Source organism: Schistocerca piceifrons, chromosome 5, assembly GCF_021461385.2.
Source record: "Schistocerca piceifrons isolate TAMUIC-IGC-003096 chromosome 5, iqSchPice1.1, whole genome shotgun sequence".
Classification (NCBI taxonomy): Eukaryota; Metazoa; Arthropoda; class Insecta; order Orthoptera; family Acrididae; genus Schistocerca; species Schistocerca piceifrons.
In genome coordinates this window covers 492053212-492197390 of record NC_060142.1, presented here as the reverse complement: position 1 = coordinate 492197390, position 144179 = coordinate 492053212, and the positions used below count along the sequence as shown (strand labels likewise).

The window sequence follows — 144179 nt, the reverse complement described above, 5'->3', positions numbered from 1 at the left end:
ACTGATGACCTTAGAAGTTGTCCCATAGTGCTCGGAGTGATTTGATTTGATTTCGCTTCGTTTATATTTGACACTATAAGCACGGACTGTTCAACGTACTTCTTCTTTTGAGGATTCGTCTCTCCCTTGTCGTCAATGCCTTTGCGTGACTGTGGTTAGTATTGATTAACTAGCAAAATTATCGTCGTAGAAGATTGCCTTGAATATAAGTCGCATTATATTACTTTATACCACAATACCAAAAGTCACAAACTGATTAAAGCGTTAATTTTTTGACACATATAAGTAAACTAATCACGATTTTGTGTGTCAATTCGCACGGTTTCAGTTTGACTCTTCTCACCGACGATATCACGACATTCCGACGAACGCACATAAAAAATGTCGTTTACCTTAACCCTTTCACTGCGCATTTAGTCTGTGCGTCCACTTGCGCGAGTAACTTTCAAGTGGTGTATATAGATACAACTGTTGCAGGCTATCGTCATTACTGAGAAAATATCTTGACGCAAAATGCAGTATTATCGTGTTAAATTGTTTCTTTTTTCAATCATTATAGAGACAATCCCTTTTTTTTTTTTTTTTTGAAAAGGTATTTTATTAGAAGGAAAAGAAACGTAATTTATTCACTAGTGCACTGGTGTGGTATCTTTCGAAACAAAACTTCAAACATAAAGGTGCATTACATTTGTATAAAATGCATGTAGTATCGTTTCGTTTATCATGTTTTGCACATCCAATTCACCTTCTCTGGCCGGTCTTCATCTTTGATGTTCCTGGGATTAGCGAGATAAGGTGGCTCCCGGTTAGGCGTAAGTGATTGTCACCATTAATCGACCTCCTTCCAGGACGACCTCTGCTTTGCGGTCGGTGGTGAATCTTTAGGATCTCCTAGGTGAGTTTCGACTGAATATCAGTTTTTTTAATATTCTCTCCCGTTTGAGTTTTCTACAACATGTGCGTCTTCAGCAGAGAGAGATCCACCAAATGAACCATACCATTTTATAGTTTTTCGTACACATTCTACATCATGTAGCTTCTGTCGACGGCTCCTATATTTTCGATGTAGCTGACGACGCAAGCTGGTTTTCGTTTTGCTTGATCTGTGCTTCTGTCAGTTTTGCCAGTAGCTATAATTTCGCTTGTACGAGTATGAAGAAATGAAAGCATCCTCACTTCCCGCTTGTCCTGTCACTTGAAAGCAAGAAGTTTATCTGTTGATATAAACTCGATCGCTCCCGTTTTAGGTCTTTTAATAAAGCAGACATGCCTTTACGGTTTTCCTTACAGCTTCCACAAGCATTAGCATTAACGACGGGTTAGTGTACCAACTGTCAATATGCGGTGTATGATCTGTACCAAGGTGGCTTTCTAGTAAAGTAAGAACAATGCTTCCAGGTGCTCCAACATTTACACCAAAATCAGTTTCTTTTTTACATATGTTGCAGTACCCACATAAATAATCAAGTCATGAATATATCCAATTTCGCAGTCATACAACATGAAATGCCTTAGGCCTACGCCAAATCTATGGCGTTTGGATGGAATGTACTGTTTGAAGGAGACATGTCTTTTGTAGAGAACTAAATTTTCGTCATTGCACAATTTTTTATGGAAAGCATTTAGAAATGCTTTACTTAGATGATCCACAATTCGCCTAAGTTTCCATATCTTTTTACCTCCAGGGTCTGTGTGACGTCACAGGTTTGTTGCGTGATCCGTATTTCTCACGGGCCCCGTGATTCGATCTAACTGGTGTAACAAGAAACGACCAGTGGATGCGTTTCCATTTATTCACGGCCCAGTCTCGGTGACCCTGTGCCCACTGCCGTCGTAATTAACGACGTCGTTGGATGAACTTAGGAAGACGTAGGGGTCGTGTGCTGCAATGTCCCATGTTCAACAATGCCCACTCAACTGTGTGCTCCGAAATGCTGGTAACTATATGGAACAGTGTTGTACGCTGTCGCGAGATACGCCACCGATCGCAGCCTTTCGTAATGAAACGTGGGCTTCGGGCGTCTTACCGCCTACTGGTGGTTTCACCGTTCTCCGGCCACTTACCATAGATGCTCACGACTGTAGTACGTGAACAGCCAACCAGCTTCGCCGTTTTCGAAATGCTCTTTCCCAGTCGGAGGGCCAAAAGAGTCTGTCCTTTGTCAGAATCATTTATGGCTGGATTTCTCCATTTTAAAGCCGTATTGCTGCCAGAATGATTTCCACTCGTCTCTGCTCCGCTTATACACAGGGCATGGACAGGAACATAAAAAACACAACAAATTACCATGGCTAATACGGTATAGGAAATCCGTTCGCATTCAAAGCAGGTTCCTTCCGTATCGGAATGGATAAATATAGATCTTGCAAGATTTTTAAAGGATTCTTATACCATCTTCCTGCAAAAGTTCAGGCAAAGATGACAGAGGTCGATAGCGATCCCGTACCCTTATCTCCAAAACAGACCTAAAAAGCTCAGTAATACTGAAGTCTGGTGACAGTGGTGTAGCCAAGGGAGACGCCACAATTCATCTTCACGCTCACAAAACAATCCTGGACGACGGAAGCTCTGTGAGCACGGGCGCCGGCCAGGGTGACCGAGTGGTTCTAGGCGCTACAGTCTGGAACTGCGCGACCACTCCGGTCGAAGGTTCGTATCTTGACTCGGGCATGGATGGGTGTGCTGTCCTTAGGTTAGTTAGGTTTAATTTGTTCTAAGTTCTAGGGGACTGAAGACCTCAGATGTTAAGTCCCATACTGCTCAGAGCCATTTGAACCATTTGAGCAAGGGCACTGTTGTTCGTGTACACACCATCACCATTGGGGAGCAAACACTGTATCATAGGATGGACCTGATCAACCAGAATGGGCACATAATACTTGTCAGTTATGCGACGTCTCAGGGTAACCATTGGGCCCATGGAATTCCACGATATGCTGCCCAAATCGTCAGCTAAGCCCCGCCATGTTCCACTCTTGGGACGTAAAATCGGCCAGAAGTTGGAAACTGTTTCAAACAAGACTCATCCGACCAAATGACTTCATTCCCATGTTACACAGTCCAGATCTTATGGTTTCGGCAGCGCGTTTTCCTGTTACATTTATTCGCATCACCGGTGTGTGGTTTTGGATTTCCACCTCGTCCTCCAATGTCCTGCCTCTGGAGCTCCCTTCGTGGTGTTCTGGTGCCGACGATGTTCGCAAGTGCGACGTTCAGCTCTGCAGTGATTTTTCCATCTGCCGTCCTCTTACTTTTCGTCACAATACGCTTCGATGACCGACCATCAAGATGACTTGGGAACCACATGGAGCCCACCATTCATACCTTTCGTTTGTGTTATGACTTGACAGGCCCGGTTTTTCCGCTTTCCTGTATGAATGTAAATCTTAGATACGGTGCCTCTCGAAACACCGAACACTTCAGCTACCGTGATTACAGAAGCACCCACCATACGACGGCCAACAACACTACCACGTTCGAAATTACTTAGCTCCGATATAGTGCACTCTCAGCTAGACAGAACACTATTCTGAGGACGACTGGCACATGCAAAGTATTGACGATATTCTACTGCTACAGTTCGTGGTAAAAAAAAAAAAAAAAAAAAAAAAAAAAAAAAAAAAAAAAAAAATGAAGGAAGACTGGGTTTAACGTCCCGACGACACCCGACGACATCAAGGTCATTAGAGACAAAGCACAAGATCGGATTGTGTCAAGGATGGGGATGGAAGTTGGCCGAGTCTTATCAGAGGAAGCACCCGGCATTTGCCTGGAGCGACTTAGGAGAATCACGGAAAACCTAAATCGAGATGGCAGGATGCGGGTTCGTACTGTCGTCCTCCATAACGCAAGTTCAGTGTGCTAACCACTGCGCCACCTCGCTCGGTATGGTAAAATACAACAGCGCAACCTTCGGCTTGGCTGGCGTCTACACTTACGTTCGAGCATGCATTTCTGGAGGTGTTCCATGTTTTTGTCCAACCCCTCTACTTTCCTTACCGCCTCTCGCGTCCCAACACCACCTGACGGTGTTCTGTCTCGTTGAAGGACTGTGGTCATAATGCTCTGGCTCATCTGTGCATGTTTAAACGAAGTATTTTCTAATTTCAACAGTATTATGTCTTGTAAGAACAGTGGACACTTTTTGAAAGATTTGTAAGGTGTAAAATTCGAAAACAGCTCTAGTTATAGCTAAGATCTGAAAATTCCGACTGAGGTGGTACGGGCACTTCTTACGCAGACCAATCCTATACATCGAGAAGAAAATCTTTTCATAAGTGGGGCAGAGAGACGCTTCTGACCACCTGGCTGCCAGCTCGTCGAACGAGAAGCATGCGAAAAGAATCAGGTGATTATAATCGGAATGCAGCTACTCGCTACTTGTAATTATCGTATGGTAGCTAAACGTGGCAAATGTTCTAATGCGTTAATGCGGAACCGATTTACCACGAAAAAAATTAGTTCTAACGTTGGCCACCAGACAGAAACTTGTCTCTGTAATGGTAAGAAAGACATATAGAGATATTTTCAAACATTATGCGTTAGAAACGGGCCGTGGGCAGAAAAGACGAAACAAATGGTTCAAATGGCTCTGAGCACTATGGGACTTAACTTCTGAGGTCATCAGGCCCCTAGAACTTAGAACTACTTAAACCTAATTAACCTAAGGACATCACACACATCCATGCCCGAGGCAGGATTCGAACCTGCGACCGTAGCGGTCGTGCGGTTCCAGACTGTAGCGCCTAGAACTGCTCGGTCACCCCGGCCAGCAAAGACGAAACAAGTGATTTTAGTATTAACTGCTGCATAAACAATTTGTTCAGTATGAGTAGTGGAGATGTGGGGGAGATGCTGTCCAGCGCCAGATTTACACCTGGTGATCAAAACTGGAAATAATTTTTTCCAGCAGGTATGCTAATGCGGTAAAGATGCATTAGCATATTTGCCAGGTTTCGCTGCCGTACGATGATTGCAGTCCACACTGGACCTCCGCGAGTGGTTGCACTTTAATTATAACCAGCAGGTATCTCAGATTTGAAAAGCCGGCCCCGTGTAGCGGGAGTAGGTCAAGAGTAGACACTGAAGAGGTAAAAACCACAAACAGCTTCAAAAGCACTCCGTCTTCAGGCCACGAGTGGCCTACCGGAACCATCCGACCGCCGTGTCATCCTCATGGACGATGCGGGTAGGAGGGGCGTGGGGTCAGCACACCTCTCTCCCGGTCGTTATGATGGTATTCTTGACCGAAGCCGCTACTATTCGGTCGAGTAGCTCCGCAATTGGCATCACGAGGCTGAGTGTACCCCGAAAAATGGCAACAGTGCATGGCAGCCTGGTTGGTCACCCATCCAAGTGCCGACCACACCCGACAGTGCTTAACTTCGGTGATATTTACCAGATATAGACTGGGACACTCAGACGTTTAGGACGGGTGGTAGGGACAGAGCATCGAGTGACATTATTCTGAGTGCACTATCCGAAAATTACCTCGAGCAATTAAACAGAGAACCGACTCGTGGAGATAACATCTTGGACCTACTGATAACAAACAGACCCGAACTTTTCGACTCTGTAAGTGCAGAACAGGGAATCAGTGATCATAAGGCCGTTGCAGCATCCCTGAATATGGAAGTTAATAGGAACATAAAAAAAGGAGGAAGGTTTATCTGTTTAGCAAGAGTAATTGATGGCAGATTTCAGACTACCTAACAGATCAAAACGAAAATTTCTGTTCCGACACTGACAATGTTGAGTGTTTGTGGAAAAAGTTCAAGGCAATCGTAAAATGCGTTTTAGACAGGTACGTGCCGAGTAAAACTGTGAGGGACGGGAAAAACCCACCGTGGTTCAACAACAAATTAGGAAACTACTGCGAAAGCAAAGAGAGCTTCACTCCAAGTTTAAACACAGCCAAAACCTCTCAGACAAACAGAAGCTAAACGATGTCAAAGTTAGCGTAACGAGGGCTATGCGTGAAACGTTCAGTGAATTCGAAAGTAAAATTCTATGTACCGACTCGACAGAAAATCCTAGGAAGTTCTGGTCTTACGTTAAATCAGTAAGTGGCTCGAAACAGCATATTCAGACTCTCCGGGATGATGATGGCATTGAAACAGAGGATGACACGCGTAAAGCTGAAATACTAAACACCTTTTTCCAAAGCTGTTTCACAGAGGAAGACCGCACTGCATTTCCTTCTCTAAATCCTCGCACAAACGAAAAAATGGCTGACATCGAAATAAGTGTCCAAGGAATAGAAAAGCAACTGGAATCACTCAACAGAGAAAAGTCCACTGGACCTGACGGGATACCAATTCGATTCTACACAGAGTACGCGAAGGAACTTGCCCCCCTTCTAACAGCCGTGTACCGCAAGTCTCTAGAGGAACGGAAGGTTCCAGATGATTTGAAAAGAGCACAGGTACTCCCAGTCTTCAAGAAGGGCCGTCGAGCAGATGGGCAAAACTATAGACCTATATCTCTGACGTCGATCTGTTGTAGAATTTTAGAACATGTTTTTTGCTCACGTTTCATGTCGCTTTTGGAAACCCAGAATCTACTATGTAGGAATGAACACGGATTCCGGGAACAGCGATCGTGTGAGACCCAACTCGCTTTATTTGTTCATGAGACCCAGAAAATATTAGATACAGGCTCCCAAGTAGATGCTATTTTTCTTGACTTCCGGAAGGCGTTCGATACAGTTCCGCACTGTCGCCTGATAAACAAAGTAAGAGCCTACGGAATATCAGACCAGCTGTGTGGCTGGATTGAAGAGTTTTTAGCAAACAGAACACAGCATGTTGTTCTCAATGGAGAGACGTCTACAGACGTTAAAGTAACCTCTGGCGTGCAACAGGGGAGTGTTATGGGACCATTGCTTTTCACAATATATATAAATGACCTAGTAGATAGTGTCGGAAGTCCCATGCGGCTTTTCGCGGATGATGCTGTAGTATACAGAGAAGTTGCAGCATTAGAAAATTGTAACGAAATGCAGGAAGATCTGCAGCGGATAGGCACTTGGTGCAGGGAGTGGCAACTGACCCTTAACATAGACAAATGTAATGTATTGCGAATACATAGAAAGAAGGATCCTTAATTGTATGATTATACGATAGCGGAACAAACACTGGTAGCAGTTACTTCCGTAAAATATCTGGGAGTATGCGTGCGGAACGATTTGAAGTGGAATGATCATATAAAATTAATTGTTGGTAAGGCAGGTACCAGGTTGAGATTCATTGAGAGAGTCCTTAGAAAATGTAGTCCATCAACAAAGGAGGTGGCTTACAAAACCCTCGTTCGACCTATACTTGAGTATTGCTCATGAGTGTGGGATCCGTACCAGATCGGGTTGACGGAAGAGATAGAGAAGATCCAAAGAAGAGCGGCGCGTTTCGTCACAGGGTTATTTGGTTACCGTGATAGCGTTACGGAGATGTTTAGCAAACTCAAGTGGCAGACTCTGCAAGAGAGGGGCTCTGCATCGCGGTGTAGCTTGCTCGCCAGGTTTCGAGAGGGTGCGTTTCTGGGTGGGGTATCGAATATATTGCTTCCCCCTGCTTATACCTCCCGAGGAGATCATGAATGTAAAATTAGAGGGATTCGAGCGCGCACGGAGGCTTTCAGACAGTCGTTCTTCCCGCGAACCATACGCGACTGGAACAGAAAAGGGAGGTAATGACAGTGGCACGTAAAGTGCCCTCCGCCACACACCGTTGGGTGGGTTGCGGAGTATAAATGTAGAAATGTAGATGTAGATGAACCGGTGTATCCACTGCGGCAAGGCCGTTGCCTTACGTACAGATATTCCAGTTTTCTTTAGTTTTTTGGATGGCCGCCCAAATTTCAGCACCGCAGGTGACTGCCAAGTTTGGTTATTCGGTGCGGCCGGCAGTGGATGCAGTGGGAAGACGAACCTTTGGCAGCGGTGGAGGGCGGCCGCAGCTGCGGTAGGTGGTGGTAGGTGCGCAGGTCACGCGCCCGCACCGGCAGCTCGTCGCGCGCCGGCGCGCCTATCTGGCACGTGGTCCGCGGCTGGGCACGCAGCCCCGCGGCCGCGCCGTGCTTATCCTATCTGCGCCTTCCGCCAGATGCCGGCCGCCGGGCCCGCTTCCGCCGGACATCGCAGCCAGGTCGCCCGCCCGCGCGCGCGCGCCCACAGAGGCAAGGTCGCCCCCCTCCACCCCCGCTGGCTCCTATCTGCCCTCAAATAGACGCGGCGCTTTGGCAGAGTTTTCCCCTTTTGTTTGTGAGTCTCCAGCATTGCTTTCGCTGTCCGATGGATGCCGCAGACGCTGTGGTGAAACGATTTCTTCAGGCACGGGGCGGTGCTGGTTAGAACGTAAAAAAATGAAAGTGGCGATTTTTATAACTTGACAACTGTAAAAGACTGTGATACGAGAGCTGCCTTCCGACACTTTTCTTTAATTCACTGAAAATTTTGTGCTGTTGAAATAGAGAAATATTTACGCTTATAAGGAAAGCTGGTTTTTCACGCTATCCAACATTTATCACGCCGTATCTCCTAAACTACAGGATCGTCCACTGATAGCGTCGGGGCCAAATATCTCACGAAATAAGCGTCAAACGAAAAAACTACAAAGTACGAAACTTGTCTAGCTTGAAGGGGGGAAACCAGATGGCGCTATGGTTGACCCGCTAGATGGCGCTGCCATAGGTCAAACGGATATCAACTGTGCTTTTCTAAATAGCAACCCCCAATTTTTATTACACATTCGTGTAGTACGTAAAGAGATATGAATGTTTTAGTTGGAACATTTTTTCGCTTTGTGATAGATGGCGCTGTAATAGTCACAAACGTATAACTACGTGGTATCACGTAACATTCCGCCAGTGCGGACGGTATTTGCTTCGTGGTACATTACCCGTGTTAAAATGGACCGTTTACCAATTGCGGAAAAGGTCCATATCGTGTTGATGTGTGACTGTTGTGATCAAAATGCCCAACGGGAGTGTGCTGTGTATGCTGCTCGGTATCCTGGACGACATCTACATCTACATCCATGCTCCGCAAGCCACTTGACGGTGTGTGGTGGAGAGTACCTTGAGTACCTCTATCGGTTCTCCCTTCTATTCCAGTCTCGTGTTGTTCGTGGAAATAGGGATTGTCGGTATGCTTCTGTGTGGGCTATAATCTCTCTGCTTTTATCCTCATGGTCTCTTCGCGAGATATACGTAGGAGGGAGCAATATACTGCTTGACTCTTCGGTGAAGATATGTTCTCGAAACTTCAACAAAAGCCCGTACCGAGCTACTGAGCGTCTCCCCTGCAGAGTCTTCCACTGGAGTTTATCTATCATCTCCGTAACGCTTTCATGATAACTAAATGATCCTGTAACGAAGCGCGCTGCTCTCCGTTGGATCTTCTCTATCTCTTCTATCAACCAAGTGACTGGACCGTTCGCCGGATAGTTACGCTATTTAAGGAAACAGGAAGTGTTCAGCCACATGTGAAACGTCAACCACGACCTGCAACAAATGATGATGCCCAAGTAGGTGTTTAAGCTGCTGTCACGGCTAATCCGTACGTCAGTAGCAGACAAATTGCGCGAGAATCGGGAATATCAAAAACGTCGGTGTTGCGAATGCTACATCAACATCGATTGCGCCCGTACCATATTTCTATGCACCAGGAATTGCATGGCGACGACTGTGAACATCGTGTACAGTTCTTTCACTGGGCACAAGAGAGAAATCACCGGACGATGACAGATTTTTTGCACGCGTTCTATTTAGCGACGAAGCGTCATTCACCAACAGCGGTAACATAAACCGGCATAATATGCACTATTGAGCAACGGAAAATCCACGATGTCTGCGAGAAGTGGAACATCAGCGACCTTTGCTGGTTAATGTATGGTGCGGCAGTATGGGAGCAATGATAATTGGCCCCCATTTTATCGATGGCAATCTAAATGGTGCAATGTTTATTTCCTACGTAACGTTCTACCGATGTTACTACAAGATGTTTCACAGCATGACAGAATGGCGATGTACTTCCAACATTGTGGATGGCCAGCATATAGCTCGCGTGCGGTTGAAGCGGTATTTAATAACATATTTCATGACAGGTGGATTGGTTGTCGAAGCACCATACCATGGCGCGCACGTTCACCGGATCTGACGTCCCCGGATTTCTTTCTGTGGGGAAAATTGAAGGATAATTGCCATCGTGATCCACCGACAACGCCTGACAACATGCGTCAGCGCTTTGTCAAGCATGTGCGAACATTACGGAAGGCTAACTACTCGCTGTTGAGAGGGATGTCGTTACACGTATTGCCAAATGCATTGAGGTTGACGGACATCATTTTGAGCATTTATTGCATTAGTGTGGTATTTACAGGTAATCACGCTCAGAAATTATAAGTTCACAAAGGTACATGTATCACACTCTAACAATCGAAACAAAATGTTCAAACGTACCTACGTTCTGTATTTTAATTTAAAAAACCTACCTGTTACCAACTTTTCGTCTAAAATTGTGAGCCATATGTTTGTGACTATTACAGCGCCATCTATCACAAAGCGAAAAAAGTGGTCCAACTAAAATATTCAAATTTCTTTACGTACTACACGAATATGTAATAAAAAATTGGGGTTACTATTTAAAAAAACGCAGTTTATATCCGTTTGCCCTATGGCAGCGCCATCTAGCGGTCCAACCATTGAGCCATCTGGTTTCCCCCTTCAAGCTAGACAAGTTTCGTTCTTTGTAGTTTTTTCGTTTGACGCTTATTTCGTGAGATATTTGACCCGCTCACAATCAATGGACCACCCTGTGTATGTCGTACATCAGCATAATTTTGTGGTTGGCTGCAGTAATATATGCCGATATCGTGTGCAATCTTTCTGGCCAATAGAGTCAGAAACAGTGAAGTAATAAATTAAAATGTCACTTATTACGTGGAACTTTTAGCAAAGCAACATTCGAGATGTAGTAAGTGACAAACTTCATCCCTTTACACTTTTTGTAGGATGTCAAAGCGAGAAAGTGTTTCGGAAAGGTTCGAATTTATTTTTAGAGTCTGTTGGAAGTCTGTGGGTCCTATAGCAGTATCGTGTGACATCCCTTGGCACGATTCGAGTTTGAGCACACTACGACGCACATTTTGTTATTATTAGCGCGGTACAGTGCGACGCGACAGTAGCAGCGGAGGCAGCAAAGGTAAAACATGCAGCGCTATGTTCGGTCTAAAAAACTTGTTAATTTTGGGGTTCCGAAGAAAATTGGGAAAGAGGAAGAAGACTGTATAATACTGGGAAGAGTACTCAGGAAGCGCAAAGCAATCAGGCAAATGTTCGTACATCGTGAAGAAGAACAAGCATACGACATTTTAGTAACAAAAGCAGTTGCTTGGCGATGTGGAGGAATACTACAGCCCTTCAGTATGGACATATTATGCCCTGGTGGCCCTGACCACATCCGACTGCCTGATAACGCAGACTATCAGAAATTAATGAACTGACCGAGGACAAAATGATACCTTTGGTAGGTGCCGGCGGTTACGCCAAAGTGGAGGGATTCACTGTGAGGAGCGGATTCACCGATTACCTAAACGGTCGGAATTTTAATCGTCGTTCGCATTGCTGATCGCAATAACCACAACAACATCCAACTCATTATAACTGTGGTTAAAGGCACAGCACAAGCAAAGACATTTCTTTTTACTTGTTTCATTCATTTTTCTTCAGACTTCTGTCGAATTAACTCCTTTCGCATTTGGTTTCTCAACTTGGCATCAGACATGTTCCACAAAATACGCTCTTCGGATCCTACTCGATATGCTGCTCAACCTCTGAGGCAGAGAAGCGATCAGCCGACACTTCTGGTGACTGTTTCAGTAATTACGAGGTGTGTTTTTTTAAAGTAAGTACCGTTTTGAAATTTAAAAAAGACGTACTAAGATATCTCAATAATTTTATTTTTACATCAAAGTCTATACCTTAATCTACTTTTCTACATAATTTCCGTCAATATTGTGGCACTTGTCATAACGCTGTACCAGTTTTTGAATACCCTCCCCATAGAAGTCTGCTGCCTGACTTGTTAACCACTGCATCACCATTATTTTGACTTCGTCATCGTCTTAAGACGCTGACCGCCCAGGTGTTTCTTCAACTGCGGAAACAGATGGTAGTCACTGGTCGCAAGATCGGGGCTGTACGGAGGATGATCTAGAGTTTCCGATCGAAAAGATGTTATGAGATCTTTGGTCTGATTCGCCACATGCGGACGGGCATTGTCTTGCAGCAAAACGATGCCCTTGCTCAACTTGTCATGTATTTTGTTCTGAATTGAACGGCGAAGATTGTGCAATGTCTTACAGTATGCTGCTGTATTGATTGTTTCATTACGAGACAGAAAATCCAGAAGCAATACTCCTTTTCTGTCCCAAAAAACTGTGCACATGATTTTCCGGGCAGAATTTGTTTTCTTAATCTTCGCTTTTCTGGGTGAATCTGAATGCCGCCATTCCATGGACTGTTGCTTTGATTCTGGTGTGACGTAGGCCACCCATGTTTCCTCGCCCGAAACAATTTGGCTTAAGAAATCATCACCGCCGTTGTGGTACCACTCAAGGAAAGTCAATGCACTGTCTAAACATTTGGTTTTGTGCACATCCGTCAACATTTTCAGTACCCAACGTGCGCACAATTTTCGGTAATTCAAGTGTTCGGTCACAATGCCATACAAAACACTACGAGAAACATTAGGAAAGTCATCCCGCAAGGAGGAAATTATAAAGCGTCTGTTTTCTCTCACCTTATTGTCCACTTCCTGCACCAAAACTTTCATTAACGGCTGAAGGAGGCCCACTCCGTTGTTCATCATGCACATTTGTGCTGCCATTTTTAAATGCTCTCACCCACTTTCTTACCATTCCATCACTTATCATGTTTTCTCCGTAGACTGCACAAATGTCGCGATGAATATCGATCGCTTTTCGGCCTTTAGTACTACGAAATCTTATAACAGCCCGTACTTCAGAATCGGAGGGACTCACGATTATCGGAGGCATCTTAAACACTCAGTACACAACGTAAACAAGGAATTATCAGACTGTAATGGCATCAGTGCGTAGACAACAGATGTAGGTACCCAGTGCGCTGCGTCTGCGGTGTGGCAAAACGGTACTTAATTTAAAAAACACCCCTCATACATCGGAAGACTGACCTACCCTCTTGCTGCCCGTGGGCGCGATTCAATTACTGCAGCTGTCGCCTAGCTGCTCAATTCGACCTCCCCAACTTGTCCAACCAAACAAATCTCTGCAACGTGTGGGTCAGACTCCTCGCGAAGTATGCAAGCGTTTCCCGTAGGCAGCGCCTGCAACGGCACTGCGTTTTCCGCACCCTAGGAAAACGGTCTAGCATATTTCCATTGTGCGAGTGGGGAGGGCTATCTCGCACGAGTTTTATGCAGCACGTTGAGGGAAATTCGAGCGGTTAGGGAAACGTAGCTTAATTTGCCTCTATATGCACTCCGCCCACTACCTCCTCCATCCTTTTACCGTCATCACGGGCCATATTATCGACTTCTAAGCATTGAGACCGTGTAATGGTTGTACACAATGGGCTGAAAATACTGTTGTTGTATAGTGCTTGTGCGTGTCGATTCTGCAACCTATGGAGTCCGAGCCCTTCCACACCCACTTACATGGTGATCATCACAAGCATTCTGTCACCTTTGGGAAAGGACTACTTTGCTATTTTGGAATTCATAAGACGCCGATTTTTACTGTTGTTCACAGGTATGAGTGTGATCACCCATTATATGGTCCCATCTGGGATACATACTGCTCGGAAAAAATGCGACACCGTCAAGGACTGTGGTCAGGGCCACCAGGGTATAGCATGTCCATACTAAAGGGATGTAGTATTAGCTATTCATTTCTCACGGTGATCGCCGATCAGATGATGCTCAGGAGACCTGTCTATGCATGCTCTGTTCTGACTTTGCAAGCAGTAACTGTGCTCAGTTTAGTAGTGGACAGTGTATGCATCATTCATCCTAGGGTACAGTCATGCTCCACTGACAACCATGTACTACTGTTGAACAGCTTGAGCCAGTTGAACGAGATCCTATTGTGGGTCTGCGAGCAGCTGGGTGGACGATCGAGATGCTGCACACGTTGGGCACAATGTATCTGTGGTGTGCCATTGCTTTCAACATTCGTTTGTGGGACATTCCTAACCTTTACATCAGTTTCTGTACAAAATGGGTCAAATGGCTCTGAGCACTATGGGACTTAACATCTGAGCTCATCAGTCCCCTAGAACTTAGAACTACTTAAACCTAACTAACGTAAGGACATCACACACATCCATGCCCGAGGCAGGATTCGAACCTGCAACCATAGCGGTCGCGCGATTCCAGACTGTAGCGCCTAGAACCGCTCGGCCATCCCGGCCGGCAGTTTCTGTACAAATGCACAAGATCGACACATTGTTAGAATAGCGGTGACTGACTGAACGTCATCCAGGGACGAAATCTGGACACATGTAGCACCTGTTGTGGCAGGAACCGTTGGAAACCGTCTGCTTGCAGCAGGATTAAGACTACCTGCGCCTCTGGCCAGCTAACGGCCTTGCCTTAGTGGTAATACCGGTTCCTGTCAGATCACCGAAGTTAAGTACTGTCGGGTTTGGCTAGCTCTTGGATGCGTCACCGTCAAGGTCTGCCGAGTGCTATTGGCCAGTGATGTTCACTCAGCCCTTGCGAGGCCAGCTGTGGTGCTACTTGACTGAGAATTACTGTCACTGGTCACAAAAACTGACAACGGTCAGGAGACCAGTGTACTGTCTGCATGGGCCTCACTATCTGAATCTGGTGACACCTAAGGGCTGAGGATGACACGGCGGCCGGTCGGTGCCACTGGGCCTTCAAGACCTGTTCGGATGGTTTTTTTATTTGTTTGTGCCTCTGGCCAGGCTACCACTGACACCATGACAGGACCAAGCGCAGCTACAATGGTGTCGTGAAAGTGTCGACAGTGGACTGGAGTGGTGCCCTGTTGTCTTCATTGATGCCCATAGGTTCTGCCCTTATGTGAGTGCATTCATCCATGATACACTGGTCCCATCCCAGGCTTCATGGTGTGGTGGTGATGGTGGTGGTGGTGGGAGAGGGGGCATTAGTCACACGTCCCAGTCACGTTTAATGTTAATGCATGGCAAAGCAACCAGTGCCTGCTACATTGCGCGGGGTTTTATCCCAGTGCTACAATCATTTCTTACACAGGAGGGTGATGTGCTTTTTCAGCAGGATAGTGTAGGTCCACATACAGCTCCTGCAACGCAACATGCTCTTCATAGCGTACAACTACTGCCCTGGTCAGCGAGATCACCAGATCTCTCGCCAGTTGAATACGTATGGGGCATGATAGAGCGGGAACTTACTCGTTGTCCTGGGCCTGCAAGAGACATTGTCCAGTTGCGACAAAAGACGCAAGATGCTTGGGTCAGTCTGTTGCAGGATGCCATTCGGCACCATTATGATCGTCTGCTTGCGAGAACACACGCCTGCGTTGCCGCCAGAATGGGTTACACTACCAGTCACCTCCTTGTCAATTAAACGACCTTGTCCTTGAGGGCGTCGCATTTTTTTTCCGCCAGTATGGTGTACAGAAATGTTTCAAGGGTAGCTTTACAGGGCAGAAGGAAAACGTTCCAAGCTAACACAATCTGCGACATTGTCGCGAATAAAACAGTGACCCGTATATACAATAAGTTTCCTTTAATTTACGTCAATGGTCGCAAACGTTTTGTTAACAGATTACCGGTTGTAATGTTGATGCATTAAGTTGTTCTGAAGGCGGTGCTGATATTCAAGACAATAAAAGCGTGTTAAAAGCTGTGAGCTATCTGGGGAAGCTAACCTTGCATTACTGAGCAACTGTTTCACCAGGTATCCAGTCTAGCTTACTAAATTCCCAACCAGACTAACATTAATTATAATCTTTTAATATTCATCTTACGACAACCAGTGATATATATACAGAAAAAGAGAATTTAAATAAATAGAAATAAATCAGTTTATATTTGGACATTTATTTTAATATTGATCATTGTTCCGTTAAAATTTCAGCATATTAAACTGGAATCATAACTAAACTGGTGCCTTATTTAGGATTGTGAAAATGTGAGTTTTTAATCTTACGGAACACATCAAATATGGAGCCAAGATTGGGAGACTGCATACAACACTGCATTCATAAAATAACACGCGAAGAACGTTGAAACATATGCAAGAGGAAATTAACCACAACCAACCAATTCAATTTTCACCCAAAGAAGTTACCTTCACAGCGCAGTCCTGTCCGTCATGAAATTACCACACACTGGTATATTAAATTCATACTAACTCTCTGTGAAATCTTCCCGAAAAGAATAGCTGAGGGCTACTTTGATGATTACACCACATGCTTGGTTTACACAAAGAGTGTAACTCCACAATAATTTTGATAATTAAAATAAATTACATCGAAACGCAATTTACAAAGGAAAAACCTCGAACTGGTTACTGTCATCTTACTGTTAACCTGATGGGTCAAACAATTGTATAGGCATGTGGTACGGGTCTCACAAAGTACACCCCATGTGGGTTGAACATAAAGAAAGGTTGCTACATTGAAAAATATTGTCAAGACGAGACGTTATAATCTCACGCACATTTGAATTTAAGACTGATGATCTTAGTTAGAGTAACGGATCATCAACACGTGGTTCCACTTTACTCACAATGTAGTGACAAAGCAACCACTGGAAGATATTCTGAACTTCACAGTCGAATTACACTGCTTTGCAATTTAAGATAACATAAGATATTTTAGATCTAAACATGAAATGAAGGTGATTAAATTTTGAGTTAGGCTGAACTTAAGAAATCCATTGTCCTACGGACTTAGCAGAGACGCGCTTAGCCGGAGATCTTACCACTTCAGACACTCGCTGCAGACAGACTGGCGTGGGCCCCTACCGAGGGTGCTTCACAGATACATATGGAAGTGACCATAGAGGCAGCTTCATATACCAACATGAAAAGGGACGGGCAGGACCATACTAAGAATAGAAACCTCTTTGCTTTTAGAAAGCGTAGCTACCTGTTCCAACGTTGGTCCTACTGTTCTCACACAGAAGGGAAGGGGGATGACAGTATCTTATCATATACACTATATACAAGAAAGCGCATGTATGTTCCATATGAGACTGTGTGACATGAATTACATATAAACTGTGTTTTAAAGTGTGGTAGTGTGACAGATCGTTCTTGTTTATGTGTAAAAGTAACACGTTCCACTGCCCTGTCTCCTCCCAGATAGTCAGAAACACCACAGTAAATTTAGAAGTGAAATTTATGCCATAAATGACGACAGATTTAAGAAATCAACATGAAAGGAATCCAACAGAGACCTTTCACGGTTTCGGTCTATAATGACCTTCATCAGATCTGTTTTATAAAAACAAACTTCCTAATGTACTAATGCCACTATGGCTGCTGTACATTAGGACTTTTTTATAAAACAGATCTGATGATGGTCATTATAGACCGAAACCGGTAATCTGTTAACAAAAAGTTTGTGACCATTGAAGTAAATTAAAGGAAACTTTTTGTTCCAAGATAAGCCTTGAGAAAAAATCTATGCAGCGCTCTAGACAGATGGTAGGCTTGTTGGCGGATTTTGCCCCGGAGAGGTGCTGAAGTGGGACATGTGGACGCAAAACAATTAATCTATACTGACAGTGGTAGCCCTTTTAATGTTGCAGTTATGACCGTGCAGAGAATATGAGGTAGTAAATTATGTGAAATCTTTGTGAGAAGACTGTTAGACGCAGAGAAAAACCAACCAAGACAATGATGTGTCTACATAATACGGACGATAATTAAAAATATTTACATTTATACTCGTTACAACCTGTATAACACAAAAACGCAGACAACATGGCCTCGGAAAATCCATGTCTATCAGCAATAGATATGGCTTCGCCATCTACAATTACACAGCCCAACATCAGGCAGTCACAAAACGCTGACAAAAAGGAAATCACAAACAAAACGCACATGAGAATCGACACTGAGTGGCCGATTTTGTAATGAAATAGACCTCTTTGATGACTTGAGTAAATTAACTTTGATGATTTGATTAAATTACAGAACCGAGACCACTGTGATTGGCTCTGCACACAACGCCCTTGCAAACAGTAACTTCTCCACTACTGACATATCCTGCCACCCTGGCCTAAACTGTCGCTCCCGCATCGCCTAGGCGATTTCATAGTGGTGGTGGTTTGCCGTTGCTTTCCGTCAACCTAGCATGAGATGTTAAATGTGTGTTACTGTCGTGCGGATGACCGAGATGGGTGCTTCTGCAATGCGGTGGTCTATTCGTGACGTTATGGATGAAGAGAAGCGAGAGGGTGGAACCCAGTACCAGCATATAGCCTACTCCTCTCGAATACCAATAACAGAGCCGCCGAGCTGAACGTCTCTCTATGACAGCTGGAGACCTATCAGCAGTGCCACATGCCCCCACTCTATGAGGTACTTTGAAGAAGATTAGAATTTAATTCAGAACACTGACCCTAAGTCTGATGACCAGGATTCTGACGCCACTACCTCGCCTTCTCTTGCACCGAAATGCTTGAGTTGAACACTTGTTCCTCCACTAGGATTCGAACCGGTTGCCTCTGTCTTACTGAGGAATCTTTGTGGCTAACCTGCTTCGTGCTGCTTTCTAGCTTGCCTAAATGCTGGGACAGACACCTTACACCCCTGAACGCCTTCTCAAGTGCGAAAAGGTTCGCATCATGACGATCGCGCGATATTCTGCGGTTTATGCTGGACTATCTGGGTACCCGACATTGCTCGGGCATGTATTTATTCCAAACTTCTATTAGTCCATCTCCTTCATCCCCCTCTGTCCATCTGCACCCCCCCCCCCCCCCTCTCGCTACCTCCTCCACTCCTCAGACCCCATTCTCTCGGCTACGTGGGGTTTCCTATCGTGGGATTTCCTACAAGGTAGCGAAGCTGTCCAGAGCAACCTGTTCCCTAACGAGATGTTTGTGAACTGAGCCTCCCCACTGCTTGTCTACCCCAGTCGCTCACCCTCAGTGCAGGTGCTGTCACCGTTTCTCAGACAGTGTCGTCGTCGATTAGCATCAATAATTTCGCAAAGTTAACTTGCCGATTCTAGAGTTTGGTCATATATGTCATATGAAACTAATTATTTGTATTTGGCGGATCTCATTCACAAAAGTACGCTTTTAACGGTATTTCTAAAGTTCTAATATACAATCTGCTATTTATTGAATTTTTATCTCAACAAAACTGAACTTTTCTTTGGTAAATTTCTTACATAACATGGTCACTCGTCCTGTGATGCTTCCAGAATTTTTGATGTGGAAGGCGGAATGAGGACTCAGATAGCTGGTTGCCCACTTTTCTGTCAGAGACTATTAAACTCGATAATATTTGCCTTTATTGTGCTGATTATTACGTAGTTCATTTTATAAAGATGAAAATCCAACTAGATGAACTTTGGTGGAGTCATCTATATTAAGCAACGAATTTTATCATCTGTAGACATCAAGAACAACACTCTAGTTATCGATACTTATACTCCGCATCTAACCATAGGGATATATTCTGTAATTTCTTTCAGATGAACACGCCCATTGTCGCGTAAATCTTTATCTAATTACTAACTGTAAACCCGGCGTTGCCCGGATATTTATTCATCCCAATTTTATGTCAGTTCATCCACTCTTCCCTCATCTCTCTTGTCCATCTAGTCCTATCTCGTCTCTCTATCCACCTCTTCCTTCCGCCCATTCGTCTCTCTTTCCATCTCCTCCATCTGCCCCCCTCTCTCACAACACTTCCTCCTCCTGTCCATCCTCCTCTCCTTCTCCATCCATCTTCCCGTCTCCGTCCACCTCCTCCTCCTCCGCTTTTCCTAATAGTACATCAAATTCACAATAACACCCCTAATTTATGTAGTTATTACAGTGTTCCATTAGTCATTCATCACCTTCCCCCATTCTCTGTTAACCTGCTGCTCCCTCTCTCTTTTAATCCGCTTCTCTCACTTCTCTGGATGCACCTCTTCCCCCCTCCCCGGCCCCCATCACGTTCTCCTCTCTCCGTATATCTCCTCCTCCGCCTCCGTCATGCCATCTCCTCTTTCCCCGTCTATGAAAAAATACGTAACTCTGCCAACTTTCATGCTGATTGACGAGACGATGTTGAATTTATTTAAAGGTAGGCCAACCATCCGCCATCCAGCATACGTTGGCTTGTGTAAGTGCCTTCACCACGAAAACATACATACATGAGCCAACTCCCAAGCTGACCGGTCAAATGGTGTGTAATTCTGTTGCAAGGCACCCTCCGCCATACACAGTATGAAATTTCACGTAGACGGTGAGGTTCCAAATGTTTTGAAGGTGAAATGTACAAAATTTCATCAGCATCGGAGTAACCCTGTGGCTTTTGTTGAAATCCGTAAGTAAAGTACCCTCCACCATGCACTGAACGAAGTTTTATGTAGACAGGTGGATGCAGTCTTGAACCAAACGATGAGGATTATCTCTGGAACGATCAGGTCAACTCCTGTCCAATGGCTGCCTGTATTGAGCCATATCCCGCCGCCACATTTGCGCAGAGAACACGCACTTGTCAGGGAGTGTCGAAAAATCCAAAATAGCCCAGATCTTCCTATCCACACCCTGAGTAATGGAATTGAGCAAAATAGATTGAAATCCAGACACCCCCCCTCTCGCAAGTGCCAAAGATCTGGTAAAGAACGCTTTTATTCTTGAGGACCTTATTGGGAACATCTAACAGACCTCGGGGCTTTGACTTGCCCCCCAAAATCTGGTCTACCCTTAACAGGATCAGGACGAGCCACGGCCGTTGTGCGGACTCCTTGTACAAATGGAGCATAGTGCCATCACCACAGTGCGACTGCGGCGCTGACAGGCAGACAATTCACCATATCGTGGTAGAATGCCCTCTGAGGGCCTACCCTGGGCCAACAAGGGACTTCATGGATGCGACTAACAGTGCACTCGATTATATTTCTATCCTAGATGTTTGTTTGTGATATTGTAACTGTTTTGTGTGTTATGTACTTTTAGATTTTTCATACGTGATTTGTACTTGCCATACGCTAAATAAATAAAAAATAAATAGTGACCTTCCTCTTGGTTTGGGAGTAGGAATTCATTTTTATACACCAAGCTCGCTCCATGCCCACTTAGTTGCGAAACATAAATAATAGATTCGAACAGCAGAAATCATGTAATGATTTCTGTCGTATAAGGGGCAACATAGCTATTAAATAATAGTAACGAGATTACGAAAGCAATAACTTTCAGTGTTACGTGAAATAACGTTATACCTTGTAAACTATCACGACACAAAATGAAGATGATAGGCAATGTGGGACTTCCTTCCGTTTGAAACTCTCGGAGAAATCCTGGGTGGTGAGGAACGGTGGGAGGGAGCAGCAAGGTGAGCCTCGATTTGTTTTGCCGGCCCGGGCCTCTCACAGGTTTAGTGTGCCACTGCTCGTAGGAAACCACACGGTAGGAAACCCCACGACACCGTTCTCTCTGCTACCCTTCTCTCTGTCCATTTTCTCCCCCCCCCCCCCCCCCCCCCTGACTTCATATCTCCTGAACTAAGTCCTGTACAATGATATAATTTTATAGGTACATACAGTGGTATACGTTCCTTCTGTCTGCGCAATGTGTTGTGAACAGTTAATAGTAAACAAGTAGTAAATTAAAACGTCGTGCATGATGCGGTAGCATCTCACGCATCTCAGTGTTTATGATGTCATATCTACTGAACTATGTGTCGGACAATGATAATTTTGGTTTGTACATTCCGTGGCATATGTGGATACTGTCGGCGAAACGTATTACGAAAAGAGTTAGTAGCAATTAAGCAATAAATTTCATGTGTCGTGCATGATGCGGTAGTTTTTCATGCTTTCACTGTCTGACGTCGTCACCTGAACCAAGGGTCATACAATGATATACTTTCGCTGGTACATTCAGTGCCGTATGCGAATACTGTCTGCAAAATGTATCGCAACTACAGTTAACTATATAGATGTAACAAATTAAAACGTCATGCTTCATGCTGCAGTTTCACTGTATGAACAGCGAAAGCGTAGTAAGCGACAATTCATTTTGTGGGGTTCATCGGTGAGAAAAAATTTCTTAAAGATTTGAAATTGCGTGTAAAGTTTGTTGCAAGTCTCTAAGGGCTCTCATTCTCAAATACTGGATGGCTGAAGTACGTGTATCCTCGTGTCGTGGTATATATCGCTTTTTACCCCCACCCCACCCCTCACAGTGATTTTACCAAACTGCAAATGATATGCGAACCATGTTTGGTTGAAATCGGTCCAGAGGAGATAGGGAACCTACATACATACATACGTCTTACGTACATTTCTATTGATTAATTGCAAGTGAGGTTGCATAGACTTCAGATAAGAGAGCTGCCAGTCCCACAGTCTTCTTTTCTTCCAATGACAACCATATTAGTTAGCATGTTAAATTTACAGACAGCTGGCCAACGTGTATCGTACCTCTAGGATCCCATCTGAGTCAAAGATATACGCTTTTGCATTTAAAAACTGCAGTGGCGCCTGTGTCGTGTAGCTAGCTGCAGTACGTAGTTAGAAAAAAAAAGAAAAAATGTATTCAAATTTGTGAAGAAAGTTGTTGCATCTGCCACATCATATGTTGGAAGGCCAGAATTACCGTAGAAGAATTGCCATTGCCGCAATACAGGTCATACTCATGTCAGCTAGTCTCAAGAAATGGATATTTTACTTTCACTTACTTGAGTATAGGACACCGAGCTACGCACCTATCTGTAACTTAAACTACAGTGTGGTTCGATTTCAGATTGTTTTCCCTCTATCGCAGCAAAAATTAGCAGGCCACAATTTGGATGATGAAGAGACAGAATGTCAAGTAATTTACACTGTACTGCCGTCTAGAACGAAATACATTTACATTATCTTGAAACCTTTTTCAGTTCTCAATGGGCCGGCCGGAGTGGCCGAGCGGTTTTAGGCGCTTCAGTCTGGATCCGCGCGAACGCTACGGTCGCAGGTTCGAATCCTGCCTCGGGCATGGATGTGTGCGATGTCCTTAGGTTAGTTAGGTTTAAGTAGTTCTAAGTTCTAGGGGACTGATGACCTCAGATGTTATGTCCCATAGTGCTCAGAGCCATTTGAACCATTTTTTTCAGTTCTCAATGCTACTTCCTTTTATAATCTCAGAACTAAATACTTTTCCATAAGCTCACACACCTCTTTTCTCGTTTTTCCAGAAAAAAACGCAACATTTTCTCCGCCATTAAACCACAGAAAATTAGGAGAATCCTGTTGCCATTTATTAAAAAGATGAGAACAATTATATATTTAATAATTAAAATATGCTCCTTCACATTTGAACCCCACTGGTCCCGTATTTTCTACATAATTTTTAAAAATTACCTAAATTACATTTCATTTGGGTGCTGCGAAAAATCATCTCTATTTGTAGGTGACAAAAACACGCTGCTTGCGAACGAAATTCGCGCGAAAAATATACAGGAAAATATGTTACCGTAGATGCTGACCTGTCAGCACTGTGTGGATTTACCAGCAGGCAGGTCACCACCCTAAATTTTCAGAGTACCTTGATTGTCGGGTGCAAATAAGCTTCATTGATACAGTATCATGCCAACGTATCAGTGCTGTGTTGGTAGCTTGGCTAACATGTTAGGACTCTGTGGTTAGCACGTTAATTAAGAAGGAAACTTAGGCTTTAACATATCGTCGACGAGGGGAGCACAGACATGGATCACAGAAAGGAGAGAGAAGGAATCGACCACGTCTCGAAGGAAGCATTCTGACATTTGCCTTAATCTATTTCGGGCAACAGTAGATAAGCAAAACTTGTAAGGCTGGACAGGGATTTGAACTGCCGTCTTCCTGAGTGCCACTTCGCTCGGTGTGCAATTTATGGGCAGACACCTCACATAACATTTCACCTACGTTCAGGTGCCTAACATATCAGCACTCGGTGTGTGCCCCGACTAAGGGGTAAACTCTTTAGGTGCACCTCAGCTAACATGCCAGCAATATATGTGTATGTCAATTAACGTAATACTCTGCAGTTAGCTCAGCTAACATATCAGAAATATGCAATTGTAATGGTTAATATGTCAGTACCTCGTTTAACAGGCCATACTCTTTGGGTATTTAGGCCAACATGTCTGCAATATGCAGATGCTTCAGTTAACATGTTAGAAATATGCAGATAATTATACTTAAAAATTCAGTAATGCACACGTACCGAAGTTGACATATTAATTTTCAGTGAATATAGAAATATCCCAGGCAAAACAGCAGCAATCTGAAGAAATGTATAATGGCTAATATGTCAGACATATGCAGGTATCTCAGCTAATACGGCAACATTCTGTATATATCCCAGCTAACTTACCAGCACTCGCCGGCCATGGTGGCCAAGCGGTTAAAGGCGCTACAGTCTGGAACCGCGCGGCCGCTACGGTCGCAGGTTCGAATCCTGCCTCGGGCATGGATGTGTGTGATGTCCTTAGGTTAGTTAGGTTTAAGTAGTTCTAAGTTCTAGGGGACTGATGACCTTAGAAGTTAAGTCCCATAGTGCTCAGAGCTATCTGAACCATCTTACCAACACTGTGAGAATACTCCAGTTGTCAGCTTCTATCTGCACCCAAGTTAACATGTCGGCAATACGCAGATACGATGGTTAACTTGTCAACAATGTGCAGATAGTCATTTACCATGTCACGATTTGCTTGCATCTTTGTTAACACGTCGGAAATAAGGACACTGTGAAGCCTCCACCTCTGTTGCTGTTTAGAAGTATTTACTTCCTTTAATTTCACACGGTTGGCCAATTTCGCTCTTACAAGCTATTCTTAAGTGCTATAGGTGCACAGCCTATTTCGCGTGGATCTTCACGGAGATAACTTGTCCTCCGATGTGTGATGGAGTTCGCAGCAGTTGTTGCTTTGCCTCCCATGCATGCTGATGTAATGCTCCCTCACGTATTGATTGTCTTCGGGGGTATTTCCCCAGCACAGTTCTGCAGTGCTAGCTAGGCAGCTAGCAGGTCACAACCTATCGCAATACATCTGGTTATTTAGCAGCGGATATGGCAACTCTGAAAGCGAGCACATATTCGTACAAGCGCCAAATTTAAGGCAGCATGTTTACTGAACACAGTAAGCCATCAAAGAAACTATTGTCACGTTGCTAGACGTTATAAATACTCACTGTCGTTCTTAAAAAACTACCGTCTTGTCCGCCGCTAAATAATCGGATACGTTTACATATTAAGACGTGTTGACACCTACAGCACTTGAGAATGACATGTTTCGCATATTCTTCCACGTTTTTGCTGCAATTGACACTTCACTTAATCAGATTTAGACCACTACGAGCTCATTTCGGCATATTTTTTTTTTCATTTTCAGGTAGATCTACAATGGTAGTACAATTTTTTGTAATATTAGGCGATAAAGGTATATTGTTGACGTCTATGTTGGTAATTCTTTGTTCTACAATGTATACGACAATATGTTCAGCTATGAGAGTATATGGTTTATGTCTATGTTAGCCGGCAGAGTGGCCGTGCGGTTCTAGGCGCTACAGTCTGGAGCCGAGTGACCGCTACGGTCGCAGGTTGGAATTCTGCCTCGGGCATGGATGTGTGTGATGTCCTTAGGTTAGTTAGGTTTAATTAGTTCTAAGTTCTAGGCGACTGATGACCTCAGAAGTTAAGTCGCATAGTGCTCAGAACCATTTGAACCATTTTTTTTGTCTATGTTAATGGTTGTTAAGTTTATGTTTCAATATAATTTGAAAGCGTATGGTTTACGTATACGTTAGTAGCTGTCTGCTTTACATCTCAGGAGTTAGGATGTGTATTACAATATTGCGTCTTAGAGTCTCTTTTTTAATTGTGCGTCAGTTTTTGTGCTATTTGCGTGTAATCAGCTTTAACACAACAGCACGTATAACTGTTTGTGATCACATTTACAATAGCACTTGCTTATGTTTGTAGACTTTGTCCAGTGGGGCTGATATCTTGAGAATGAATTTTACTGGTGGGAAATCAGTGATAAGAAGTACATTACAAAGACAGTATATCTGTAATTTTTTGTTCCTCGTGCAAAGATAATAGAGGTGAGTATCCTATTGTTTTTTATGTCGTGAACTGTTGAAAATTTATCCTTTTCATTTTAGGATATTAACAAGTTTTCTAGATTATTTTTTTTACGTGTTAATTCTGCCTTCTCTCTCTCTCTCTCTCTCTCTCTCTCTCTCCGTGTGTGTGTGTGTGTGTGTGTGTGTGTGTGTGTGTGTGTGTGTGTAAATTTCCATTTCTTCCAGGATATTCACTGTATGTCCTTTGGGTATCCCATGTAGAATTTTTCTGTATTTTCTATTTTTGTCTGCTTTTTTCTGCAGACGCTCCAGAATGCAATATTGAATTACGTCATAACATTTGAGGCATAAAGCAGACAACTACTAACATACACGTAAGCCACTTACTTCTAAATTACATTATATTGAAATATAAAGGAAACAACCATTAACAAAGACATAAGCCGTATACTCTTCTAGCACAACGTATTGTGGCACATATTGTAGACAAACGACTACTAACACATACGTTTCAGTAAAATTTTATCGTATAATAATAAAAAAGTACTATTATTGCGGCCCCTTCCCCCACAGGTTCGAGTCCTCCCTCGGGCATGTGTGTGTGTGTGTTGCTCTTAGCATAAGTTAGTTTAAGTAGGTATAAGACGAGATACCAATGACCTCAGCAGTTTGGTCCCTTAGGAATTCACACACATTTGAACTTTTTTGTTTAACTGTTATTGCAGGATCACTTGAAAATGACAGAAGTTGTTCAATGGAGCTCGTGGTGATGTAAATATCAGGAGTTAATGAAGTGTCGATGGAAGCAAAACCTTGGAATAATATATGTAATACGTCGTTCTTAGACATAATAGGCGCTGTAAGCAGTTGTGAATTGCCTGAATGGCTGAAATCGGTCAATCGTGTGAGGTTAAATCAGGTAAATAAAGCTAAACAACAGGTGAGATGGAAAATTTGCAATGTCCTTCAGCTAGTATAGGGCTGCGGTGACCAAATAAAGAGAATGTCCGAAGTACAATGTGTGTCCCAGTTCCGTTAGGACTGCTTGTATGAAATTCCGAACTGCAATGCCATCTCGGGGTAGGTTTTGGCGTTACGATCTACGAAGTTTTAACAACCATGTAGAGGGTCACAGCAGTAGGCGTCCTGACCGTGAATGTAGCAGTACGTGTCTGACACATCGGAGAACGGCGGTGGAGCAGTGAGGCAACATCCACTTTTTGAGTCTTCTTTCTGGGCGAGAATTCATCGAATTCGACCCGAGTACCGAGAGGCAGATTCCTGGTCGCTCCTCCACGACAATGACCCAGCCCGCAAAGTGAAGACTGTGTAGGAGTTTTTGGCCAACAAATGGATCACAGTCCAGGATCACCCGTTTTATTCGCTGTAGTGGCTCCCAGCCGACTTCTGGTCGTTCCCCGAACTGAATGTGGCAATAAGGGACAGAATTACGATGCAGTTGAGTACATCCAAGAAAACTGTACTGCAACACTAAATGCAACTCCAAAAAGTGCTATGGTCTTCATTTGTGTGGCCATATTGTCTGTAGTTGCTTTACAACTCCTGAGGATTTTTCTTCCGTCGTTACAACTATAACAAAATACGTTTTTTTCTCTCCAGACGCGCTTCACTTTAGTGAAGTAAAGCATCATCAGCGGTCTGCAATTAAAGATACTTACAATCTGGTTTGTTTTTTAAGTCGAAAAATAATTCCGTAACACTTGATTTTACTTACGGTAATTTGTCCTTGGCTTTTCGCCTACATGAGGGAATGCTATCTGCTCTTTGGCTTCTTTCTTCATTAGGCAATGATACTTGTGGTCTAATTTTTCGCTGCCTTGCAGAACTATGCATATTTTACGTTCATACAGCACACTTTTCGGTACACCACTGTTCACTGTATATTTGTATACTTCTAAGAGAGTATTGTGTTTTGTAGTGCTGCCAACGTCGCCACTAGTCTGTCTTTGATCTATACTTTTTTCTTTTTCTCTATAATTAATTATACAAGTGTTATTCTATTTAATTATGTTGCTGTGTTTTTATATACTTCATAATGGTGATGGTCGGTGAATAGGTGAAAGAGCGAGAAGCAAAGATGATTGGATATAAGTGCATGGTAGTGTGATGGTGAATGAATTGGATTAAAAGGTAAGGAGCTAGAAGTGAAATGAAATGGGGGGAGGGGGGGGCGGGGGGGGGGGGGTTGAATGGGAGATGGTGAATGGTAGAAAGAGCCTTTTCTTTCTCATTTTATTTCTTCAATTATTTTATATACTGTCTGGTTTCCAATATTTGTTTGGTCATTGTGCGACTGTTTACTTTGTGTTAATGCTTTGTGTATGTGAAAATTTTCTTGGAAAAGGAGGACGTGTCTGTCTTCACTCCTTCTTATGATGTTCATATCTTTTGCCACAGTACTTGGTCTATGGTATTTCTGTTTTAGATTTTCTGCAAATATTTAATGGTTTATATTGTATTTCAATGCTCTGACGTGTTTTTCATATCTTGTCAAATGTTCTGCCAGTCATCTCAATGCATATTTTTTCATAATCTCGGCAATTGAGCTAATACATACCAGATTGTTGGTATCTGTCTGGTTTTGGTTTCAGTTCTGTGATGTGCTTTGAAGTGTGACAACACTACAAAACACAGTACATACTTAAAAGTACACAGAGAAACAGTGAACAATGGTGTACGAAAAAGTGTGCTGAGTAAAGCGTAAAAAATGCATAGTTTCTCAAAGCAGTGAAAAATTGTATCACAAGCATCAGAGTCTAATGAAGAAAGAAACCAAACACGTGTGGCATTTCCTGATGCAGGCGAAAAACCAAACAGAAGTCACTGTAAGTAAAAACAAACAAATTGCTAACGAACTGTTTTTTCGATCTAAGAAAACAAATCAAATTGTGACTATCATTAATTACAGACCACTGATGATGCTTTACTTCGATAAACTAAACGTATCTGGTGAGAAAAACACATATTTTCTTGTACTTGTAACGACGGCACAAAAAAAAACCCAGGAATGGCTATAGCGTCTGTTTCGAAACGCTTTTAAAACGATTTTAGGTGTGTATAGTTTAAAGGGGAAACTGTTTTAAATAAATACAGTTATTTTGTTAACGTATACTGATGAGCCAAAACATTATGACCACCTGTCTAATAGCGTGTTGTTGACATCTCAAACACAGTACGACAGAAATTCTTCTTGGCATGGGTTCTACAAGTCCTCGAAAGGATCCCAGAAGTATGTGACACGAGATGTCGACGCACAGTTGAGGCAATTCCATCAAATTACGGGATGGTGGTTTACGGGCATACAGCTGGAGCCCGATATGTGTTCCAATTGGTACAGATCAGGCACATTTGCTGGCCAAGAAATCAATGTGAGTTCACTATAATGCCCCTCAAACCACTGTACCACGGTTCTGACCTTGGAACACTGACAGCTAGCCTGCTGGAAGATGCCATCGCAATATGGGAGACTTCAAGAATGAAGCGATGCAGATGACCCGCACTAATGTTAGCGTGGTTCACTGCTGTCTTCTTAGATTACCACCACACGTCCCATGTAAGCCCAATTCAATGTACCCCATAGCGTATGTCTGCCCTCCCTACCTGCATCTGTGGCGCTGCGCGTGTTTTGTGCAGCCATTCGCCCTAGAAGACAGTGTGTAAGGACCCAGTCATCGACGTGGTGCAACAAGAAACGAGATTCATTCGACAGGCGACACTTTTCTATTGATCCACGGTGAAAACTCAGTGATGCTGTGCCCACTGCAATCATAACTGACGATGTCGTTGGCTCAACACAGGGACACTTAAGGGTCGACTGCTGAGGAGCTCAATGTTCAACAGTGGCCTTTGAACAGTGTAGTGCAAAACACTAGTGTTTGCACCAGCATTGTACTCTGTCGTCAGATCCGCCACAGATCAGAACCTATCCTGAATTACACAGTGTGGGATCCTCCGACTTCTACGTTTTGTGATGAGACGAGGTAGTCGAATACCGTACGGCTTACTCGTTATTTCATCATCCTGAAACCACTTTCCACAGGTGCTGACGACAGTAGTACACCAACAGTCGACCAGCATCGCCATTAGATTCTCGTTTCCAGCCATAGGCTCATACGAGGGTAATCCCAAAAGTAAGGTGTCCTATTTTTTTGTAAGTACATAGACCTGTTTATTTCTACAATGGTTTACATCAGTTTACAGCTTGCACATTTAGCTATTTTTTTGACATAATCACAATTTCTGTCGATGCATTTTCGTAGACGCTTTGGCAATTTTTGTATGCCCATGTCATACCAGCTCGCCGCCATGCTGTTCAGAAAGTTATGAACCTCTTCTTTCAGAATGAGATTTTCACTCTGCAGCGGAGTGTGCGTTGACATGAAACTTCCTGGCAGACCAAAACTGTGCGCCGGACCGAGACTCGAACCCGGGACCCCCACCATTCACGGGCAAGCGCTCCACCATCCGTGCCACCCAAGCACGACCCACGCCCCGCGCCACAGCTCTTCTTTCATCTCGTCGTCGGAGCTGAATCGCTTTCCAGCCAAATGTTCTTTTAACCTAGGGAACAGGTGATGGTCACTGGGCGCCAAGCCAGGACTATAGGGTGGGTGGGTGATTATGTTCCACTGAAACTGTTGCAGGAGAACAACGGTTTGCCGGGAGGAGTGTGTTCGAGCGTTCTCATGGAGAATGTGTACTCCCTTGCTCAGCATTCCTCTTCTCCGGTTCTGAATTTCCCGTTTGAGTTTTTTCAGAGACTCACAGTACCTGTCAGCGATAATTGTGGTCCCAGCGATTCAGCTCAGACGACGAGGTGAAAGAAGAGGTTCATAACTTTCTGAACAGCATGGCGGCGAGCTGGAATGACATGGGCGTACAAAAACTGCCACAGCGTCTACAAATTGAATCGACAGAAATAGTGATTATATCGAAAAATAGCTAAGTGATCGAGCTGTAAACTAATGTAAACCATTGTAGAAATAAACAGGTCTATGTACTTACAATAATTCCAACCCCAAAGCAAGCAGGTGTGGAAAGATGTGAAATTATCGAACTATCAGTTTAAAAAGCCACAGCTGCAAAATACCAACACGAATTCTTTACAGACGACTGGAAAAACTGGTAGAAGCCGACCTCGGGGAAGATCAGTTTGGATTCCGAAGAAATGTTGGAACACGTGAGGCAATACTGACCCTACGACTTATCTTAGAAAATAGATTAAGGAAAGGCAAACTTACGTTTCTAACATTTGTAGACTTAGAGAAAGCTTTTGACAATGTTAACTGGAATACTCTCTTTAAATTCTGAAGGTAGCAGGGGTAAAATACATGGAGCGAGAGGCTATTTCCAAATTGTACAGAAACCAGACGGCAGTTATAAGAGTTGAGGGGTATGAAAGGGAAGCAGTGGTTGGGAAGCGAGTGAGACAGGGTTGTAGCCTCCGCCCGATGTTATTCAATCTGTATATTGAGCAAGCAGTAAAGGAAACAAAAGAAAAATTCGGTGTTGGAATTAAAATCCATGGAGAAGAAATAAAAACTTTGAGGTTCGCCGATGACATTGTAATTTTGTCAGAGACAGCAAAGGACCTGGAAGAGCAGCTGAACGCAATGGACGTGTCTTGAAAGGAGGATATAAGATGGACATCAACAAAAGCAAAACGAGGATAATGGAATGTCGACGAATTAAATCGGGTGATGCTGCGGGAATTAGATTAGGGAATCAGACGCTTAAAATAGTAAACGGGTTTTGCTATTTGGGGAGCAAAATAACTGATGACGGTCGAAGTAGAGAGGATATAAAATGTAGACTGGCAATGGCAAGGAAAGCGTTTCTGAAGAAGAGAAATTTGTCAACATCGAGTTTAGATTTGTCAGGAAGTCGTTTCTGAAAGTATTTGTATGGAGTGTAGCCATGTATGGAAGTGAAACGTGGACGATAAATAGTTTGGACAAGAAGAGAATAGAAGGTTTAGAAATGTAGTGCTATAGAAGAATGCTGAAGATTAGATGCGTAGATCACATGACTAATGAGGCGGTACTGAATAGAATTGGAGAGAAGAGAAATACGTGGCACAACTTGACTAGAAGAAGGGCTCGGTTGGTATGACATGTTCTGAGACATCAAGGGATCACCAATTTAGTATTGGAGGGCAGCGTGGAGGGTAAAAATCGTAGAGGGAGACCAAGAGATGAATACACTAAACAGATTCAGAAGGTTGTTGGTTGCAGAAGGTACTGGGAGATGAAGAACCTTCACAGGATGGAGTAGCATGGACAGCTGCATCAGACCAATGTCTGGACTGAAGACCACAACAACAACAACATGTACTTATAAAATAATAGGAGACCTTACTTTTGGGATTACCCTCGTAACAATGTCCCCTATGTCAAAACCGGTAGTATCAGTGGATTTCCGCATTTGTGGCCCGTATCTTCACAATAATGATTGCCCATTCGTCTCTCTTCCGCTGACATTCTTTCGTTAACGCGTTACGTGCCCGCAACAACACCAGAAGGCATTCAACCTCGCAGTGGGGAGTGGTCATAATATTTTTGGCTCGTCAGTGTAATCCACGACTTTTATTTTTCATAGCTAAAGTCCTAACGGAAGTGGGACACACTGTTTATACAGGTGTCCTTTAGTCAAATGTCACCTTTTTGTGGGTACCTCAAGCATGTCTGCACTCTGTGGGTACCTCAATGAATACGAAGAACAGCAGTGTGCAATACCTCGGCTGACATGTCAGCAATATACGGGCGCCGCGACCGGCAAGTCAGCGGACTGCGGTGGCGGCGCCGGCTGACATGCGAGCGCGCCAGCCTGCGCCGGGCGACGTGTCGGCGGTTGTTGCAGCCGCCCATCACCTTGCCGCGTGCCTGCCTGTTCGAGGTGGAGTGGGACGGCGACGGCGACGGCGACGCCACCGACCACAGCACGACGTCGTCGCCGGGCGGCGAGGCGTCGGCGTCCGCCTCAGCGTCGGGGTCGCGCCGCTGCCCGTCCGAGGACGACGCCCTGTCCGACGAGTTGTCGCTGGCCGATTCGGAGGACGCGTCCGAGGAGGCGGCGGTGGGCGGTGCCGGGCTGGCCGCGCTCGGGGGCGGCGTGGGCGGCTGCGGGCCGGCGCGCGGCGGCGGCGGCGGCGTCGCCGTGCGCAAGATGTTCACCAACAGCCGCGAGCGCTGGCGCCAGCAGAACGTCAGCGGCGCCTTCGCGGAGCTGCGCAAGCTCGTGCCCACGCACCCGCCCGACAAGAAGCTCTCCAAGAACGAGATCCTCCGCATGGCCATTCGGTAAGCGCACAAAACAAAACACAGTAGTTACTTCAGAATGAGATTTTCACTCTGCAGCGGAGTGTGCGCTGATATGAAACTTCCTGGCAGATTAAAACTGTGTGCCGGACCGAGACTCGAACTCGGGACCTTTGCCTTTCGCGGGCAAGTGCTCTTCCAACTGAGCTACCCAAGCACGACACACATCCGCCCTCACAGCTTCACTTCCGCCAGTACCTCGTCTCCTACCTTCCAAACTTTACAGAATCTCTCCTGCGAACCATGCAGGCAATGGTCCCGAGTTCGTGTGTCTCGGTCCAGCACACAGTTTTAATCTGCCAGGAAGTTTCATATCAGTGCACACTCCGCTGCAGAGTGAAAATCTCATTCTGGAAACATCCCCTAGGCTGTGGCTAAGCCATGTCTCCGCAACAGCCTTTCTTTCAGGAGTGCCAGTCCTGCATGGTTCGCAGGAGAGCTTCTGTAAAGTTTGGAAGGTAGGAGAGGAGGTACTGGCGGAAGTGAAGCTGTGAGGACGGGGCGTGAGTCGTGCTTGGGTAGCTCAGTTGGTAGAGAGCACTTGCCCGCGAAAGGCAAAGGTCCCGAGTTCGAGCCTCGGTCCAGCACACAGTTTTAATCTGCCAGGAAGTTTCACAGTAGTTACTTACTTACCCCTAATGATGAGCCAAAACATTATGACCACTGCACAACGCGAGATTGAATACCGCCTGTAGTCCGATTAAAATTACTTGATAGTTGACAAGCCGGCCGTTGTGGCCGAGAGGTTCTAGGCCCTTCAGTCCGGAACCGCCGCTGCTGCTACGGTCGCAGGTTCGAATCCTGCCTCGGGCATGGATGTGTGTGATGTCCTTAGGTTAGTTCGGTACAAGTAGTTCTAAGTCTAGGGGACTGCTGACCTCGTATGTTAAGTCGCATAGTTATCAGAGTCATTTGAACCATTTGGTAGTTGACACTTCACGCGTTATACCTAGTTTCCTTCACCGCACGCCCAAACCGCTCGCCGTTGCCAAATTGCCGCAACAACTGTTCACTTCACTTCCAATTCCTTGCCTGCCATTCCTTCATGGCGTGCTTCGATTCCAAATCATGGGTTGATTGATTTGGGGGAAGGGGACCAAACAGCGAGGTCATCGGTCCCACCGGATTAGGGAAGGATGGGAAATGAAGTCGGCCGTGCCCTTTCAAAGGAACTGTTATGCATGAGGCGGAACTATGGGGCTAATGGAAAAAGGGTGACCCGGCTGAGTCACGCAATTTGACTCTTAGTCTTATCACGAGTTGTGGCCATTAATTGGACACGTTGATCACGTAGGATGGCGTGAGGATCAATGAACTATACTTGACGGAATGTATCTGGAACATCTTAGGTGATTAGAAAGTAATAGCTAGGAATACAGTTAAATACTTAGCTTTAATTCAGCATCAAAGGCGAACGTCGATCTTGACTTGGTACAATAATATTTACAAATGCAGTTATAGACTGAACTGCGATTGCTTCTTTACAGTTCTGATTGCTTCACTCATGAAGATCAATTGTCAATGCATAAACTGTATGTGCCACATGGCTAGGTCGTAGCTACTGACTTAGCTGAAGGCTATGCTAACTAGCGTCTCTGCAAATGAGATCTCTGAAGCTATGACAAGTAAACCATTCCTATTAAAGTATGCTGTAGAACTGGCCAGTGCGCTAACTTGTCGCGTAAGCCAAACCGAGTGGCGGCGCTCGGTCTGATAGCGTCGACAGTGACGACACGCGGGTCCGAGGTGTACTGACAGACCGCCGATTTGAAGCCTACAACCCAGCAAGTGTGGTGCCTTGCGGTGACACCACAGGAACTATCACGGCATTTGCCCAAAGCGATTTAGGGAAATCACGGAAAACCTAAATCAGGATGGCCGGAGGCGGAATTGAACCGTCGTCCTCCCGAATGCGGGTGCAATGTACTAGCCACTGCGCCACGTCGCTTGGTCCGAATCGTGGGTCTGGTATTTTTATTTCGTATTTCATCACGCATAAAAACCACAGCAAAAACACACACAGACACACACACACACACACACACACACACACACACACAGCAACACAATGCTGCTAATGAATGACACACGTTTCATACACAGCACTAACCTAACAGTACTGGATATCTCCGCACAAGATTCGATTCAGCGTCATATATACTGTTATCATAATTACAGAGATCGACCTGCAATAGGTAAGCTTCGACCAACATTCCATGAAGCTGAATGTTGAAGACTGCAATTCATTATTGCAACAGTCACAACAGTCATACAGTGTTGTTACGTAGTGCAGTACTTAGTGTATAATCCTGTCGTGTAGAAGATCGTAGGTTCGAATCTCGTCAAGTGTATGGTATTTTTTAAAGTTCTAAATCTTATCAAAAAAGTTTATTATTTTTGTTCGGTTAATTGATTTAAATGTAATTCTTCTGATTTTTAATTCTTTACCACGTCATTTTCATAATCGTTTTGACCTTATTTGCTCTTACTTTTCTTCCTATCACTCCTTTTTCGTTCGGAATGTGCCTGTAGTCTGCCTATAGTCTGCAACCAAGTGACAATGAGGACTGCTCATCGGTTGGTAACGTGGCAGCTACTGTAGCCAGTGTGAGGATAGTTTCAGGTAACCAATGATAGCAAAAATTAGTTTGCTTTTAAGGTTGAAATTTATTTTCAGTTTTTTAAATTTTTTTTAGTTTGCTCGTTAAGGTTAGCTTTAATCGCCGTAACATAGCGATCGCGAATTTTTTCTGCCGCAGATTGTTGAGCGCCGTTTCTTCGGATATATTGCACGTCACGAGGTTATGGTTACATCAGGACATGAGTTTAAATTCATGTCTGGAAAACGCGTTCAGTCATTAGGCACTTAAATTCAGATGTTGAAAAAACATTTCGCGTTTCCGATACACCTCGCAGTGGCCAGTTCCAACATGGGTCCGCGTTATACATTAACAGTATTTGTGAAGCGACCCGCCGTGTTAGTGTGTCGCCTATAATCGAGATGTAGCCCAAAGCCAAAGTGGCAACGCTGTAGCGGCAAGTTACAGGCGTCAGCTATCAAGTAATTTTAATCGGATTATAGTGTCCTTGCAGATACGTGATGCGGTAAGGGGAGCTTCTAAGGCGAGGAGATACGTTGAGGGAAACTTTCTTGTGATGATCTGGGCCCCATATGGGGAGATCCACTGACATTGGCTCTTCTAAAATGACTAGACCTAGCAACATGCTACCGATAATGCCGCACCAAACACTGATCGAAAAATGAAATTGGTTTCACCGCAGCGTGTAGATTCTCCCGCCACCGTCGATGATTATTACGTGTGCTGTTGATCTCCTTCCGTGTAAACGTGGCTTCATCTGTGTATAGAGTCAATGTAAGCAATTGATTGTTATTCAATCAGAGACAAAATTAAAGAAATGTGGTATTGTCGCCAGTATGAAGATTGTGGTCACAATATGTGTGAAATGGGTACAAGTTTTTCGCCATACACGTGTTCGATGGACCACGATAAAATTAGTGTCGGTGCTGGTGGCAGGGCTATGCTGCACCACTTCTACAATATGTCGCTGTTCCTGCACTCGTTGTTGAACTATATGTTCAGAAGAAAAATGGGAACTTGGAAGAATACCTGTCTTACACGATGTTCTTAAAACTGTGATAAACGCTCCAGGATCAGAAATTCGAAATGTCGGAAAGCTCCGATGGCATTTTTCGGCAGCAGCTGCATACCTGCATTTTCTTCATTAGTGTAGATGTGTGACACGTGTACAGACATATGATAGCTAATCTATGCTTGTCTCTGATACATTGTCAATCCGTCGCACAACTTCAGTCACGACACACCATGGACAGCTGACGCGTTCAGCGAGGCAGTTTAATGGCAGAAGGACATCCTGAGCAAAGAGGTAGAAAGCAACGAGGCACGTCGGGCTCGAACGAAACGTCAAAGAGGTTGGGTGCAAAGTAGGTAAGGCACGTACCTGCGCAACGCTCGCCCAAAAACAAAAATACATCAAATGCTTTGTACGTCAGAAATCATATGGAATAAGACATGAGTCCATATGAACTTTCTTGCTTCAAATGAGCGTTCCTGTCAAATACCTGAATATAGTAACCATTTTGTTCCAATAAGCAACTATGAACGTTACAAGAACATGCATACAAATCGCTGGGTATGTGTCAGCATACCGACATTATTTTTGCCATTGAAACAAGTTCATTTTCATTGTTGCTTTACTGAATTGAAAGTGTCTTATCAGTCGGATAAGGAGGAGTAACTGTTCGTTATACGGAAAGTGTCCTTAACAGTGAAGGTCAGAACATCGGAAGATTCATAGAGGCCCAAAAAATCTGAGGGTGGCTTTAACATAAGCCGAAACCGTTCATAATAAACAAATGTTATGGTGATCTCGACTGTTGTTTTAACCAATATACCGAAATATTTATCATTCCTCCTGGGACACCCTGTATGTGACTTCGAACTCACATTCTGATCATCAAGAACACCCAGAAATTTTGAACATTCGGTTTTAGATATTTACTTCTCTGTATGGTCTGTTGCTATTGAACGTGATTTATCCTGCCTTGTGTGGAGCAGAATCACCTGTGTTTTATTCTAAATTAAGTGATAGACGATTTACACCGATAGTCGATCAACAAGTTTTCTGAGAATCTTTTTGTTTCAACTGTTATTGCACCTTTATACGGCTTCGCCGCATCATCAGCTTAGGTCTACTCTATCAGCAAGAGCAACATCTATACAGACGTTGAACCCTGAGCAGCAGTTTGCAACTGTTCATAAAAAGATTAATTACGAAAACTGTGTGAGCATTCTATCATGACTTGTTCTTTCCTACGAGTTAAATGTGAAGCGATCGATTTACTCATTGTTCCTTGAATGCCATAAACGCACTTTCTCCCGAAGAATGTGATTTTCACGATAGAAAACTCTTGTATCATAAAAAATCTCAGTAGATGATATAATTCGAACATTTCATTACATGGTCGGTGAAACGGTAGACGACATATTCAGTGGACAAGCCCTTCGGCAATCCTGACCTTCTGGAATCCTAATTGTGACTGATTCAGACTGTCATTTCTTCAGATATGCTCAATCTTTCTTAAGTACATTAACTTTTCCAAACCTTTTTGGAAGGACGCAATAACGTAACTGGCCGATAGTTGCAGTAACTTCACTGTAAGGGCTATAAAAATCGTATAACGTACTTTCTATGGCGAGACGCCCTGTGAAAGTATTGGATCACAGAGTTGATTATATTAGCTATATCAGTACAAGCATTTAATATTTTGCAGGGGGCTCAAATCCCCGTCCGGGGATTCGGGTTTGATTTTTTCGTGGTGTTACTGAATCACTTCAGGCAAATACCGGAATACATTCTTTGAAAAGAACTTGTCTCATTTCCTCCCTCATCCTTGCTCCATCGGGGGTCTCCGCGTCTAAGAACCTGGTCATCGATGGTATGTCTAATTCTAATCTTCCTTCTAGTCAACACTCAAGAAATCAACGACTGAATTAAAATAATGCCACTCTTTCTTAAATGTGACCAATTTGAAAGAGGATCTAAAACTGCAGTCACAAATGAAATCGAGAAAGTGCACTCCACATTACTGAGCAAACGGCTGTTAAAAGCATTTGAAACATTTGATACCAGAAGCATGTCGGATAAAAGATAACGTTACATTTTACATAAAAAACAGAGAAGTGCTAATAGGACTCGAGCACTGAGGTTCCGTACAAACTTTATTATCTATAGATAGTTCATCCATCCAAGAAATCGAGAATATCGACAATTTTTGCCTGTCATCGTTATCGATAATGCCAAGATATTCGACCTGGACATTCCAAGACTTTCGAGAATGACGAAAGAAACATGTCGCTTTAAGTAATCGAATGAAACAACAAGTTTACTAAACTTCCTGACAGATTAAAACTGTGTGCCGGACCGAGACTCGAATTCACGACCTTTGCCTTTTGCGGGCAAGTGCTCTACTATCTGAACTACCCAAGCACGACTCACATTCCACCTTCACAGTTTCAGTTCTGCCAGAATCTCGTCTCTTACCTTCCAAACTTCACATAAGCTCTTCTGCGAACTTTGGAGAACTAGCACTCCTGGAAGAAAGGAAACTGGCAGAATTGAAGCTGCGAGGGTGGGTCTTATGTCGTGCTTGGGTAGGGAAAAAAAAAGCGGTAGAGCACTTGCACGCGAAAGACAAAGGTCCCGAGTTCGACAGTTTTTATCTGTCAGGAAGTTTCATAGCAGCGCACACTCTGCTGCAGAGTGAAAGTCTCATTCTGGGAACAAGTTTACTTTTACCAGTCACTGTCTATTTATAGCCGCAACGCGTTTCGACGGTTTGTACCTCCATCATCAGGTGGACATTCAGGCCTTAGTACGACGTATATGTCTTGTGTTACGAGTTTGGGGTAATCTGTGGCAGTGTCCGGTGCAGAAACAAACGCGCCACTTCAGCACATGAAGCCGGCCGGTGTGGCCGTGCGGTTCTAGGCGCTTCAGTCTGGAGCCGCGTGACCGCTACGGTCGCAGGTTCGAATCCTGCCTCGGGCATGGATGTGTGTGATGTCCTTAGGTTAGTTAGGTTTAAGTAGTTCTAAGTTCTAGGGGACTGATGACCACAGATGTTAAGTCCCATAGTGCTCAGAGCCATTTGAACCATATATATTTTTTTTCAGCACATGATACTCGGGAGGTTTTTGACCAAAAAATTAAAGTATCTCTAAATCTGAGAATAAAACAACTAAAATAGAATATCTCCATTGGCACCAAGAACTGATGAACCCTGCAGTGCAGATGCCACCTGCCTTTATTGACGGCATCCTTACATCGGTCTCCAAGCCATCTGCAAGAAGGGGACTTGACCATTACTGTCCACTTACGCTGCCAAACAGCGATTTCAAGATCCTTACGAGAATTCTGGCTGGCCAGATTTAGAGTATGCTCCACCAAGTCGTCCCTACAGACCAGACATGTCTTGGTGGTAACAGCATCATCCAGACAGCGCTCAGTGATTGCCATGATATCATCACACTGGCGGAAGTACGTCGTGTCAGTGGACTTGGACCACACTTTCGATAGGGTGTGTCACTATCTCGAGAAGGTGCTGTGGCAGCTGACCTTCCGTCAGTCCTTCTTAAGCATCATCATGCGCCTTCTGCATGGCTCGACTGCGCAGGTTATGGTCAAGATCACTACTATCCATTCTTTGAGGCAATATTGCCCCAGGTCGATGGTTATGTATGTCATTGCCATGGAGCCTCTGTTATGCAGACTACTATGCTGGCTACAGGGTCTTACAGTGAGAGACCATACCTTCGTCTGCCGTTCGTAAGTGGACGAACTGATGATTTTAGTGCACTGGGCTAGATTTGGTCACATACCGTCTCATCGCCTACATAATGGATACGTATGGATGTAGCAACTTGCCGTAATCTTTGAACATGGTCCAGCAGGTTACTTATATCAACATCTACCTGGCATCCAGGATACCCCACCTGGTTATGCTCCTCAATATGCCAAAGACGACAGCAAGCAGTTTACAGTCAGTCTTTGGTTACTTCGCCATTATGGGAATGATTATCAAAGTGTGATGCGATGCGCTCATCCTCCCTGTCACAAAGGACGGTCTCGGACTGGTCCATGTGCAGTTTAGAACAGCTGTTTTGTATGTTTGACGATGATAAGATGCGGAATCACCGCCAGCACAACTTCAAGGGAACTCTGGCCCCCACCTCTCACGAACCACCAATTGTAGGGGCACATATTTCAGTGACACTTCTCACCTTAAGGAGTTTTTTGTAGACTTCATTTATGTCAGGCTGACCTACCCAGTGAGTGGCTGCAGAGGGCCCTTGATGTTTATTTATCCAATACCAGAGCGGTATGGTCTACCACAAATATATGAATCACCAGAGACTCTATTCCATATGGCTGAGTATCCGTTATGTCCCCAGTGCCATCTACCTCATACAGATGAACACCACCTGTAATGTGGGTCTGCTGTGGAGGTGTGGAGGTTGATGAGACTGGCGTTAGCCCTCATTCAGCGAACGACCCGCCCTTTTATCCACCTAATAAGGTGAATGCAGTGATATAGATCAAGGTTGACCCTACTGTATCTTTACTGGGATGGCGACAAACACTTTCTCGATTTTTGGACCTTGAACATTCACTCGTCTGCGATGCAACCCACACTACCGCCAATACTTTGCTAATTATCTGGGAAGTGTCTTCATGGGCCTTCCCTGCAATTGGGGTATGCTGGGTATGAGAAGCTAATCTTACGTAATGGACCAGAACAAGTGGAGGAACCATATGAACCCTTTCTTTGTGAAGATGTGTCCAGCCCTAATGGTGGGTTAGAAGGATCCATCCATAGACACGTTAATTAACAGTAGCAGCGGATGTAGTGTCTAATAGCGGTTCCACCGGAAGGGCGGAATTTATGTTCTATTTATGCTTTAATATTTGTTGTTGTTGTTTAGCTAGTTTCAACTCTTGCAATTGCATTACCACAATGCGTTGTGCGGCGGGAAGCCATTATTTCCTTCCTATCTTTTCCCCATTCCATTTCCTTCACATTCCTTTCATACAGTTATTCATGAAAAGATACAGGCCAGTGATTTCTGGAAAGCAAAAAGAATTCGTACTCGTGCCAGATTTTCAAAGTGTGAAAAGGAACTGGCGAATACTATGAGATACATTATAGTTGCCTTAATACGGCAGAGCAACTAATGTACGATTACAGTTAGATAATATCGAAAACAAGTTCAATCCGAATTATTTAATACAGAAACAGTTCATAAATTAATATACATACGTATGTAGACACACTTTGTCTAGGAATTTATAAACTGAAGCTAGGCTGTTAACGTCTAACTGGATGCAGCGACTGAAAAGAAACACATTACATCAAACTAAAATTTAATGTTGCAGTCTAAGTCTAGCATTCATATGTAAACATCTTCTTTAATGCTGCTATTTTGAGTGTTAAATTTATATAACTGTGTCTTTGTTGTTTACAGCTATCGTGCAATACATCCCAGGATAGATTGATTGTTTGCAGGTAGGTGAGGGTTACCCAGTTCCCTTGAAGTCGTGTATTGTTTCGTTTTCTGAGCAGAGAATATCATACATACTCAGAATCACTTAGTTTATGTTTTTTTCTGTGCCTAAACGACATGGATAGTTATGGCAAGTACCTCTCTTTCAGCAAAAAAAATAAATAAAATAAAATAAAATGGTCATATGGCATTTATTGTCCGAGATATCGCCTTTGGGGTTCGGGTGCCGTATTGCAAGTCTTTTTAGTTGACGCCGCTTCGGCGATTTGTGTGTCAATGATGATGGACACCCAACACGCTGTCCCTGCCGGGAATCGAACCCGGCCCCCTTGCGTGGTAAGCGGTAACTCCACCGCTGCGCTACGGAGGCGGACGTGTAATGATCCCTTACCTTTGGGTCGCGCCGTTATACCATCCTTTGGGAGCTAGTCAGCATTATGAATATCGGTTGTACCACTGTGGTTTTTAATGCAGACCACTTTCGTTGTCTCATTGGCGTTTCTACATTATAAAAGCTTCTGTATTATTTTAATAACGACTAATTTTATATTACGAGATGTACTGTGCTCTCTTAACAAAAGTGTCCTCTATTATGCCAGACACTAATAATTCAGCCGATAAAATAAAAGGAGTATGGGTGATTGTTGAAAGAGAAACGAGGAAATCTGTTAAGGAATGGAAGGATTTAATTATTAAAGGAAAATAGCAAAATAATAAGTGATGACAGTCAGGTAGCCAACATTCTTAATAATCATATATTCGAAATAGCTCACAAGATTGGCGTGGGGAATACAAGGACTAAGGCAACAGAATACAGTTGGTAACAGTGCCACACATAGACAACCAAATCACAATTACTTCATGGTCTAGCAAAGAAATTAAGAATGTAAGTAACTTTCTCAAGAAAGAAAGATTCCACGAATTTGCTTATAACCGAAATCAGTTACTGAAGGAAAGAGAGCGTGATATATGCAGTGCATCATCACAGCGAACATTTCGAGACAGGCTGAAATATGTTGTCATCAGACGACTTTGCAAGAAAGTTCCCAAGACAAGTATTAGAAATAGTAGGCCAGTGTTGCTACTTACATCTTTCTCAAAGGTACTGGAAAAGTTCCACTGGAAGTACAATGACACACCAACCTCAAAAGAAGATACTTCGTAAGATTTCGAAAAGGTCTCTCCACATAGCATACTGTTTTTTAGTTCTGGTCAGATGATAATAAATTAAAATGACGAAATGGCAATTGGTATCTCCTGTGAGTTGTCAAAAAAATGTTATTCAGCAATGGGGGGCTCAAATATTAAAGTATCAATAACTTGCTGGTAATTGGTTTTCGTCTTATGTAACTCACAAACTTCAGTGTCGTATTAAGAAACCGATGGTATCCATACAACCAAGAGACATACTGCATTCGGTGTATGACCTGAATTATACAGGACTAGCACAAGGATCAGTATCAGATCCACACCGTTTCTTGTGTATAAATGAACTACCAGCATATATTAAAGAAGATGAAGTATTTCTTTTTGCTGATGAAGTAAGTATTATACTGGAGTCTTATGGAGAAACTTCATTTGAAAAGCTAAACAAAAATTTATTGGCATGTGTTACCTGGTTCACTTTAAATGAACTGCCGCTGAGCTTACAGAAAACTCAACACCAACAGTTTCGTGACGTATTGGGGAATACCGTGGTCGCTAGATGCCCAATCGGTGGGGCATTCATGGGCAGAGCAGTAGTCATGGTGGTTGCGGGCAGACGCTGGTAGGGGAAATGCCGAGCGCTAGAGGAGAAGTGTCATTCCAAACTGAAGCCTAAGTCACATTTTTTGTAAATACTAGGTGGGGGCCCTCCACACCCATACTTGCATGGTGACCATCCAAAAAGATCTACTGTCACCTCTGCTTTGGTTGGCCCCTAGAAAGACTTCCGCTGAAAATACAACAACAGGAGTTGTGTATTTTAGCGTGGCTTTTTAACCATTTGTGATTCTCAGAAACGTCTTGAGTGGCGAATTTTGCATAAAACCTGCATTTCTCTTGTTGTCATGTTAATATTTGCTTCTTTTGCCAAAATATAGCGCAGTTTCCACAATGTCATCTGACTAACATGCTGTGCAGTTGCGATTGTGAGGGTGTTCTGAAACTGTGGTCTATTAAGTGAGGAAATGAGGAAAGGTAAGGACAACAGCTTACGAAAAAGCACAGCTTTGGTACAAAAACAAACTGTAATATCTTCACTTGTGCCATTCCAAAACACAAAACATTTCTCGTTTCAGCAGCTATTGATGGTCCTTAAAATTTACATTCTTTCATTGAAAAAGTCTGTATTTAGTGGAGGTTTTGCATGCTAATCATGTGGTAAATAATCTCCTCCTGGTGTGCTATCATTTTGCAAAATCTCATTTCGTTGTCTCAAACCGCTTATGAGACATGAGGAGTGTCCTATATATTTTCATTCTGGCTTTGTCGAGGCGCGCGATCGCAGATGAATGTGCTACATCAGATCGATTTTCTTGAGATTAGTGACAAGTGGAGAACACCACCTAACTCTAAAGAAAAATGAAATATGTTAGGTGAATTTCATACAAAGCAACACATTATGTAATATGCACCCAATGCAGAATCAGAGCGATCCCTATTTTCCATTGCAAACTTTTTTGAATCTCGCACAGTATCTCACCTAAATGCACACATCACAATAACTATGATCGTTAACGAAGTGATGGGCACGTTATCATGGAGCTGACATACACTATGTGATCAAAAGTATCCGGACACCTGGCTGAAAATGACTTAAAAGTTCGTGCCACCCTCCGTCGGTAATGCTAGAATTGAATACGGTGTTGGCCCAACCTTAGTCTCGACAGCTTCCACTCTCGCAGGCATACGTTCAATCAGGTGCTGGAAGGTTTCTTGCGGAATGGCAGCCCTTTTTTTCACGGAGCGCTGCACTGAGGAGAGGTATCGATGTCGGTCGGTGAGATCTGGCACGAAGTCGGCGTTCCAAAAAAACATCCCAAAGGTGGTCTATAAGATTCAGGTGAGGACTCTGTGCAGGCCGTTCCATTACAGAGATGTTATTGTCGTGTAACCACTCCACCACAGGCCGTGCATTATGAACAGGTGCTCGATCGAGTTGAAAGATGTAATCGCCATCCCCGAATTGCTTTGCAACAGTGGGAAGCAAGAAGGTGCTTAAAACATCAATGTACGCCTGCCCTGTGATAGTGCCACGCACAACAAGGAGTGGAAGCCCCCTCCATGAAAAACACGACCACACCATAACACTGCCCCTCCGAATTTTACTGTTGGCACTACACACGTCTGGCAGATGACGTTCACCGGGAATTCGCCATACCCACACCCTGCCATCGGATTTCCACGTTGTGTACCGTGATTTGTGACTCCACACAACGTTTTTTCACTGTTCAGTCATCCAATGTTTACGCTCCTTGCACCAAGCGAGGCGTCGTTTGGCATTTACCGGCGTCATGTGTGGCTTTTGAGCAGCTGCTCGACCATAAAATCCAAGTTTTCTCATCTCCCGCCTAACTGACATAGTACTTGCAATAGATCTTGATGCAGTTTGGAATTCCTGTGCGATGCTGCGGATAGATGTCTGCCTATTACACACTACGACCCTCTTCAACTGTCGGCGGTCTCTGCCAATCAACAGACGAGGTTGGCTTGCACGCTTTTGTGCTGTACGTGTCTCTTCACGTTTCCACTTCACTATCACACCGGAAACAGTGGATCTAAGGAAGATTAGGGGTGTGGAAATCTCGCCTACAGACGTGTTACACAAGTGACACCCAATCACCTGACCAAGTTCGAAGTCCGGAAGTTCCGCGGTGTGAATTGAAAGCATAGAATAACACACAGCCCAATGTCGTATTGCTTGCAACAATAACACGATTTCTTTTTCACTGTTTCAGAGCAAAGAGGACAAGAAACGTAATACGTATGCTTTAGCGTTCCTTGCATTTACTCCCGTGGCTCCATTCATGGGCGTCTTCAGAAATGTATCCAGAGAGAGAGAGGGAGCCGAGAATCTAAAATTACCATTTTTTTTGTGTATATCAGTTGACCATTTTGGAGACGTGTCGTGACACAGGAAGTAAATTGTATATGCGACACATACAATCTTATATCTCAGGGAACTGACATGTATTTGTCTCTATTCTAGTGTCCAGAGCGAAGGGGAGGGAGCAGTGTAGGTGCCCCCTCTCCTCCCCTCCATTTTCTCTCCCTCCCCCTTAGCCTTGCGGACGCCTATGAACTCCATCAATTAGCGGAAAACTAGAAACAAGCGTTTCTGTATCAATTAGAGATATGTCACAGTAAACTGTTGGTCAACGCCATTCATTTCGAATATCCTGATGATTTTGTTTCATAAGTCTTCGCCTCTATCCCCTTTGCTTTTCCTCATTTTTTTCACCTGTCACAAAACTACCCCTCCCTCCCTCCCTCCCTCCCTCTCTCCCGGAAACGAGGCTCCTCACGCTACTCAAGGAGGCTTGAGTTCACTGGGAAGAAAGCACTACATGTGTAAATTAACGGAAACTTTATACCTTATTGCTAGAGATCACAATTATCTGTAAAACACGCAAATAAGTAAAAAAAAGTATTAGGTCAGTGCGTAAGTCCGCAGCGTTTCTGTTTTGCATGTTGGTACACCGGTTGCTTTGGGTTTATTTATCGACAGTCACGTTTTATTTGTTACCTGAGTTTACATATTGCGACTTGGAGATAGTGAGTGGAGCTATGGTCGCTAGAAAATGGACTTCCAAATGGATAAATCGGAACATTTCCGACATATTCTCGGCTTGAGTTCACTAGCGCGGCGACTGCAGCAAGGGCAGTCGGAAACATTATGAAACGTCCCCTTTTGAAGAATTATACATGACTGTGCTTAAACTGACACACAATATTTTGTTAGCGCAACGCAATCTGATTTTCAATAATCCCTACAAAAGAATGGGCCCTGACTAACATTAAACTATACCTTTCACAAATCACTTACCTCACAAAAATCTTCGCTACTCAAGCTACTGCAATACAGCGAGCGCCACTACTGCCAGCTAAATAAAAGATTCAAACTATGGAAGGCACTAACTACTGATAGGGATAGTTAGCAAATGAAAGATATTAATAGAGAACAAACAATGTATTTACCTTGATATCATCATATATAAATATAGCAGTTCATGACAAATTTCAAAACTCCGCCATCTCTCTCCCCACATCCACCACTGCCGGCGGCTCACCTCCAACTGAGCAACGCTACGCGCTGTTCACATCCAGCTGCCGCTGCCCAACACTACAATGGCGAGTATTACAACAATGCAAAGCAGCCACAGACTGCACACAGCACAGCCAGTGATTTTCATACAGAGGTGGCGTTACCAATAAAAAAACCTAAACAGCCTACTTACATAGCCCCCATGCTCCCCACAAAAAATTTTACAAATTGGATTGGGCAGTGGCCAATACAGATTTGCAAAAATTTTTCATAATTACAATAACAAAGAAATCAAATGCACACACGTATTGATACAATGTTGGTCAAAAGCTCAAATTTTCTCACTGTCCATAAAGACAGTCCTGATCGTTCATTACGGTAAAATAGTAGTGTTTTTCTCAAAGTCTGAGCAGTAGAAGAAAATGCACACAGAAGTAGTGGATTTCCATGCAGTCTTGAAGAAGTAGTGTTGTCCTTCCAACGGAAAGACAGTGCTGACTCTTGACATGCTGACAGATAATGGGCCACAACAGAGGAAACCCACAGCAGAGTCAGTCGTAGTTTGGAAGAATATTGGTAGGTAGGTCATCACAGAGCAGACCCACTGTAGTCCTGGTAGAAATTACGGTACTGGTGGGCCACCAGAGGTGCAGACCCACTGCAGTCCTTGTAGCAATTGGTGGGCCATCAAAGATGCAGACCCACTGTAGTCCTGGTAGAGACGGCCAGCAGCCATCTGTTGCAAATGTGCAGGTGCACAATCACCATCGAAGAGCCTTGCGGACAATATAGCAAGTCCATAAACCACCACTTGTGCACTCACAAAGTTTCTGGAATTGTCCTTAGATCCAGCAATGCTGTTATCCAGACCCTTGCTGAATTATTATCACACGTGCAAACACGAACAGTCCCTACTTCTCACATATTGTCCAGATACTATGACCAACAGAAATGTGTGCAGTGAAATGTAACTCACAAGTTACTTAATTTGATGAACTGGTGTCAAGTACAATTTTATAACATGAGAATACAATTACAAAGATACAGGAAACATCATTGAAACATAATAATACAGATAACATTTGTAGTTAATAGGGGCTTTACAAAAGAATAGAAACAAACATATACATCAATGTTACAGGAATTATGACATGAGTACATACATAAAAGATCAGAATAACTTTCGAAACACCAACTTCACACATGAGCATTAACACAAAACAGAATAAATAATGTCTAAACATCTTTACAAAGTAAATAACACATTATTAATGCCAATTGTATTCGAGGATAACAGTATTCCTCATCATAGTGAATGTAGCTTAGTATTAGAAAAATTCTACAATATAAGTCTTATCAGATAAACATATAAATACAGGAAAAACATAAATACCCAAGGGTACACAAACATATAGCGGAATAATACAAGGAAAGGACAGGGTTTGTTTTACTGCAGTATTTTGCAAACAAAACTTTCTTTACTTCTTGGAGATCTCCCTTCGTTCTTCATTATTTCCAAAAGTCCTATCTATACCTGCTTTCTGTACTTTTCTCGTATAACCTCTCAGTGCATTTCTTCAAATTCATCGCAACTCATTCTCTTATAGGCTACCCCCTCTTAAGCTAACTTAAATCTACTGAGCTCAGATGCTAAACTAAGGGACGAGGCAATGCAGCATCACATAAAACAATTAATATAAACAGCAATGAAAAAAAATGGAAAATCGCAAAGCAAGCTACACTAAATCTAAATTACCAAGCAATTCAACATTACAACTAATATGAGGCAATGCGCAGCAAACAAAAAAATAAATCTGGCTTAGCAGAGTAACACAAATTAAAGTTCAGTAGCACTATGCCTGGCAAACAGCAGCTTATATCTAAACATGACATAGCTCAAGCAGAAAAAATAGTACACTAAAGATAACAATGCAGATAAGGGAAATGTATAATCACATCTTAATGTCTAAGTAATTAAAGTGGTGTACCACAACAACTTATTGTAAAAGAAATATTACCATGTACTTGAAAAGAATATTATGTATGCAGTTACTGTTACTAGTCCCTTATTATTGTTCTTTCCTTTCCAAGTGCTCCTTTTTTGAAGAATGTGGATCACAAAATTATTATTTAACAGATCTGTTGACAGACAGTGTTCACATTAGCAAATGCATTTAATTTTATTTTATGAAACCAATGCTGCAACACAGCTGGAAAACAGATGTCAAATGAAATAAGCAATTACGCAAACCAAAGCATAAAAATATCATTCAATAGTCATGTGGCATTTCGTAAGTCAGTAGCTCTCAACTCTCGTAGAAAGACACTTGTCATAATCAGGTGTGCAGATGTACGAATATTTCCCATCAATTCATAAGCATTTCAATAATTAGCACAAAGTACGAGTAACCATATGTTTTCAGGTAATGAGCGTGTAATATTTGTGATGCTTTCTACAAAGGAACGTCAATAGCCAGGATAATGGCCTCTCTTTTTTTTTTTACCTGTGCCGCTGAAATGCTAATGGCTTTTTTTCGGGTGGCTGTCGCCCAGGTGGGTGCCCGCGACGCATTACGTGCAGGTGGTCACTTAACTTTCTTACGGAAATATTTACGACAGCAGTTTCCGCTACAGTGACAGTCTCACATAAAAATATTTCACAGGTCAAGAATTAGCGTTGCAAATCTGTAGAAAGAAAATCCTATAAATATAACAATGTCCAAAAAGTTTTCGCCAGCATTGTGATACATTCACTCATATACACACATTTCATAACTCTTAAAGTACGATTCTTGGTTTCCAACAACCTTTTTCACAAATCAGAGTCCCTAATCACTACTCATTATTCCTTACCTTATTCGTCGACACTTCTTCAGTATTTCATCATAAGAAATACGTAGCATAATCAAACTCCTCATATACGGTATCATCATCTTATTAATCATAAACATACCTCAACAGTATAATACACATCGTCGTCGTAATAATATCATAACATCTTAGTTAACTCTCAAAATCGTCGTAGCTTCCTCCAATAATTTCAAAACCTAAAAAAAATTCTCTGCTCATTTCAATAGTGTCATCTACCTCAAACGTACTTTAAAAATCATGATCCCATAACAAATACGACATTCAAAGCTCTCATAGTATCACAATGGTTCCGAAAAAATATGAACATTTCACAAAGTACTGACAAAATACAATTTCATAAGTGTGAAGTTACCCAACGGTGTAATTACGTAAACATGTGTCACTGACGTAGTAAAAAACATGTTTATCTCTCAGTTAAATGATCAGATAGCTGTGTAATACTGTGTTAGAGAAATATGGTACCGATGTGTGAAGTTGTATAAGCAAATACCATATTAGCTAGGGTTCCTTGTGGTTGCCACACACATGGTACACAAAGTAGGCGTATACCCCCCTGAGGATTAATGTAATTACACCCTCAGGTGTTACAGATTACAGCAATGGAATGAAATGTATCACGGAAAACTTTCTTTGTAATTCAAAAAATCTTTAAAAATAAATGTTTTAAGTACAAAATTAATCACTCAAATACGTGTACTGTAGCGCTAACTGTGCGTCTTGTTGCAACATAATCTGTGTGGATGTGTCGTAGTTATCATCCTCCGAAAGCTAAGTTCTGCAGAAGTCAATGTACTTATCTCATAATACACAAAAGTGAAATGCTTTGCGTATAAATGTCTTAGTTATTACGCTTATTGCCGTGATGAAGAAAGTACTGTACTGTAACGTATTGTTGTGCTACGGAAAAGGCAGTCTCATTGTAGCTATACTACAAAAGTTACTACTAAAACCTGTTTTACTTTCCAGAATAAAACAGAAAACTGTGCAGATATAAAACAGAAACACTGCAAAAGCAACATTGTAAATTTTCACTCATTAGTAGCGTCGTGATAAAACCGTGTAGTTGTCACATAAACTAACCACTGTGTCGTCTGGTATCTCACAGAAAGTATTTTAAACCCAGAATGTATTTTCAAGTAAACCAAAATGTTGCATTAAAATCTCATTAGCAGTACTGGTAAATGTTCTATGTATGTGAGCCTTATAGTCGTTACGTAATCGTGCAACTAACAAGCAAGAATGTACAAATACAACACTGTGTCGTCTGTTCACTATAACAATGCATTCGTAATTTCTGTTTAAAAATGTTCCCTAGGTTCTACACTGGATATTTAACTTCAAACATAGTTGTATGTTAACAGTTTCTTAAGTCTGACACAGCATACTAGTAATGTAAAGTGAAAAGTTATATGGCAAAGACAAAGTTAAAAAGCAGATTATCTTTCAATAAACGGTTTTACATGTGAAATGTGGTGTAAACCTTTACTCTTCCTAGTACGCAGAGTTTCAACTTCAACGCAATTATCATGTTTTATACGTCGGTAAGGAATGCTAAAATTTTTCTCAAGGTTAGCGTCTATGTTATTTTTCTCAGAGCCAGCGGGCGCACGCGGCTGCCTGCTGTGCGAGTCATTGTCTGTCTCTTTGTTGGCGTGCGTTGTTATTGGAATTAGGAGACCTAACTTCTAGAAATTCGCCTTGCCGAGAGGGCCCAGCTCTGTTAGAATACCGCCAGTTCTGATGAAATTCAGGTCTGTCGTTACGAACATATCATCTGTCGTCATGTCGGTAGATTCCGTAGTTTCTTCCTTGTCCGTCACGTGGTGGAGAATTTCTCCCTGAATCGTGACTGTGCGCCGAACTGTTGCGTCTGAAGTTATTCTGCCTCCCTTGATAATAATTGTTTTGGTTCCCATATTGTCTGTTTCTCTGATTGTCTCTGTGATAGTCATTACTACGGAAATGCGATCTTTCTCTGTAACTACTATTACCTTGCCAGTGGTTGTCATGTGGGTGGTGTCTGTTTTGGTCACGATTTGCGTTGTAAGAATAGACTTGTCGTGTCCAGTTATTGTTTCTGTCGTCACGGAATTGTGACGGATGTGACCTGTAGTGATTGTTTTCCTGTTTTCGCATCCCACAACTGTCTGTGTCGATTTCTAATTCTTGTAACAGTCCCTGAAAAGCCTCAATGTCATCTTTGCAACGTCCTGCTAAAATAATATGTCGTAAATGTTCAGGCAATTTGAGTAAGCAAATGCGAATGAGTTCTGAGGGGCTGTATGGGTTTGAAAGATATTGATTCTTATGCAACATGTCTTCAAAATATTTGACAAGACTGGAAAATTCAGATTGTTCAAAGTGTTTCATCATTATGATGCCATGTTTTACTCGGTCTTGTGTGGCTTGAGACCAATATGCTGAGAGGAAGGCATGGTAAAATTCTCCTTCACTGTGGCAATCGTGAATGACCGATCGCATTCTTACAGCTGGTTCATTCTCTAAGTAGCCACACATAAATTCTAATCTGTGTTCCAACGACCAGTTGGGAGGAAAACAATGAGAGAATTGATGGAGCCATGCTTGTGGATGAATGTCGTTGCCAGAATTCTTAAATGTTTTGAATTTACGTGTAGTAATGAACAGCTTATAGTCAAAATCATCATGTCGGCGAGTCGCATATCGGTCATTGTTAGGTCGTGTCGGCCGTTCCATCTCAAAATTCGGTGCACATTGCCAATTTCTTTCATAACTTCCGAAATGCCCTGTGTTATTATTTTGTGGTTGTTCCGTATTTCTATGTCCCTCTTTCCGTATTGGAGCGCGAGTGTCCTCTGAAATACGTAATTCTTGTATTACCTGCGTCAACTGATCTTGTACTTCCCGGATTTCTCTTTTGTACTGTGTATTAATTTGATTTTGATTTTGTTTGAATTTTCTTATTTGTTCATACTCTTCTGTGTCAGTGAAAGCTACGGGTCTTGTGTCATTCAGATCATCATTTACCTTTGTAGATAAGTTAGTGACCTGATCCGAAAGTTCGGCTACTTTCTCCGATAGTGTACTTATTTCCTCCATGTGTCTTTCTGAACCAATTTTCAGGGTATCTACTGTGTCCTTTAAGTTTTCCTGAGTTCTTGCAAGTTGCGTAACCGAATCGGTAGATGCAACTGAGTCAATTTTAGCTTGCAAGGTCTCATGATTTTCATGAACAATAGTTTGCAGTTCTTTTATGGCTGCTTCGTGATTCTGTAATACATTTTCATGACGCGAAAAAATAGGTTGGAAATGCTCACAGATTTGTGTTTTTACGTCATTACAGACCTTTTGACATTTCGATTCGATGTTATGTAACTCTGTGGTTAAATCTTCACGTGTTTGTTCAAGTGTAGTGTCTAACTTTTGAAGATTTTGTTCCACTGTGTCTAACTTTTTGAGATTTTGTTCCACTGTGTCTAACTTTTTGAGATTTTGTTCCACTGTGTCTAACTTTTTGAGGTTTTGTTCCACTGTGTCTAACTTTTTGAGGTTTTGTTCCACTGTGTCTAACTTTTTGAGATTTTGTCCCATTTGTCTCTGATTTTGTTCCATTTGTTGCATTAATTGCAATAATAATGTATTAGTGTCTGGAATCTGTTTCTCTACGCTTTTCGGCAGTGCATTGGCACCAGCAACATTCACATTTTGACAAGCAGAAAATGCGTCTTGACTTATTTGAGAAAACGGTGAGGACGCAAAACCTGAATCTACAGTATTTGCGAAATTGTGTCCTGTCATTTCAGATTCCTGAGGCGAGCTGTTGCCGACCGATCGATCGATAATGCTTCCCTGTTCACTACCTGTTTCACTGTCTACACCACTGTTTGCAGCCCGCTCCATTTCCCTATGCACAATTACCAAATTACTACTTTGAACATCAGTTAATTCATTACTCGGTGGCGCTAACACACTGCTTTCATTTTCACTGTCATTTCTCAGTTTACTTTGGAGCCTAGTATTACGTTTTTCACACGCCATTATTGTCACAATATTTCACACGACAACACAGAAAAGCACAATTTGAAGAGCAAAAATAAGAGAACACATTAACGTAACACTGAAAATAATATCTAGTTAATTGCAGCTGCGAAATACTTGGTGCAAATCTACATGCATGCCACAACTGTTTTACTGTACAACAATGAAAGACTGCAACTACAAAGGAGATTTTCTCTACAATTACGAGCTAGCAATAAACAAAATCTACACTAATTACACAAACTACAACAAAAAATCAGAAGATTCCAGTGAGGTATCCTCGGCTAAGGGTCGACATATGAAACGTCCCCTTTTGAAGAATTATACATGACTGTGCTTAAACTGACACACAATATTTTGTTAGCGCAACGCAATCTGATTTTCAATAATCCCTACAAAAGAATGGGCCCTGACTAACATTAAACTATACCTTTCACAAATCACTTACCTCACAAAAATCTTCGCTACTCAAGCTACTGCAATACAGCGAGCGCCACTACTGCCAGCTAAATAAAAGATTCAAACTATGGAAGGCACTAACTACTGATAGGGATAGTTAGCAAATGAAAGATATTAATAGAGAACAAACAATGTATTTACCTTGATATCATCATATATAAATATAGCAGTTCATGACAAATTTCAAAACTCTGCCATCTCTCTCCCCACATCCACCACTGCCGGCGGCTCACCTCCAACTGAGCAACACTACGCGCTGTTCACATCCAGCTGCCGCTGCCCAACACTACAATGGCGAGTATTACAACAATGCAAAGCAGCCACAGACTGCACACAGCACAGCCAGTGATTTTCATACAGAGGTGGCGTTACCAATAAAAAAACCTAAACAGCCTACTTACAACATCTGCGCCGTGAGTTTTAATAGTCCCACTGGACAGAGAACGGCAAGAAAATGGTTGTCTCCTTTTAAGGAAGGTTGTTTTGATTTTAGTGAGCCTCCAAATTTAGGAAGATCTTCGGAGTTCGATGAAGCTCCTCTAAATGCATTAATCCACATTAATCCATGTCAGTGTTCTCGAGAGCTGGCAAATATGATAAACTGTGATCATTCCAGCATCGTGCGACTTTTGCATTTAATGGGGAAGGTTCAAAAATCAGGTGTATGGGTACCGTATGCTCTAAGCCAAAATCGCAAAAATATCGCGCATCAACAACAGATAACGATATGCAACTGGTGGAACAGCGACGGTGTGGTGTACTACGATTTGCTTTCCCGAGGTGTAACCATCACTGCTGACATTTGGTATCAACAACTGTGATGTCTCGCAGACGTAATCCAGGAACAACGACAAAGAAGATTTCGTGAAGTGAGGCCACTCCACGATAACACCAATCTGCTAAATTGACAAAAAACACTATACGGGAGTTGGGTTGGAAAGTCATTTCGCACCCACGTTATTCACCTGATCCTGAGCCCACAGATTGTCACCTTTTCCGCTTTTTATTGAACAGCCTTGAAGGAACTTCCTTACCGGATGAAAATGCCCTTCGCACATAGCTCGACGAGTTCTTCGCCTCAAAACCAAGCGATTTTTACAGTAGCTGTATCTAAAAGTTACCCCACCATTGGCAGACTGTTGAAAATAGTGAAGAATATACATGGTCATTTTTTCCAACAGGTCCAAACGCTACGGATTGATCGATGAGAGGATGTTGTTGTTGTGGTCTTCAGTCCAGAGACTGGTTTGATGCAGCTCTCCATGCTACTGCAACCAACATTATTCTGAATCTGCTTAGTGTATTCATATCTTTGTCTCCCTCTACGATTTTTACCCTCCACGCTGCCATCCAATACTAAATTGGTGATCCCTTGATGGCTCAGAATATGCCCTACCAACCGATCCCTTCTTCTAGTCAAGTTGTGCCACAAATTTCTCTTCTCCCCAGTTCTGTTCAGTACCACCTCATTAGTTATGTGATCTACCCATCTAATCTTCAGCATTCTTCTGTAGCACCACATTTCGAAAGCTTCTATTATCTTCGTGTCCCAACTATTTATCGTCCACGTTTCACTTCCATACATGACCACACTCCATATAAATACTTTCAGAAGCGACTTCCTGACACTTAAATCTATACTATGTTAAAAAATTTCTCTTCTTCAGAAACGCTTTCCCTGCCATTGTCAGTCTACATTTTATATCCTCTCTACTTCGACAATCATCAGTCATTTTGCTCCCCAAATAGCAAAACACCTTTACTACTTTAAGTGTCTCATTTCCTAATCTAATTCCCTCAGCATCACCCGACTTAGTTCGACTGCATTCCATTATCCTCGTTTTGCTTTTGTTGATGTTCATCTTATATCCTCCTTTCAAGACACTGTCCATTCCGTTCAACTGCTCTTCCAAGTCCTTTGCTGTCTCTGATAGAATTACAATGTCATCGGCGAACCTCAAAGCTTTAATTTCTTCTCCATGGATTTTAATTCCTACTCCAAATTTTTCTTTTATTTCCTTTACTACTTGCTCAATATACAGATTGAATAACATCGTGGATAGGCTACAACCTTGTCTCACTCCCTTCCCAACCACTGCTTCCCTTCCGTGTCCCTCGACTCTTTTAACTGCCATCTGGTTTCTGTACAAATTGTAAATAGCCTTTCGCTCTCTGTATTTTACCCCTGCCACCTTCAGAATTTAAAGAGAGTATTCCAGTCAAAATTGTCAAAAGCTTTCTCTAAGTCTACAAATGCTAGAAACGTAGGTTTGCCTTTCCTGAATCTATCTTCTACGATAAGTCGTAGGGTCAGTATTGCCTCACGTGTTCCAACATTTCTATGGAATCCAAACTGATCTTCCCCGAGGTCGGCTTCTACCAGTTTTTCCAATAGTATCTAAAGAATGCGCGTTAGTATTTTGCATCCGTGACTTATCAAAGTGATAGTTCGGTAATTTTCACATCTGTCAACACCTCCTTTCCTTGCGATTGGAATTATTATATTCTTCTTGAAGTCTGAGGTTATTTCGCCTGTCTCACACATCTTGCTCACCAGATGGTAGAATTTTGTCAGGGCTGGCTCTCCCAAGGCTATTAGTAGTTCTAATGGAATGTTGTCTACTCCCGGGGCCTTGTTTCGGCTTAGGTGTTTCAGTGCTCTGTCAAACTCTTCACGCAGTATCACATCTCCCATTTAATATTCATCTACATTCTCTTCCATTTCCATGATATTGTCCTCAAGTACATCGCCCTCGTACAGACCCTCGATATACTCCTTCCACCTTTCTGCTTTCTCTTCTTGCCCGCATCTCGTGGTCGTGCGGTAGCGTTCTCGCTTCCCACGCCCGAGTTCCCGGGTTCGATTCCCGGCGGGGTCAGGGATTTTCTCTGCCTCGTGATGGCTGGGTATTGTGTGATGTCCTTAGGTTAGTTAGGTTTAAGTAGTTCTAAGTTCTAGGGGACTGATGACCATAGATGTTAAGTCCCATAGTGCTCAGAGCCATTGAGCCATTTCTCCTCTTTGCTTAGAACTGGGTTTCCATCTGAGCTCTTGATATTCATACAAGTGGTTCTCTTTTCTCCCAAGGTCTTTTTATTTTTCCTGTAGGCGGTATCTATCTTAACCCTATTGAGATATGCCTCTACACCTTATATTTGCCCTCTAGCCATCCCTGCTTAGCCATTTTGCACTTCCTGTCGATCTCATTTTTGAGACGTTTGTATTCCTTTTTGCATGCTTCATTTACTGCATTTTTATATTTTCTCCTTTCATCAATTAAATTCAATATATCTTCTGTTATCCAAGGATTTCTACGAGCCACCGTCTCTTTACCTACTTGATCCTCTGTTGCCTTCACTATTTCATTCCTCAAAGCTACCCATTCTTCTTCTACTGTATTTCTTTCCCCCATTCCTGTCAATCGTTCCTGAATCTCTGTACAACCTCTGGTTCTGTCAGTTGTTCCAGGTCCCATCTCCTTAAATTCCCACCTTTTTGCAGCTTCTTCAGTTTTAATCTACAGTTCATAACCAATAGATTGTGGTCTGAGTCCACATCTGCCCCTGGAAATGTCTTACAATTTAAAACCAGGTTCTTAAACCTCTGTCTTACCATTATATAAACTATCTGAGACCTTCCATTATCTCCAGGCCTCTTCCATGTATACAACCTTCCTTTATGATTCTTGAACCAAGTGTTAGCTATGATTAAGTTACGCTCTGTGCAAAATTCTACCAGGCGGCTTCCTCTTTCATTTCTTACCCCCATTCCATATTCACTTATTACATTTCCTTCTCATCCTTTTGGTACTATCGAATTCCAGTCACCCATGACTATTAAATTTTCATCTGCCTTGACTATCTGAATAATTTCTTTTACCTCATCATACATTTCATCAATCTCTTCATCATCTGCGGAGCTAGCTGGCATATAAACTTTTACTGCTGTGGTAGGCGTGGGCTTGGTGTCTATCTTGGCCACAATAATGCGTTCACTATGCTGTTTGTAGTAGCTTACCCGCACTCCTATTTTTTTATTCTTTATTAAACCTATTCCTGCATTACCCTTATTTTAAATTTGTATTTATAATCATGTAGTCACCTGAGCAGAAGTCTCGTTCCTCCTGCAACAGAACTTCACTAATTCCCACTATATCTAAGTTTAACCTATCCATTTCCCTTTTTAAATTTTCTAACCTACCTGCCCGATTAAGGGATTTGACATTCCACGCTCCGACCCGTAGAACGCCAGTTTTCTTTCTCCTGATAACAACGTCCTCATGAGTAGTCCGCGCCCGGAGATCCGAATGGGGGACTATTTTACCTCCGGAATATTTTACCCAAGAGGATGCCTTCATCATTTAACCATACAGTAAAGCTGCGTGCCGTCGGGAAAAATTACGACTCTAGTTTGCTTTAAGCCGTTCGCAGTACCAGCACAGCAAGGCCGTTTTGGTTAGTGTTACAAGGCCAGATCAGTCAATCATCCAGTCTGTTGACCCTGCAACTACTGAAAAGGCTGCTGGCCCTCTTCAGGACCCACACGTTTGTCTGGCCTCTCAACAGATACCCCTCCGTTGTGGTTGCACGTACGGTACGGCTATCTGTGTCGCTGAGGCACGCAAGCCTCCTCACCAATGCCAAGGTTCATGGTTCATGGGGGAGGCGATGAGAGGACACGGAACAAAAAAGATGTAATAAACGTATGTCCGGAAATGCATGGTGCCCATGCTAGAGGCCATTTATTCAATCATACTTTGTTACAGGGTCTGCTCTGTACCGTGCAGCCGCAGTTACAGTATGCATGGTTTCCTCCCAGAGAGTGGTACTGTTCCTCATACGTCATGCCCTAGCGCCCTACCTGCCATAGTGATTGGTAATGTTGTGTCTGAGTCACTTCTCTTGCTGACACACCTAGTAGCGAATGTGGTATAGCGTTGTACGCAATGGTTCCGCATTCGAATCGACAGCTTGACGACATGGTTGTTTCTTAAAGAAAGGCAAATGGCAATGAGCGGCGTGCAGCAAAATTGTATCAGGAGACCTATCCCCGCCGACAACCACCTCAAAATTCAATGTTTGCAACAGTGTTTCGCCGTTTATCTAGACAGGGACGTTTCAGGAAGCAGGAAGTCATGAAGGACGTACCTGAAATGTGCAGACACCATACTTGGAGGAAAATTTGATGAACACTGTGAAAGGCGAGCGCCGTGTCAGTACCAAGCAGTTGTACTGCCAGTACAAAGTAAGTCAGACGACTGTGTGAAATTTTCTTCATGACAATTTTTACTATCCTTATCACTTACAGGGTATGCAAGACTTAGTGGCGACGGACTTTCCACATCGGGAGCAGTTTTGTTATTGGTTACTTCAATAGACAACCACGATTCCAGGATTGGTGTCATCCATCCTATTCACAGATGAGGCCATCTTTACGCATAGTGGTATCTTCAGTTTTTATAACAGTCATCTGTGGGATAGTATGCAGAACCCCCATGGTATGATGACAGCGAATCATCAGCATCGGTGCAACCGAAATGTGTGAGTCGGGATAATTGGCGACCCTATTTTGGGACCAAGTCTTCCTTCCACGCGGCCTAAAAGGGCGCAACTATCGGCGTCTCTTGATGAATTTGCACCCCCTCTGGAAGTTAGTGCCATTGATGATTCGAACGGTTATTTGGCTGGTACATGATGGTGCTCCAGCCCACTTCGCCGTCAACGTCCGGACACATCTCAATCGTGCCATCCCTGGTCGATGGATCGGACGAAGGGGTCCACTTGCTTGGCCTGCTCATTCACCAGATCTCAACCCCTGCGATTTCTGTTATGGGGCCCTCTCAAAAGTATCGTGTACGCAGAGCCCATTCCAGATATGGAGACACTAGAGCAGCGTATGCATGCTGCCTTTGATACTGTTCGGATGCAGCCTGGCCGATGTGAACGTGTGAGACAGAACATGCTACAGCGGGTTCATGCGTGCGTTGAGGCACATGTAAATCATTTTCAACACATACTATAACTGTGGCTGCATGGTACAGTGCGTATTAGACCGCAGTCTCTGTAGCAAATTATGATTGAATTAATGGTCTTCAGCATGGGAACAATATATTTCCGGACGTAAGTTTATCAGACCTTTTTTGTTCTGTATCCTCTCATCGATTAGTCCCTAGAGCTTGTTCAAAAAATGTTCAAATGTGTGTGAAATCGTATAGGACTTCACTGCTAAGGTCATCAGTCCCTAAGCTTACACACTACTTAACCTAAATTATCCTAAGGACAAACACACACACCCATGCCCGAGGGAGGACTCGAACCTCCGCCGAGACCAGCCGCACAGTCCATGACTGCAGCGCCTCAGACCGCTCAGCTAATCCCGCGCGGCCCTAGAGTTTGTAAAAGGTGGAAGAAATCACCCTGTATTATTGATGACTAAAGGCTACGTTGTGTGTATCTGTTTTACTTAATAAGGAAAAACGCTACGAACTTACACACCAACCCAGTAAGATGCAATACATCGGCTGAAGTGATTCCAAATGCCTCAGTACTTTGTAGAATATTTCCTTGCATTCTGACATGGGAAGTTTCACGATACGACGTACAGTGTCCTATCGAGAACACAATATGTAGATGTGTGAAATGTGTGGGGGTATTGCACGTAATCAGATTTCATGTCCAACTTGCAGGTATATCAGACTGCTGACTAACGTCCTCGACTGGCAGAAACAGCAACAGATGCAACAACAACAGCAGCAGCCCCAAAAGTACTTCCACAACAACAACCACAACAACAGCAGCAACGGGCTGCAACACCACATGCACAACGGGGGCAGGCATCGCGACGTGGGGGTGCAGCCGCTGGTGAAGCGGGAAGTGGGGACCGCAGCGAGTGTCCTCAAGAGGGAGCACAACCACGGCCACGGCACCAATGGGCTACTCGTTCTCACCACGCCCGCCATCAAGGTCGAGAGGGACGAGGACGACGAGGATGACAACAGGTAACTATAAAAAACTGCGCACTCTTTTCAGTTTCCTTCATGGTGCGCAGCAGTCTTAAAGAGGCGTGTGACAGAAAGGTTAGTGTGAACAGATTTCCACTTACGAGGTGAACATGGCAAGCATCATCACCCGATTTGCCAGGAACCTTGCTCAGTGTAAGGGGAGTCAAACTAAGTGGAGATTTGCCTCGGCTAAGACTGTTGAAACACGTGAGGACTGTTGGAACACGTGAGGCAATACTGACCTTACGACTTATCTTAGAAGAAAGATTAAGGAAAGGCAAACCTACGTTTCTAGCATTTGTAGACTTAGAGAAAGCTTTTGACAATGTTGACTGGAATACTCTCTTTAAATTCTGAAGGTGGCAGGGGTAAAATACAGAGAGCGAAAGGCTATTTACAATTTGTAAAGGAACCAGATGGCAGTTACGAGAGTCGAGGGACATGAATGGGAAGCAGTTGTTGGGAAGGGAGTGAGACAGGGTTGTAGCCTCTCCACGATGTTAATCAATGTGTATATTGAGCAAGCAGTAAAGGAAACAAAAGAAAAATTCGGAGTAGGTATTAAAATCCACGGAGAAGAAATAAAAACTTTGAGGTTCGCCGATGACATTGTAATTCTGTCAGAGACAGCAAAGGACTTGGAAGAGCAGTTGAACGGAATGGACAGTGTCTTGAAAGGAGGATATAAGATGAAATCCAAGAAAAGCAAAACGAGGATAATGGAATGCAGTCGAATTAAGTCAGGTGATGCTGAGGGAATTAGATTATGAAATGAGACACTTAAAGTAGTAAAGGAGTTTTGCTATTTGGGGATCAAAATAACTTGGTTCAAATGGTTCAAATGGATCTGAGCACTATGGAATTTAACAGCTGAGGTCATCAGTCCCCTAGGAACTTAGAACTAATTAAACCTAACTAACCTAAGGACATCACACACCGTAGCGGTCGCGCGGTTCCAGACTGAAGCGCCTAGAACCGCATGGCCACTGCGGCCGGCATCAAAATAACTGATGATGGTCGAAGTAGAGAGGATATAAAATGTAGACTGGAAATGGCAAGGAAAGCATTTCTGAATAAGAGAAATTTGTTAACATCGAGTATAGATTTAAGTGTCAGGAAGTCGTTTCTGAAAGTATTTGTATGGGGTGTAGCCATGTATGGAACTGAAACATGGACGATAAATAGTTTGGACAAGAAGATAATAGAAGCTTTCGAAATGTGGTGCTACAGAAGAATGCTGAAAATTAGATGGGTAGATAACTAACGAGGAGGTATTGAATAGAATTGGGGGGAAGAGGAGTTTGTGGCACAACTTGACAAGAAGAAGGGACCGGTTGGTAGGACATGTTCTGAGTCATCAAGGGATCACAAATTTAGCATTGGAGGGCAGCTTGGAGGGTAAAAATCGTAGAGGGAGACCAAGAGATGAACACACTAAGCAGATTCAGAAGGATGTAGGTTGCAGTAAGTACTGGGAGACGAAGAAGTTTGCACAGGATAGAGTAGCATGGAGAGCTGCATGAAACCAGTCTCTGGACTGAAGACAACAACAACAACAACAGGTCTGTTGATATTTTTAATAACATCGGGAACCCGGTATATCGATATTTAAAACGTATCATTATTGGCTCTCAATACATCGAAAAGTATCGATATGTCGACGGAATAAGTATGGACGTAGCTGCCTATAAAAATATCAGCTGCACGTTGTAAATACACTGCCGGTTTTAGAGCTGTTTATTGTAGTACTGATTAATTAAAAGATATTCTGCACATCAACAAGCTAGCAGCTTGCCTATCCCCCTTAAAGCAACAATTGAAAGGAAAACGACGCACGTTCACAATTGGCGATAAGAACTTTGCTAACAGTAGTAACTGCATGTAAGTGGCACAATAAAAGATGTAAGATGGTTCCATCATTCGGTTTCTGTCACATAACGGATTCATCTGGAACACTTCATGTCGACTCCCCTGTTTTTTTCATTTCTGCCAACGCCGGCGACCTAACAGTTGTAGTGTCAAAGTTGCATGGTGAAGCTAAACGTTTCAGTTTCTGTCGGTATTTTTTATATCGGAATGTTCTACTACAATTTCGAAACAACTTCATATATTTACCGAAAATTGTGAAAAAATAACACAAAATAAAAATATCGGCACTTGATATTACCATTTTGATATCGATATGTGGGGAGAAAAAATATCACAGGTATATGTCTATACTTTCTGGATAAAGTGTCACTGTACTGATATATCGATATTTTATCAACGGCTGTAGCCTCGGCTTATCCGCAGATATTCAACCGTTTCTAAAAAATAAATAAATAAATAAATAAATATGAGCGTCTTCAAGGTATTTTAGAGGCATTTTATGTGCCTTTTAGTGAGAGATCTAGTCAGACGACATGGTGGCTTCGTGGTTAGCGTCGCGTCTTTTTAACTTTCCGCCCCGTCTTCGAAACGCGATTGTTGTTTTTATTAATTTCATTTAATTTTATAGTTTATTGTTTTCATCCACCTACCCATGTTCGTACAAGATTACTACATGAATGTTTCTTATCAAACTAGGGGATGCAAGGGCGTTGTATTAATTGTAAAATTACAACTGGATTGCACAGTAAATGCACCCATTTATTACATACTACAAGGATTGGAACATAAATAGTGACAACTATTTATTCACAACCGATACAAAAGAGTTACATGATTGCACCTGTCACTGCCCTTCAAAGTAGACACCAGCGTTTTATAGGACCCGTTGCCAGAGATGTGGAAGACATAGTATACCGTTAGCGGAGCCTGTTCTGTTGATGATGCGACTGGAGGGTCTACTGCCTGTCGAATCTCTGGAACAGTTTTGAAGCGAATACCACGAAGTGGTTCCTTCATCTTCGGAATCAAACAATGTCACAAGGACTTAAGTCCGGGGAGTATGGTCGATGGTACAGTACTTCCCAGTCCCATCGAGCGAAAAGAGCAGCCACCGCTTGCGCTGTATGTGCCCGCGCATTGTCGTGCAAAATTATGGGTGGGTTGCGCAGAACGTGTCGCCGCTTCTTTCGCAAAGCTGGTCGCAGGTGATGCTCCAAAAACGAACAGTAATACGACTTAAGTCCTTGTGACTTTGATTTTATTCCGAAGATGAAGGAACCACTTCGTGGCATTCGCTTCAGAACTGTTCCAGAGTTTCGGCATTCAGTAAACCGCTCCATTCGCACCATCAACAGAACAGGTTCTGCTAACGGTATATTACGCCTTCCACATCGCTGGCAACGGGTTCTACATAACGCTGGTGACTACTCTGAAGGACAGTAACAGGTGCAAACATGTAACTCTTTTGTATCGGTTGTGAATAAATAGTTGCCACTATTTAAGTTCCAACCCTCGAATATGTGTGTATGATACGTTGAGGGATTACAATCTTTTTTAAATTCTCATATTGTGCTATTTCATTGTCAAGTCAATTCTTATATTAATTCTTGCATTTTATTCATGTGTTTATTCTTCAGGAAGATATGGTGCATTCCCTTGGATGATACCGATCGTAGAAACATTCGGAACACTGAACTCCAAACAACATGAACACAGCGCGAAGACAGGTTTGCAACAGTGACATTTCTTCGTATGAATTCCACTCTGGAAAGAAACAACGTCAACATTAGTGAAGATTTAGCGCGTTGGCAATCGTTTTGCGATAAACCAAGTATAATGAATCACTTTTCCGGAAACTGACGCTTGCAATTGATTAAGAATTAAGATACACTACAGGAATTTTACCGAAGACAGTTTAATTTTTTCTTTTTTTCTTTTAGTCATTCATCAGATGTACAATTAGTAGACGAATAAGGACAACGTTATATCAGTATTCACCGGAAAAATTGCTTGGTAATCTTCTACAGGAAAAACAAAAGGTAAAAATTGGGTTTCGATCACGAGGCGCAAAATTAAAATCCCACAACGCTAACCGCAGTCCCACCGTTTCGCCAGATCTCGTGCTGTAAAAGGCATATAAAGTACTTGGAAAATATTCGAAAATTTTGACAGTTGTTTTTTTTTCAGAAACGGTCGACTATCTACGAATCAGTGGAGACATGCGTTCGTTTATTTTGACCACTCTTCTATTGAGCAGTTTACGGTACTTGCCGTGTTTTCCTCGTTGGTCACAATTACAGCAATTTTTAATACATCGTGACATTTGAAAATGTTACGACAGACTGGAAATGGACAACGGATGTCCTGCAGTAGTTTATTATTTGTCTCCGCCCGCCCCCCCCCCCCCCCCGTTATTTTAACTCCTACCTTAGGCACGAAAATAGTGCCCCTTTCGACAGGTTTCTAAAAAAATGGTTCAAATGGCTCTGAGCACTATGGGATTTAACATCTCAGGTCATCAGTCCCCCAGAACTTAGAACTGCTTAAACCCAACTAACCTAAGGACATCACACACATCCATGGCCGAGGCAGGATTCGAACCTGCGACCGTAGCGGTCGCGCGGTTCCAGACTAAAGCGCCTAGAACCGCTCGGCCACCAACGGCCAGCTCGACAGGTTTCTGTCATATGTGCTGATCAGCCAAAATACTACTGCCACTGCTACGGTCGCAGGTTCAAATCGTGCCTCGGGCATGGATGTGTGTGATGACCTTAGGTTAGTTAGGTGTAAGTAGTCCTAAGTTCTAGGGGACTGATGACCACAGATGTTAAGTCCCATAGTGCTCAGAGCCATTTGAACCATTTTTTGAACTACTGCCACTGCCCATCGCAAGACTAGATTGGCGCCTCGTGCCACTGCAATCTAGCGACTATACGTATCGTAAATAGCGAAATCTACCAACGTAAACAGGTTATATACCTGGAAGAGGCCTGGACACAAAGGAAGGTTTTAAGTAAATTACATAATTGTTAAGACAGATATTACAAAACCAGATTTTAAACCGCAAAACGTTTCCACGGGCGGATGTGAACTGTGACCATAATTTATTGGTTATAAACTGCAAACTGAAAGTAAAGAAATTGCAAAAAGGTAGAAAATTTCGAGAAGAGACCTGGCTAAGCTGAAAGAACTAGAAGTTGTTGAGAATTTCAAAGAGATGATTAGGCAACGATTGACTGAAATAAAGGTAAGATATACAACAATAGACGATAGGTTAGCCTTGAGAGACTAATTAGTGAAGGCAGCAGAGGATCAAATGAGCGAAAGGACAAATCCCAGTAGCAATCCTTGGATAACGCACGACATACTGAATCTAACTGACGAAAAGAGAAAATATAAAAATGCAACAAATGAAGCTGGCGGAAGGGAATAAGTACACTCCTGGAAATGGAAAAAAGAACACATTGACACCAGTGTGTCAGACCCACCATACTTGCTTCGGACACTGCGAGAGGGCTGTACAAGCAATGATCACACGCACGGCACAGCGGACACACCAGGAACCGCGGTGTTGGCCGTCGAATGGCGCTAGCTGCGCAGCATTTGTGCACCGCCGCATGTCAGTGTCAGCCAGTTTGCCGTGGCATACGGAGCTCCATCGCAGTCTTTAACACTGGTAGCATGCCGCGACAGCGTGGACGTGAACCGTATGTGCAGTTGACGGACTTTGAGCGAGGGCGTATAGTGTGCATGCGCGAGGCCGAATTGCTCAACACGTGGGGCGTGAGGTCTCCACAGTACATCGATGTTGTCGCCAGTGGTCGGCGGAAGGTGCACGTGCCCGTCGACCTGGGACCGGACCGCAGCGACGCACAGATGCACGCCAAGACCGTAGAATCCTACGCAGTGCCGTAGGGGACCACACCGCCACTTCCCAGCATATTAGGGACACTGTTGCTCCTGGGGTATCGGCGAGGACCATTCGCAACCGTCTCCATGAAGCTGGGCTACGGTCCCGCACACCGTTAGGCCGTCTTCCGCTCACGCCCCAACATCGTGCAGCCCGCCTCCAGTGGTGTCGCGACAGGCGTGAATGGAGGGACGAATGGAGACGTGTCGTCTTCAGCGATGAGAGTCGCTTCTGCCTTGGTGCCAATGATGGTCGTATGCGTGTTTGGCGCCGTGCAGGTGAGCGCCACAATCAGGACTGCATACGACCGAGGCACACAGGGCCAACACCTGGCATCGTGGTGTGGGGAGCGATCTCCTACACTGGCCGTACACCACTGGTGATCGTCGAGGGGACACTGAATAGTGCACGGTACATCCAAACTGTCATCGAACCCATCGTTCTACCATTCCTAGACCGGCAAGGGAACTTGCTGTTCCAACAGGACAATGCACGTCCGCATGTATCCCGTGCCACCCAACGTGCTCTAGAAGGTGTAAGTCAACTACCCTGGCCAGCAAGATCTCCGGATGTGTCCCCCCTTGAGCATGTTTGGGACTGGATGAAGCGTCGTCTCACGCGGTCTGCACGTCCAGCACGAACGCTGGTCCAACTGAGGCGCCAGGTGGAAATGGCATGGCAAGCCGTTCCACAGGACTACATCCAGCATCTCTACGATCGTCTCCATGGGAGAATAGCAGCCTGCATTGCTGCGAAAGGTGGATATACACTGTACTAGTGCCGACATTGTGCATGCTCTGTTGCCTGTGTCTATGTGCCTGTGGTTCTGTCAGTGTGATCATGTGATGTATCTGACCCCAGGAATGTGTCAATAAAGTTTCCCCTTCCTGGGACAATGAATTCACGGTGTTCTTATTTCAATTTCCAGGAGTGTACAAATGTCTAAAAAATGAGATTGACAGGAAGTGTAAAATGGCAAAGCAAGAATGCCTAGACGAGTAATGCGTGAATGTAGAAGCATGCTTAACTAGAGGAAAAACACTACAGCAAAATTAGAGAGACCTTAGGAATGTGTAAAAGAAGCTATGCCATTACCACGATTTCAGACGTCAAGCTTTTACTAAGGAAACAACGGAAAGCTGAAAGGGGGAAGAAATATACAAAAGGGCTACACGAGAGAAACAGACTTGAAGGCAATACTAAAGAAAGCGAAGAGGAAATAGATAAGGAAGAGATTGAACGCATGGTACTGCGAGAATAATTTCACAGAGCACTGGACCTACGTCGAAACAAGGTCCCAGGAGTAGAAGAAGTTCCCTGAGAACTGCTGAGATTACTGGGAGAGCCATATGTCACAAAAAAATTCCACGTTGTGAGCAAGATGTATTTGACTGGTGAGATACCCTCTGACATCAAGGAGAATGTAATGAATACAGTTACAACGAAGGAAGTGCTGATGGGTGTAAATATTACCGAACTACCATTTTAACAGCTTATTCTAGCGAAATACTGAGGCGAATTATTTACAGAGGAATGGAAAAAACTGGTAGAAACCGACCTAGGAGAACATCACTTTGGGTTCCAGAGAAATGTAGCTTTATTCATCCGTAGATCTCTTTTTACAAGGACATAGGACATGTCAAAGTATTTACAAGTTTAGACCAATTTAAAATAAGCTAATTCGTATACACGTATATACAGACTTCTAGTTAGAGACAAACATTAGATTTCCTCCTGGTATACAATACTTTTTTTACAAACAACTTATTAAATAATGTAAGGCCACACTGTTCACTCATATCTCACTATCAGTCACTGCACACACTATACACACATTGTTTCAATACACTTCTCTCACTACACACTCACACAAACACACACACACACACTGGTGATCTCTGGACCATTTTCTGTACCGCAACTTCCCATTTGCTATCGTGAAAAACCGAGTCAGCATCCCTCCATAATGAGTGAGATGTTGAGCTCAGAAAGAGGAAGAGGTGTTAGTATTGTGCTATGCATAGCTTGAGGGGAGAGTGTTTCTAGAAAGGAAAAAAGAAGGAAAAAGAACATAAAGTGAACATGTTATGTGGAATGTTAGGTTTTTTATAATCATCATTATTATTATTTATTTGTATAACATTTTTCATCAAACCCCTACTCTGTTTTATCTGAGAGGCACCCACATGCCTTGCTCATACTGTGGCATCAAGCAGTCAGGCCTGCAAGATGAGTGGTCTGCCAAGCGAGTGGATTCATTCTTATTTATCAAGTAACATGAGCTCTAGTACTCACAATTAAGGTATAAATTATTCTCCCGTTTGAATATTACGCAACGAATAACGCACATCTGACTGTTAGTAATTTACACAACTCTGACTGTTCACTACGCACTGGCAATACCACATTTTCTTTCTCATTTAACGACTTTGATCAACACGTGGCCATCGCACTGAATATGAATGGCACACACATTATAAATTCTGGATACCATGACAACATACAATTCGAAGGAAAAGGCCACAAATCTTTTTCTTTTCACTATCTTATTTATTCCGATAAATTCTATAACCAAATCACACAAATTCTATAACCTACAACAATAACACATGAGAAATTCCGCCCAGTGGGCATGGCTTTACATTGGTGATTCTCTATCTTATGGTCTCGTAATTATTTAACGCTACAGTGCACTTTCTGGATAGGATGGTGGATCTTTTACTATATCTCACACTTCGACTCTCACACCCATCATCACGAAACTTTCCTCCAGACCGAGTGGTACAAAAGGAACATGCGTAACCCACTACCTATGAAACTACCTTGCTACTCTCCCATGCAAACCACACATACTTAAATTACATGACATACACCACACTGCAACATGGAATACAACACAAGGAATAGTCACAACATTATCACTTTCAGCTTGCCCACTTCAATTCGTATTCATCCCAGTTTCACACGACACTGCCCCACTTCGTAACTTTTCTTTCCTACTACGAACTCTGAAGGATATATGCACGTATTCCTGTGCAATGCAAGCCAAGTGGCGTTGCTGGATAGACGGCTGACTCACCTTGCTTCTCTCTGAGTATTATAGTTTGAAGCAAGCGTCACACGGAAACATAAGACGCAAAGTAATATTAAGAACATATTCATCACACACGCGAGTCCTCAACTGATACCATGGACGAGTACTTCTCTTTATCCTTTCTCTCATACACAGATTGAGACTCACACAGTACTCACCATGTGGAAGTACTCGTCTCTAATTTCAAGTCCTGCACACGCCATTTCTTAAATATTTCCAACTTATAGTACACACGCTAGTAATTCAGCTTAACTTGAACACTCGGAAGTATGTCAACTTAATGCTACACGTCGATTCATTGTGACCGTTGGTCACTTCCAAAGAATACTACGATCTCCTTAATAGTACCTGCCTGACATTTAATTCTCCCCACAAAAGTTCCTGAAATAGAGAAATTATTATTCTAAACTACTCTTAAGTATTTCACATGCATACCATGTCTCCACTCTTTTGTCCTTACGCAGCACGCCTAAGACAGGTCTTACCAACACTAGATCCAGCGGCAGAGTGCTGAAACATGGCCGTTCTTCAGGTCCTCTCGCACCTCTGCTGAAGTGGTGGAGCACCTTGCTACCGTATTGGTCAGCCACATTTCAGACGCTCAAAGCTCCAGTAAATTTCATCTCTTTGGTTCCACCAAAGGTGACCAAAGGATCGCGTCAAAGATGATCATATATTCACATTCACTACCTGTGGTTAGCAGACGACCATACATTCATTCATTTCACAGATCTCACCAAACTGGATGTAGGGGTTTATTTTATTTTGTGGGAGTGCACATGTGATCAATTAAATAAATAAATTGTCATTCTTTCCCACACTGTATTAATTGAAATTGAGTTATTATTAGAAAAAATATGTTGTACTGACAAGAATAACGAAAAATTTTGTACCTATTTTCAATGTCGGGCGGTACTGTACCCTTTCACCACTGGCTACCCATGCAGAAAAAAATGGCGTGGTACTATCCTTGCAATGCGAGGGTAGTTCCGAACATTTTTTTAAGAAAACTGTATTCGAACAAACGTGACAAGTCATCATAATAACCAGGAGGAGACCTTAGCCCCTGGTGACCTCAAATAGACGACCAAATGCTATTACTTTACCAAATTATTGACCCAGTTATTGCATTATTGTACTCTCCACAATCTGGAGTAATGTACACATACAAATTTACAACAATCCACATGACAAATAAAACATTACATCATACAAATAAAAAATAATGTTGAGATAAAAATTTGCTTAGTTACTGGGATCTTCGTTATTTTTATGAGTAATCCGAACTTCACTAATTCTATAACAAATAAAAAAAATACTAATTGTACTCATGAAATTGTAAATAGCTCACTGTCCAAACACAGAGCAAGTAATCTGACATTCATAAATTGCGGGGTAAAAACCTTTACACAGCAAAGTCTAAATACAAAACAAAATCAACAAAAGAAAAACATTGTGTACACTAGTTACATGTAGAATATCAGGCTCCATACCATTACTCTAAAATGTACATCAAACCTACAGAGAAATTAAACTGAGGAAAAAAACAATGAAATATACCACAAGTTACATACTGGTTATGTAATATAATCAATCTAAGACATCATGTCATACCTCATTAACTATCATCACTTAAGCAATCACCACCACTACTCGACTGTGAGTTTAACCTTATCCTTGTCCACCAGTACAAATACCTGCTGCTGAGCTAGTCAGTCCATCAACTTTGATCAATACACGCAGTAAATAGTTAGCAATAAGTGCTTGAATCCACCAGTAGCTCTCGTATCTTACTCTACTGCTCATTTCTCTGTTGTTACACATTTAGACGACAAGAACTTGCATTTCGACTAGCCTTCGTTACACTTTAATGTGAAATATCACCACTGTGATAATGCAAATAAGTGGCTTCAGCCAACACACCAACAATATCATTCCCGTCCACGACATCAAAATGCATCAGTTAATTCCGATATTTGTTGTGCAATGCAAACTTTTGTCCCCTGTGACAACCTTACTGACCAATGCAACAAGAGCCGCTACGTTAGTATTACGCCACTGGCTAATAATTAAAGCATCATTGTACCAAATATTCTAATAAACATGCTATGTGAACTTGATAACCCAGAACAAACAAAAAAAAACACTAACTATTCTAAACACAAATGTTAATGAAATAGAATTACATTTGCTGTCCCTTCAGGAATGAAACATATAAAGAAATTTACACAATTACAAGTACAAATACATTATTCCCTATCTTGCGAGTCACACAGAATCATTTCATTCTGTGATTTTCTTGGGGTCAAAAAGTTGCTGATAGTTTTCCTAGAAAGACTGTCTCAGTGTCAAAGCTCTCCCATGATTACCCAGACGAAAGTCTTTCAGTCACTCAAATCGGCATTTTGAACACATTAAACACAAATGTCATAGTCACTCTCAGAGTACCATCACCACGAATCTGGTCGTCCACAAATGGCCCTACAACTGCTATTACCCATGGTTCTGTCCTTTCAGTTCATGGTGTAATTAAAAGTCGTAAGTTCCAACAAACAGCACTTATTCCCGCACCAATTAAAGAAATGTCTCCTACTACAAATGCAAATGTCAATGTCCCACTTTAGTTTCTTGCGTTCATACAATAATTAGTCACCATACGACAACTGTCCTCTTTAAGTATAACAAGCGTCCCACATGCAATTTACAAAGCACACTTAACAAGTCACTGCCAAAAGTTTATGGATCCCACCATTCAGTGGTCAAGACAAAACAATACAATCGTCCTGTCTGCTAAAGACAAAATCTTTTCCACCACTCACAATGTGGAAACACCAGTCCTTCACTTTCCACATTATGGAGACATACGAGCAGTCATCTTGTTTCGCGGCTCCACAGACCAGTACTAGTTAATAGTCGCTGTTAAAAAATGCCCGCCAGACTCTGCCGCACGTCGTTCATTCTGCCGTCGCATCGCCGCCGCGCCAGCCATTTAGCAGAAAAAACCACCCACTGTTGCCTCTGCGGGATACTGTCTCCAGTCGTAAGGGTGGCGGAACTTATGAATGGCCAGTGGTAGTTGCGTGTCACCCCAGGCCATTGACCTGTTGTAGCGGGCGCGTGGATTGTATCCTGACCGACAGTGGAGTGGGGAGCGCTGCGGCTCTGTCACATCTCCCATGGCGACTTCAGCTTGGCCTCCATTTTTTTGTAGGTACGGGCACGTTCTGCGTGGGCACCTCAGCGCTATGACACCCAGTCGACCCTTCCGTGCATCTTGCAACATTACAGACAAAAGGATATTCTTACAGTATTTAAATACTCATTGATTACATGTATGATCTATTAGATACATTGGTAATAAAAGAATCTTTGTTCTAAAAAACATAAAACCCTAGTTTTCTACACATACAACATCAACATTTATCCCTTTTCTACATACCACCCACACTTGTGCTACTGATTGTACCTGTCATCCCTCATACAAAAAATGAAAGTGTTCAAAAAAAGGAATAAGAAACAATCTATAAAGCTGATAATTACAATATCAAATAGTAGACTACTTTAACATCCTATCACAGTGAACATATTAGAAACTGTTGATTCTAAAACTACATTATACAACGCACCTTTGTGCTTGTGACAGACTGAAATTAATACCCCTTGAAGGTGTTCTAACAAAAAAATAAGAAACAATCTATACAGCTCACAATTACCTACCACATAATGTTAAATAGTAAACTACTTTAACATCCTAACACAATAAACATTTTAGAAACTGATGACTCTAAATCTACAACATACAATGCACCTTTGTGCTTGTGACGGACAGAAATTAGCATCTCTTTACATATTTTACCTTTTACTATATATTACAACATTTCTAGGACATGTATGTACCATCCACATGACGTCATATCCTGACCTGCCATCGAGGTTCATCCAAATCAAATGATAAAGCACAATAATGTTTTAGTTATGGATCGGTAGCATCCCCTTTACAGGAGTGTGCGCATTGATCACACTACTCTACGACTCTCACTCAACTGACATCACATTTTCCTTCTCATTCAATCCATTAATACACTAACAGAATAGGTCTAGAAGTCAGCTAACCTTAACACCACCACACTCACGACAACATACCATACCTTTGCTCCCTTATACTCAACCACATAACACATTAAGTTGTTTCAGAGATAGCATTCCAGTCTCCGAATTCGTCCTTTCACTCTGGCACCTCTCTCCATCGGCTTACCTCTGCATTCACTTTATCGATTATTCATCCCGCTAAATATCAACGTAGAATTGCGACATTTCATCTAAGAACAAAAAATACACAAATTATTCATCCTGCAAAATAACTGTACACATTCTTGGTACCGTTTTGATTAGTTATACTGGTACCAGGCTTCAACAACAACAGCAAAGTATTATTTTTGCCATATTGCAAATGTTATGGTAAGAATTAGATTTACACTTATATTACAACTTAGGTCAGTATTCCACAACGTTCACCATCTGGATCTCATCCTCCCTTTATGTCCCTTCACGTTGTGCAGTTGTCCTCATCTCTCCATTCGTATTTCGGCTCTCCGTCCGTCCATTACTCCATCGTTTCCTGGTCTTCCTTCGCCATTCGCATCAATCTAGATTGCAGCATACACAGGCCTCTCTGTAACATACATCTAAGACATCTCCACATTATTCAATTCTACTCACCTTTATTTACCACTGTTTCATCACGTCGAATCTCTCTTTATTAATCACACTGCTTCACATCGCTTCTCTCCTTAAATATCACCTTCATCCACTACTATTTATCACGTCACTTCTCTCTCTATCTATCATCTTTATCCACTCATTAATCATCACGTCGTTTCTGCTTGATCCTTATTCATATGACAAAAAATACGTACATACACCACTCTGTCGACTCCTGTTCATGACTCATTCGACCAGTCTATTCCGTCATACTTCCTGACATCCCGCCTGAAAATTCTTATGTTCGATTTGACCTTGCACAACGTTACACACCACAAATAAATACACTGACTATCTACCATGACTTGCCTACTTTCGATCTATCCTTAACTTTTCCATAATTTGATGTTAGAAATGTGATGAAGCCCACGCGATTGTTTTCCCTTGATCGTCTCAATCAGTACAGCATTTTCATGGACAATCCGCCTCACTCTGAATGGTCGACTGTACACAGTAAAGAATTTGCTATTTAGGAATCTGTGCTTACATGAAAATTAAATGTGCGCAGAGAATATACAAGCTGGGAGAAATGGGACAGCCACATTACGTGTTAAGTACCTGCAATAGTCAAATCGCACTAATTAAACTGGACTCATTGGCATTATTACATAACATTTTTAGCAACTGTTTTTTTTTAGGAAACAGTCCTTTTACTTTACTGTTCCAAATCAAAATTTGTAAATTTTGCTCTGAGAGAACAGCCTAATAGATTCCATTACTGGTGTTTTATTCTGTGATCAGAAGTATGGTATTTGCACTCCTACATATCAGTAGAATATGTCTGCTACATAGACTATTTTCAGTGTTTTAAGGCAACATGCTAAGTGCTGATATGTTGATATGTTGGATCCATCAATCTATTACGAAAAGAAAGAAATGCCAGAATTCCATGCTCTCCAGTCATTCTGATAGTTTCTGCTGTTCCTATCCTCGACTCTGTCTGACCTATGAGTCGTATCTCCGTTTACGATGTTGCTCTCATTACCAAGTTCCTGTAACAAGTGCTGAAATGACGAAGAATCGTCTAAGCCTCTGCCTGCTATCGCTATATCTCTGCTCAGTTTCACTGGCAACTTCGTTATACAGGTCCTAATGAGCTCCCCAGGTTCGTATAACACCTCCAAATACCTATTCCGTCTCAGAATTTCCTGATAGCACGCCACTGGATCTTTTATACCACCTTTATTACAATTTGGCATCACCAATATGCTTTGCTTAACCTGGTCCTGCATACTTTTCGACCAGAATTCATTTAAAAACTTGTCACAAAATATCTTGTAGCTACTACAGTCTTTAATAACTTCCTGCATTTTCCCTCTAGCCTTGTCCCTCAAATGATTACATACAAACTTCATTTTGAGGAGCGGTCCCCACGATGAAGGTAATGAATCTTGAAATTGAGACAGCCTTGGACTATACCCAGTTGGGTTTGCCACCTGTTTTATCCGACACAACCGTTCTTCTGACTCTCTGAATTCATCTTCCTCTTTCTGCCTATTTTCCTTTTTTGAATTTATCTCACTCTCCATCTGCAATCTACCTGGTGGTGTGTCACCTTTGCCACTGTTCTTCCCTATGTTTCCTATTTATTTCTAATTGTGCCTCTTTAAACTGTAATAGTGATTGTATCTCCTCCTGGTCGGCATAAACCTCTCTCTGCGTACTGTCAGAACCTGTCTCGCCTCTTATACTGATCTTTTCTACATCTGCACTAATCTTATTCTTTCTGACCACTACCTCCGCAACTTCATCCCTGTGTTTATTTAGCGCCACTTCTTGCCAGGTGACTTGAGCTTCCACGCTGTCTAATGCCCCTTGTTTATCTGCAAGTAAGTCCACCACTACCTCTTTGATTCACTCATCTGCCAACACGTCCCTACGTTCTGTAATATCACTCTCTATTGCAATTATTCGTACCTCCAAATTATTGGCTTTTTCTTTAACAGCGTCACATACTTGCTTCAACGCACCCAGATTCTTCTTCCCCTCATCTAACCGATTATTAACTGTGGGCAGACGCTCATCGATAACTGAGTGTAGCTTCCTCATTGCCTCTTTATTTCCCTTATCCAATGCCTCCATACTTTCCTTACTATCTTTATCCATCACTTCCAGTCTTTCCTTATTATCTTTATCCATCGCTTCCAATATTTCCTTAATCTCCCTATCTCTCTCCTTATTATATCTATCCATCCTCTGTAAAAACTGCAGTAGCACATTATCATTTGCTACCTCCGACGCGCTCACCTCGTTCGCCTGAGAAGCAGTAGCTTTGCTAAGGGTAGCTACACTTTCACTGCATACCTGACCTAGTCCTGGCTTGCCCGTGTCGTCGGGAAAAGCCCCCGATTGTGGACAAAGCCCGCTGTTTAAAGTATCACCTAGCCGCGGTACGCTGACCAATTCAGCCCCATCCGAGTCTTTGCCGTTCTCGCTCATTAACCAAAGGTCGACACCTACTTCCTGCTGCACTGCTACGTTCACCCCAGAATCACTATTTTCCATGGTGACTACACTTTTCGACTGCGACCTAGATACTATGGACATTAAGCAAAAAAAAAAAATTATACAACGATCTTCCAGCCTTGGACGATATAGCAATTAATTATATAAAAAAAAATAAAAGATCCTCACCACTCCAGAAAGAAATTGCAAACAAAAAAATTTTACTTCTTAGCGCTATCACAATATATTCCATCAAAAAAAATCTTAACAGCAAACCCTAAAAGCAAAATCCTGGCAGGGTCGAATTATGAGAGGCACCCACATGCCTTGCTCATACTGTGGCATCAAGCAGTCAGGCCTGCAAGATGAGTGGTCTGCCAAGCGAGTGGATTCATTCTTATTTATCAAGTAACATGAGCTCTAGTACTCACAATTAAGTTACATATTATTCTCCCGTTTGAATATTACGCAACGGATAACGCACATCTGACTGTTAGTAATTTACACAACTCTGACTGTTCACTACGCACTGGCAATACCACATTTTCTTTCTCATTTAACGGCTTTGATCAACACGTGGCCATCGCACTGAATATGAATGGCGCACACATTATAAATTCTGGATATCATGACAACATACAATTCGAAGGAAAAGGCCACAAATCTTTTTCTTTTCACTATCTTATTTATTCCAATAAATTCTATAACCAAATCACACAAATTCTATAACCTACAACAATAACACATGAGAAATTCCGCCCAGTGGCATGGCTTTACATTGGTGATTCTCTATCTTATGGTCTCATAATTATTTAATGCTACAGTGCACTTTCTGGATAGGATGGTGGATCTTTTGCTATATCTCACACTTCGACTCTCACACCCATCATCACAAAACTTTCCTCCAGACCGAGCAGTACAAAAGGAACATGCATAACCCATTACCTATGAAACTACCTTGCTACTGTCCCATGCAAACCACACATACTTAAATTACATGACATACACCACACTGCAACATGGAATACAACACAAGGAATAGTCACAACATTATCACTTTCAGCTTGCCCACTTCAATTCGTATTCATCCCAGTTTCACACGACACTGCCCCACTTCGTAACTTTTCTTTCCTACTACGAACTCTGGAGGATATATGCACGTCTTCCTGTGCAATGCATGCCAAGTGGCGTTGCTGGATAGACGGCTGACTCACCTTGCTTCTCTCTGAGTATTATAGTTTGAATCAAGTGTCACACGGAAACATAACACGCAAAGTAATATTAAGAACATATTCATCACACACGTGAGTCCTCAACTGATACCATGGACGAGTACTTCTCTTTATCCTTTGTCTCATACACAGATTGAGACTCACACAGTACTCACCATGTGGAAGTACTCTTCTCTAATTTCAAGTCCTGCACACGCCGTTTCTTAAATATTTCCAACTTATAGTACACACGCTAGTAATTCAGCTTAACTTAAGCACTCGGAAGTATTTCAACTTATTGCTACACATGGTTTCATTGTGACCGTTGGTCACTTCCAAAGATTACTACGATCCCCTTAATATTACCTGCCTGACATTTAATTCTCCACACAAAAGTTCCTGAAATAGAGAAATTATTATTCTAAACTACTCTTAAGTATTTCACATGCATACCATGTCTCCACTCTTTTGTCCTTACGGAGCACACCTAAGACAGATCTGACCAACACTAGATCCAGCGGCAGAGTGCTGAAACATGGCCGTTCTTCAGGTCCTCTCGCACCTCTGCCGAAGTGGTGGAGCACCTTGCTACCGTATTGGTCAGCCACATTTCAGGCGCTCAAAGCTCCGGTAAATTTCATATCTTTGGTTCCACCAAAGGTGGCCAAAGGATCACTTCAAAGATGATCATATATTCACATTCACTACCTGCAGTTAGCAGACGACCATACATTCATTCATTTCACAGATCTCACCAAACTGGATGTAGGGATTTATTTTATTTTGTGGGAGTGCAAATGTGATCAGTTAAATAAATAAATTGTTATTCTTTCCCACACTGGTAACCGGCTTCACTGTATTAATTGAAATTGAGTTATTATTATAAAAAAATATGTTGTACTGACAAGAATAACGAAAAATTTTGTAGCTATTTTCAATGTCGAGTGGTACTGCACCATTTCATATCTAAGTAATCCTTCAATGTATAGAATGTATTGCATAACAGGTACTTTTTTAGCTGCCATTTTAAATAAGTGTATTTTTGTAATTTTGCAATGTAGGAACAAACTAAGCAAAAGTGACTCTTCGACTTATCTTAGGAGATAGGTTAACGAAAGGCTAACCACTATTTCCAGCATTTGTAGATTTAGAAAAATCTTTTGACAATTGTGATTGGAAATTGTGTGAACCACAACATCCTTTTAAATAAATTAGAATTCTATGGTGTCACGGGCAGTGCTGCAATATGGTTCAAGTCATACCTCGCTAACAGGAAACAAAGGGTGTCAGTGCAAGGGACTAGTGAATTAAGTCATCAGTCATCCTCAGAATGGGAAGAAATTACATGTGGTGTCCCACAAGAATCCATCTTAGGGCCATTGCTTTTTCTTGTGTACGTTAATGATCTCTCATCAGTTACACTGCCAGAGCCAGAGTTCATTTTGTTTACAGCTGACAGAAGTATTGCAATAAATAGTATGTCGAATGTAGTTCTAGAAAGCTCTGCTAATGATATTTTCATGGATATTAATAAATGGTTTAAAGCCAACTCACTGACATTAAACTTCGAAAAGACTCACTATATGCAATTCAGAACCTGTAAGAGGTTTCCACCCAGCATATGCATAAAGTATGAAGAAGCGCAGATAGAAGAGATTGACAGTCTTAAATTCCTAGGATTACAACTTGATAATAAATTCAGTTGGGAGGAGCACACCACAGAACTGCAGAAACGCCTTAACAAATCTGTATTAGCAATTAGAGACATAGGTGACATAAAAATGAAAAATCTTGCATACTTTGCCTACTTTCATTCCATAATGTCATATGGTATAATATTTTCGGGTAACTCTTCAAGTCAAACAAAAGTTTTCAGAGTCCAAAAGCATGTAATACGTATTATTTGTGGAGTAAATTCACGGACGTCCTGTTAAAACCTCTTCAAAACACTGGGTATATTAACTACTGCCTCTCAGTATATTTACTCCTTAATGAAATTTGTCCTAAATACTATATCTCTTTTTCCAACATTTCACCCATACAATACCAGGAACAAAAATGATCTGCACGAGGACTTAAAAGCACTTACTGTAGTTCAAAAAGGGGTCCACTACTCAGGAACACTCATCTTCAATCATTTGCCAGCAAACAAAAAAATTTAGTTACAAATAAAGATCAGTTTAAAAGGAGCCAGAAAGACTTACTAGTGACCAACTCCTTCTACTCCATTGACGAATTTTTTAATAGAAACAAATGATGTATTGTATATGTTCATACTATTAGTATTGTTATTTCAGCTTAAAAAAAATTGACATGTTCCACATCCACGATGGTCTCCTCAGCACGGATCCATGGAACGAAAAACTAATCTAATCTCTAATCAGTTGTGGTCTAGAGTGAGAGAAGAGATTGTTAAATCTTTCAAGAAGTGCGGCATATGTAACACTCTCGGTGGCACTGAATACCATCTTATACCTGTTTATGAAGAGGACAACAATGGTGACTAAGAGGAAGAAGAAGAAGAAGAAGGAGAAGAAGAAAGTTCAGATGATGATTTTCAGGGATTTTAAAGGCCAGTTCGGTTTTATAAACGAAGAACTTTTTTAGCATGGCTTTGCAGCCTGATAATAAAAATGGTAAAAACGTTAACTATTTAAAAAATTGATTGAAAGTTAAGGTGTGTCTTATACTCTGTAAAACATGGTAAATATCCGTTTGTTCAAAATCATGTGTCACCAAAAGTTCTTGACTGACAGCTTTTAAAACACACACACACACACACACACACACAGATATATACACAGGATGAGTCAGGAGGAAAGGCACATGCTTTTTTGGGGGTGATAGTATTAGTGATTCTGAACAAAAAGCTTCATATGGACGTATGCCCTATTCCGAATGGTTTCCGAGATAGAACACATTTAATATCACTTTTGTAAGTTTTTATTGAATAACTCGCAAAACGCACTCTCCAGCGACAACGTGTCACAGTAAAAAATTAAACTACATTAAATTTCCTACAAAAAAGGTCCTATTCTTTTTTTTTTCTCTCTAGAACTAATGGTTTGGCGAAGAGAGCCGGAGAATGTTGAAAACTCGCTCGACACGCATGCGCTGTAGCTTACGTAGTTTTTGTAGGCCAATCTGAGGTAGCATATTGAGTTAGCAAGTTGAAAGGAACAGTTTGATACGGGACACTTGTGGTCTATCAAGTCGGAACACAACCTCAAATTGGCCTGCAAAAACTACGTAAGCTACAGCACAAGCGCATCGAGCCAGTTTTTCAATGTTCTCGCGTTCTCTTCGCGCAAACCATTAGTTCTAGAGAAAAAAAAGAATAGGACCTTTTTTGTAAGAAATTTAATGTAGTTTAATTCTGTACTGCGACACGTTTTCCCTGGAGAGCGCGGTTTTCAAGTTATTCAAGAAAAACGTACAAAAATGATAAGGTATTAAATGTGTTCTATCTCGGAAACCATTCGGAATAGGGCATAAGTCCCTATGAAGTTTTTTTTCAGAATCACTAATACTGTGACCCATCAAAACATGTGCCTTTCCTCCTGACTCACTCATATATCGGGCTGCAATCATATGTCCATGGTTCGACGAACACTCTGATACTCCATTGCACATCAAATGGCCTGTTAAATCACTAATCTTAATCATGTAGTAAATGTGTGGGACTGTTTGGGACAGCTGGTGAAATGTACAACGGGCAGTCAAATGGAAACTGAACACCTGCCTCAACAAGACAGTAGAATGGTTCAATTCAAAAGTAATCATCATGTGTATTGAGACTTTAACCCACTGGGAGACGTGATGATCAATTCCAGTTTTGTTAGAACACAGTTACCCACTGACAGATCCACAACAGAACCTGTTTTTGCACCTCCTTGTCCGACAGACACCATTCATGGTTTTCTTCAGGCCAGCAACAATATGAGAGTCACACAGTGAATGATCCAAGCTGTACACAGGATGGTACAGTGCTTCCCAACCATCTGATTTCCAGTGTGGGGGCAGGCATTATCATGCAATGGGATGATTCCGTCTGACAGAATTCCTCAGCAGTTTGAATTTATGGCACGTCGCAATTCATGCAAAGTGCCTTCTTAGCGCTACACACTGATTGTGGTTTGCACAGACATCGGTTTCAATCACCTGAGAAAATGCAAGAGTGGGTGTGGCTGTGGGTGGGTGCGTCTGTGTGTATTATATAAAGGGAATACATTGTTACCGAATATCTCAAAATGTCCCCTCCAAATTTACGTCAAATTTTTAAACGTAAGTGTAATAAATATTAAACATTATTAGCAAACAGGAAGGTTGTATTTATGGCATTTTGGGCTACGATTAAAACACTACTAAGAATCGGAATTTGCAGTACAGGTGCAAAATAAGGCTCAAGGCCAGAGAGAGTGGGGAAGAGGAGATAGACAGAAGGGTGAGAGGAAATGGCCATAGAAAACGGGAATGAGGAAAGAGGGTAGAGAGGGTGCAGGAGGAGGCGGAGACAGAGAGAGGGGGGGAGGGAGATGATAGACAGAGAGAGGGGGAAGCAGAGGAGATGGACAAAGAAAGGCGTACTGGAAGATGGACAGAGATAGGGGACACAAGGAGATTAGGACGTATAACCAGTTCCCATATATATCAGAAACGTGTGCTTCTTCATAATTGTTACCTAACCACAGTGGGCAAAACATTAGTCATTCCCATGAGACCTCATTCCAACACGGCGTAATATCGCCTCTAGTCTTTATAACTCCCTCAGTTGACAAAGAAGGGAGTCCACAAATTTATTCAGGTATGTCATATCCATCTGGAGACGCTCATGGATGATTTTATTCCATACATCCAGCATATTGCAAGCTTGTTGGTAGCTATTAGGACCAGTCAAACGAAAACCGAACATCCGCCACTAAGGGACCATGGAATGTCTCCATTCAAAGGTAATCACCACATATGTTAAGACATCTATCTCACTGGAAGATGGGATGATCAATTCCTGTTTTGTAGAATGTGGTCAGGCACTGCCAAATCCAGAACCACACCCACTCTTGCATTTTCTCAGCTGATGAAACGGATGTCCATGTAAACCACAATCACTGTTTAGTGCTAAGAAGACATTTTGCATGAATTGCGACATGCCATAAATTCAAACTGCTGAGGAATTCTGTCAGATGGAACCATCCCATTGCATGATAATGCCTGCCCCCAGACTGGCAATCAGATGAAGGCTACGCCACAGTGATTTGGTTGTGAAGCAGTGTAGTATCCTGTGTACAGCTTTGATCTTTCACTGTGTGACTCTCACACTGTTGCCGACCTGAAGAAAAACAAGCATGGTGTTTGTCAGACAAGGAGGTGCGAGGATAGGCACTATTGAGGATCCGTCAGTGGGTGACTGTGTTCTACAAAACTGGAATTGATCATCACGTCTCCCAGTGGGATAAAGTCTTAATACATATGATGATTACTTTTGAATGGAACCATTTCATTGTCTTGTTGTGGTGGGTGTTCGGTTTTCATTTGACTGTCCCTCGTACATTTCACCAGCTGTTCCAATAGTCCTACACATTTACTATATGATTAAGATTGGGTGATTTAACAGACCATTTGACGTGCAGTGGAGTATCTGATTGTTTGTTAAATGAGGAACGTATGATTGCAGCCCTGTAGACATAGATGTCGTCATCACGGAAGATGGGAGTGGTCATTCTATACTCAACATGAAGATGCAAAAGAAAGAGCAATCTTTGGTCACCGAAAATGTTGAAATGAACATTCACAGTAATGTAAATTGAAGGGGATCACTGCTGTCGGCTGCAGCAGGACTTTATGGGGAATCAGCAGTGACAAGCGAAAATGTGTACCCAACTGGGATTCAAATCCAGGATCTCCTGCCTACTTGGCAAAGGTGTTAACCGCTGTGCCATCTAGGACACAGCTTTATCACAAGTGCATGGACTATCTTGGCATGCCTCATGGCCGATCCACATTCCTGCTGAGTGCCACCTATCCGCAGTCCCTGTCCATTATACTCCTGTTCGCTACTCTGAGATTCCCACAGAAGGTCGGATGCATTTGTACATCCACTCTGAAGAAGGGGGATCCATTACCTAGCTAGGCATCTGATGAACAGACACCACACATTTGTATAACATTCACAGTAAACTGTGTTGTTGGTCCCATGTCATGTCATGAAAGAATACTCCCAAAATATCACAGAACGGCCTCCAGCTTGAGCTACACCCTCTACACACTGTGGTTTAAACACACCATTGGGCCATTTGTACAGTCAACACCTAGCATCCAAATCCAAATAGGATAGCTACTTTCCGCCGTTGTCTCATTGTTCCAGCCAGCCCATCTTATTCTACTACTTTCATACAACTGAAATAGATACATGCTACCTCATAACCATGAGCAAATCAGCAGAAGAGGGTCACATGACTATGTGTTCCAAGTTCTGTGCCATCTACAGCACTCCAGAGTGACTAGTGTGCTCTTTTAATGGAGTATCGAATATTTTGTCTTGTGGGCTTATAAAAAGAAACAATGTTATCAAAAACAAAATCTGCTTGGACATCTTTCTGCATTAAACCATAACACTTGATGGTTGGTGGAAGAGGGAGTAGGGGCAGGGGGAAGGGGGGGGGGGGGGGGCACGTATAATGTCATTTGAGCAACTCCACGACCGACTCAAATGTTCAGTGCCACCTGTGTTTTCCCCCGATCTTTAAAATAGCAAGAGACTCTTCCTCTGTTGTGTAACATTGTTGCATTCTGTTGGTTCCATCCCTATTGATTCCTTTTGTTTCAGGTCTGTGAACTTAATTCTATTGATGCACATTGTTAAGGCAGGTCATATCCATTCTACTGGTGGTGCTATTCCCAAAGCGATGACATCTGGTTGTCTGATCATAAAACTGTGAATAAAGTGTTAGTGCCACTGAATCTCTCATTAAAGTCTGGAGGTGGTATCAGATGGCCTAATAGTTTGTGTCTTTTGATTACATTTTGAAATCAGAGTTGTCATGGTTTGCTACTGGCTCAAATGGCTCTGAGCACTATGGGACTTAACAGCTGAAGTCATCAGTCCCCTAGAACTTAGAACTACTTAAACCTAACTAATCTAAGGATATCACACACATCCATGCTCGAGGCAGGATTCGAACCTGCGACCGTAGCAGTCACGCGGTTCCAGACTGAAGCACCTAGAACTGCTCGGCCACAAGGGCCGACGGTTTGCTACTGCAAAGAGTAAAAGTTTCACATGGATTTTAAGTCATTGTTAATAATACATTTTGCAAAGAAAAGTTCTGTTTCTATTAGGTTTCAAATAAATGCAATGCTGTAGCCTTTTTTCACAGTAAGCTCACTTACTAAATAAAAGGATGCATGCAGAATTTTATAATGCAGGAAAAAAAAGCAGTTTCACATTATATAAATTCAATCAATAATGTCTAATAATTTTTGTAATTAATTTGATGGAGTTTCAGAAAATTTGATTGCCAACTAATGATACTGTATCCTGTTGAACTCACTGTACAGTGCATGGCAGATAGTATCTTATTCCACTACTAGTCATTTCCTTTCCTGTACCACTCACAAACAGAAGAAAAGGAAAAATGATTGTGTATATGCCTACATATGGGCCATAATTTCTCATATCTTATCTTGGTGGTCCTTATGGGAAATGTATGTTGGTGGTAGTAGAATCACTCTGCAGTCAGCTTAAAATGTCCATTCTGTAAGTTTTCTCAATAGTCCTCCTCGAAAAGAATGTTGTCTTCCCTCTATGGATTCCAATTTGAGATCTCAAAGCATCTCCATAACACTTGCTTGTTGTTTGAACCTACCAGTAACAAAGACTGCCTTTGAATTGCTTCAATGTCTTCTTTCAATCCAATCTGGTGCAGATCCCAAAAATTTGAAAAGCACTCAAAAATAGGTCATACTAGCATCCTATGTGTGGTCTCCTTTACGGATGAACCACACTTTCCTAAAATTCTCCCAATAAACTGAAGTTTACCGTATGCCTTCCCTACCACAATCCTAACAATACTTGTTCCATTTCACATCACTTTGCAGCATTACACCCATATAGTTTAACAACGTGACTGGGTCAAGCAGGACATCACTAATGCCGTATCCAAACATTACAGGTTTGTTTTCGTACTCATCCAAATTAATTACAATTTTCTATATTTAGACCTAGGTACCATTCATCGAACCAACTAGAACGTTTGTCTAAGTCATCTTGTTTCCTCCTACAGTCACTCAACTTCAACACATTCTCATACACCACAGCATCATCAGCTAACAACTACAGATTACTGCCCACACTGTCAGACACATCATTTGCTTGTATAGAGAATAACAGTGGTCCTAACGCACTTCCCTGAGGCACTCCTGACATTACCCTTGTCTCTGATGAACACATACTGTTAACTGTTAAGGATAACATACTGAGTTATGTCACTTAAGAAGTCTTTGAGCCACTCACATCAGAAATCTTGAAATATGGAATCTGCAGTATATCAAGTGAGAAAAGGGCGAGCTGAATTTTGCATGAGTGATGCTTTCTGAAACCATAATGATTTGGGGACATAAGGTATTTGGTCTTTAGGAAATTTATCACAGTCAGAATAAGTTCCAGAATTCTGCAACAAACAATGTTAAGGATACTAGTTTGTAATTCTCTATCTTTTTTTAAAGACAAGGAGTCTAAATAAGTCATTTTTAGTTGGCTCTATTGTAGGAAATATCATTTCAAAGTGTACAAAGATTTTATTTTAATTCAAGAAGTGATATGCTCTAGAGTGTAAATTTCAAAAGAAATACAATAAAATAAGATAAAATAATTAAAAAAGCTGTTTTACATAGAAGAGGCCATATTTACTGGCAAGTGATTATTTTAGAGAAGAATTATCTGTACATTAAGAACAAGTTATCATACCTTGAAAAAAGGTATTTTGTCTTGTTGCGTCTAAAATAGCCATGCTTTAGATGACAATACAGTTGAAAAACTAATGCCAACATCAAGGAAGATGATTATGTTGAGTGCGACTATGGGCTGAAGTGCAAGGATGAGGTGAAAGTGATATGGTTGGCAAAAAAGATGATTGGTCAATTAAACTAGGAGATCTAGATTTGAATCTTAATCTGCCAAACATTTTTATTTTTCATTATTCATTAAACTGCAGATTCAGCAATCCTGAACATATTTTTCTATTTAGTTGATTACACTCCCTTTTGATTTGTTTCAGAGAATTTAATTCAACTGATAAAATAACATTTTATAGGCTACCTGTATCTGATCAATGATCTGATCTTTATGCCAAAATATAAAACTAAATAAGACATGCAGTAGCACATCAGTAAAAATGAGAATTACTGATATTTTGTTGCATTGATTATTAAGCTTGCTAGTTAGTATTCTGATCACATTATGTCCCCATATCTTATAGCCTACCAGAAAGTTATTTTGCTAGTGACTGAGTAGATAGTTGTCCACATAGTCTCCCCCATTCTGTTTTCAGTCAGTATCTAAAATATTGTGATCTGATAGTTAAATACTGGCACTGATGACTTAAAAAGGACACTACTAAATATTTTTGTACATTTTATATAGATATTCTAAATTACACACTGATATTTTTCTGGACAAAATAAGCCATTGACTATTGAATGTACCAATCCCTTTGGAGAACCACTTCATACTTCTTTTTGGCACTTTTCACTCTCTACTCCAAGGGATAGTCTAGGCTGTTTAGGAACTGGCACATTATAGAGCCTCACTTCTTTTATTCAAATATGAAGCAATATGTTAATGAGTCAGAGAGGTTTTCAGATTGGGAATAAATGGGAGGGAACTGTCAGTTCCAACATTTGCCTTTCAACTAAGAGGAACCTTCCTAAAACCTTGATCAGAACCAGGGAAGGGGATTGGAACTATTTTATAAAGTTTTGGTTTTTTTCATCCAAGTAACAGGTGAGCTGGTAGTGGAGTGAAGGACAGTGAGTCCTAATTACAGATATATGAAAGCTGGATGACTAGCTCCAGCATTCACTTTGACAACCTAGGAAAAACCACATCAAAATCTTGTTTGGAACTGGGGGATTGGAATTATTTTCTGGGACAATGATGGGCATTGCCCCCAAACAAAAGTAAAATATTCAATTCAAGTGTGTGTGTGTGTGTGTGTGTGTGTGTGTGTGTGTGGGGGGGGGGGGGGGGGGGGGGGGGGGGGGAGGTGCGCGCGCACGCGCGCTCGCAAGCAACACTGAGGCACCATGGACTTCTCCATCAACCCTGATGGCTCTCTCCTTCACTATGCCATTTTAGTAAAACAATGTGTGTATGTATGAATAAATGAATAGGCAAATGGACTATATCACTGAGACAACACAGATGCAAGTGCTGGATTATCTTAGTGGCACCTGAATAGCAAAGTGTGCTGGAGTTCTATCCTGCTGTAACTGCATGTGTCATGATTCCCTCATCTTTGAACACAGGTATTAATCACGTTTACAATGTGCCCAAATAAAATTTTGCAGTCACATATCCTTAAAAATATGGTATTTTCATTCGCATACTCTTGTGATGATATACTATTCCAAATTAACATCTCATAACAACTCATGCATATTTTTTCTTAGGCACAAAAACCACATCCCTGCTGTGTCAGCCATGATATATTGCACATTCATCATAAAAAAATACTGTTGAGCAAGACTTAGTTTAGAAAACAGTGCCAACAAAGTATGGCAGTCTGCAACTCATTGCTACATATTGTTTTCATCTAATTCATCCAACAATCTTTGCTACTAGCCTATATAATACTGACTGGCTGCTACATCGTGCTTTGCCAATTGAATAATTTGGATACAGCATGGAAGGTTGTTGTTAGGTCAGCATACTGCTCTCCCAGTCACTATCAGTTTTTCAGACATTGTAGCCACTACTCATCAGCTGAATCTGCAATAGGCATCACAAGGCTGGGATTATCCCATGTCACTCCTTCCACGAAGGAAAAATTCCTTGACAATACTGGATATTGAATCAGGGTTCTCCACATAGTCAAATATGCTGACCACTTAGCTGTGGAGGAGAACAGGTTATTCATCCTCAAACTTCTAAATCCTGTCACTTTCAGACTATTTTTAAGCATTGCAAAGATTTACTCCTGCAACATGTCAAGGAGGATATGAAGATGCACAGATCTCTGTGTGTAACACACATTGGTGCAAATACATATACACTAGATATGTAGTTTTTATATGTAAGTACTCCAATATACAACACACTGTTTTAACCTTGAAAACCAGAATTTAGCCAGGACTGGAGTTATATACATAAGCCTGTAGCCTGCGAATTCGTTGGGGTTCCTGTTTTATGAACAAGTAACGCATATATTAGTTGTAAGGCATCTGAGAATTGATTAGTAGATAGGAATTTGTTGATTACTTCAGTTCTTAGGTGATCTGCTTCTCAGTTTTTTTCAGATAAGTACAAAACATACCATAATTATATGAGCTCACTGATAGTTCATACTTTTTTCTGACTTATAGAATTCCACTTGATACTTTAAAGTTTACATTTGTTTCAAGCAGTGACTACTAAAGTATCATTCTGGTATGTGACATTTGCTTCATAGACCATGGCTAGCTCAGTCTTCTTCACTTGATTCTGCAATATATGCATGAAGACAATGATAGAAGACAATTTGCAATTTTCATGAAATACTTATAACAACACTTCTCATATATATGTTCCATGTAATCCTCAAATTCAATGAAATATTGTTCTCATAAGAAATATTTTCATCGTCATAATGGAATTGTGAATATTATTGACAAACTCAGAGTTCAAAATGTGAATTGACAGTTCCAAATGACAGACTGGAATATTAATTACAATACAGTATTCGTTTGTCTTTCAATGTATATACAGTCATTGCTCCATTTCAGCATTTGGTTCAGTTATGACAAAATCCTCCAACAGAGACTCAGTGTCAATATCATGTCCACACAGGTATTTTCTCCCATAAAATTAATGCAATCACCTTCCCACATTGACAACATGCATTGTCCCTTGATACAGTGTGCTACATGAAATAAATAATAAATTCACAAAGTAGTTATGCTCTCTTTTATAATAATTTATTTTATATTTTCATCATTTGTGAGAGTCTTTCATCAGAAAGGCAAACATAGGATTACACATCATTCTACCAGAGTGATATGTGAGACCACATATCCCCCTACTTAAATAAATGATCTTGTGACAGGTTTAGTTGCTATACTTTAGTCATGTGTTAACTTCTGCAAATAAGTAAACCAATTCACAATTACAGTCAAATCTTTCTTAAACAATTTTTATTTATACTGCTGCTTTATAAAGTTAATATTTTCATTTTAGAATATATCATTATGATTCATGCTTTCCTTCATTAGATATCTCGCTGTTATCTGTAATACAACCATACACAAGCTACTAGGTTTCAACTATAATTCAGTATAGTGGTTCTATATGTGCACAAAACATTTTTTAAACATAAATTACATTCAAACTTAACATTTACTGCAAAGTAGTTATTTTATTTCAATTATATTTTGCATTTAGTGTTATTTCTTCTCCATGTATTTTCCTCACAAGGCAACTACAGCACATAATGCCCTCCAAAAACCCATTTATAAGATATATCTGTTCAAAAATATGCAGCGTTTGTGATAACATTAGATTCTGCTTGCCGTAACCACCTAAAATAATTTCTCCCTTTTCATCTCTGTAACCATACAGGTAATGTTACATTTTGAGGAGCACTTAGTAGTCATACAGTTTGAATATTGTGACTGTTGCTTCCCAAGCTTTCTGTATTCAAGCCAAACAAACTGACACTTTCTTTCATTTTCAGTAATTTTGTAATTATTATACTCAGAAACCTACTACAACTCAGGCAAAATTCTTCTGTACAAAGTTGGAGTAATCCTGAAAACATTAAGTATTCCATCTTTGCAGAAACCATCAATGGCATCTCTTCCCTCAGAATTATTTCACGTATTTAATGATGTATTGCACTCCCTTTTCATAGTGATGGTGCCTCTGCGTACACCATCCTGTCATATTAGTGTCTGAATAACCACATTTTGCAGTACTGACATGCAGGGAGAGAGTCAGTAATTTTCATTGAGGTTCTGCACAGTATTGATCTGAATGTGGAGCCACTCTGACTCCAGTGTTGTGGCCAGCTGTGCCACATTTGTCACTGTGGACAGCCCAATTGAGGTGGTCTGACAGATTCTCATGTGGTTGTAGTCCAAGGAATTTGGTGGCCAGGGGAGTACAGTAAATGCTTCCTGGTGCTCTTCAAACCATGCACGTACACAGTGAGTCATGTGACCTGTTGCATTGTCCTGCTGGCAGATGCCATCATGCTGAGGAAAAAACAAACTGCATGTAGCGGTGGACACAGCATCAAGGATAGATGCATAGTTATGTTGATCCATTCTTCCTTCCAGAGTGATGAAATTGCAAATAGAATGCCATGATAACATTTCCATACCATACCAAAATGTTCTGTCCTCTGGCCTGGACGCATCTGAAGATCGTTGCAGAGTATTTTTCTTCAGACATTTGTCTTTCTATGGAGCATAAATTGCGATTCATCTGTCGTTCCTCAGAGGAGATCTAGTTATAGTATAGGCATGCAAATTGCAGCCTTCATTGCCAATGAACAGCAGTCAGCATGGGTGCTTGAATTAGAGACCCATATTCAGCAACATCTGCTGAACAGTCATTGAGGAGACATGGTTGGTAGCCCCTTGGTTCATTTGAGTGGTCAGTTGCATAACATGTGCATGTCTACTCACCCATACCCATCGCTGCACCCATCGTTCATCCTTGTCATCTATGGCTTGTGGGGCACCACAGTTGCCTTGGTGCTGGATCTGGACAGCACCGTTTTGCCATGCATTGTGTACTTTAACCACAGTAGCATGTGAACAGTTTACAGAGTTAGTCATTTCAGAAATGCTTCCATCCTTGTCCCAAAATGCTGTGATCATGCTCTTTTGGATGCCAGATAAATTGCTCTGTTTCCATAATATAACAACAGTTGCATTGTTTTCTGTGTTCTCTTGACATACTTCACATATTCTCCATTGCTACTGTTACTGCCTGCCATCTATGAGTGGTTATTGCACAATGAGATCAAACATAGGTGGTGGTCACATTAAAGTGACAGGACCATGTATACCAGTATTTATCTCCCTTTCCTCAAACCAGGTGTTGATCCTCCTTCCTTGGTGCATTTTCCTTCCATTTTGTTTAAAAATTATTCTTACTTTTATCTCTCCTACAATTTCAAACTTCTTATCACTTTACAAATGGAGTTAATGTGTCAAATATTAGACAATAAGCATGTAGGCGAGAAAAAGTTTAGAAAGGCTTGAGATTATGTTGGAGATTATGTTGGAAGTTGCTAAGTGCTCTAATTCTCAAATACTGGATGAGTGTAGTCCTGGTATTTGCATACCTTGAGTTATGCTACCTCACAACATAGATACAGTTTCGAACTTAAATACTTGTCTTATTGTGTTAAACCTGTAACATAAGATTAAACTCTTAATGAGCAGATTATGAAACTTTTTTAAATTCAATCAATAATTACATAAAATACTGACAGTTAAATTTTTGTTGCTTCTGGAAGCTGTTAGATAGGCGACTTGCAACTTGAACTGGATTACCATGCACCTAATTAGTCCATTAGTAATATAAATACCATTCATTTAGTCTTTATAAAAAAATGTATATTTGGTTACCAAACTGATGCTAACTTTGCTGCTATGTATTCACATATTTACCTTTTATTACAGCATTGATTTTAGCAAATAATAAATCATGTTCTTCATCCAGTGAGGCCTTGCTTAACTTTCACCTCTGCTACTGCTAAGATTCTTGTACCAAAATCATAATGCAGTGTATAGTCAAATAATACCAACTATTCTTTTTTTTTAAATGTTTACTAGTATAGTATTATACTTTAGGAAAACATTCTCTTTTACATTTCCATTATATGTACTTTGTGTTACTTAATTACTGAAACCATATCTCTTTTGTAAATGAACTCAAGGTCATAGCTAAAGATAGTAGAAGAAAATGCTTTTAAAGTACATAGGATTGTAGAAGTGAAGGATTGTTGTACAGAAAATAAATCATGAAGGAGTACAGTGATCAACTAAGTAATCTTATCCTTCAACACCAATACTAAGTTAGGATCACAAAATTTTATGCATTTCAGATCAATTGACATTAAATACTAATTAGTTACCAAATTCATTGCACTTACTTCTACATTGTCCAAAAAATTCAGTTCTATACTTACCCTATCAATCCAGCTGTAACTGTGAACTAAATTTAAATTTTTTCTCTCAAACACATTGTTTACAGACAGTATCAACAAAAAAGGTGCATTAATAAATAACTCAATCATTTGCTGAGTGTTTCATTCAACTGAAACATCAACACATTCCTCCAACATTGCAAGAGTGGAACCTAAGATTGTAGCTTCATCTGAATCTTTACTTTTGTTGTAATCTTTGGTAGCTGGAGGTGGGTAGAATGTAGTACTGACACTCTGGCAAAGAATTCCACACTTTATTATCAATATTATACATCAATCAGGTACAGAACATGTTATCACAAAACTCTCAACTCAAGAAGCCATGAGAACTGCTGGAACAATGATGATGACTTTAGGTTACATATCAAAAATGTTTCTAGTTGCTGAAGTCTGTATGTTAGGTTGAGTCTATTCTGATGAACAGTGCTACTGTAGAGACACCTCCCCCTCCCCCCATCCCAGAGCACTGCATAGAAAAGGGAGGTGGAAGTCTCATAGAATAATGGGATGGAGAGGTCTGCCATAGCAGGAGTGACGAGGTTCATCATTGGCAATTTTTGAGGCATGTGGATGTGCCGTCCTAACATCAAAGCTGATATATCAGTGTAAAGGCCCACGTTGGGAGGACTGGAGATGGGGGACGTGGGGAACAGAGGAAGGGAGAGATTGTCATTCTTCTGTACTGTGAGCACCTAAGCAAGTCTGAGTCAGTGGACCAACCCTGTTGTAGATTTTTCCTCCACAAGAGGCAAAAATGTTCATTCCCCCATCAGAGTGCTTTGTATGGACTATTGTGTGGATGCTGTATCATCTTAAAACATGACATGGGAGCACTCGCTTAGCCTCTTGTGGATGAAAATTGCTTGTAAACCCTGAGCATGAGGTGGGGGTATGATAATGTTGCTAATGTAGCATTGGACATTCTGTAGTAATGAAGGTAGTTCTGCAGGTGTCAGAGGTGAGGAAGGTGAAAGAAAGTGGGCTGGTAGTGTGAGCATACACTGTACAGCATTTCCATTAGTGATGACCTCATTTGTATTGGTCAGTTGTGATAGATAAGGGGCAACTGAAATGGGAAATCCAAGTGTTTGTGAAAGCTCATGTCACTGATTATGCTGTTATGTCTTGTAAAGAGATTGCTTTCACCCAATGGGACATGCGGTCAATGGCTGATAGAATGTATTTGTAAGCTTTGGACTCAGGTAAAGGCTGACCAAGTCCAGTTGTACATGTTGGAAATGTCCTTCTGGTACACTGAAAGTGCCTTTTGGTAGGTATGAGTGTCATCCATTCTCACTAAGCTGGCAAAGAATGCAGGCTTGTGTCCATTTCATGCAGTCTACTTCAGTGCTCAGCCAACAAAATGTTCTGTAGGAGACATGAGGTGCAGTAAACAGTGGGGTATGACAGATTATGAAGGCTATCAAATATCAGTTTCCTAAATGGCAACAGAATCAGTGGGAGTGATCTCCCCTGTGATTTAACACATCATAGTTCAACAAGAGTTGAGTATCCTTATTAGCTCAAGCTGTAGCCCTGTCTTGGGATCATCTAAGGATTCACACAAATGACCCTCTTGTCCTCTTGCATTTGCCTGGTCCTAGTAGTTGATTAAAGTACTGATGGAATAGATGTGGGTTATGTAGTCTGCTATCATGTTTCCCTCTTGTCCACATGCTGGATGTCTGTTGAGAACTAGGCAATGAAGTCTAGGTGTCAGAAGCAGAGGGATGATCATGACATGCAGCTTCTTATGTTATATGTTGAAACTTGTCAGAATATAAAATCTATTAAATCTGACTACAGGAGGCTAATAAACCAGCCAAAACTTAGAATTTTTGGAGATTGTCCAAACACATGATAGATGTTTACAATAATTCTGACTCAAATAGAAAATACAAAGCATTTATTAATAAACTTACTTCCACTTCTGAAAATTGTTTTCTCCTAAACGTAATGCAGATCAAATAGAAGTCTAAAAATAAACCATTGATTACGCAAAGAATAAAGGTAGCGTGTGGGACAAAAAGGAGGCTGTATCTACTATCTAGGAAAACCTCTGATGTTCACATTGTAATGCATTACATATAATACTGCAATATATTGAAGCAAGTAATCCAAAAATCTAAGCAGATTTATTATGAGAAAAAGATAATTACATCAGGCAACAAAATAAAATCTATGTGGGATATAATGAAGACAGAGACAGGTGGGGCCAAAAAGGAAAAGAAACAGATAGTTCTAAAAATAAATGAGACACTGGTAACAAGTAGAGGTAGTAAATTTGTTGTAGCTGGGATTCACAGTCATAAAAATTTTTTTGAAGGACATCATCTTTCCGCCAGTGACTGTTATAAGTTTGTACTTAATGTACAAATGTGTCAGCTTACATTATGTTGACATGGCTTAAAGCCATAATATCACTTGATAATGGCCTAAGGCCGAAATTGCAATAGTGGAATAAAAACTTATAACAGTCACTGGCGGAAAGATGATGTCTTTCAAAAAGGTACATGTAGTGTTGCAAATCACTGAAACAAGTACTATATTTCTTTTACTAACAGCTTGGAATTACTGGGTTCAGTAAACATTGAAATGGAATATCTGAGACCAGTCTTTACAAATAACTCCAGTAAAATAAGTACTATATTTCTTTTACTGACAGGTTGGAATTACTAGGTTCAGCAAACAGTGCAATGGAATACCTGAGACCAGTCTTTACAAATAACTCAAGTAAAATGGAAACAGCACTCATTCCTCCCAAGGAAGTGGCACCCATCATAAAATCCTTAAAATCCTTAAAATCAAAGAATTCTAGTGGTTATGATAACATATCAATGAAGTTACTCAAAGAGTGCTTATGAGACTTGAGTTCTGTCTTAAGTTATTTGTGTAATCAATCTCTTATCAGAAGAACATTTCCAGACAGGCTAAAATATGCTGAAGTTAAACCTCTTTACAAGAAGGGGATGAAGTGACACCATCAAACTATTGACCAATTTCACATTTGCCAGATTTTTTTAAAACTATTTGAAAAGGTTGTGTTCAAGTGTCTTCTTAAGTGTGTGACTACAAATAATACATTGTCCAAGTCACAGATGTAGAGAAGGCTGTTTACGTATATAGTGACAATGTATTTAATTCATTAGATAACAAATTAGAGACTACTGGCCTATTCTATGAGCTGTCAAAAGCCTTTGATTATGTGAATCACAGCATTCTCTTAATTAAACTAGAGTATTATGGTGTCACAAGAACTGCTGTGAAATGGTTTGAGTCTTACCTAATTAACAGGAAACAAAGGTTGTTGTTGTGAAATACCTGTGGAGTAAGCAATCTTTCTTCATGTCATTGGGCATTAATTACATGTGGCATTTCTCAAGGTTCCACCTTGGGTCTGTTGCTTTTTCTTGTATACGTTAATGACCTCTCATCTGTTACATTTCCAGATGTTAAGTTTCTTTTGTTTGCAGATGATACAAACATTGCAATAAAAAGCAAGTCAAATACAGATTTAGAAATGGCTGCTAATCAAATTTTCTCTAATATTAATAAATGGTTTAAAGCTGATTCACTGACAGGTTGACATATCAATAGATCAGGGGTATGACCATGGGTAACAGGATGGCTGCTTCCTATGCCAACCTTTTCGTGGGTCACTTGGAGGGGGCTTTCCTGAGATTCATAAGCCTTCAGCCTCTGGTTTGGTTTAGGTACATTGATATTTTTGTCATATGAACTCATGGTGACTTTCTGGCTAAGAATCCCACCTTTTATTTTCACTATTATACATCCACCAGATACACAGCATGTTACTATGAAACACACAACTCAAAAAGCTAATGGTAACTGCTGGAACTAAGACCCTGAGTTTAGGATACAGATTAAAATAATCAATATCTTCGTCAGATTTCACTCTGATCACTGATGTTGCCACACTTTGCTCTAAAACATTAATTCGTACTCTAGTGTCTGAAATTTCTTTGTATACCTCAGTAAATTACTTAATCTGCTTTATATCCATATTACTTCCCAAGCTGTTCATTTACCTCATTTCTCAATAAATGTCTGTGCTTAATTATCTAAGAATCGTTCATGAGCATCATTTGACAGAAAGACAAACATAGGGTTACACAGATTCTGGAGTAATATGTAACACAACGAACTTCACTCACCTAGGAGCAGTGATTCAGCTGTTATGAACTGCAAAGCTTTTGCTGCTATACTGGATTTGTTGTGAACAATTTATTTTATGGTTTAGAGTTTACCCAGTTTATCTAAAATCAGTTCTGATTACCTCTGTGCCAACTTCTCATCAGTTAAGCGCAAATAAGGACCAGCTCTTACAGCATGATGATTAGTGTGCTAGCATACAAAAGAGGAAACTGAGGCCATACCAATCTCCAATTCACTTCTCAGAAACCACAGTACATTAACAATTAAAATATGTTAACACATAAATAAAGTTCCTATTATGAACAGACACTAGAAGAAGGGATCAGTTGGTAGGGCATATTCTGAGACATCAAGGGATCACCAATTTAGTATTGGATGGCAGTGTGGAGGGTAAAAATTGTAGGGGGAGACCAAGAGATGAATACACTAAACAGAGATTCAGAAGGATGTAGGTTGCAGTAGGTACTGGGAGATGAAGAATCTTGCACAGGATAGAGTAGCATGGAGAGCTGCATGAAACCAGTCTCTGGACTGAAGACCACAACAACAACAACATGAACAGACACAAATTTCTTTCATTAAATTAAGTTAAAACTGTGGTGACAAGGGAGACATCCAGCAACTAAGTTAAATAAGTGCCAAATAATGAAATGAAAGGTGACTAACACTAGAAAGTAGTAGACTGAGCATAGATAAAAATGTTTTGACATCTCTTAGATTTGTATATTACTTTCATCTGGTCTGTAGTCAAATGTATTCAGTCAGTTGCCCCATTCTTTGCTGAAGCTCTTCTGGATCTTAAGCAACACACCAGTATCACCTGAAAATAAAATGAGGGTCAGATAATCAATTTATGCTCCTATTTTCATCTGTCAGTTTAGTTCTCTGAAGACCTCTTACAAGGCTTCAGAAAATAATTCTGATGAAATGGAGTTCCCTTCACTAATTTCCTTCAATTCTGAATTCTAAAGAGACATTATTCCAGTAAAAAGTCTAAACTTTTCTAGACAATTAGTAACGATTTTTCTAAAAACTCTGTATACCCCTAAAAAAAGACTAATAGGCCTATAGTTCTTCACATCTTCACTGCTCTATTTCTTGTCAATTATAAAACTGAAAGCATTGTTTGAACTATGACGTTTCATCCTTGTATGCTAACATTCTTTGAACAACTGTGCAAGGTTTGCTTTTGCCTCAACGGCCATTGCTTTTATTACTTATCATTTTCAGTCATGTCCAGGGCTTTTTCCTCATTCCTTTTATCGACTGCCTGCCCTGCTTCTTGTAATGCTTTCAGAGTGTGTCTACTATCACTGTCTGTTATCTCAATGTCCATTTCTTTAGGTACCCCATACACACTTTAGAAGTAATTTCGAATACCTCTGGTAATATCTACCAGTTTGTGTATGTACACCACACTAATCACAATGGAGTAAATAGTTTCAAATTTACTTGGAAGTTTAACTGATGTTCAGGCTAGTGAATGTCCCTGATGTACAGAATGGTTCTACTGTCTTAGGGGAGCATTATACAATGCTATGCATAAGCCTTAATACCAGCATCAGCTGTTTAAGGAAGGGTTTTACCAGGCAAGCACCAATTACACACAGAGAGTCAGACATTTATTCCAAAAGTAAATGAATAAACAAGTTAAACAAAAAATTGTAGAAATAAATAAATAACTTTAGTTGACAAAGTAGGAAAGATAATTTTGGATTCTACACACCATTCAAACTAAATCATAAAAAGATGTGTGGATTTGTTTCAAGTTATTAATAAAAGTATATGAGCTCTGAAAATGCAAAGTCCAGTATGAAATAATGATAATATTATGAAAAGGGTAGATTGCTACTCACTGTATAGTGGAGGTACTGAGTTGCAGACAGGCACAACAAAAAGACTATTAAATGCGTAAGCTTTCAGCCAGAAGGCCTTCTAGTGAAATAGACAACACACACACACACATATTCACACAAATGTAGCTCATAAACAAATGACTACTGTTTCTGGCTGCTGAATCCAGTCTCTTCAGGCACCAAGCCTCAGCAGCCAGAGACAATTATATGTGTGTGAGCTGCATTTGCGTGTGTGTGTGTGTGTGTGTGTGTGTGTGTGTGTGTGTGTGTGTGTGTGTGTGTGTTGTCTATTTCAGAAGAAGGCCTTCTGTCTGAAACCTTACATGTTTCAGTAGACTTTTTGTTCTGCTGGTTTGCAATGTAACATTTCCACTGCTCGGTGGTTAGCAATCTATCCATTTCATACTAGTGTATGAGTTCTCATGCTTAAAGTCAAGAAATGAAATAATAGCTGTGTGCAGTGAAGTTTTCATAAAGAGCTTATGTAGATTCTCTGGTTAGATCATCTACAGTGAAAACAGAACAAGGAACTAAATCATGGCTTTGCTGTAATGTTAAATTCCATCAATGATGCTGCTTTACCATCTGCAAAAGTTCATCATGGACAAAGCTACCAGTCATGCAACTTTACACCACTTGAAATCAGTATGAAAATGTATGATTCCCAACATATTGCTCAAAATTCTATCACCCATAAAATTTCAAAGTACAAAACTGTGTGGTTAACTTGTTGCCTAGAAACTAAGTTCAACAACAACCAAAGGCAGACATAGACTCAGTGTTTCCCACCAACTTTTCCAGAAACTCACAGGACACATGTGCCATGGAGTGCTTTTTTAATTTTTTATTACTTTTCATCCAATCCTCTTATGGAGGGAGGTGGACTGTTTGAAGGCTTTCAATTAGTGTGTTACATTATTCTCTTCATACCTTTATTGCTATTTCTGTGAAGCTGAGTGGGTTCTTATACATCCCAATTGGGAAATTATTTGGAGGGTATTATTAAGGACAATTCTGTATTCACCTTACAGCCATGAAAAACCTCCTAAAACTCTAAGCAGAAGTCGCCACAAAATGCTTGAAAGCCACCTAGTTATAACCATGTGGATCTGTACTATGTTAACGGCAGAATTTCTGACTTTCCTAAAATAGCAGTAAGGTGTCTTTTGACACCACATGAAATATTTTCATATTTGTCTTAAACAAGTATTTTTTTTTAGTGTTTATTAATCCATATTTTATATCTAGTAATCACAACAATAATTCACAATTATAAATAATAATTATTAATTTATTTGAACAACAATGTATCATACAAATTTACTGTTGCTACTGCTAACCAGTTTCTTAACTACAGGTTTTAATTTATTAACTATTCATACAACCTTCTAGATACATTTACTATATTTGGTCCATTTTACTCTCACATTTTTAGCTGGTCTTGTAGCCTTTGCAGAGGCTGATTTGGCACTTCCTCTGCTTTCTAGGTTATTTCAGTCCCATATCCTCTTCCTTTGCCTGATGTTCTTGCTCTTTTGTTTCCTTGAGTTCATTTGCCAGTTGAAGAACAAACTTCTTCCTTTCCATTTACTTGTTCATTACTATGTTACAGATGACCCATGCATTTATTACCACCATGTCCAGTATGTATAGAAGTAATGCACTGACCATCTCCTACATGCAACTTTTGTAGTATATTTACAGGCCATTTGATCAACCATATCCACCCCATACTTTGTAGCATTGTAGAACTTTGCAGTTTTAGGTTTTTTCCTTTTCTTCCTTTTTTATTGCTACTTCAGCATCCAGTGTACTCAGAACAATGACATGTTTATTCTTCTTTCCTTGGTATACAGTCAAGGTGCAGTCTGTGTTGCCACTATTGTGCAGTATTAAGGGGGAGTGTATTTCAGCATTTGGCTTCCTTACTTCATCGGGAATTCCATGGTGGACCTCATTCATTCTACCAACTAATGAAGTTTTCTTTTCTTTCAGTTTTTTTTAGCAAGTTGAAGAGATAAAAAGAAGTCGTCTGTGGTCACATTTCTTCCTTGATTTACAAATGGCTTTATGAGACACAGAGCAACGTACTCTCCAAGTGGTTGTTTCTCTCTATGCATGTCCTCTTTGCTGAAGTATGTGAAAGCCTTACATATACTTTGCTGTTACATCAACAGCCAACCAGAATTTGAGGCCTTATTTGTCTGGTTCATTGGATATGAAATGAGTAAACCTGCATCTTGCTTTACTTCATAACAGTTCTTCATCAATGGTTATATTTTCTCCAGGGTGGTAAGCGCAAATACTGTTTTCAATGAACTTTCCCCAAATTTCAGATACAAGAGTGAATTTGTTGGCTGCCACGGATTCAGTGCGGTTTGATTTTTCATCAAAATGGAGAAATCTCAGAAGCTTCTGAAATATACCTGTTGGCATAATGTCCGTGATAAGAGAGCAACCAGAGATCATACACAGACATAACTTCTGTGCACAATACACCCCAAACATATATGATGGCTATCAATTTCTCCAGTTCCTCATGTGACACAGTCCAGTCATTGCTTTTTAGTACTTTTTGAGAATTTGATTCTGAGTATTTCTTCATGAGATATAGCATTGCTTGATCAAAAATAAGACGGAAGACACTGATGACAGAACTGTCTACTCATTGGCAAGCATAAGCAGTGAGACTTCCTCTCTCCTTCAGAGCATTACAGCTGACCACCTTCCAGAAGATGAATAATTTCCAATGTCCCACAAGGTTCCATCCCTTGAAATCATCTTTGTAGATGCTTCCAACTGTGCCTGCTGGGATGGAAGAGGTGGCGGTTGATGTATATCAGCATCTGAATCCTCTTCCACTAATCATCCCTCCTTCACAATGTCTTCATCTTCACTTGTGTCAAGTACATAATCATCATCTTCATCAGTGAAGTCAATTTTCAATTCAGCTTCGGAATTCTACAAGAGATTTAACACTTCTTCATCAGAAACTCCACACTTGACAATACATGGTCGAAAACATGTTTCGTGGCCGAAAACTGCCTGAGTGACACAACATAAGCTGTGGCAGACTGGAATGTATATGTGCCAAGTTGCAACAATGAGCAGCAACTGCTCTGCATTACTGCTCACTGTTGACGCTGTATTGTTGGATCATTTATTTATATTTAGAAGAGAATTTACAGTGGGGTCAAATTGACGCCTTCTGCCATTCTAGATATACTGAATGAAATGGCAAAGAAAATTAAAATATTTTGTAAACAATAAAACATCTTCCAAGAGAGGAGAAAAAATTAGAAAAAGTCATATAATTTCATTAACAAATAAAATGAATTGAATATGACAGCGAAAAAAAAAAAGAAAAAAGAAAAAAAAACCAGGGGTCATTTTGACCCTTTCCGCCGTTCTAGTGTTACTCATACCTACAGTTCTTAAAAACTTTTATTACATTGTCCATCATTTAAGTTCTATGTTTTCTTAATTTGATGCATACTGAAAGGAGTGCCACTCCACAACACAGCTCTTTTCCGATGTTACAAATCATTTTCACATAAATATTACATCATGTATAAAACTATGATGTGGTACCATAGTACACAATTGATTTAAATAATAAATACAAGAAAATATTCGTACACAAAGAAATATTATATTTCAGATCAGAGAATGCTTCCCTGCTCTTTTACATGGCGTTATTGACATATATATATATATATATATATATAAAACAAAGATATATATATATATACACACACACTCACCAAATTCAAGATATGAGCAGTCAACATAAAAGTTTTCTGGGTTGGTATCATGTCATATTGTATAAAACTACTGCTTGAGAAAACCAGCATTTTGGCTATGGCTGCAGCGGCCTTCTTCTGGGTCTACTGGTGCATTCTAACTATGCAGTGTCCCTTATATTTTGTTATTGCTGCTCACTGCACATGCCATTACACCATAATTTTTAAAAAGATAGTTTATTTCATTGGTCACTTAAAGAAGAAGGAGAGGGAATTTTATATTAATAAGTTACTGAGGTGGAGGGGAGAGTGTAACCTCAGTTGTCTATTAGCTCTTGTATTATGTGCCATGATTGGTGGTCACCAGCGAATGACAAGTTGGTTCCTGTTTACCAAATGCTGGACATGGGCCGCATGGCGGCAGTTACTCGCTGGTAGTGCCCACGCCTTATGTTGACAGTGCGGTCTTTTGGGCCCTGATTGCTGGCAGCTAAGATGGGACAACCCTGAGTCCATCCACTCTATTCATGTTCTTAGGGTGTTTAAGTATTTCAATGGCCTCTCTAATTGTACATTCCATCATGACTGGCTGCTTGGACAACAAACAGGATCCACTGAATTTTATTTCTTTTCTGCAATCTTGCTGATGTTCTACTACTGCAGATTTGTTGTGTTGCCTTAGACAAATATAGCGCTCATGTTCCCAAATGTGCATTGCTATTGGCTACTTGTTCTTAGTAGAGCCTAGCACATCTGTGATCCTGCAACCACTATAGAAGACAGGTTGCACCCCAACCCAGCAAAGGTGTTTGCCTATTCGGTCAGTGACATTTTTCACATAATATAAGTACACTGCTGGCTACAGTTTGTCTATTTCTTCTTTATCTTGCTTACTTATATTCTTTGACAAGGCTATGTGGATCAACTCATGGCTGTAGCCATTGGCTAGAAACATTGTGCATAGCCTTTTAAGCTCAGGTGTTATGTTTTGAGCATCACTTAGGCATTGCACACAGATTGGTTTTCTCCAGCAATAGTTTTGTACAATATGACTTGGTACCATACCCAGAAAACTTTTATGTCAACTGACTCTGGCCACGGAAACCCACACAATTAAGATATGGCCAGTTTAATTCAATACTTATTTCAATAAAACTGAATTATACTTAATTTAACACTGAAGTAGCTTACATATCTAAACTCATATTTATAATGGACAAGACAAAGGACATTTCATGCTATCTTCATAATATGTATAATTGTAGAGAGCAATCAATTTTGCTCACTTTAATTAAACAGTTTTAATTAAAGGCTTAATGTTCTGGATTCATTTAAGCTACCAACAATTGGCATTAGTATGCATTCACTGTATGGGTCCAGCTTCCTTCCAACATATTGTTTGTGATTGTAACACTTTTGGTTTACCAGTAGTGTAATTTAAAGTATTTTTGCAATCATTGCTCACAAAAATCACTCAGTTAAAAAGTGGACTTTGTTCAGTGTCATGCACTGTACTTGTGACTTCAAGGCACACAATTTGATATCATCATTTATTATGTAGTTCCAGAAGACTATTTTTAATATTTTTCTGTGTAAAACCTTGAGTTATATTTCATCAGTGGCAGAAGGTAAATCTGCAGTAATTAATTTTCCCATTGCTGACTTGGTCATTAGGTCTGTCTCTAGGATTTTCAAAGCCATTATCTAGTGAATGCTCATTATTTCCTTGCTACTGAATGCTCATTATTTCCTTGCATTCTGTCCATGCTGAGCTCCATTGAGCCAATAATGCAAAATTACATACTTCAATTGCTAAGGCCTCCTTCACCCCCAAGCCAGGAGCCATCCAGGCCTGTAAATTCACAAGTTCATTCTAACCTAGCCTTTTATCATCATGACTCTTGTGATATGATGCCTCATTCAACTTTCTTATATTTCCTTGTAAACAATTCTAAATAATTTTATTTAGTTCAGTTAATGTTCAACATCTGTTATCATTTCATCTCATTCATCAACTGTCTTGCATACTCAGATTCATATTGTTTGCTCCTCAATGCTCCTGCAACATTTTTTGTTGTTTCCACTACAATACTTGGCAAAACACCATTTATCATATTTAAGTTAATGGTTTCTTCATTCTCTAGATGCTTAACCTACTTGCTGATTTTAATTTTATTTGGTTTTCCACCTCATTTACACCTAAAGTTATTAAGCCCAATGAAATGGGAGTTTAGCTTAGTGAGTTTAGTTCTTTCTGACGTTGTGTCTAATTTTATTTTGCGTCTTACTAATCTATGGTCACTTGAAATCCTGAACTTGTTCAAAACTAACACATCCTGCATAATTCATTTGTTGTTTGGCAATACACAATCAGCCTCAATTTTAATTCCATGTGACCCTTCCATGTCCATTTTCTGTCTGGGATCTTCTTGAAAAATATGTTAAGATCACACATTCTGTTTTTCTCAATGAATTCCATTACCATGTTCCCTATACCATTTCTTGTATAGGAACTGAAGTTTCCTACTGAAGAATGTTTGGTATTGCAGTCAATCATTACTGTTATATAGTGTGAATCACTTTTCTTTTAGTAAACGTAAGTATCCCCAATGCCTAAAAAATTTGTGACAAGAGGTTCATCACCTCAACATAAGGTTCTAGCCCTTCTTCTCTAGGTGATGAAGATCTTTTGCAAAGGTAAGTGTTCTACCTAAATAGCTCCATAACACATAATAGAGTATAGCTAAATAATATGCCTTCACTCCTTTCTGGTCACCAATATAAGAAAATATTCTTAAAGTAAAGTCAAATGAGTTCAATATCTTTGTGGTGTGAGTTATGTGACATTCCCAGTTCAGTTTGCAGTATAAATGCAAAGTTATGAACTTAGTGCTGTCTGCTTTCATTAAATATGTTTCTATGATACACCATAAATTCCTCTCTTTTCTTATGGCTTGCATGAAACTGAATGAAGTGGATTGACAGTAAACCTCTTAAGTACTGTTTGAATGAGGTTATCTGAGTGTGCAGTTGCCAAATATTCGTTCACCATGCTGGTGTCATCTACATGCATCAATAAGTTGCTCTTATAATTCATAATTACAGCTTGTTAACATACACTGATGTGCCAAAACATTAAGACTGTTGTTCACTGAGAGACTGACCATTGCCTGGTTGCATTATTGGCATGTGTTGCATTAAGGAAAGTGTAGAGCAGAGATTAAATGAATGGTGAATCATTATAGTGATGATACTGTCTGCAAATAGAGAAATCCACTAGCATAAGTGACAATGACAAAGAGAAGTTTGTTCTGGCAAGGCACTTCAGCAAGAACATTTCAGAAACAGTGAAGCTTGTTGACTGTTGTCTTGTTACTGCAGTAAACATCTGTGGAAAATAGTTGAAGGATGGTGAAATCAGGAGCAGGCAATGAGGCATTGGGTCCATGCCTCACAACTGCACTTGGAGTTTGGAGGCTTGAGTGCCCTATAAAGCAGACGAAGTGGTGATTTGTGGCAGATTTGATAACAGTGTGCAGTGCTGGTGGAGACAAAAGTGTTTCAGAGCACACCAATCGGTGCACGTTGAAGAACATGGAGCTCTGCAGCAGATGACATAACTACATTGTCAGTTTCAGTTGTGTCATGATTGGGCTGTGTATCAATGGAAAAATGTTGCTTGTTCAGGCAAATCATTGTTGTTATAACATTGTGTGGCTGGTCATATCTTTACACACCATTGTCAATGTGAATGGCTGATTGAATGATGTACCGCACCATGCAAATAGATCAATGATAGCAGTACTGTTTTGGTTGCATTTGGCTGAGATTCCGTGGGAGCTGTAGAAATAATATAAGACACCATAAAAGCTATGGACTACATGAACATTATTATACAGTACCTGCTTTCCCTTCATGCTGGACACCTTGACAATGGCAATGATATCTTACATCAGGATAACTGATAAAATCACTAGGCCAGAATCATCTACAGAGGTTTGAGGAGCATGATAGTGATCTCACATTGTTATCTTGGTCGACACGGGTACAAAGACAGCCTATTTTGCTTATGCACACACCATTATGTGTTATGGAACAGTTTAGGTAGAACTCTTCTCTTTTGCAAAGAGTCTTATCAGCTAGAGAAGAGGGGTTAGAATCTTGTGTTAAGTTGAAGAACATCTTGCAACTTCTTTTTAATTAAAAAAAATTATTTTAAGTTGAGAATAGTTATGTCTGTTAGAATAAAAATGATCAACATCTACCCACATAGGGCTGGGGGTGAAAGAGGGTGACACAGAAGCTTAACACAGAAACATTTGGAGAAATTTCAATAAAATTTTGTGTATACATGATGCATTATTTGTATAATTATTTGTATAAAAATACTTTAGTGGTAATATACCTGTACCACCCCAAGTGCTGTGGAGGGGAGGAGAAATGAAAAAATGTGACATGTAAAAATATTCGGTAACAACCAACATTTGTATCAAATCCATGGTTTTCATGGTCACTAGACTTACTGGTGCATGTAGTACTGGACTGTCATATGCAAATGCATCTTGCACTTAGCCACTCACAAGCATTGTGGTCAATGTACACACATTATGATGTGATGGTAGGACTTATGTGGATGGCTTGATAATAGGCAAAAGTCCAAAACTGATCACCAAATAAAAACAAACTTCTATGCAACTTTGACAATTTTGTAATTTCACTGAATCATCTTAAGTTGCTGCCCACTGCCATCCTGCATACTGGAAGGGAGCTATTATTGATGACAGTTACAATGGTATTTCACCACTAGAATTAGGGGATAGTTGCATGTGTGCCAAGACATGTCTGGTCATCTCTGTAAACCCTGAAGGAATTTCTGCCAAATGTGGCATATGTCTCACTTTCTATACAGAAAAAATTTATTATAATCATAAAATAGATAAGAGACAGATCACACTTAATAATTTAAAAGTATTCCGTGTGTATAAACTACAAAAAATTACCTGTTGATATTTCTTTCCTGCAGTCAGTTAACTTGGAATATTATAATTTTATGAACCTTCTGTCCCTTTTCCTTGTTCAACACTATTGTCGTTGTTCAATAACTCATGATGGCTGAAGTAGAGAGGATGTAAAATGAATACTAGCAATGGTGAAGAAAGAGCTTCTGAAGAAGAGAAATTTTTTAAAATCGAATATGGATTTAAGTGTTAGTAAATCTTTACTGAAGGTATTTGTCTGGAATGTAGCCATGTATGGAAGTGAAACATAGATGACAAACAGTTTGGACAAGAAGCAAACAGAAGCTTTTGAAATGTGTGCTACAGAAGAATGCTGAAGATTAGATGGATAGATTGGGGATCTAATGTGGAAATACTTAGTGGAATTGCAGAGACAAGAAATCTGTGACACAGTTTGACTAAGAGAAGGGATCGGTTGAGAGCATACAATCTGAGACATCAAGACCATTTAATATTGGTAGCAAGTGCAAAGGGTAGAAGTCACAGAGGGAGACTGAGAGGTGAATACCATAAGCAGATTTGAATGGATGCAGGTTACAATACTTATCTGGAGATGAAGAGGCTTGCCAAAGATAGAGTACCATAGAGCTGCCTGAAACCATTCTTCAGGCAGAAGACCACAACAAAAACAGCAACAACAATGGAATATGTGTGAAATATGTTAATTGTTTGTGAAAAAATATGTGTATTATCTCTCTCTCTCTCTCTCTCTATGTCTCTTTCTCTTTGTGTGTGTGTGTGTGTGTGTGTGTGTGTGTGTGTGTGTGTGTGTGTGTCACATTGCACAGATGAAGCTATAGGCAAAGAGTGATTCCAAATTTAATTAAATGTATAAAAAAAAACATCATCTTTCATTTATTTTGAAAATGTAAATGGGTCTGCTTTTTATATGTGTATCTATTTGGAAATTAAAAGAGGTATTTCAATACATGCAGGCTACAACTAATTATGTCATAAATAAAAAATGTACACAGTAGTGTGCACAAAAAGTCACACACAGACAAGATTACAGCCTGCGTTTTACTTTTATATGTCCAAGTGAATGCTTAAAATAGCAGAATGAATGAAAGAACACATTTTGTATCTCAATGTCACAAATAAGTAATGAAATTTACATTTTGTCATTATGCTTCAAATTACAATACAAAGTTTTTATCTGCATCAGATAAGTAAGTTCAAGTGAATACTTAATAGTGCAGAATAAATGGTAGTATAAATGTTAACCCATCATATAAATGAATTTACATTTTATCATATAATTTATGTCAGGAGTGTACAATTTTACCTTCATGGCATAAAAAAAGATTTTCTTTCCTCTATTTTTACTCAAAAAGATGCCTTATTACTGTAGGAGCTCATCATTTTATAATACGTTTTTCTCTGAGGGATGTTTCCAGTTTCCTTTTGAATATCTACAAGTTATTAATTTCCTTTTTTTATACTGCTGGGAAGCTTGTTATACACTTTTATCCCTGACTCAGTTACTCCCCTATGGACTTTTGTGGGAGTTGCAGAGGCTTGGTGGAAATTTTTCACCTGCTTTGTGTTATGCTTGTGAATGTGACAGTTTTTCTGCAATAATTCCCTGTTGCTGGCTACAGACATCATCAGTGAGTATATATATTGCTTTGTAACATAAATATCCTGAGTGTATTAAGGAGACCTGTGCATGATGCTCTGTTAGAGATGTCACAAATTAACTTCACTGCTAATTTTTGTAGTTTGAAGTCTCTTTCAACTCCTGTAATGTGTTACTGTACTTCCTAAGTAGCAGAACTCATTCATTTTCATTAGAATTTTATTTTCTATCTTAATGATCACCCATATGTCTCTGTTCAGTGTATCTCTCACCATTATTTTAGTCTTGGCATTTATTTTCATTCTGTTGCTATCCAAGGCATCAGTAATTTTTTTTACATATAGTTCAGGTCCTTTTCAGAAAGTACTAAGACTACTATATCAAGAGCAAATGGAATGCAATATATTTGTTTAACATAAATTTTGAGCTCTTTCACGCTACTTTTTACTGTTCGTTCTGCACTTTTTGTAAATAAATTAAGGAGAGAGAGGTCAGCCTTTTCAGACACCTTTTCTTGTCCTAGTCTTTTTCTTATTGATATTGATATCTATTACTGTAGGTATCAACAGAATTAAGAAAGAGACAACAATGAGACAAGGTGTCCAACAAGGTTATCCTTGCTCTCCTTTTTCATTTAATTTATATCTGTAGTAAAAGTTTCATTATTCTGTACCATAAACTGAGTGTTCTCATTTTTTTCCATTACTGGGAAGTAACTTTTCTTGCGCCTCTATACTTGAGTTGTACCTAACATTATTTTATTTTCAGTCAGTGTGGAAGTGATATGTAGGGGGTGCAGGATATTCCTAGATTCCTCAGTGAAAAATGGTTCTTGAAATGAAATTTTGTAAGTAGATTTTTGATATTAGTTGGTGCCAAGCATTTTACCCATGGCTGACCCTAGGTGAAAGCCACATTTCACATACTCATTTATTTTTGATCCTAGGTATTTCCATAACATGACTGACTTGCAAGAAATAATTGCTATTCATGAAATAGTAGAAACTGTGTATTATACACTTACAAGTCAAAAGTAAAAGTTATGTATTTCTTTTGTACAGACACACAACACTTGTGAATGAGAGTCAGCTAAGGAAGGTGCCAACTTGTTGGCATCATCACAGCCTTGGATTGTCACTTGGCAAACCACCTCCTTCGCATTCATCATCCTCTAGTGGAAACAAGTGACTATAAAAGTGATCTTGTTTATCTGTGTTCCGACTCAGGGGAATAAGTCAGCTGCCACCATTTCATTACCCTGGTGTCTTTCTACTGAGTTAACACAAGAGACTGAAAAAGTTAACTGTGATTTAAAGTCAAATGTTGTAGCTTTACATTAGTGTTTAATACAATTTCTTGTGTATAGTTTCACATAAATTACATTGTAAAATGAATGACAGTGCATATATATGTTTATTGTGATATGTGTTTTCCAAATATAGAAGAAAATCTGTTTTAAATGCAGTATCTAACTTATGGGAATCAAATGAACCCAGTCACAAATATTTCATACCTTCATTTTTTGGAAGATGTTTCAGACAGTATGGAGAAGGATGAACACTGTCTCACAACAACTGCGAGCAAAACACAAGAAAAATCAAATAGTTACACTGCTAAACTCTTTAGAAAAGTTTCCTCCAGCACAGAAGATACATGAAGCTTAAGATACACATTGTCAAAACTGATTCTGCAATTGTATGCTATTTTAGACTAGCTATATGGGAAAAGTGGATGATGATGACAACAACAACAACAATAATAATAATAATAATAACAATACTAAATTCACGGTTAAAGGTAGCCCTGTCCAGAACTGATGCATGTTTCACAATAGTGATATTTTACTGGTTCCTCATTCTCAACAATGTGTAGTTAACTTTCCCCAAAGTCAACATGAGCGAGGAAAGACAGTAAAACAAAATAATCATATGGTACTGATGGCCAGAGTCCAGACCTGGCAAGTTCCACCACTGAGTTGCAAGTCTCTTTAGTTGATGCCATATTGGACGACTTGTGTGTCTATGATGATGAAGTGATGAGGGCAACGCAATATGCAGTCCCTGAGTGGAAAGAATCTATGACCCATCCAATCCAATCGAATCAAATCCAGGCCCACTGCATGGCAGTCAGTTGTGCTGACCACTCAGCTAAGGGGGCAGACAGGAAAGACGGTTGCTTCTGGTGACAGTTATGATGAAACCGACAGCAACCTAGAAATTCACTGGTAACTGCTTGTGCTGCTACTCCACTGATGTAAGATGGCTCTGATACCTGAAAAAAATAGTGACAGTAATGAATGAATTTGGTCACCCTCAAGTAAAATGTTGATGATTATCAAATGTTGATGCAATACTAGCAGTATTAATGCAGAGCTTTTCTCATGATTTTATCACTGAATTTTGTCTTGGCAATTTCCAACTGTCTTTTTCTTTCTTTAAAAAAAAGAAAGAAAAAGAAAAGAAACAAAAGGTGTCTAACTTAAATTATTATGGCCCTACAGTGAGAGCTAAACTCTTACAGTAGCACAGTACTCCAATTGTAAACTACTCCCTCATTGCTCTGTTGCTTAATGCAGACGTCCCACACTATGGCTGATATAAGTAATTGCAACAAATACATGAAACAGCCTCCCTGAAGTTGAAAAATTAAATTTACATATTCAGTGGATCGTCTTACATGTGAATTGTTCAGATTATTTAATAGATCAACAAAACAGTTAAATTGTTTAGTGAAATATTGAGTAAATTTAACCAGATAATGAAGCAAGGCACCTGTAAATCAGTGGATGATAAAAGTTTTTGTAACATTTCCCACAATTTTGTCAACTCAAAATTACATTATCAAAAGGAAGGTAATCCATTTCTTGAGTTGATCCAAACTTATTCCATTGTTAAGCGCATCCCAAATTGTACTGACTTCAGAGGTGAGGTGTGATGGGGTGCCAAGCTGAAGCAACACCAAAATAACAAGAGGATCTCCCTTACAGCCTCATTTGCATTTATGTACATGATGTAAGAACTAGGAATTGTGTTCAGATGTGCTGATGGCAGTGTAGGTTATAATTAAAATGACATGGCTCAGTGAACTGAAACAGTCATGTGGTGCTACAAAGTGCACCACAGTTCATGCAGTTTGTTCTAAATTAATTTACTTATAGTTTAAAACTAACAATGTCTTTTAGACTATCAGAATACTTACAATTATTGAGGTACATTGGAGCATATTGTTACCATATTAGTGCTCCATTGGTATCTGAATATGACTCAGTGGGCAACACAAACATTAATTTCAGCCCAGTCACTGATGACATACTGGGTAAATCCCTGGATGCTCTGAATGTAGGTTTTTCATAAATTTCATTAAATGTTGTGTCAGCTAACTGTTGAAACTGATTGCAGACAAATGCAAAGCTCTTTATTGTTATAGTTCAGCAAGTCATTTCTATTTAGCTGCATGTTACTGGGTACAATAACTGTTAAATAACATTATAATAATAACATAATCAATGAACATTTCTGCTGCAAATATGTCACTAAAAGAATGCTCAAAGTAAAGAAACCTGTATTTTTGTTTATGTATCAGGCTCTACAATTTTCTTGTTTTGCTGTGTAAATAAGCAATTTGATTTAGTTCTGCATGACATCAGATAAGTTTTTAGTTAGTTTTTTCGTACATCTCAAACACTGACACATTCTATTTTGAGCTCACATGTATATGGCGAGTTACTACTTTTTTGTGACAATTCAGATAAGTACAGTTTGCTGTTACTTGCAGTGTAAGCTAATATTGATAAATAAGTGAAGCATCAGACTTCCCAATTTAATATTAATCATGAAAGCAGACTGTATATTTCAGATTTGCTGCTGATGTACACTGCATAAGGAATATTGGTAACTTTATTAAGTGTGTGTTGAAATTTGTTGACCATGGCAGTGTAAGCTGCCACCAAGTTCTTGCATGCTAGGCAGCTCCCTAAACAGACAGCTCTAGGTAAAATATAGTTTCCTATCTATTGCATCACATCAAATCTTCACAAGCAAATGGTTTATCTGAGTCTCTACCAAACATGTTCCAAACAATATTCATCCTGTTTACAGTACAGACTTTCCATTCAAAATTGAATTTGGAAGTCAGGAACTTCAAACTCACTTAACTGATAAACAGAAGCAAGCAATTGATATCAGAGATATTCATTGCCATGTGGAGGGAATGGCAACATCAATGGATGTCCTAAAGAGCTCTGGAGCATAATCTGTTCAGAGGTGAGCAGCCAGTCAAGACATTAGTTGCACTATTATTTTTTGGAAAAAATTGTTAAGATATTAGAGAATTAATAATCTTGACCGATGTAATTGTTAGTTTAATACTGCATTCACCACTATACGCTGGTGCACACTGTTTGAGTGACAAAGCATTCCTTCTACACTTTGCCTCTGCCTACAGTACTGACAGCTTGTACATATTCTTTGTCTTAAGAATTATAATATTTTATTGTTGAGTCAGGGTATCTCTCTCTGATTAATCACCCCCAACAACCAGCCAGTGGTCAGGCTGTCTGCCAAAAAATTATTTCTGAGGATAGGTGAAATGATGTGATAGATACAAACAGAAGAGAGGTCACATGTGGTTACAGTGGTAACCTTTCTTGCCACTAATCCACTGAAGTGTGATAGCCATATTGCAGTGATCTCACTTTCTGGAAAAAAGAAGATGAATAAGTTATTACTGGTGACCCGAGAACTATTAATTTTGAATTCCAAACTACAAAAGCAACAACAACAACTACTACTACTTCTGCTTCTACAACTACCTGCTACTACTACTACTACTACTACTACTGATAATAATAATAATAATAATAATAATAATAATAATAATGTATTTGTCATGAAATATCATATAAATCTGTTCACTGTGCTCTTTTTTCTATTTTCATTTGTAGAAAAGAATCATAGTTTTATCCAGTTGAGTTCAACATCACAACATACTTTTATTTTCAGAAACCAGACACAATGTCTATGAGATAATCAGAACTGAAGGTAACTTGTTTGAAAACAATCATCATAAGTTACCAATCAGCAGAAGTATACATGTTGAGTTATAGAATAATACATTGTGATCTGTGACTCATAATAAAAATCATCATCAAACATTGTATAAAATTATAAAATGCTATCTTCATAACAGAATGCAATGTATGAGGACAAAATGACTACAACAGACACCATTATAATGTTCAAAATGCTACCAGCTGCTTTGTTACACAGCTCCGTCACTGTAGAGCATGAGATGCAGAGTATGTCAGGTTCCTGCTTTCAGAAATTTTGTTCTTACACAAGAGAAAGTCCCAGTTTGAATAACAACAATACCATGAAAAAGACAGATTTGCTACTCACCATAAAGAGAACACATTGAGTTACAGACAGGCATGATGGAAAGACTGTTACACATAAGCTTTCAGGCAGAGCCTCCACAGAAAAACAAAAATGTATACACATGGTCACAAGCAAGCACACCTCATACACACATGGCTGCTATCTCTTGTCACTCTGCACAGAGTGCAATGATTTGCTTTGAATAAGAGCAAAAGGGTGGAGTGGGGCAGGGAAGGGGGTAGGATAGCAGGGGACTGGTGAGCAAAGATGAGTCAGTAGTGCCTGGTGCAACATCAGCATTCTACCATATAAGAGGTTGGGCCACCTGTGAAAGCAGCCATGTCATATACCAGCTCTGCTGCAATCATTGCACATCCTTTTAAGTTGGTGTGACTTCCAACAAGCTGTCTACCAGGATGAATGGCCACTGACAAACTGTTGCCAAGAGGAAACTGGATCATCCAGTGGCACAACATGCAGCTGAACATATCATTTTTGATTTCAATGGCTGCTTCACAACCTAGGCCATCTGGGTCGTCCCTTCCATCACCAACTTTTCTGAACTGCATAGATGAGAGTTACCCTTACAGCACATTCTCCACTTTGCCACTTTGGAAATCACCCCAGCCTCAACCTATGGTAATTTAGTGTCCCTACACACTCCATCCAGCTGTTTCTGATTCCCCACTGCCCCATTCTGTCACCTCAATGCATTTCGTGCCCCTCACCCACATTGTGCTGTTCTCTGCTGGTGCATCAACTGCTCTCTTCCCCTCTGTTTCTCTCCTTTCTGCTTCCCATTTTCTCCACTCTCTCTTGTCAGCAGCCTCCGGTTTCTGCACCTGGCAGCCCTGTACTGCCACCTCTAACCCCTGTGTGTTCTGCCAGGGCTGATTCCTCTCCATCCACCCATACCCTGCTATCCCTCCCCATTCCCTGCCCCACTCCAGAATGTCTCTCCCATTCAAAACATTTCAGTTGCATTCTTTCTGAAGCAGCTGCAGATATTAGTCATGTGAGTGTGGGAAGAGTTTGCTTGTGTGAGTGTGTGTGCATTTTTCTTTTCTGAAGAATGTTTTTGTTGGAAGCTTGTATGAACAGTCTTTTCACGTTACCTGTCTGCAGCACAATGTGTCATCTTTATAGTGAGTAGCAATCTATCCTTTTCATAATATTGTTGTTTCACAAGAGGTAAATATGAACCCATCTGAAGGAACAAAAGTGCGTAACTTCTTTCTAAAGTCGCTTCTTCCAAATTGGGGTGTCATTCTGGGCTGGCATTTACTTACAATAGCATTGCATGTTAGATTATCCTGAATGTGCAAGCAGTATTCTGAGATTCTGATGCATTTCTGTATATATGTAAGAATTTGATTCATTCTAAGGTAGTCAATGATATAGTACATGATTTAGGGTAACATACTGTGCTTAAAATATCTTGCCAGCCATTTTATTCATGAGCCATGCTTCATTGTCAACAGACTATATGCAGTAGTGTCATTAGTCTTCTGGAAGAAGAGAATTTGTCACTGTCAAAGGCCAGGGCATAGCATGTTGTTCCTGTGTGTACATTGTGGCAATAGATTCACTGGTGTCTGGAAACTGGAGACTAATGAATTGGATAACGAAGTTGTGAGCACACCTTGGCAACATCCCTGAGGGAAAATGAGAAGATGTGAAATAGGTGCTTGAGCTTATTGTGAATACAACAATAATGTTGGCATCCAGTAATATAGCTTTTTGGGGACAGGGAGAAAAAAGCAAACATCAAACTTCTCACAAAGTACAATCCTGTAATACGCCATATCATAAATAAATCAGAATAGGCCTATATACAAAAATACGTTAGTCCTTCAACTCAGAATGTCTTATCTCATGCAGTTGAAAAAGAAATTATTAATGCCATCAATGCGGTCTCATTATTTTCTATTATTACACAAGCAACATAGAAAATTACATAAAGATATTAGTTAACTCAGATATTTAGATATGTTGCAGTGGAAAGCCTTGTGACATGAAGATACATGAATGCTTTTTAAGTGTTTGTGAAATAAAAGATCAAAGTGCTTTAGAAACAGAAAAGGGATGTGCAAGAGATGAAAAGGGACTTATTAACCAAATGCTGTGGCCAAGGTTATGACGGTTATGACAATATGTCAGGGATACACAAAGCTGTCGGTATGAGAATTCAACAAAGACAAAGAGAGCAAAATATGTTCGTTGGTTGACCTGGGGAGGGTACCAAACAGCAAGGTCATTGATGCCATTGGATCAGAGAAGGATGGGGAAGGAAGTCAGCTATGCTCTATCACAGGAACAATCCCAGCTTTTGCCTGAAGCAATTTAGGGAAATTGCAGAAAACTTAAATCAAGATGGCTGGACAAGGATTTGAACCATCATCATCCTGAAAAAATATGTGCATTGTGCAGTGCACACATTAAGTCTAGCACTTAATGATGCTACATGTGGAATTCAAGAAATGAGGTGCTTTTACAACATAGTAGAAATGTATTTTTTTGTCAGTCATTGAATTAAAAGATGGGACCTTAGAAATACTTGGCCCAACAGGTTCATTTTCAGGATACCAGTCTTTAAAAGCCCTTCATTCTGCTTGTGCCTATTAGGCTGCTTAAGGCTCTGTAAAAAAAATTAATATTGGCATCTAAGTAAAGGGAAGATAGAAACAAGCAGTTGTTTTGAAAAACCAATTAGAGAAATGTAGATTCATATTTCAGATAGTGCTGCAATTAAAGCTTTGCAATTTAGCATCTTAAATTATGCTGTTGAAAAATGTAGAGCTTGATAGACATGTTCTTTTATTCAGATACAGCTGATAATTTATCTTGCTATTGACACAATTTTTAAGAGGTTATGTTAGTGACTACATGTTTGGCAAAGAAATGGGACATTTTAATGGCTGTTTGGATGTCATTGTAGCCAAGTGAAAGAGTAAATCTGAGGGTATACATAATGTTAACTATTTCTTCAAAATTATTTTCCCAAACTCTATAAATTCAGCTCCAAACAATGAGATTCACAATGTCATAGTAATGCATCAAAATCATTATGAGGAGAATTTATTCCGTTAATCCCCAGACCAAAAAAGCTCTGGAAAAAGAAATGGCCTCATTAACCTCCATAGTTGATTAAATACATCATTAGTAACAGAGAATTCAATCATAGCTGCAGCATTCCAGATTAATGCACAAAATTTTATCTGTTTTCAACTTCAATTGATACCTTATTTTTGAAGCTCATACTTATAAAAAACTATCTGTGGTATTCTATGACCCAAGACAGAGTTAGTGAACTCAGCTTCCACAGTATCCAAAGTGATCAATTGATGCCAGTGAAATAATCAATACCTTCCCTCACAGAAAGTACACAACATAGTCCAGTTTCACTAGAGGTCAAATTGTGTACAGTGAGGTTCTATAAGTACAAATCAATCAAACAATAGCTAAAATTATAAGCCTGTGATTATTGATATTGACTGTCAATCACTATAATGTGTTTAATTTTTAATAGCATTTATCAGTATTAATAATTCTTGTTTAATACTTCAAATATAGTAAACAAATGATCTCTTTGTTTATATTTCATGGAATTTTACAACACACTCCATGAAGTTTCTATATCTACCTTCTGTAATGACAGTTATATTAGTCAATGATAGGTTGTATATTTTTTGTCTGGGAACAGAATTTTTATTTTTGCAATCAGACCCTTATTACATACATTTTGCCTCTGGGTCTGTCAAAGTGCATTTGAACCTGAGTTTGATCTCATTTATGTTGCTTTTAAGTAAGCTGTGTTACTGATTGAGCTAAGCAGTCGCAACATGAGTTTATAGTGTTGGTGTATTTTACATTCTCACAGCGCAGATATTTATGACACAGGCAGTGTTCATAAAAGATTATAATTGAAAGATAATCATTTTAAAAAACATCAAAATTCCCCAGAAAACATACACTACATTCCACCATTTATATGCATCCACAGAAATTCTGGAAAGTCAGTTCCCTTGAATGACAACATGGTCAACAGAAAACATAGGCACTTTACAAATGTGATCAAACTATCCATGGATGAACTGCAGTTTCATAGTGTCCAACAGACACAATATTTTGGTGATCAGACATGCTGACATCATCAAGTGTGCTGATGAACTGAGCTCCTGAGTGTTTGCAGCTGACTTATATCCCCTCCCACTATGAGCCACCCCTTAAGCAGTCTGCACATTAGGCTGTGTGTTGTTGGCTGCAGATGAGATGGTATCAGTATCTGTGGTAGTATAGGTGTTGTTATTCTGTCCACAGCAGCTGAGTGTCTTCTTGATTAGATCCAGTGGTGGCTCCCAAGCCTTTCTGAGATTGCAGTACCAGTCTCAGTTGATGAGACTGGCCTGGTGTGAATCCCAATTGCCTGTCTGATGACACTGCCCCAGTATTTTGAAGTTAGTGCTAAAATCTTGGTACATTTGCATTCCATCAAATGATGCTGAGGAAAATAGTGTTCTGCAACCACTGCCTTTTATGGGATACATTACTCATGTGCACTGCTGGATTTCTTGGTTTCATTCTTTGATGATGCACACTATTTGTCCAATGCGTGTATTGCCACACTGGAACAGCATCATTTGATGGAATACAAATGTACCAAGATTTTAGAACAGACTTCAAAATATTGGGACAGTGTCATTAGACAGGCCATTGTAATTCGCACCAGGCCAATCTCATCAACTGAGACTGATGCTGCAATCTCAGTAAGGCTTGGGAACCACTGCCATTCTGAATAAAAAAATTTTTTGGAACACTCTTCTGAGGTGATCTAGTTCCTGGAGAAGACTCCCTGTGTCTGAGATGGTATTGTGCTAGTGTTTTAATTATCCCATTCATCTGTACAGGGTGGTTCCAGCTGTCTGTATTCAAATACAGGTCAGTGTGCATTTTCTTCCAAGGCATACCATAGTCCAGGGTGCCACTAACTCTTTTCTTGACCATAACATCCAAGAATGGTAGCCCAGTACACATAGTGAACTTGGTGTTGGGATGTATGGAGATCATATACTATCACTTAAGAAAAAGCTCTGCCTATGTGATACTTCTGAAAGTTTTCATGAGAGACAAAAAAACTGCATAAAACTTGTTAAAATTTAGGAGACCTCCATTTTCATATATTTATACTCTTTGTTGTTGGTTTTAACATATTTTATCACAAATTTAAAGTCACTTGGTAAAACTATAATTTTAAGTGATGTAGGTAATGCTGTCATTGTTTCCTTTACACTGTAGGGGAGATATGCAGTATGTACTATGAATTTCCAGCCTTACGGTATGGAGAGGTGGAAATTCCAGCATCACTTGAACAGTGTTGCCAATAATAGCTTAGTTTCATTAAAAAAAAGAAAACTGTAACATAGATAGTGTTACTTCTTAAGTGATGATGTGCAAGTCAACATGTTTGTCTCTTCAGTGGAGCAGATGGCAAACATGTCATCTACATACTGGGAAAAGAAAGTGAGTTTCCATTTGGATGATGTTAGGGCCTCTTCCTCAAACTATCCATATACAAATTCACAACCACAGATATGTCAGCTGCCCATTCCTCTGTTTTTTCATGTCATTCTCCATTAAACAGAAAATATGTGGAGGCCAAAAAAGTTCGGTGCACATCCTGTCAAATTTCTGACCAGTGAGTTCCAGTGAAACAACGTCAAATCTTGTCAGGATATATGAGTCCTTCAGCCTGAAGTTGCTGAGGTGTTTCACAAATACAAACAGTTGTGGATGTGGTGCGGGCATAAGACCAATATTTAGGAGCCCTGGTGTTGCTTACAATGGAACATAATGTCACCCTATCTCTGGGGATCTTAGAGAATCAAAGTCTTTGTGGTACAGGTCCCTGTGCTAACAATGTCTTGATGTTCTCTTCTATTAAATCTGAGTCCTTGAGAAGTGCCTTAGTATTGTTCTCTACCTTCTTGTTGGGGTCAGTGTTGATATTCCTTTAGGAGTCATCATTTAGCAAGGTCTGCCCCTTCTCAGTGTAGTCCTTGTGGGAGGGAACAATAGAAGCATTGAATTTGTCACCAGATAAGACAACAAGCTCAGGGCATGTTCTCAGGTCCCAAATGGCTGCCCTATCTCTGCTGGTAATGTTTGGTTTCATATTTCAGCTGCTTCAGGCAGTGGTGGGAGCAGAACTGAAACTACATCTCCACTCAGTTGAATGTTAGGCCGATTGATGACAGTCTTACATGCAGTCTCCAGTACTGGTTTGTCAAAGAGAAATAAGAATTTGGATGTTCGACATCCTGTGGCCATCCTATGTGCAGAACTGGTTGCCCCTCAAGTAATGCCATCAATCCAATCCCATGTATAGAGGTAAAATTATTGGCCAGCTGTAAAAGTGGTTTAAATAGTTCCTGGGAGTTGAACTCAATGCTCTGGTGAGTAAATTGTGCCCTGTCACATACCAAGGCAGGGCTTCTTCATTCTCCGCTTTCCCACTGAAATGATGTGATGCATAGCATTAGTAAAGTTTGACACAACATGCTCATCACAACATCTCTACAAAAATGCCCAACACTCAGCTAACAGCATCTCTGATTGTGCAGCCTGTCAAGTTTTGTTATGCTGCATGATACATCTCCTCCTTGTAAAGGGAGTGTTATGCCAGTTCACAGTTCCAAGCAGGTACAATAGTAACATGAAAAAGATATGTCAGAAAAAAGTGTTGTTAGGTGTGCTGATGAACTGAGCTTCTGGGGGCACTCAGCATACTTACATCCCTTCCCCCTGGCGATCTGTTTTCCACATGGTCCATGCCAAAGGGTGTGCATCATTTAGCAGCATCTGTGGTGGGATAGGCTTAGTTACTCTGCCCATCTTGGCCATCAGATTGTTGTATTTGCTGTCTTTTTGATTAGATCCATTGCTGGTTTCCAAGCCTTGCTAGTATTGTAGTCTCAGCCCACGTTGATGGTGCTAAAATTCTGGTACATTTGTGTCCCATCACATGATTCTCAGACAAATATTGTTCTGTGTATGCTGACATTTTGGGATACACAAGTCAAGTGTACCACTGGTGTTCTTGACATTGCTCTTTGATGGAGCATACTGTTTGTCCAATATACACTCCTGGAAATTGAAATAAGAACACCGTGGATTCATTGTCCCAGGACGGGGAAACTTTATTGACACATTCCTGGGGTCAGATACATCACATGATCACACTGACAGAACCACAGGCACATAGACACAGGCAACAGAGCATGCACAATGTCGGCACTAGTACAGTGTATATCCACCTTTCGCAGCAATGCAGGCTGCTATTCTCCCATGGAGACGATCGTAGAGATGCTGGATGTAGTCCTGTGGAACGGCTTGCCATGCCATTTCCACCTGGCGCCTCAGTTGGACCAGCGTTCGTGCTGGACGTGCAGACCGCGTGAGACGACGCTTCATCCAGTCCCAAACATGCTCAATGGGGGACAGATCCGGAGATCTTGCTGGCCAGGGTAGTTGACTTACACCTTCTAGAGCACATTGGGTGGCACGGGATACATGCGGACGTGCATTGTCCTGTTGGAACAGCAAGTTCCCTTGCCGGTCTAGGAATGGTAGAACGATGGGTTCGATGACGGTTTGGATGTACCGTGCACTATTCAGTGTCCCCTCGACGATCACCAGTGGTGTACGGCCAGTGTAGGAGATCGCTCCCCACACCATGATGCCGGGTGTTGGCCCTGTGTGCCTTGGTCGTATGCAGTCCTGATTGTGGCGCTCACCTGCACGGCGCCAAACATGCATACGACCATCATTGGCACCAAGGCAGAAGCGACTCTCATCGCTGAAGACGACACGTATCCATTCGTCCCTCCATTCACGCCTGTCGCGACACCACTGGAGGTGGGCTGCACGATGTTGGGGCGTGAGCGGAAGACGGCCTAACGGTGTGCGGCACCGTAGCCCAGCTTCATGGAGACGGTTGCGAATGGTCCTCGCCGATACCCCAGGAGCAACAGTGTCCCTAATTTGCTGGGAAGTGGCGGTGCGGTCCCCTACGGCACTGCGTAGGATCCTACGGTCTTGGCGTGCATCCGTGCGTCGCTGCGGTCCGGTCCCAGGTCGACGGGCACGTGTACCTTGCGCCGACCACTGGCGACAACATCGATGTACTGTGGAGACCTCACGCCCCACGTGTTGAGCAATTCGGCGGTACGTCCACCAGGCCTCCCGCATGCCCACTATACGCCCTTGCTCATAGTCCGTCAACTGCACATACAGTTCACATACACGCTGTCGCGGCATGCTACCAGTGTTAAAGACTGCGATGGAGCTCCGTATGCCACGGCAAACTGGCTGACACTGACGGCGGCGGCGCACAAATGCTGCGCAGCTGGCGCCATTCGACGGCCAACACCGCGGTTCCTGGTGTGTCCGCTGTGCCGTGCGTGTGATCATTGCTTGTACAGCCCTCTCGCAGTGTCCGGAGCAAGTATGGTGGGTCTGACACACCAGTGTCAATGTGTTCTTTTTTCCATTTCCAGGAGTGTATATCGTGTCACATTCGTGTAGAATCTGAGATAATCTGGCATGTTTTATTGAGTGGATAAAAGACAGTTCTTACTTGGTGATTTTTCTGTATGTGTCCAGTTTTACCCAAAAGATTTCATGTTAATGTAACAAGACATATGTTGGATAACAGTGCACACCATCAAAGAGCTGTGGTGAGCACACCTGTGGCACACTAGAGTAATGCCTCCTGAAAAGTCAGTGCTCACAGAGCACTATCTGTCTGAGAATCACACAATGAAATACAAATTATAATGACCCTGTCAGTATTCCTCCAGGCGCACTATATTAGGTCACAGTTTCTCCTTACTTTTCCAACAAATAATTCCTCCATGGATACTATGATGACTGTTTCAATTGAGAACATTGATTGTTAAGGGGTCATGAAACATAATTTATTCAAACACTCAGTAAACATTTCCATCTACTTGCTACAATTTGCTAAATGTCACTTCAACACTGAAACTTAAACAGTGACCAGTCATGACACAGACATACTATAAAAACACTAAGACAGCTACTGAGCAGTGCCAATGAATGCGCTATCCAAGATCAGCTCACTCCATCCTGGCTGAAAGCCCTACTGCAACTATCTCGCACCATGGTGTTAATTGGTCTCCAGCATATTGTCAACAAGCAAAGACTGACATACTGGTAACCATGGCTACAACATTCTCAATGAAGAATGTCATCTATAACTATGTATATATCTAAACTATTATCATATGGCAAATATATTGCCATGTGAGGACACTGTACTCTCACATATCCCTGGATCCCAAAAATTAATTTTGCTTGGAAATTTATGGCAAAAAAGTTTCATTGTGACATTGATCACGTAAGAAGGGCCCCAGTAAACAGGAAAGAGGAGAAGAGAATAAAATATAACCTTAACTAAAGAAATATTGAGATTCTTGACATTAAAAGAGTGTTACTACTTCACAACATTACCAAAAGAAAGTGTTTTTAACATCATCAAAACAGTCCACTTTGTGTCCATGATGCATCAATAAAGAAAGATAGAAACATTAAGTTACGAACCGTCAGTTTCTGTAATGCACAATATACATTAATTTATTTGCCACTGCGTGCAAATTAAAATTTTTCTCAATTCATCAACTTTAAAGTTCATCATTAAAGTGACTGATGAAGTAATCAACTTTTTAATTAGTCAATGAAGCAATCAATTTCACCAGATCAGTCAATAAAGCACTGATAAACTGGACACAAAAATCATTAGTAAAATATAATATCCTTGGGATCATCATAACCAAAGGTAAAATATTGCCATAACACAACAAAAAAAAAAAAAAAAAAAGGAAGTGATCACAGGCTTTACAAAGCATGCGCACAGATAAATAAGTAATCAAAGTGACATCCACTATCATTGGTAATTAATAGATTCAAAAGGAAAGAAAAGGAAGAAGGGGGCAAATATTATTTCAGTAACATGCAGTGCATGGAACAAATTAACAAATATATAAATACCTTGCATCTTTGTAACACCCAAAAATATTTTTTCACTGCACTTTTGTAACACATTTAATCACTAACCCATGGTTACTATGCTCTTTTGATAAATACCGAACCATCACAGTATATACTTGCACACGATTCACAATTCTGTCGCCACCCCACACCACATGATTTGTTGATAAATGCCCCATTGTCTGTGGCCTGCTGGGTAGAGAGGCAGCACACAGAGATGCCCTGGTGGAGTGCGGGAAAGGGGGGGGAGGGGGGGTTATGATGATTGGACTGCCCATCGGGAAATGGCAGTGACGGTAATGTAGCATGGCTTGTTGTCACTGTGTGCCCTCAGAGGAGAATTCATAAACTGTTGGATGTGATGTGCTTTGTGGTTATTTCCCATGAGCCAGCAGTTTGCATGCTCTGATGTATTGGTGGTGTAGTGTCATCAGGTTAGGGTACCTCATAAAAACAGAAAGAAAACATGCAGTAGGATCACTTCACTTTAACAGATCATGCTGCAACAAAAATAAATGAAATCATCACATGCACACAGTACAATTCAAAATGGTGCAAGACAAATTACATTCACATTGTAATAATTCATAAACAAATTAACTCTGAAAACCAGCACATGAGGTATCATGTCATAGAACTTGCAAAAAATCAAACTATTCATAAATTCATTGTAACTAACAACTTACTAACAAATTACAGGGAGAAACTTCAATCAGTTTCTTATCCTAACTCACTGGGAAAAATCCTCAACTAGTCTCACTCCAGAATGGGTATCATCTGAAACTACTTCTAGTTTACCACACTTGTTGTCAATGTCCGTCATTTGTATCTTTTAGTGGTGAATGATCCAAAACTCTTTCATCATCTACTGTCTGCTGGTTACCATTACCAAAGTCATTTTCCTCTTCTCATTGTTTTGAATTTGGTCATCATTGCACTGGTAACTTCTTGAACATTCATCTTCTCACATGTCATTGTGTTGCTGTTGATTATTATGTTGTTGGGCCCTCCGACTGACGTACATAATTATCTCGATTCAGTGAATCATTTCATTGAAACTGTTTATCATGATCAGTCGAATTTCACTCTGATCCCCTCGGTGTTCCTTCATCATCTATTTCTTCTAAACAACCAGCTACTCATAATAACTCATCAGAATCATCAAATGTTCATGACATTGTTCCCTAACATTCTATGGCAAATGCTTGATCATAATTATGATCAAATTACCATCATTAATAGGATCATCCAGAGAACTATTGTGCTCCCGGTATTTTTGAAGAAGGTCCACTCATCAACCTCTTGTGCCAATCATAATTATCCACGGCAAATAATTTCTCTTTTATATTTTATTGTTTCTCATACAACCAGCATTTGTGAAGAAATGCACCTTCAGAGCCAGCAAATGTAGCATACTGATCAGTTTCCCCATGGTTAGCACCTGCATTCACATGTATCACACAGATATTGGTTTTTTCTGATTCATTTTGAATTTGTACAAATACAGCTTTAAATTGTTTCATGAAATCCATCGGATGTAATTGTTTATATGGACAAATTCTTTAAACTGTGCTTGACCAAGGACACTGTTAACAAGGTTCTTACAACAACCTGTACCACGTTTTCTTGTATTAACATTTCTATTTCTTGTCAGATAATGTTTCTATCTACTGGGGTATGGGATATTCTTACATTCTCCATTGTGTCTTCCATTGCCTATATTTTTGATTCTAGATTGTAACATTGTTGTCACACACCTGATACTACTTTAATGACTAACTTCTTATTTTCCTCACATGCAATCTGAGCTCAAACTGCCTCATTATTTATAACTTGCACTGCTCGGTAAAGCTTGTTTTACTACTTCCATTTGTGAATTAACTTGTTTATGTATCTCAATTACATTTGCTTTAATCCTCTGACACTGTGTTGTAAACTTGTGCTACAACTCCAACTGTTTCTCAGATTCCCGAGCAAAATTATTAAACTGACTCAGAAACTCATTAAGAAAATTCACTGTTTTTTGATCTCACACTTTGTCCCAGTTTTTTACTTTGTTGTTCAAATTTTTTGTTCACATTTCACTCATGATCATCGAGTTTTTTGTTCAAATCAGCGTTCATTTTCTGTGAAAACTGCATCAGTACATCCTCTCTTCCTACAACCTCAACCCTATTGTTATCTGTTATTGCCTCATGTGATTCAACATTGACATTCAAGTTTGTATTTTCAATTTATAGGGCATCTACATTTTTGATTCCTCCACATAGTTCTGATTCATTAACAAGATCCACATCACCACTGTCCTGATTAACACTGCCGTCTCTGTCAATTATGTTACCATTCTCTATTTTATCAGACATTATTGTTCAATTTTATACTGCAAGTGCAAATAATAATTAAAATGGGATTATTCACAGCGTATCATTCTTTCCCTGTCCAAGAATGCTTGAAAGTTGAGGTGTTGCTAAAAATGTCTAACTCACTCTCCATATGAAGGCACTGGCATTCAGCATCCGGATAGATTTTTGGAGTCTGTGATGTTATGCCAAGGTCACCATGTACAGTGACCCTGTTGGTATTTCTCCAGGCCTGTTATACTAAGTCACAGTCTCTCCTCACTTTTCCATTATGCTTTCTGTACAGCTAATCTCTCTGAATGTTACCTCCAGGAATACTGTGATGACTGTTTCAAGTGAGAATATCAATTGTTAAGGGCTCATGAATTATAATTTATTCAAACACTCAGTAAATATTAACACTTTTAATAACATTCAGCATTTGACTCTACACGCCACAATTTGCTATCAATTGCTTCCACACTGAAACCTAATCAATGACTGATTGTGACACAGATATGCTATAAAAGCATTAAGGTGACTACCCAGTGCCAATGTATGCCCTATCCAAGCTTGGCTCACTCTGTCCTGGCAAAGACCCAAACTGCAACTAACTCTCACCACAACAATAACTGGTCTCCAGCATATTGTCAACAAGTAAAGATTAACTTATACTGGTAGCCATGGCTACAACATGATGAATGGAGAACATGATCGATAAATATATATATAAAAATTAGTAACATACAGCAAATGTACCCTCACAAAATGTACCAGGATTTTAGGATAGACATTAAAATGAGGGACAATGACATTAGAGATGACCTTTAAATTAGTACCAGAGACAATCTCGTCAACAAGGGCTGTGGCTACAATCTCAGGAAGGCTTGGTAACCAGCACTGGGTTTAATCAAGAAGATATTCAGCAAACACAACAATCTGGCAGGTAGGGTTGACAGAGTAATTAACCTATGCTAACAGATGTGGTGTCACCACCAGACACCACACTTGCTAGGTGGTAGCCTTTAAATCGGCCGCAATCCGTTAGTATATGTCGGACCCATGTGTCGCCACTATCAGTGATTGCAGACCGAGCGCCGTCACATGGCAGGTCTAGAGAGACTTCCTAGCACTCGCCCCAGTTATACAACCGACTTTGCTAGCGATGGTTCACTGACAAAATACGCTCTCATTTGCCGAGATGATAGTTAGCATAGCCTTCAGCTACGTGATTTACTACAACCTAGCAAGGCGCCATTACCAGTTACTATTGATATTATGAATAATGTACCATCAAGAGCAACATTCACCATTTGTGGATTAAAGTTAAGTATTCCACCAGCTACGTCCATTTTTTGCTAAAGTCTAATTTCCTTGACCTGTTCCAGACCTCACGCCAGCCTGTGTGAGCTAAAACACGTGCCTTTTGGCTTCCTCTAGTAAACCGGTGTTGGCTCTCCTACCAACCCACAACAACAGATATGGACATCATCACCTCCAAGGCCAACAATGTGCGCCCTCCATTTGTGGACCACATACGGGTCGATCACTGTTCATGTTAGGAGGGGATAAAAGTAGGTCGTGTATCTTCAAGAGCTCAGTTCATCAACACACTTGACAATGGTGACATGTCTGGTTGCCAAACTATTGTTCCTAAATTGGCAACACACTCATGGGCTGTTCAGTCAACAAATATACTGGGAAAAACTGAAGAACCACATATTTAAAAAAAATTATTTCATATATTCCACAGGGGCAATTCTGTAAACTTTCCTGGACTAGCACACCTTGGAGGAAGAATACTGTAAAATTTTAGAATATATTCTGAGTACAAATATAATGAGGTATTTCAATCAGAGTAAACACCTCCACACCACCCTGCATTGATTCTGGAAATATTGGTCATGTGCAGCCCAACTTGCATGCTACTCACATGACACCCTTAAAGCCATGGATCAAAATAATCAGATGGATGCAGATTTTCTTTCATTTCTAAAAGCATTAGCCTCAGCATTACAACAACACTTATTACAAAAGTACAATCATACAGTGTGCCGAATGAAATTTGAACTGGACTGACCATTACGTGGTAGGGCTGTATCATGTTATCTGGGATTGAGTGTCACCAAGTGATATGAAAGTATAAGTAACAGTAGTTGTTGTAGCAACAGAACTAGTAGCAGCATAAATGTAAATGTCATGTGACATTGGTGACTGGGAAATCTCATGGAATGGGTCCAGCCACCTCTTGGAAAAGGTGTTCTAACACAGTACCAGCATATAACTTATTCCTCTTGAATAGCTCAAGGGGGGCCACTGAGCTTAACATCTTCACCCAATGGGAGGTTTACCATCAACAGTGTAATATGACCTCAATTCATGAGAAACTGCAGAGAGTTTTGGAATTTAATCCATGACATTGCTGCATGAACCATGGACCTTGCCATTGGTGGGGAGGCTTGTGTGCCTCAATGATACAGACAGCTATACCATAGGTGCAACCACAATGGAGGAGCATCTGTTGAGAGGCCAGATAAATGCGTGGTTCCTAAAGAGGGGCAGTAGCCTTTTCAATAGTTGCAGGGGCAACAGTCTGGATGATTCACTGATCTGGCCTTGCAACATTAACCAAATCAGCCTTGCTGTGCTGCTACTACGAACGGCTGAAAGCAAGGGGAAACTATAGCCGTAATTTTTCTGGAGGCCATGCAGCTTTACTGTATGAATAAATGATGATGACGTCCTCTTGGGTAAAATATTCCAAGGTAAAATAGTCCCCCATTCGGATCTCCGGGTGGCGACAACTCAAGTGGATGTCGTTATCAGGAGAAAAAAAAATGGCGTTCTATGGATCGGAGTGTGGAATGTCAGATCCCTTAATCAGGCAGGTAGGTTAGAAAATTTAAAAAGCGAAATGGATAGGTTAAAGTTAGATATAGTGGGAATTAGTGAAGTTCAGTGGCAGGAGGAACAAGACTTTTGGTCAGGAGAATACAAGGTTATAAAACAAAATCAAATAGGGGTAATTAAGGAGTAGGTTTAATAATGAATAAAAAAATAAGAGTGCGGGTAAGCTACTACAAACAGCATAGTGAACGCATTATTGTGGCCAAGATAGACACGAAGCCCATGCCTACTACAGTAGTACAAGTTTATATGCCAACTAGCTCTGCAGATGATGAAGAAATTGATGAAATATATGATGACATATAAGAAATTATTCAGGTAGTGAAGGGAGACGAAAATTTAATAGTCATGGGTGACTGGAATTCGATGGTAGGAAAAAGGAGGTGAGGAAACATAGTAGGTGAATATGGATTGGGGCTAAGAAATGAAAGAGGAAGCCGCCTGGTAGAATTTTGCACAGAATATATCTTAATCATAGCTAACACTTGGTTCAAGAATCATAAAAGAAGGTCGTTTACATGGAAGAAGCCTGGAGATACTAGAATGTATCAGATAGATTATATAATGGTAAGACAGAGATTTAGGAACTGGGTTTTAAATTGTAAGACATTTCCAGGGGCAGATGTGGACTCTGACCACAATCTATTGGTTATGAACTGTATATTAAAACTGAAGAAACTGCAAAAAGGTGGGAATTTAAGGAGATGGGACCTGGATAAACTAACTAAACCAGACGTTGTACAGAGTTTCAGGGAGAGCATAAGGGAACAACTGACAGGAATGGGGGAAAGAAATACAGTAGAAGAAGAATGGGTAGCTTTGAGGGATGAAATAGTGAAGGCAGCAGAGGATCAAGTAGGTAAAAAGATGAGGGCTAACAGAAATCCTTGGGTAACAGAAGAAATATTGAATTTAGTTGATGAAAGGAGAAAATATAAAAATGCAGTAAATGAAGCAGTCAAAGAGGAATACAAACGTCTCAAAAATGAGTTCGACAGGAAGTACGAAATGGCTAAGCAGGGATGGCTAGAGGACAAATATAAGGATGTAGAGGCTTATCTTACTAGCAGTAAGACAGATACTGCCTACAGGAAAATTAAAGAGACCTTTTGAGAATAGAGAACCACTTGTATGAATATCAAGAGCTCAGATGGAAACCCAGTTCTAAGCAAAAAATGGAAAGCAGAAAGGTGGAAGGAGTATATAGAAGGTCTATACAAGGGCGATGTACTTGAGGACAATATTATGGAAATGGAAGAGGATGTAGATGAAGATGAAATGGGAGATATGATACTGCATGAAGAGTTTGATAGAGCACTGAAAGACCTAAGTCGAAACAAGGCCCCAGGAGTAGACAACATTCCATTATAACTACTGACAGCCTTGGGAGAGCCAGTTCTGACAAAACTCTACCACCAGGTGAGCAAGATGTATGAGACAGGCGAAATACCCTCAGATTTCAAGAAGAATATAATAATTCCAATCCCAAAGAAAGCAGGTGTTGACAGAGGTGAAAATTACCAAACTATCAGTATAATAAGTCACAGCTGCAAAATACTAATGCCAATTGTTTACAGACGAATGGAAAAACTGGTAGAAGCCGACCTTGGCGAAGATCAGTTTGGATTCCGTAGAAATATTGGAACATGTGAGGCAATACTGACCCTACGACTTATCTTAGAAGAAAGATTAAGGAAATTCAAACTTACGTATCCAGCATTTGTATACTTAGAGAAAGCTTTTGATAATGTTGACTGGAATACTCTCTTTCAAATTCTAAAGGTGGCAGGAGTAAAACACAGGGTGCAAAAGGCTATTTACAAATTGTACAGAAACCAGATGGCAGTTATGAGAGTCAAGGGACATGAATGGGAAGCAGTGGTTGGGAAGGGAGTGAGACAAGGTTGCAGCCTATCCATGATGTTATTCAATCTGTATATTGAGCAACCAGTAAAGGAAACAAAAGAAAAATTGGGAGTAGGAACTTTGAGGTTTACCAATGACATTGTAATTCTGACAGAAACAGCAAAGGACTTGAAAGAGCAGTTGAACGGAATGGACAGTGTCTTGAAAGGAGGGTATAAGATGAACTTCAACAAAAGCAAAATGAGGATAATGGAATGTAGTCAAATTAAGTCTGGTGATCCTGAGGGAATTAGATTAGAAATGAGACACTTAAAGTAGTAAAGGAGTTTTGTTATTTCGGGAGCAAAATAACTGATGATGGTCGAAGTAGAGAAGATATAAAATGTAGACTGCCAATGGCAAGGAAAGCATTTCTGAAGAAGAAAAATTTGTTAACATCGACTGTAGATTTAAGTGTCAGGAAGTCCTTTGTGAAAGTATTTGTATGGAGTGTGGTCATGTATGGAAGTGAAAGGTGGACGATAAATAATTTGGACATGAAGAGAACAGAAGCTTTCAAAATGTGGTGCTACAGAAGAATGCTGAAGATTAGATGGGTAGGTCACATAACTAATGAGCAGGTATTGAATAGAACTGGGGACAAGAGGAGTTTGTGGCACAACTTGACTAGAAGAAGAGATCGGTTGGTAGGACATGTTCTAAGACATCAAGGAATCACCAATTTAGTATTGGAGGGCAGTGTGGAGGGTAAAAATCATAGAGGGAGACCAAGAGATGAATACACTAAGCAGATTCAGAAGGATGTAGGTTGCAGTAGGTACTGGGAGATGAAGAAGCTTGCACAGGATGGAGTAGCATGGAGAGCTGCATCAAACCAGTCTCAGAACTGAAGACCACAACAACCACAACAACAACAACATTGTTGCAAATACTGGTGGTCAGAAAATTCATGCCACCACTTCTACTCTTCTTGCCTGCCCGTGTATTGACAGTGAGAATTTCATCCACCAGAAGATTTGAATCAACTTACCTCCGAGTTGAGCACCACTACATAGGCACAGACAAGTCAGCAGTTAGTCAACACTGAGACACAGTAGAGTGCAATCAATTATACTGCATCATCAATCAACATTAACTGAAAGATGTTACCAAAGTCAGCCCTTCTGTAGCATTATGAAGTCACTGTTATACAGTACAACTGCTTATTTAATTAAGGTTAGATCCATGGAGGCTATGTGGTGTGCTAATCTTAACAAACTTTAATAGTAGCAACCTCATTCATGTGAAGCCACACATATTTAAAAAAGGGTGTGTGTGTGTGTGTGTGTGTGTGTGTGTGTGTGTGTGTGTGTGTGTGTGTGTGTGTGTGTATGTGTGGCATCTCCTAAACCACTAGATCAATGGATCAATTTCAACTGAACTTGGTACACACATCCTTTACTTTCTGGCAACAATTGGTGTTGGGGTAAGAACCACCTACCTATCACAGTTCAGGAGATATGACATCATAAATAATGAGATGAGTGAAAAACTGCCGCATCACATATGACATTTAAATTTATTACTTCTGTGCTATTGTCTCTGTTTCTAATCAGTTTCACAGTTGGTATCTATATATATTGCTTAATGCACCTGAAAAGTTATGTCATGGTACCACATATACTTCAGGAGATGTGATGTCATAAACACTGAGATGCTTGAAAAAATGCCACATTATTCATGAAGTTTTAATATATTCTTCACTCCTTTTAATATATTCTTTACCACTAAGACACTCCTACAGAATGTCAAATTAAGTAAATCCCTGACACCTATCAGCACTTTTGGCAGCTTTCAACTGTCAGGTGCAAATGGCTGTGGTCGAAAACATCACTCTCTATAGAGGTACAAAGAGATGTTGTCAGAGAGACATTTACAGAACTATGCTGTAGACACACAAGGCAGCTGCATCCAGCATACAGAAACTGTCCGGGATCTCATGTCTTGTTTCTGTTTCTAACAGAAAATTGGCAAAATGTATAGCCAGGCACTGCCAGGTTTGTTGGCTAGTATGGTTACAAAAAATAAATCTTCTGTGATTGAACTTTGAAAATCAATAGTGTCATCTTGGGGTGTTATCTAAAACAGTTCCAAGCCCCACCTTATTCATCATCTGAATGAGGGAGAAGACCTCAGTTCAGTCAAGGCACTTGAATATCAATGGCTTCACATTTCAGTGAACAAGTAGTCTTTCCAACTTGCTTTTTTGGAATCCTCAATACCTTGCTGATCATTGCTGGTACAACAGTTGTGTGGCTCCTGACCCCAACCTCTATGTGAAAATTCTCAAAGAGGCCAGGCTTGTTTGCTGCTAATAAGTCTAATGTGTTTACACTAAGAGTATAGTTCTAAAGAACTTGTAACATATAATTTTTGCCAAAAGCATTTAAAAATATTTTGAGAGGAAGTTTTCTCACACTTGTATTGATGGAGTTTTAATTTCCCCCTACAGTCTAAGCAGAGGTCTTAGAAAGAGTTCCTGGGCTCCATCAATAAGTCCACAGCCTCCATCAGCAGGTCCACAACACCAGTAAGGAATGGGAAGTCACTAGGAGGATTTCCAGGTGGGTTTCATGACTGCTAATAGCAGCCGTAAGAGGGCAGGGATGTCTCCTAACATCACTAAGAGACATTTTTTGGACAATGGTTGAATCTTACAAGAATATTTTGGTCAATTCTAGCCAGGATCCAGCTTTCCATTGTGATCAGATGATATAGGGCACAACTGGTTGCAACTTCCACACCACCGATACAGAGGAATACAACTAGCCTTTCTGTCTCTGGGAGTTGGATTCTGCAATGTCCATAGTTCTTGATACTGCATTCTTGATACTGCACCTGGTCACAACCTAGTAAAACAGTATGTTAAAGCAGTTGAACCAGCAGTCAAAGGAGGTCCTCCCCAAGCTAGTTAATGAAATATGAATTGCAGGAGTATTTCCAAACTCATGGAAGAAAACTATTTTATTCCTAGTTCTAAAACCACAGTATGATATTGTAGTAACACTGTTCACGTTTACGTCGCACTTCACTTAGCGTAGACCGCGACTGTGTCCTAGGCATGCCCGATGTTAACTGACTGGGCATGGCCCGTGCTGCCGGAGTTGTTGTTGTTGTTGTCATGCCGGCAGAGGTCGCGTCCGAATTCTCGTGTGCCCTCTGGTGGACGGTACTCTACTTGCGGCAACTACCGTCCGTGACGCGCCATGCCAATGTGCGCCTCCCGCGATCTTTCTGGTGGCTACTACAGATATTACTAAACTGAGTAGTCACCATATAATCAGTCTCACAAAGTGCACTTGTAGGATACTGGAGCATATTATCTACTGGTGCCTAGTGGGAATTCTTGATACCAGGTCATTTCTTAGTTGCTTCCAGTGTGGGTTCAGGCAGTATCACTCCACACTCAATAACCTGACCCTCCTCAAAACAGCAATTCACCACATTTTTTCTCATATAAGGTCACCCAGAAGGTGAAAAATGTGAAAAATATGGAATTTTTGTTTTGCGTATTCAAATTTGCTGAGTTTTATGATTAATTTGCTTCAAGAACCACACGTCTACCTTAATTCTAAGTATTTAAAATTAGATAAAAAAAAAGGACCTGTGTTGCTCATTGTGGGTATTTCCCAATAAGTTTGACAGGTTTTTTTTTTTGTGCATTTGTCTGTGTCTGTGTGTGTGTGTGTGTGTGTGTGTGTGTGTGTGTGTGTGTGTGTGTGTGTGTGTGTATGGATTCTGTGCAGAGGTTGGCAGCTCTGGCAGAAACTAAGACAGTTGTATATTGAAGTTTGTTGTTGTGTGGTTTTCAAGCATGGTTTGATTGTTTTGTTCTGAAATTATGTTGAATAGGTAGATAGCGTGGGTGCATTCTTGTCTGAATACCACTTTTTTAGTGAAAATTTCATGAGTGATAGGACATTTAAAAAGTGGAAAGACAAAAGGAAGAAGCTTGTTTGGAAGAATGTTTCTGCAAATGTAGATCTAGGTCTGCAGCAGACAGTGAGGCTTCTTCCTCCCAGTGCAGTGAATCCAAGAGGAAACTGAATACTAGTGAAGACAGCTACAACAAAATGTCTCAGGAAACAGATCAAAACAATGTAAACGAAATATTTGACCTAAGTGTACTGTCAAATATTTTTAAAAATTATATCAGGAAGGTATTCAGCTTCAAGTCAAGCAACGTGTTGGCCTTGCATGTGAAATAGTGCTATCATGTGATATGTGTGATTATAAAGTATCATTTTTTAATTGTCACTCGTGGATAGTGAGCCAGGAAAGTAATCTGAACTTCATTTGAGACTGGTTCATGCCCTTCACTCTATCGGAAAATGTGCAACTGCAGGACAAATGGTGTGTGGTCTTATGAACTTTCCAAAGTCTTCCACAAAATTTAGTATTTACAGTAAAAAATTAAGGTCTGTGATGGAGATATTGCACAAGAAACTATGCAGGAAGCAGTTGAAGAAGCTGTTAGTGTCAATGACAGTGACAGCAAAAGGGACCTTAGTGTGGGCTTAGAGGATTGCTGGCAAAAGAGAGGGAATCAGTAACTCAATGATGTGGTAACAATGCAGATGCCATGACAGAATTAAAAATAAACATTCTGAAAGCTGTGAAGCTTATTATAGTGGAAGCAGTGGTGGTATGCAAGTTGATGGGGTAAAGAAAATTTTTGAAAGGTCTGTCTCATGGTACAATGCTAGATACATCAATTTTCAAGGTGATGGTGACTGCAAAAGTTTCAAAACAGCTGAAGAATTGAAACCCTATGATAATGACATCAAAGTAAAAAGGTTGGAGTGAATTGGTCACATTCAGAAGAGAATGGGGTCAAGACTGAGGCAGTTCAAAACAAAATTAGGAAGAAAAGAACTTGCTGATGGACAGCCTATTGGAGGTATGAGCAGGCTGACAGATGATGTCATAGATAGATTGCAAAAACATTATGGGCTTTGTACAAGGCAGGCTATCAAATTTGTAAGTGTTATGAGAAAGGCAATTTGGGAATTATTTTTCTATTTGACGTCAACAGATGCAAAAAGTGAGCACAATTTATGTCCACATGGTCCATTGTAATAGTGTTAAGTACAAGAAATTGAAAAAAAACAGGCGAAATCTTTGACTACAAACACAATTTAGCTGTAGCAATTATGAAAGAAATTAAGCCAATATTTAGAGAATTATGAAATTAAACATTGTTGGAGAAATATCTACATGGAAAAACACAAAACTGCAATGAAAGTGTGAATAATGTAATTTGAAGTTGCATTCCCAAAAGGGTTTTTGTGGAAATTAGTACTCTACATTTTGGAGTCTGTGATGCAGTAGCTGTTTACAATAAAGAAAATGTGATTAAATGTGAAGGTCTGAAGAGACTAGGACTAAAGCCAGGATGCTTCACAATTCAATTCATGGCTGTGATAGATTCTGAAAGAATAAGAAATTCTGAAAGGGAACAAACTTCAACAGAAAAAAATGTAAAAATAGAACTGTTAGATGAGACTGAAGACTCTCACAATCCATCCTTTGCAGCTGGGATGTTCTAAACAGGTAACAAATTTTAAAGCTTCATTTCTCAAATGTACGTTTTATAAATTATAAGTACGATTTTCTTTAAGACTATAATACATATAGTGCTCAGGCTTTCACAGGCTGTTGTAATAGGTATGTTTACTATTTTAAAATGTTTCTGCTGAATTTTATGTTACATAAAAAATGTTACGCAATATTCTATGTGACTTTTTTGTTAAAATATTAGTGTCAGATAAACAATATTAATTTTTCAAATTGCAATCCATTGCTTCCAAAACATTTTTAAATACTAAACGAGCTGCTTGGGGGAACACAATGGTAAGTGCCATCACCGTGTATTTTGTGGTAGATGGCTAATGACACCACCTGTGGGATGCACAATGCAGTAAACTTACTAGTAGTTCCAAATTCACTCAACAGATGTCAGGGCAAAGCTTAATGGTAAGTGCCACTGTCTATCTGTTTCAGAAACATAATGGTAAGTGACAGAGATTATGGCAACAGTGAACATGGCAGAAGACAAGGAATATACTTCGAATGATACTAATATCTTTGAGAGGGATCCAGAATATATTCCTAATGATTCAGATGACTCAGCGTTATGTTTGTGGCGACTATCGACCAAGTCGCGTGTAATATCTTTGTTTTTGGCAAGCTCTTTGCCCAGTCTGTGGTCGCGCGTGAAAGTGTACGGACGTGTACCGAGAATTCAGAATGTAAACAACTGTATATGTGTGCTTACGAGAAATAAAAATGGTGTTTATTACACGTGGTGTAGCGTGCATCATTGGATTCGGCAACCCTACCATGCTAAACTCATACTGGTGACCCCGAATTTTGTTCGCGAGTGCTACAACGAAATCTTATACCATCGAGCAGTACACAATGGATTGTTTGCCGCCTGCTACACCGAACATGTGCCAACTAAGTGTTCCAACGGACGCTTCGGCATGGTTTTACAATTATCCACCGGGCGTCCGCAATAGTTCTACGCAGTTTCCGAACACATCGACTAGCTGTACTCAACAGGACAGTGTTTATACAATTCCACAGCCACGTGTTCCGAGTGCTCAACAGCCGACGCAATGTGCTCAAACCCCAGTGACTATGTTTACAGGTTTCCCAAGTGCAAGTGTGAATTTTCCACCCGAATCAGTGACTGTACAAATCAAGCCGGACGCTCAAGACAGGAGAGTTCATATTTCTGCCGGAACTCCGGATTTTGCACCAACCCCCCCTACACCACCAGCGTCCGCTTTACGAGCGTTTCCGACGGCACACGCCATTCCTGCCGCGTGTGTTCCACAAACATTAGGTGATTTTAACTATTTTAATGCACCTGTAGGGGAGGGGCCCGGAAACTGTATTCCGTCGTTCGCCGCACATCGGTCGACTACGGTCGATTCTACCGCGCCGGTCCATTCTACGCCCGTCGGCGTTACTCCGTCGACCGCTCGATTCGTTGATTTTCGACCAAGGTCGAGCCAGACGCGCCTACCGTGCCGCGTGCCACTGACAGTGGCGGAAGCTGGTGCACCGCTACTGCACCCGAGACAATTACGTTGCAGAACTATGGACAGGGAGAGACAGTTTCTGATAAACATTTATGTCAAGACTTTCCCACCCGTTGGCCGAAGCTACCACCCCTTCGCAAGGATCACCCACGCACATGGTTTGCCTTGGTTGACCACGTCCTGCAGCTACACGGCCGACGACAATTCGAAGTTCCTATGCTTACTGTGTCACCTCCATGACGAACTGGATCTGATCTGCGACATTGTGGCTTCGCCCCCCGCTACGGACAAATATGCACCATCCTCGAGCGACTATCCACATCGACAGAGGAAGCTATCCGCCTCATCAGTCAGGAATCGCTGGGATCCAGGCCCGCGTCGCAACTCTGGCGTCATCTCCGCGCTATGATTGACACGCATCACATGCCGGACATTACACTTTGGACCATCTGGTTGCTGAAACTTCCCCCGCAAGTTCAACTTCACCTTCTACATGTAACTTCGGCCCCACTAGATGCCAAACTGAAGATCGCAGACCAGGTTTACAACATTCTGCCCCCCCCGCATACCCCCCCAGGGTGCCCTCAGGCCTCAGGGGTTGCCACACCTGTGCGGCAGTTCCCATCCTGCAGTACAGAGTGCGCACGACTCGCTCCACGCATGCGCGCGGAGCCAACGCCGCCTGGCAACCGCCGCAGTAACTCCTCTCCTACCAGCACTACTGCAGCGTCGCCATCGGAGGGAACTACAAACAAGTCCCCCTCCACTGCCGCTTCGACCTCAACCAGCGCGACGGGCGACGCCACGCGCCGCCCCACTTGGTGTTATTTCCACTCCCGCTTTGGCGACGCGGCTAAGAAATGTCGTTCTCCATGCGCGTTCCCAAACTAATAACGCGACCCAATTCAGGCGCTATGGGCCGCGTTGCACCGCACAGACGCCTATCACTAAATACTTCTTCTCCTCACGCGCCAGGACGCTTGTACGTGAAAGATGCAGTGTCTTGCCTTTCATTTCTAGTCGACACGGGGGCCGAGGTTAGTGTGATACCTTTGTCTGCAGGTATTAAATTCGAGCTTCAGCCTTGCCCCCCGCTTCAAGCCGCCAATAATTCCCTGATCCGCTCTCATGGAATAACGAATTTAAGCCTTAAACTGCAGGACATTAATACGCCCTTACAGTGGACTTTCGTTATCGCGGATGTGGATGAACCCGTGCTTGGGGTAGATTTTCTCTTAGCCCACGCACTGTCACCCAACCTACAACGAGGTACACTAACCTTTAACTCGAGAGACCGTACCACCGGTTCAGATATCTTACCCCTCTCATCCAAAAGCGCCATTCTGCTGTGTGAGCTAGCGGAAACTGCTGTTGCAGTGCTTTCTCTTAGATCACACAACGACGAACTTCGGGACAGCAATGGGGCCCTCCGCTTACGCATCGCCGCCGTGCAAGCCAAGCTCACGGACGCGCGTAAGCAGACCGCCCAGCTGTCGCACACGGCCACGCCCCCAACCCCCGCACCATTTCCTCGCACCTGCAGCCGACGCCGCGTGACATTTCTACTGCCGGACGAAAGCTGTACCCGCGACGCTACCAGGTACCCCACCGAGCTCTTCGACAAGGACTACCAGTGGATCACCGCCACTGCTGCTGAACTGCCGGCCTTGGACATACACACGTGTGCATTACAGGTTAGTCACAGTGCAACGGGTGCTGGTCCAGCATCCCCATCGGTGTTCGCGATCAATAACAGTACTGTCCACAGAATAAATACCACAGAAGGCCCACCGGTACGTGCAAAGGCTAGGCGTTTAAATCCGGAAAAACTTAAACACGCTAAAGCTATTGTTCAGGAACTTTTAGATAATAAGACTATCCGCCCTTCTTCTAGTTGTTGGTCGTCACCCATTCATTTGGTGTCCAAGAAAGATGACACTTTCCGCCTCTGCGGTGACTATCGGGCGCTTAATGCCAGAACAATTTTAGATAATTATCCAGTCCCAAATATTCAAGACTTTGCTTCCCAGCTGCATGGGGCACAAATTTTCAGTGTAGTCGATTGTCATAAGGCGTACCACCAACTGCCAATGGCACCTGAGGACGTTGAAAAGACCGCTATCATCACCCCGTTCGGATTGTTCGAGTATTTGTTTATGCCATTCGGCCTTAAAAATGCTGCACAGACGTGGCAATGGTTCATCGACTCGCTGGTTGGAAAACTGGACTTTGCATATGCGTACCTGGACGACTTGTTAATTTTTTCTTCCTCCCTCGAGGAACATGAACAACATTTAAATACAGTGTTCCAACTATTAAAAGCAAACGGTATCGCAGTGAACAATACTAAGTCACAACTCCGCCGCACCAGTGTCACTTTTCTGGGCCACAGAGTTTCTGGCGACGGCACCCACCCCCTAACTGAACGGGTGGAGGCCATTAGTACGGTGCCTTTGCCCAAAGATTTTCAGGGCCTCCGCCGCTTCCTTGGAACGGTAAATTACTACCGTAAACATATTCCCCACGCCGCTGACATACAAGCCCCACTGACGGATGCCCTCGCAGGAAAAAACACATCAGGGTCTCGGGCGGTCACGTGGACTCCAGATATGCGTCGCGCATTTGATAATCTAAAGTCAGCCTTACAGACAGCTGTTACGCTTGCTCACCCCATTCCTGATGCTCCCATCTCGCTTACTACAGACGCAAGTGATACAGCAGTGGGGGCAGTACTTCAGCAATCCGTGGGTTCTGTTGTACAGCCGCTCAGATTTTTCTCCCACAAACTGACCGCTTCCCAACGTAAATGGTCGACCTTCGACCGGGAACTGTTTGCTATTTAAGCTGCTATCAAATATTTCCAAGACGATATCTAAGGTCGCCATCTCGTGGTATTTACCGACCACGAGCCATTGGTTTATGCTTTCCGTAACCCAGGTAAGGACTCATCCCCGAGACGTTTTAGGCATATGGACCTTATATGTCAGTTTATGAATGACATACGTTACGTCAGAGGCGCAGACAATGTCGTCGCTGATTTTCTGTCTCGGGTGTCGGTTTTATCTTCACAACTGGACCTCAGTGAGCTCCCTAAATTGCAGACAGTGGATACTGAACTCGCAGCATTGCGTTCCGATATCAAAACAGGACTCAAACTAGAGT

The 144179-nt window shown here is 41.0% G+C and overlaps 1 protein-coding gene across 1 annotated transcript; it reads left to right on the top strand.

Moving 5' to 3' along the window:
• Positions 1–32645: 32645 nt before the first annotated feature.
• On the top strand, positions 32646–112780 carry LOC124799101. The gene is made up of 3 exons (XM_047262640.1): positions 32646–33584; positions 61988–62299; positions 112436–112780. The coding sequence occupies exons 1-3, from the start codon at positions 33031–33033 to the stop codon at positions 112560–112562; spliced, it is 993 nt and encodes a 330-aa protein (XP_047118596.1). The 5' UTR covers positions 32646–33030; the 3' UTR covers positions 112563–112780.
• The last annotated feature ends 31399 nt before the right edge of the window (positions 112781–144179 follow it).

What these genes read in the sequence shown, in the direction of transcription:
- LOC124799101 (XM_047262640.1), top strand. Translation starts at nt 33,031, where the DNA reads ATGTCAGCAATATACGGGCGCCGCGACCGGCAAGTCAGCGGACTGCGG. An exon ending in ATCCTCCGCATGGCCATTCG is followed by an intron (nt 33,585 to 61,987) that starts GTAAGCGCACAA and finishes TCCAACTTGCAG; the next exon opens with GTATATCAGACTGCTGACTA. An exon ending in GACGACGAGGATGACAACAG is followed by an intron (nt 62,300 to 112,435) that starts GTAACTATAAAA and finishes TCTTTTGTACAG; the next exon opens with ACACACAACACTTGTGAATG.